Consider the following 144,179-nt stretch of genomic DNA (forward strand, 5'->3'; position numbering starts at 1 on the left):
AGCTGGCAAATGGTCATGCACACGAAGGACTTAAATTTAATAAAGTCAGATTTAGTGTTTTGTCCTCAAGGGCTATTATTTTACAGCTGGAGAATTCTCAGTGGAATGTATTTCATATAACATAATATAATAAATTGGACAAAAATAGTTTTAATTGCCATGTAATGCTAATTTAGTTGTAAACTAAATTACATTATTAGTAAAATAAAGCTTAAAAAAATCAGCGTTTATAATAGTTGTTAAAGACAATGGCAGTTATTGTTTAATGTGGTCTATTTTATCATTAAATAGTTCAAAAATACTGAAAAGTATAGAGAAAAATATTATAAATAAATTTCATTTTCCACACCTACTCAGATTCAGGATACCTTCACATTTTGCCCTATTTGTTTTGGATCTTTTACAAACTTTTCATTGTTTATGCATCCCTGATTGTTTTTCCTTCCATCTCTTCTCTGAGGAACTCAGTAATCTGAATTTGATATTTTCATTTATACTTATCTTTTTGAACAGGAGCTTTCAGTGATTATGTCTATTTTAAATTTTTTGGCTAGCTTTAATATTTAGTTATTTTTTCAGTGTTGTTTCATTATTTTTTTTAATTTTTGATTTCCAGTTGTTCATCAATATTTCAAGTCAACTTTGCCTATTAACTTGTTTCCTGTGGCCTTGCTATGTTAGCTTTATTAGTTATAGAAGCAAATTAGGATTTTCACATGGAAAATTATATAACCTATGAGAAACAAATACGACTTTTTTCTTTTCCATGTCCTTTTGTACCAGCTAGGATCCAGTTCAAAACATGTGGGGATGGTTAACGTGAGAATCCTTCCTTGCCTTGCTATCAATCTGGAGGTTAACAAATTCAATATTTTACACTTAAGTGTAACAAGGGCTGTAGGTTTTAAGTAGCTATGTTTGTAGTTTGCTAGAACTTTTGTCTTGAGTGGGTGCCGAAACCACCAGACCCTTTCTTTTTATCTGTTGAGAAGATTGTTTTTCTTGCTATTGTTAATGTTTTTAGTCTGTAAATAGAGTAAATCACATAGATTGATTTTCAGACATGAAACCAACATTGCATTCCTGGCATATATCCTCCCTGAATATGATAAAATATCTGTATTACCTTTCTAAACAAATTTCACAAATTTACAGCTCAAATGTATTATCTTACAGCCTATAGGTTAAAAGTTCTACACAGGCCTCATTGGGCTAAAATCAAGGTGTTGGCAGAGCTCTGTCTCCAGAATTACAAGATAATAAATTTCTGTTGTTTGAAGTCACCAAGTTTGTGATAATTTAGTACAGTAGCCACAGGAAACTAATACAGAGTTCTTAAGCACTTATAATGTTGGCACTAAAATCATATAAATACATATATGCCTAAATATTTAATATTATTTATGATTCCATTTATACCTAGTGAATATAGAAGATACTAAATAATTCTTGTCAGTGATGTATATCTCTATTCTTAAGGGAGAATTAAATTGAAAAATATTAAAGTTTGTCTTATCCTCTCCCTCTTCCTCACCACCAACAGTATCAAACATTTAAGAGTTTATACTTTAAGGATCTCTAAACAATGTCACCATAAACTAGCACATGAACCCAGAAATCCATACTTTGTTATTTACCTATAACAATGTCCTAACTGGCCTCCTGTCTTCCAGTGTCATCATTCGAACTGGGGTAGAAGGAAACTTTCTCAAAGTGTATATTTGGTCGCACATTACATCTAATCAAAATTCTTTACTTCCTCCATTAGCTTTCTAGTCAAAATTCAAATGCTAAAACCCAGAAGGCTAGTCATGGCCAGGACTCAGTATGCTTTAGTTTAACATCGTCTTACTCCCCTACCTGAGCTCTTTTCTAATCATGCTTTTATCACCAGTCTACATGGTTTCAGTGCCCCTGTTCTGTGCTCACCTCATATCCTGTAAGTGTCTCTGTCATAGCTATTATCACTCTATATTGTAAAAACATCTTTACTTAACTGTTTTATCTAGTTTAATAAATGTTTCCTTAGAATAAGGATCACATGATTATCAGGCCACATGTGCTCATTAAAGTGTAGTGCTTGCTTCACAGTTATGCATGTTTAATAGATGTCTTTGTGTAGAAAAAAAATCTATATTAAAGCCAAAATTTCCAAAAATGTATATAGATACTTGCTAAATGAAAAAAGTTTTTGGTACACTTCAGAACTAAACACTGGATGAACATATGACTTGAAGAGAATAAAAGAAGGTATTCAAACTATCTAAATGAGAAGACACCCATTTTGTGTTTGGTTACTATTCATATTTCTGACTTTAAAGGGAGACTATTACTAACTGCTTAGATGAGTACATATAAAATTCATGCAAATTTATATAAAATGAATGTAAACTGCTAATCAGTGTTTGATTTGTACATTCCTTAATAATAACCTTGTTTTCTTCCAAAATGGAATGGTCAATTTAGATGTTTTTTGAAAAAATAAAGCACCTACAAAATATTCCCCCTTAATTTTTTGTTTCCAACTCATTTCTCCTTTTCCCACTAATATTATAGATAGTTTGCCAAGATTGTTATGGAAAGCCACAAAGTTTTAAACATAAGTCATTCAATCAACTTTTAATAAATAAAAGCATTATCTTTATTATTCAAAACCAGTTTGCTTAACAGATATTTTATTGCCTCACATAAAAAACACTATGAAAAAAACACAGTTACATTCTAGGAATTGATTTTTCCTAGGTTGTGCTTCAATGCCTTAAAAGAAAGAAATACATCCAAGAACAGCTGTTACTGCTGCATCAAGGCACTGCATAGCTGACCTAGTTGGTCCTTATTATTGATAGTTTACCACAGCACTAGCCTTACCTTCAACAAGAGCATTAGCAGAATTGACAGCAGGAACACACATGATTTATTCATTAAGAATGATCTATAGCTTCCTGCATTTTAAGCTCCAGGCACTCACACTGTACAATGCCATGTCATTCAGCAAGAACTAGTCTGAGACAGGAAGCACTTAGCATGTTTACAGAAATATCTTTTAAAACAGACTTAACTATTAGGCAGCCCACTTTGTAAAGCTCTCACTCTAAGAAACTTGGGTAGAAGATTATCACTCCACACTCAAGAAAATCAATTTTGGAGACTGACAGTTGTCCCAGATTGATGTTAGATTTCCTTTCTTCACTGAATTGAATTTCCTGTAGACGATGAATATGCTAACATTCACCTGGTGCTTTTCCCTAATGCTAGTGACTTTATAAAAAAACCATTAAATATCCCTCTTATGTTTTTATCAAGTATTCTCTGTGTACAGTGTAGAACTATGATTGATAGTTGTTTAAGAAACCAACAATTGGCGAGAGACAAGCCTGCCAATTTTTATGATAACATTAGTAATAATATTATATAATGTTTATTGAGGACATATTAAGTGCACTTTACATGCATTATCTCATTTAATCCTCAACTGAAACTCTCTGAAATATTTGTTACCTCCTTATCTCCATGTTAACCATATTCCTTCTGAGGCTTAGTTCTGAATGACTTTATCAAAATGACATAAAAATTTAATATCAAACTACCAAGGTCCAAGACCTGGGTTCTCAACTACTACGTTAAGCTGCTTTTTATTTTTAGCATTCCTCCCATTCCAGGAGTAAAAAACCAATGAATCTGTAACCTGAATGACAGAGATCATTTCGATGTGAATGATTTCCAAAACTGTCTCCAGATTTCAGCACCTCCCTCGGCTGCTGATCTTTATTTCTCAATACCTAAAAATGCTCCGACAGTACGTGTTCCCTTTTATACTAACACTGCCACATCGTCATTTACTCTCACATGTTTCAGCTTGCCTTCAAACAGATGCAGATTCCAAACAAAACTTCTAATTGATCTTCCTCAAACCTCAGATTGAATTTTTTTCCTTTATCTGAACAGCCACCATGTAGAGAACAGAGGGCGCATGGCTGTCGGAAGAGGCAGAATATGGCTTTGGCAGTTATAAAGGAAGTAAAATTGTAGGACTTCCAATCCTCTTCCTCTGCTTTTATTCACTTTTGTACCAGTCTCCTAATTTCCAGTACACACATAGGTGCTTTACTTTGGTGTAAAGCTTACCTCCTCTTTTCACTGTCAATATATGCTCTTGAGGAAAGATCTGAGAACAGAAAACAAATAAAGAAACAACAGTATAAGCACCTGTTAACATTTGCTTCTAAGAAAAAACTAAAAATATGGATCGCATGATAGAATTTTATTTCTCACAATGCCAATTGGTAGAGGTTTCACTGAGCAAAAGAGCTCTTTTTTTAATCTTCTTTTGCACTCATAACACATTGATAGACACTTTCTCATTAGAACCATCTCAGGGAAGACTAAGGCAAGAGTAGAGATCTAGATGCAAGTGTTCTCCAAGAAGTGCTGTACGCAGTGATGAGGGATGCCATTTGAACAAAGACTGAAAGAGCCCCTGGCTGGCATGTTAAAAGCAATGCTCCTTTGAGAATCTCCAAGTAGCTGAATGGATTTTATGGGGTTGGAAAGAAGCAAGTAAAAAAAAAATTGGATTTCCACTTTATAATAACAACAGAACAACAAAAATTATTGAACACCAGAAATGTTTAAGAGGCTGGGTATATTAGTGCATAATATGGTTTACTCATCTTATAATTTTAATATACTGTTGTGATTCAGCTCCTGTGCACTTCTCAAGAAATTCTCCTAATATACAGATTTGTCTGACCATAAATGCACGGCTGTCAGCTTACGTGGAGACTTGGGACAGCTCAGTAATCTTCGGTTTTTCTTGAGCAGTTACTTCCTCAAAAATTATTCCAAATCCTAAAATTTTCCTTAAGTCTCCTATTCAAATATCTTCTATTCAAAAAAAAAAACAACTTGTCACAGAAATCTGAGATGATCAGTATTTAAGATATTTCAAATTTCTGCTCCAATTTTACAAATGTATCTATACTTCTACTTATCATACATTTTCTTTTATAGTCTTAGAGAATGTTATCCCTTTTCTTATTTAAAATCAGCTTGTCCATCTTACACTTTCCCATCTGCTGCATTCTCCAAACAACAGTATAGCTGTGACCTATTCTGCTCTTGCTTTTCCTTTACAAAGTCTAAAAATAAGGGAATTGTTTCCATTCTTAAAAAAAACCACCTTTACACTCCTTGTGTCTCTTTCCTTACCTTTATATGAAATAAGCCTCTGGAAGGTATAGGCTGTGTGTGATACCCCATCTCAGTTAATCCCACTTGGAGGTGACCTCTAGGTCTTACTTATTGGTTCCCTTGTGTTTCTACTTTTATGGACTTAGTGTTTATATCCCCCCACAAAATCATTTGTTAAAGTTCTAACATCCCATGTGATGAGATTTGGAGATGAGGCCTTTGGAACGTAATTAGAATTAGGTTAGTGCATGAGAGTAGGTCCCACATGATGCCTTCATAAGAGGAAGAAGAGAAAATCTCACTCTCCCCTGTGCCTCTTGCATGTACACACTGAGAAAAGACCACACAAGGGCACAGTGAGAAGGAGGCCATGTGCAAGCCAGGAAAAGAGCTATCCCCAGAAAATGATCATGTTGGCAACCTGATCTTGGACTTTTAGCTTCCTGTCACTTAGCCACCATTCTATGGTATGGTGTGATGGCAACCCAATCTGACTAACATGCTATTCCACTGGACAAAGAATTCCATGAGGAAAGAGGTCAGACTTTGTTTCTTGATATCTAACAAGGTGCCTGGCACATGGCAGGAAGCAGACACTTGTCTGCAAAAAGAGTTAATGAATACATGCATAATGAATGAATACAAAATGCTAAATAAATGTTTGTAGAGTCAATTGAACAAAGAAATTCCACACAGAGAGCATTTAGCCTTATACTGAATCATCGTTCAAGTTTTACAGTAAACCCTGATTTTGTTTTATTTGAATAAAAGTAGTATTTACAACCCACTAGAGGGAATCTATGTATAGCTATCCCCAGACGGATCTGTATAAACAGATAAATGGTAATAACCCCAAGATCTGAATGTCACAGATATTTAAAGTGGAGACAACGTTTATAGAGGTATTATTTATAGACATCTTATTATGTGCCAGGTAACTTGCTAACACTTTAAATTAGTTCTCATTTAATCCTCACAGTAACTCAACATCAGTAAGAAGGAACTGTGTTGTCTTATTCACTACTTTCTGCATAATTAAACAAAGTGCCTGGAACATATAGACAGGCAATGCATAGTTGTTAATTACTGTCACTACTCTCCTTGTACAGATGAGGAAATGGATTAGGAAAGTTCAGTTCCCGGCTCAAGATCATCCAGCAAGTAAATGGAAGGAAAGTGGTTTCAACCCTGATGTGTTTGATTGACCCTGTAAGCGAAGCCTTGAACCGCTACATAACAAATGAGAGAAAATAAAATTATAAATGTAGTTAATGTCCAATCTGAGAAGGATCTTACACATCCTGAGTGGGAGTTTATAGTTTCTTTTTGAAGCTAAGGAGAGCCATTAAAGTATTTGTAACAGAGAAATGACACAATTAGTTCTATGTTTTCAGACACTCCGTTTGGCAGAGGATAAGATATTATATTATAGAAGATGTTAAACTCAATGGATTAACGAATGTTAACTCATACATATAACTAACATTGTTAATTTGGACATGTATTTAATATAAATAAATATGTAATAAAACTATTCAGCCAAAGTTTCAAACCTATGGGAGGCACATAATATCTTACTTTCAAATCTTTCTTCACAGCTATGTGTTTGTTTTTCTCTCCTTTACAAGAGATAGTGTTCTTATCTCTAGTCAAGAGATAAACAAAAGCACAGATTGGTTCATGACATAATATGAGCAAACTGCTAGCCCGTTTTAGAGTCAGAAATAGATTACAGCACAATTCTTGTCCAATAATCAGCGCTGTCTCAAAAGTCATCGAACAGCAGAGTACGGACGAGGAGAAAAGTCGCACTGGCGTCTGGCTTTGGTGTGGCATGCGGTCATCCTGGTCCTGCTCCGTGCTGACTCAGGAGAGGGGAAGAAATGCACGTGAACTCACCACTGCACTTCGCTTCAGTCTCAGGGACACAGCACAACTTCACCTGTCCCTCTTCTATAGGAGAGAAGCACATGTCAGTGTCAGTACAGATGGTCACGGAGGCCAGTAGGGCCTGCTTCCTGCCAGTGGAAGACTTTCTGTCCTTGCAGCTCTGTGAGGTATCAGGAAAGAGAAATTGAAGTGCTTCCATGTGACGCCTGTGGTAAATACTCAATAATAGTAGGCTATGTTTTAGTCATTAGTCATATCCTAGCTATGCCTTAGGAGAAATCTGTGCATAAACAAGTATAAAACAAAGACTGATGTCATCAGCGAACCACATGAAAAAAGACAGAGATTATGATACTTTGCCAAGTATGTGTGTAATGTATATTATGTGTGTGTGTGTGTATATATATATATGTGTATATATATATATATATTTATGTGTATATATATACACATAAATATATATATATGTGATTTAGAAGTAATAAAGATCATTTTGTATCTCTAAAATCAGCAACACCAAAAATAGTGTTATAGTCTGTTTGTTGCCTTGGAAGACTCTCAAAGGAAAATATGTAAATGAACAAAAATTAATCTTACATTCGTCCTATGTAGAAATTAATTAGGCTAATACATACACCATTCCCATCCTTTGCAGTGCCACCTTTCTATGAAGTCCCAGAAAAACATAATATGCATACTACTGTTTGATTTTATATTCTTTAAAAAAAAAGAGTTGAGCATAGTGACAACACTGAGAATGAAGGGACTTGACTGATGCAGTTTGACTCCAACTCTCATACTCATTCACTGAGAACTCTTAGATAAATATTTAATTTTCTTAAATATCAGTTTTTAATCATCTTTCACTTTCTTAGAACTGTCAACCTATTGCACAAAATTTAGCACCTGATGATATATACTGTCAGGTGTTATTCTCTCTTATTTCCTCTACATAAAACTTAACTCCTCAGTGAGATTGCAGCTTCTCCCATCTTTCTCAGAGCAGTAGCCTAGTATTAAAAACAGGGTGGACTGATGTAAGAAATCTGCTTTTATCTAACCTTATATCCTATCATTGTAATGTTAGCTGATAATCCAAAATGTAATAACTCTTCCAGTTAGATTTATGCAAATAGAATTGCTAAATAAAGCCAGACTTTAAAGCCAGGATTCACCCTCTGAGTTTCATGAGTATCTTGTGATACTTCAATGCATATACTAACTGCTTTTTAAAAATACAGTATTAACTACTTGGATTATTGGCTGCATTACATATACGTATTATTATAAAATGTACACATAAAAAAGTTAAAATTTTCTAAGTTCAATTTCTACAATTCCAAGAAAATTTCCTCTAAAGAATTACATTTGCCCTATAACTAATTATAGCATGTAACAAATATTAATGAGGTTGTAAAACAGAAGGGACAACTGTGCATTTATACCTTACAGGCATTAGGAGAAATACTTCAAATACAAAACCCTATTTTCAGGGTGAAGTAGTCTTTTCAGTGCACTCTACCATAGGACAAGTTCCTTGTTTAAAATGCTTAGCAAAGAGTTGATCAAGAGGACTCTGGGCTTTCCATGCCATTTCTCTGAAGGCATTGCATGTATCTTAAATGAGGCATAAAATGAAGGTAAAACACAAAATTTGGAAACAAGCATCAGATACTATGCACATAACTTTCAGAAATGTAAAGTATACAGATATATACAATAAAGAACAGGGCCTAAAAAGCACAGGATATATCACAAGAAATGCTTTGAAAAATCTCTCTACTGATGTATCATTTCAGTTGGATTCTTGAATAGATAATATCAATCTTTTAAATCCACGGGAGCAGTATGTTGCCACTTCTGTAATGAGTTTTTCCTGCCTAGTCCAATGAATGAAATGGAGTCTAAAATATGAGAATAAAGAAGTAGAGCACCAAGTCAAACTATCGGTAAATAGTGATTACGGCTGTGCGGTAGTTCCAAAAAAACAGTGAAAGATAGCAAAAAGCTGCTATGAAGATTCTGCATAAGCCCAACTACTTTGAAGCATGTAAGAAAAGAGGGGTGAGAGTCATCCTTTTGCCTCCCTACAAGAACACTTAATTTTCATTTTATGGACAATTGGAGAATTTTTAAAACCAATGTAAATAATGAAGTTAGTAACAAAAATCATACTTCTCAATAAACTTTACTAAGGTAGATTTTTAGTTTTTTGTACATTCATGCATTTTACAGTAAAAGTCAGCTCTTCTTACAATCTTAATTAAACATCAAGGCTTAGACAAAATACTTTAATGGAAGTGTGTAGTTCATGATCAATACATAAGGAATATAAAAAGTCTGAAGCATAATAAAAACTGCACAGTAGATTTATATATTCGTTTTTGTGGTTTATGGGTAGTTTGTTATCTACTTTTTACTAACCTCAAAAGAAAATGTCTTTAAGAAACATTCATTTTTTATATTAAATCAGAACAATAAACAACTCATGGAGATAAAGATAACTTCGTTAATGATGATAGGAAGTTGGCTTGAATATGAGTAATTTCCTACTCTTATCTTTTGTTTTTAGTCTCAACTTCAAAAGAGTAATGAGAATCAGCTTTTCCTTCTCCTGTTTTCTCTCAAGGCTCTTTGTACATGTATTGGGGAAGTTTTAGGCACTATGTAATACTAAAATGATGTTTGGGCAATAAATATATTACTATATTTTTAAATAGTATTTATAGTCATTGTGTCCTATCAACAGTATTAAATAATTACCAATATAAGAAAGCCACGCCCTGAATCACTGTTCAGCAATTAAAAATAAGAATATGGGTTTGTGATTTTCTGTTGCTATGATATATGTTTTAACCATAAGAATTAACAGTACAAATACCCAGGACTCCATTTACTGTCTGGTGAGTGTTAGTTGTGAAATAATTATATTGTTTCATGATGTTAAATGTGAAATAATTTGTATGCCTTTGAGGATATGACCTAGTAGCTAAAAAAGTAATAATATTAGATGGATTTAATATTAACAGAAAAATATTTTTGATAAATACAATTAATGTAGAATGAAATTATAAAGGTGCATTCTATTTATGAAAGGGCTATGCTTGCATTTATTTTCTTTCACGTCTCTCCTTTTTATTTGTTCTTTCCTCTCTTCAATTTCTGAGACTTATTCTAACGCTAAAGATGTAAGAACAGTCTGTGAGTTAGTTACCAGCAACGCCCATCCTTCATCCAGTTGCAGATTCTAGCTCAGTCTCATTTATTCTCCTAATACACTCTTCCTAACACCTCATATCCAGCACACTTGCACACCCTTCTTCTTCAACTTGTCAATATCCAAGTCTCCTTTAAGAGTCATTTTAAACATCACTTCATTAAGTATCTCCAGATTCTTCCAAATAACATGGTGATTTCAGGAAACAAATGATGTATGTCTTTTATTTAAAGTATTTAGGGTGATGTCAAGGCTAAAGATATAGGCTGGAACCATGTCAAAAACAATTTTGATGAATAAACTAACAAATTTGAACTTTATCATGAAAGTCATGAAGTGCATGAACTTTTTAAACCAGAACATATTATATTCTCATTTATGTTATAGAAAAATTCCTCTAATTGGAAACAAAGGGTGAATTGGAAACAAGAAAGACTAAAGCCAGGGGAAATATTTTACCTCTTCCAACAATTGTATGTATACACAAAATAGGCTATAGATTTTTTGATGGCATAGATTGCATCTTATACATAAGGATTTTATTACCAAATGGCAATGTCCAAAATTTATACTTGTAAGAATGCTAAACTCTAATGGCCTGTATAAATTTTATTACATTTCAAAGTGGAAAGGAACCAAAGTTGTGGGTCTTTCAACAATTAACCCAATAACTTTCCTTCTTACAACACACACACACACACACACACACACACATACATGTATCCTGTTACACTGAAATTGACAAAGGCACGTTTCTGTTAATCAAACTGAAAGGACAAAAAATGCGTTAAGTGTCTATGTAACCATAATCATAATTATCTAATGCCTAGGAGGCAGCACAGTCGAACAGAGACTTTGAATAGGGAAAAATTCGTAATATTTCTCCAGTTACAAGACTCTCATTGGAATTGTCTCTAAGTTACTTTCCCGCAATATTTTTCATGACTACATTTAGGTTCTCAGAGATCTTATTTGCTTACAAAGAACATGGCTGAATGCTTATTGCAAATAAATCTAATCTAAATTCTGTAAAATAATTCATGAAAAACACTAAGGGTGAAAAAAATAAGCAAAAGCATTTTACTAACTAAATACTAATAAAATAAAGGGCATATAACAGGTGAAAATTCAGATTCACTCTAACTACCAAAATTAGCATAAGAATTCAATAAATGAGAGAAATTCTGAGTGACAAGTATTGAATTAAAAGAAAAATATGTGGATGATTATGTCACACACCTATAAATGCACACATCAGCCTCAGATGCCTGAGTATTTTGTGTATATATATTGGAATTGTTAGTTCAAATGTAACAATTGTAGAATCTGAGACAAATATCTGAACAGAACCAATGGTAGTTTTATATCCCATTTTTCAACAAACTTAGCCAAGATTTAACAGATGTTATTTAGTCCAGTAAAACTGAATGGCAACATATGTACAGAACTACATGCATTCAAATCTAGAAAGATAGAATATCAGACCTTGAAGTTGGTGCATGTTCATAAAAACACCCACAAAACTAGACCAGAGAAAAAATAATTTTGACTTTGTAATTATGCAACTTTGGGTTCAGATTCCAGTTTGACCACATAGCATTGTGTAACCCTGAGCAAGTTTCTCAGCTTTTCTTGAATTCTGTTTCCCTATTTGTAAATGGAAATAATAATATACCTCAAAAAATTGCTGTAGAGATAGAATGAGGTAACACACATATTATATCTAGAACAGAGACTAAAGGCCAATCATGTGTATGATAAAAGATAGCTTCTGTAGTTGCAAAAACTCAATTGTTAGAAAAGGAGATATGAATCCCATTCAGAGCACAAAATAGTTAAAAAGTGATTATTTCTTGAGGGAAGGGTTGAAAAAAATTTTTTTTCTTTTTTGGCAACAAAGGACAGTGATTTTTGATAGGTGGATAGCAGATAAGGCAAGTCCTACCCTTGCCCCGGGGCTTACTTCCTGGAGAGCAATTGCAGACCACAGTGAACAGTAGGTGAGCCTGATTGTCGCTGTGTCAAGATGGAGTTGGGAGACCAGGGAGGCCGAGGTGGCTAGAGCTTGCAGAACAGAATCCTAGAGAGGAGAAAGGTGTGAGATCCCCTGAACTCGTGTGGAGCAGTATACATTTCTTGTTCCCTAGTCATAGTGGAAAACCTCACAATTTATAGTGCATTAGAGTATACTCAGAAGGGTTTGGCCTTAGTTGTAAAGAAATACTGACCACTGATTAAATGCCACTCTCATCTCACCTAACAAAGCTTAAAGCAAGACCTAAAAGGATCATATTGTTTGAGGGTTGAAAACATATTAATGAAAGACAGAAGGTTTAGAAAAAGTTTACTAACAAGAGTATCCTCACTAGAGGAAAAGATGGCAGCATGAGTAGGGTGGCGGAAATCTCCTCCCAAAATCATATATAGTTTGAAAAACCAGCAAATACAACTATTCCCAAAGGACTGACCAGAAGATACAGCACACTGGCCAGGCTACATCTGCGAGAACCCAACTTCTTATGGAAAAGGGTAAGTTACAAAGCCGTGACCCAGCAGGACCCGAGCACAGCCCCCACCCCAGCTCACCAATGGGAGGAAAAGAATCAGATCAGGGAGGGAGTGGAAGCACTGGACTGCTAAATAACCAGCCCCAGTAATCTTCCCCGGGAGCACAGACACACATTGCATGGTGCTCTGGATATTTGAGGAGTGGAAAAGCAAAATTCAAGACTAAGACTGCAAAGGGATTTCCACAGCTGGCAGTCCTGGAACAAAAGAAACTCAGGCACTTTAAAAGTCTTAAAGGGACAAGAGTTTAACAGGTGGACAAAATTATCCTGGCATACTCAGACCAGCAGGTTGGGAACTTTAAGAAACTTCATGCGCCCTAATCCCCAGGTTGGCAACGCAGCTCTGAGACTCCTCACAGTGATAAGCAGTCTGCAGTTCCTTCCTCCCCACTGGCACCTGCAAGCCAACTGGCTGTCCACACCATTGCTGCAGACCAGCTGGAGAGCAGCCCCACCTACAGCAACCACACAGCTTAACACAGAGGCTTCTCCCTGCACATGGCTAACCGGCCCAGACCCAGAGGCTGCTCACTGTGTGCAGTTGACTGGCACAGACAGTAGACATGGGCACAGAGACCAGGAGGCACGAAGGGGCTTAGTTCTCATGGCAGAACACATGCACTCACCTGCAACCCCCGCCAACACCCTAGGTCATCCCAAGGGCCACCCCATCCACGGCAGCTTAGGGAATTAACCCAGAGGCTACTCCCCATGTGTGGTTGACCAGCATAGAGAGCAGAGATGGGCGCAAAGACCAAGAAGCACAAATGGGCTTTGCTCTTGTGGCAGAACACAAGCCACTCACCTGTGACTTCTGGCAGTGCTCTACGCACTCGTGAGGGCCACCCTGCCCATGACACCTTAGGTCATTAACCCAGAGACTGCTGCCTTGGCTTGGTTGACCGGCACAGACAGTGGAGACAGGCACAGAGACTGGGGGGCACAAAGGGGCTTTGCTCTTGTGGCAGAACATGTGCTGCTGCCTGTGACCCTGTCATTGCTCTGACCCATCTCAAAGGCCACCCCCACCCACAGAAGTTTAGGGCATTAACGCAGAGAGTACTCCCTGTGTGCAATTGACTGGCACAGACAGAGGACACAGGCACAGAGACCAGGAGGCACGAAGGGGCCTTGTACTTGGGGCAGACACATATGCTGCTGGCCTGCTACTCACACCATTGCCCTAGGCCATCCAAAGGGCTGCCCTGCCCACAGCAGCCTAGGGGATTAACACCAAGGCTGCTCCCTGTGTGCAGTTAAGCAGCACAGATGGCAGAGACAGGCAAGGTGACCGAAAAGCAGGAAAGGAACTTTGTTCTCCCAGCTGACACATGCACCACTCGCTGGTGACCACTCCCATGACCATGAAAAGGCAGAAGAACCCTGTTCAGTCCAAAATCCCTCAAACACCAGAGAGAGGGCTTGGTGAGACTGAAATCACCAGTCTTCCTGAAAAAGAATTCAAAATTAAAGTCATCAGCATGCTGATGAAGCTATAGAGAAACATTCAAAGACTAAGGGATGAATTCAGGAGAGAGATAACAGAAAGGAAACAAACAATGGAAAGATTTAAGAACAGACTGGATGAGATAGAAGAGACTGTTAATGGAATAGAAATCAGAGAACAGGAACACAGAGAAGCTGAGACAGAGAGAGATAAAGGATCTATAGGAATGAAAGAATATTAAGAGAACTGTGTGACCAATCCAAACTTGAACAATATTCACATTATAGGAGTACCAGAAGAAGAAGAGAGAGAAAAAGGGATAGAAAGTGTCTTTGAAGAAATAATTGCTGAAAACTTCCCGAATCTGGAGAAGGAAATAGTCTCTCAGACCATGGAAGCCCATAGATCTCCCAACACAAGGGAACCAAGGAGGACAACACCAAAACACATAAAAACTAAAATGGCAAAGATCAAAGACAAGGACAGGGTATTAAAGGCAGTCACAGAGATAAAAAAGATCACCTACAAAGGAAAATCCATCAGGCTATCATCAGACTTCTCAATACAAACCTTACAGGCCAGAAGAGAATGGCATGATATATTTAATGCAATGAAACAGAAGGGGTTCGAGCCAAGAATACTTTATCCAGCAAGATTATCATTTACATGTGAAGGAAGGATTAAACAATTCCCAGATAAGCAAAAGTTGAGGGAATTTACCTCCAACAAACCATCTCTACAGCGTATTTTAAAGGGACTTCTCTAGATAGAAGTATGCCTAAGGCTAAATAGCTGTCACCAGAGAAAATAAAATCACAGCAAAGGAAGTAGACCAACTAAATACTAACTAAATGCAAAATAAAATCAGCTATCCACAAAATCAGGCAAGGGAAACACAAAGAGTACAGAATAAAACACCTAATATATACAGAATGGAGGAGGAAGAAAAAGGAAGAGACATAAAGAATCATCAGACTGTATTTATAACAGTTTAATAAGTGAGGTAAGTTATATGGTTACATAGCAAAGTAGCTGCCCTTGAACCTTTGGTAACCATGAATCAAAGCCTGCAATGGCAATAAGTACATATCTATTGATAATAACCTTAGATGTAAATGGACTGAATGCACCAATCAAAAGACACAAAGTTATAGAATGGATAGAAAAGCAAGACCCATCCATATGCTGCCTATAAGAGACTCATTTCAAACCCAAAGACATACACAAAGTAAAAGTGAAGGGATAGAAAAAGATATTTCATGCAAACAATAGGAAGAAAAAAACAGGTGTTGCAGTACTTGTATCAGACAAAATAGACTTCAAAACAAAGAAAGGAACAAGAGACAAAGAAGAACATTACATGATGATAAAGGGGTCAGTCCAACAAGAGAATATAACCATTATAAATATATGTACACCCAACACAGGAGCACCAGCATATGTGAAACAAATACTAACAGAATTAAAGGAGGAAATAGAATGAAATGTGTTCATTTTAGGAGACTTCAATATACCACTCACTCCAAAGGACAGATCAACCAGACAGAAAATAATTAAGGACAGAGAAGCACTAAACAACACATTAGAACAGATGGACCTAACAGACATCTACAGAACTCTACACCCAAAAGCAGCAGGATATACATTCTTCTCAAGTCACATGGAACATTTTCCAGAATAGACCACATACTATGCCACAAAAAGGGCCTCAGTAAATTCAAAAAGATTGAAATTGTACCAACTACCTTCTCAGATCACAAAGGTATAAAATTAGAAATAAATTGTGCAATGAAAACAAAAAGGCTCACAAACACATGGAGGCTAAACAACCTGCTCCTAAATAATCAATGGATCAATGACCAAATGAGAACAGAGATCAGGCAATATATGAAGACAAATGACAACAACAGCACAAAGCCCCAACTTCTGTGTGACATAGTGAAGGCAGGTCTAAGAGGAAAGTATATAGCAGTCCAGGCCTATATAAAGAAGAAGGAACAATCTCAAATGAACAGTCAAAATTCACAATTATTGAAACTGGAAAAAGAAGAACAAATGAGGCCCAAAGTGACCAGAAGGAAGGATATAATAAAGATCAGAGAAGAAATAAATAAAATTGAGAATAATAAAACAATAGAAAAAGTTAATGAAACCAAGAGCTGCTTCTTTGAGAAAATTAACAAAATAGATAAGCCCCTAGCCAGACTTACTAAGAGAAAAAGAGAATCTACACAAATAAGAAGAATCAGAAATGAGAAAGGAAAATCATGAAGAACACCACAGAAATCCAAAGAATTATTAGAGAATACTCTGAAAAATTATATGCTAACCAGCTGGAAAACCTAGAAGAAATGGATAGCTTTCAAGAAAATTACAACCTTCCAAGACTGACCAAGGAAGAAACAGAAAATGTAAATAGACAAATTACCAGCAATGAAATTGAAGTGGTAATCAAAAAACTACCCAAGAGCAAAACCCCTGGGCCAGAAGGATTTACCATGGAGTTTCATCAGACATACAGAGAAGACATAATACCCATTCTCCTTAAAGTTTCCCAAAAAATAGAAGAGGAGGGAATACTCCCAAACTCATTCTATGAAGCCAACATCACCCTAATACCAAAGCCAGGCAAAGACCCCACCAAAAAAGAAAATTACAGACCAATATCCCTGATGAACATAGATGCAAAAATACTTAATAAAATATTAGCAAACTGAATTCAAAAATACATCAAGAGGATCATACACCATGACCAAGTGGGATTCATCTCAGGGATGCAAGGATGGTACAACATTCGAAAATTCATCAACATCATCCACCACATAAACAAAAAGAAGGACAAAAATCACATGATCATCTCCATAGACACTGAAAAAGCATATGACAAAATTCACCATCCATTCATGACAAAAACTCTCAACAAAATGGGTGTAGAGGGCAAGTATCTCAACATAATAAAGGCCATCTATGAAAAACCCACAGCCAACATCATACTGAACAGAGAAAGGATGAAAGCTTTTCCTCTGTGATCGGGAACAAGACAGGGATGCCCACTCTCCCCGCTTTTATTCAACATAGTACTGGAGGTCCTAGCCACGGCAATCAGACAAAACAAAAAAATAGAAAGCATCCAGATTTGTAAGGAAGAATTCAAACTGTCACTGTTTGCAGATGACATGATATTGTACATAGAAATCCCTAAAGAATCCACTCCAAATCTACTATATCTAATATCTGAATTCAGGAAAGATACAGGATACAAAATTAGTACACAGAAATCTGTTGCATTCCTATACACTAATGATGAATTAGCAGAAAGACAAATCAGGAAAATAATTCCATTCACAATTGCATCAAAAAGAATAAAATACCTAGAAATAAATCTAATCAAAGAAGTGAAAGAACTATACCCTGAAAATTACAAGACACTCTTAAGAGAAATTAAAGAGGACACTAATAAACAAAATTCATCCCATGCTCTTGGGTAGGAAGAATTAATATTCTCAGAATGGCCATCCTGCCTAAAACAATCTACAGATTCAGTGAGATCCCTATCAAAATAATTAAAGCATTGTTCAATGAACTGGAACAAATAGTTCTAAAATTCATATGGAACCACAAAAGACCCCAAATAGCCAAAGCTATCCTGAGAAGGAAGAATAAAGCAGGGGGGATCATGCTTCCCAACTTCAAGCTCTACAACAAAGCTACAGTAATCAAGACAATTTGGTACTGGCACAAGAACAGACCCATAGACCAACGAACAGAATAGAGTCTGGATATTAACAAGTATATATGGTTAATTAATATATGATAAAGGAGCCATGGATATACAATGGGGGAAATGACAGCCTTTTCAACAGCTGGTATTGGCAAAATGGGACAACTACATGTAAGAGAATGAAACTGGATTACTAACTCCATACCCAAAAGTAAACTCGAAATAGATCAAAGACCTGAATGTAAGTCATGAAACCATAAAACTCTTAGAAAGAAACATAGGCAAAACTCTCTTGAATATAAACATGAGCAACTTCTTCATGAACATATCTCCCCAGGCAAGGGAAACAAAAGCAAAAATGAACAAGTGGGACTATAACAAACTAAAAAGCTTCTGTACAGCAAAGGACACAAAGTAGAACAAAAAGGCATTCTACAGTATGGGAGAATATATTCATAAACGACATATACAATAAGGTGTTGATATCCAAAATATATAAAGCACTCACATGTGTCAACAAACAAAAGCAGATAATCCAATTGAAAAATGGGCAGAGGATCTGAACAGACAGTTCTCCAAAGAAGAAATTCAGATGGCCAACAGGCACATGAAAAGATGCTCACATCGCTAATCATCAGAGAAATGCAAATTAAAACCACAATGAGATATCACCTCACACCAGTTAGGATGGCCAACATCCAAAAGACAAACAAAAAATGTTGGCAAGGATGTGGAGAAAGGGGAACCCTCCTACACTGCTGGTGGGAATGTAAACTAGTTTAACCATTGTGGAAAGCAGTATGGAGGTTCCTCAAAAAACTAAAAATAGAAATAATATTTGACCCATGCATTCCACTCTCAGGAATTTACCCTAAGAATGCAGGAGCCCAGTTTGAAAAAGACATATGCACCCCTATGTTTTTTGCAGCACTATTTACAATAGCCAAGAAATGGAAGCAACCTAAGTGTCCATCAGTAGAGGAATGGATAAAGAAGATGTGGTACATATACACAATGGAATATTATTCAGCTATAAGAAGAAAACAAATCCTACCATTTACAACAACATGGATGAACCTAGAAGGTATTATGCTCAATGAAATAAGCCAGGTGGAGAAAGACAAGTACCAAATGATTTCACTCATCTGTGGAGCATAAGAACAAAGCAAAAACTGAAGGAACAAAACAACAACAGACTCACAGAACCCAAGAATGGACTAAGAGTTACCAAAGGGAAAGGGACTGGGGAGGATGGGTGGGAAGGGATGGAGAAGGAGTATAAGGGACATTACAATTAGCACACATAATGTAGTGGGTGTGCACAGGGAAGGCAGGATAGCACAGAGAAGACAGTAGTGACTATAGCATCTTGCTATGCTGATAGACAGTGACTGTAATGGGGTATGTGGTGGGTACTTGAGAATGGGGGAAATTTAGTAACCCCAGTTGTGCTCATGTAACTGTATATTAATGATACCAAAATAAAAAAAAAAGTAAAATGAAAAGAAAAGAGTATCCTCAGTAGGTGGTTAGAATTTTAATATGCATAAGTGATAGAATAGGGAATTTGAGACAGAACAGTAAAAAAGATGCAAGAATATTTGGGTGTCTTAATATGGATTAATTTACTCTTTTACTGGAGTGGGTTTAGGTCCAGTCATGAAGAGTCTTAAAAACCACACCAGGAAGTCTAATTTGATTCTTGAGACACTAAAGAGCAGTCGACCTGTTTTAAATAAGTAAATATTGAACAACATTTCTTCCTTTATCAAGATTATGTCTCCCTAATCTTGATTTTTAAAGCTAATGATCCTACTAAGAATACCTTCTACTAAGAACAATCCAATTTTATTCTCAAATGTGTAAATTCAGAAACCATATATATTAACATTTATCAAAATCCTGTAATACCATTAAAAAATGTTTGTTAAAGTTATGTTTGTACTCCTAGAAATGCTATTTTAAAAATTTTGCCACATTCTGATATTGAGAACTAGCAGACATGAAATATTTTTAAATGCTTTATAAAAGAAAAATATGCCCAGATTTAAGGGTGTGATATTATCAGTGCCCCCAAAATTTGTCTGAACTCATGATGAATCATTCTTCCTGTCTTCTTGGAAAGGCTTTGTAGGTTCTTGCAGAATAGACATACTTCCTTGCTGCTGCATAATAAACACAGGCTGATCTTCTATCCAGTAAACTTTCAACAGAAAGAAAACAGCTGGTGTATGAAAGAGAAGCTTGCTCACGCATTCAAGATAACTTCCGATTAGTTTCATCCTTAGATTATTGCAACCCACAATGTATCTAGCTTGACTATAAAACGTATTGAGGGATTCAGGAAGGAATATTTGTTTCCAAATGCCAGGCTCTGTGTTCAGCCTAGCAGGAAGGCTTTTTATGTCTCTGGGCTCCCACAGGCTCGTGGAACGAAAGTGAGTTGTGTGCTGTTGGTTCGCTGTGGTCGCCGAAACCAGACCAAACTGCCCAGGTCATGCTTGGCATTAAGCAGATGGAAGACACTGCCTTGCAGCTCCGTGCTGGGAAGGGAGGCTCACTGGAAGAGATGAATAGGAGCCCAGAGAGGTATACAGGCCGTGTGCTTTCCAGTGAGGAGTTAACGGTCAAGGGAAGTCTGAGTTCACTGAGGCAAGACAGAGAGAAACGGTCAAGCTGCTTTTGTGATGGATGATCAGTGGGATGCCGTCGAAGAAGGGAAAGTAAGCACAAGAAGACATTTTAGGATGGTACACGGCAGTCATAGTACCTACCACAGCTAACTGATGATGATTTATAGTGTGGCTCTTACGCAAATCCAGCCATCTGGGCTTGCTTATTTCAGTACTGTATGTCCACACTCGGTACCCAAAGACATCCATCCAGATACACTGCACCATGCCTATGTGAGACTGCACTTAATCATGATTCCCACCAAGCAGAATCATCTGCCTGTTTCTCACTCACTTCGGCGTTTAATGGGCTTATATGTTTCTCAAGCTATAACTGCTTTTGGATTTTCTGATTTCATTTTCCTCCCTTCGTATCACATGTCATGTCAGCCCTCCCCAGAACTGGTGAGAAGTACAGACCGAACAAAACAGTTTGTATATCTTACAAATCCAGATGATGCTGCTCAATAAATATAACCCACCCCACTTGATTTCCCATTAAGGCATGCATAGACCATTTCCAGGGCAAAGTGCAGCATGGATAGCATCAAATTCAGGTGGTACCTCAAATTCCTGAGCACCCCAGTGACTCCCAGGAACATATATGTTTTCTTTTGGTAGAATTACTATGTCCACATTGAGTGTCTTTTGTAACAATGTAAAAGGTAGATGGGTGATGAATAGGAGATAGATGGATAACTGGTAGAAAGAATTTTTTTTCTCTCATAGTACTTTTAGCTAACATTTAGTCAATGTTCACTGTATATCAGATACTCCTTATTTATGTTTACCTCTTTCAATCCTTATTTAACCCTAGAAAGTAGGCTGCTTTCTTGGCTACAAGTTTTTTGATATGGAAGTGGAGACAGTTTTGAAGCCACACAATCACTGTATGGCAGAGCTGGTCAGCCCATCCAAGCAGGAGCCAAAAGCCTATATTCTTAACTGCAATGCCAGGCAGCTTTCATTGGGTGAAAGGACTAGAAGTATGACTCTAAAGCCATCCCATTCAAGGCTTGTGAAAGAGGGCCATTAGGACCTTTTCTCCCTCCTGACCTGAAGAATACACATTTTTGTGCCCTACTGTGCTCAGGAGTTCAATAGTCTCACCATTAATAAGGTGTGACACTGGAACTGAGACAGAAGAGAATTGTACCTTTTAGTTAGAGTTGCTTGGCCAACCTCTCTGGGCTCAAGTCACCCAATTCTGGGTTTAACAACCCCACATAGTAAGTGCTGAGTTTAATCTTTCCTCTTCAACATCAATGGTCTTTTACTTTCTTTGTGGTTTGTTGAGGTGCTCACTTGGAATAATTCACCTCATCATAATAAGTGCAAACAGTTTAATCTTTGATAATAAGATATTTCAATCAAGCTCATGTAGACATAAAATATTCACAGGACTGGTCCAATGTTGTAACTGGTAATTATTACATTTTAAACTTGAAGACCATTTAAAATACATTCATAATTAGAATTTTTAAAAGGACTCTGATTTGTCTTTGGTACACTAACCTATTAGTGTAGTCCACCATTTTGGGTAAAAACATGCAATTTAGCAGTATACTGACCCCTTGTTTACAGTAACCACTGGCAACAAAATGAATGAACACAGCCATAGTTGTTGTAATGAAGAGTCTCCATTACATTATCTCAAGCAACAGATGATGTTGCATCAGAATCCGCATGGATAGAAGGAGACCGCCAACACGGCAGCAGGTCGCACAGAAACCCAAAGGTACAGAGGCAGGACCCATGCATAAAACATAGTAGGAGGACTCAGGCAGGTTTTAAGTGGTCCGCACCGAGTTGGAGAGCTTTTCTTCCTGCCAAGATTGGGGATTTGCTGATGTCAACAGTTCTACCAGGGGCAGGTGCTCTTGGCCTTCACCTTGTTTCTGCTGCTGTGCCTGAATGTGTCGGTATAGCTTGAGTGCAAATTCCTTTCCTCTTTTGGCTTATCTGCCTAACTCCACGTTACTTTCAATGTTATAAGTTAAAGTGTCAGCAACTTTACATTATAGATAAAAATATAAGTCTTATAAACTCATATCTTTCTGAAATAAACTGGATCTTGCTTTTCTGACAAGCAATGGGAGGGAGCTGGCTTAGTAAAATGCATTTAGGAGTTAACAGCTCACTGGGAAGTAGACAAAATACACAGTGTGTTGATTCCCATGTTTTGACCATATCTTGGTCTTTGCTTGGAGTCACTATAGTTCTCTCAGTTTTCCTCAGCTGTTCAAAGCCTGCATTCTTTCATAGCAACCCATAAAGCAGGGGAAAAAAAAAATAAAGTAACTAAAAAGTTGGGTATTCATACCTCAGTGAGCAATATTTCAGACTTTTACACAGGAACAAAATTAATCAATATGCTTCCTACTTAGCCAGATTTTTTTTCCTTGTCTTAATTTTGAAAAGTAGAATCCATGTTTGGGGAGCTGATTTATGAAAGGATATATGTGAAATTACAAATCTCATTTATTCATTCATGGGAAACTTCTGTATTAGAAAATACTATATCAAGTCATATGTTAGATAAAAATGCTTCCCTTTTTTGTCCTAGAAATATTAACTTAAAAACCATCACTGTATTTTTAAGTCAGTTTTCACATTAACTTTCAAGTTTTGGAGAAAGATCTCCATCTGCTTAGATGTCTACAAACAAGAAGATGGGTGAAAGCAAGACAGAAATTCAATGGTGTGAATTATAACATTACTCCTTATGTTAATTTTTTTGGCTGAGGACACCTAGATATCTGATATCAAACCCTATCTGCTACCCCTTTAGAGAATGCAACTGTAAGATTGAAAAGGGACAATAATTCAGTGGGTCAAGATTTGTTGTTTAGATCCCATATGTATAGTATTGTATGTAGTATTTTTTCAGAAGAAAAGAAATCAAGCTTTGTAACTTAATAAAGGAAAAGATTCAATAAGCATGAGTGAAAAAATGCTAATATGAAGAATGGAGTGCATTTGAGTTAAGCATTTATATGTAAGCATCAATATATATATTAGCCATAAAAAATGATCATGTATTCAGAGTGGAGCTTACCATAAGACTGAGATTCTCTCATAAGCAGTCATTTCCTAACTTTCTGTCAGTGTAATTCACCTCCCCACACATTCAAACACTCACACACAAACACACCACACCTTTCTGCATAACTACCATTTCCCTCCCTGCTCACTTACACTGTGAATTGCTTCACTTATAAAGAGAACTTCCTAACATACTATATAAGCTTTAAAATATAAACCATTGGGAGATGAAATTAAATTAATTCACAGTCACGGCAGTAGTGAAGAAGAAGCTAAGAGATCAATGCAAAAATTATTTAAATATCAAAGAAATGAAGAAATGTCAAATGATTCTTTTACACTCTGCTACAAATTATAGCAGGACTTTACGTACACATTTTGGTAAAATAGATGAAAGCCTGAGTGAGAGGAGCAAAGTGAGTCTGAGGGAACCGGGATAGACTCTGAGTGTGTCCTGCCCTACAGTCAATCATATTTGAGAACATCTCCAGAAGAAAATGGAGAAAAAATACTCATTCAATCTTTCTGCCATTTCTTTTTGTTTTGTTTGTTTTGTTTTCACAACTTCTCATACTCATACATTTTCCCTGCATAATGCTTTCTCTATATTGGCTCTATTCTTTCCACCCCTTGGACATACACACATATATAATATGTGCATATACTATAGTATAGATAAATATATGTGTGTGTATATATGTATATATGTGTGTGTGTACATAATGTATATATGCATATAATTAGACAAATAATAGAAATAAAAATGAGCTTGAGAATCTGAAAACAGATGTCACGTTTATGTTTTGAGAAATCGTCAAATAACAAAGTTAGGCACCTAGTATCATTAGCATGTGTTTTCATATTGATGGTATCCTTTACTTGACTGTTACTCACCCTTTCCCATTTGTTTTTTAAGAATGAAAACCCTGTGTGTGGTGTTTTTGTGTGTGCATAAATAGAAACCTAAAAGAAATTAGCAAATCGGTATCCTATGCAAGAATAATTATTGAAAAAATAGCCAACAACTTTAACTTTTCATCTACAGTGAGTAAAGGTGAGAATTAGAATGAATTCCTATAAATTGGAAAATTATGGGCCCCAAGACTATTACTTATTTTGTTCTATGTCTTTCCTAAGAAAAGAAAAAAAATGATAAAAATATCCTCAAAGAAAACTACATAATCAAAGGCAGATAAAGGATAAACCTCTGCCCCTGCAAAGTAGTAGGAATACTGATTGCAGCATTTTGTTGTGATGCTAAGGGCTGAGTGATTCATTCATATCCTGAATCCATAGGTGCCCATCTTCTTTCTGCTGACCTCTTTGCATGAAACAGCATTAATAAGTTCTGGTATAGAAAGTCTGATACTGTCAGTTGACTCAATACATCTCACCTCTGCTGAAGTGAATATGAAAGGTTAGGTGATTTCGGAAGATTCTCCAAGACTTTCCCATATTATATGTCAAAACTAAAATAACCTAAAATTAGTGTGAAGATATATAAAATCTATGTGACAAAGACATTGCCTTATGAAAAATAAAATGAACAATAACCAACATAAAATTAAGGCTTTAGAGGCAAAGGTGGCTCTTACCACTGCTGATGAAAAAGAAATTATACATAGTAAAATCCTGAAAAGTCCTTACTCTGTGAGAACACAGACAGACTAACATTGTTTAATTTAGAAGTGAATGGCTTGCGTTTTCAGTCATAATCTGTCTGGTATGAATATAACATTAGCTCTGATGTCAAAAAATAATAACAATGAGGATATTGACAGCAAATTTATCAGAATTCAGGAAAATTAATAAATAATGCTTTTAAAATAGTTTTTTGATCTTCTAAGGATCATATCTAAAGGAAGCAATGTTGATGGTGATATATAGCTTGGGAAAAAAGACAAATGCTTTGATAAAACATCTAGATGAAACTGGAAATTGAAGAGAGTGTAACTATTAAATCCATAAGACACAGTATTAGCACAGGTGACCATATGAGATTACGAGAATTCTTTCACTGTCATGCGCTTATGTGGCACATTGTTTAGATCATTGGTTCCCACTGTGGGATCTGTAGACCTTCAATAGTAGCAACCTTTGGACATTTATTAGAAATGCCAGGGCTTAGACCCCACCCAGACCTAATGAATAAAACCTTCTGGGGTGGAGCCCAGCAATCTGTTTCACAAGCCCTCCAGGTGATTCTGACTCATAATAATTTCAACCATTGGTTTACATAAAGCCACAAAGGAAAGTAAATTATTATTTTCAAATTGTAGAAGAGCAGTAAAAAAGGGAGAGGCATATTACAGCACAAATTAGTTTTGTCAACATATTTTCCCAAAGAGATCAAATAAGGATAAAGAAATACTTTATTAAATAATAATACTGCCTTACTATCAAATCATTTTACACTATGTATGAAGTATTTTCCCATACATTATTGTCTTAATACTTCCCACAGAGTTAAAGATAAAACATATCTTTATAACATGTCAATTTTCTGGAGAGATTGAACTGTAAAAAAGTGCTGAATAACAGCAAAATAATTGATGCAGATTAGTGATAAACTGACACTACATCCAAGAAAAAAAAACAGCAAAATATGAAAACAATGCTGAAACGGTAATGCCACATTTCAAGGAAGGACAGGTCTGGGTGAAAACTGTTGCTTTTTTTCTGCTCTTTACTTTTTTTATTTTTCTAGTCTTCATATTGGGTGACCTTCAGTTACACTCAGGGATATTATCCACAGTGTAATTTTTTGACAATAGGAAAAAATAATTGTAACCATATTAGTAATCTTTAAGTGACCTACATCCTTCTAAGAAGAATTCTGAGTGAAGCTTTAATGCTTATAAGTACTTTTAGCTCCACGGGTTATCCATTATTCCTGGGAGGTGTGTATTTAATCTGTCAAACATTTGTAAAACACCAAAAGCAGTATGGCCTTTGACCTGGGTCACTAAAACTATGCCCCATTCTAGTGACTTTTTGATTTCACCCAGCAGGTCTCATACATTTGTACTGTGCCTTATGAAGCATGCAAACAGACTCAAATCTTTGACTTCTGGCCACCTGTGTCCCATACTTCTTGTGTGAAAGAAATAAATGACAGGCTTGTAGATTAAGTCCCGCTCTCCTTTTTTATTCAGGTGTATTGCCAGCTGAGTTGAATGATCCATGGGTGCCTTAATTTACAATATATGTTTTTTTACTTTTATAACTTGTAGCAGTGCATGTGTTACTGACAAATTATCTTAACAGTCCGTGTCACAAATGATTTCTATTCTTTGGTAAGGAGGTGTATCAACCCAATAAAAAAATTCTAACATATTGCATGCACACACACACACACACACACACACACATATATATATATCCTTAATTACCACATGTGTTTTCCATATTAATGTCATCATCATTGTTTTTAAATCCCGGATCTTTGACATTTTGGAATGCTTTTCACATGCTTACAAGAGAGCTTTATGTATTACTATTCCAGAACCTATCCTGGGAATAACAGTTGGAGATTCTACTGTGAACAAATTTCACTTTAACAGTTCTGAAAAGTTCTATGAGAATCTATAACAAAGGGACCTCACTAATAAAGCATAAAATCTAAGATTCTCTTTAGTTGTTTATCACTTTAATTCACTCATTCAAGAGATAATTATTGAATCTTTATTATGCACCAAGAACTGTGTCAGGCACTGTAGAAAATATACAGATGAGTCTCTTCCCTCCAGGTGTCTGATAAAGAAGCTAAGACAGATCCACAAATAGCTGCAACATAGGATCAGATTGCCTGAGTCCCAAACCAGAGGTGTAAGCAGTGATTTATGAGGGTTTGCCAGGAAAGATGAGTGGAGGTTTATGGAATAGGTGGCATTTATCCTAAGACTTGGATATGTAGAATTTCAAAAAATCTAAAGAAAGAGAGAAAATAATCCAAGTGGGTATGAATAGTATGCACCATTAAACAGAGAAAGAAAAGAACTGGACCTGGAAAGGAAATGTCAAGTCGTTCATACTGAATTGGTGATGAGATGAGTGAAGAAAAGTAGTGAGATGTGAGTAGAAAAATATGAAGGCTGCTGAATAAAGGAGGGTATTGAATGCCACTTTATAGTTTTGAGGTGTTGAGATGTTTTTTTTTAATCATGGGAATAAATTTTGACTAGAGATTTTTAAAGTAAGATTTTACTATAGAAAGGATCACTATTGTTGGAGTCATACAGAGCTGATTTCTATTTCCAAATCTTAGGCTTGTTAGTGATAAAGATAAGTATGTTTTTCTTCTTCTTGTGCTTCAGTTTTCTCATCTGAAAAATTAGGAATAATTACTTTTCTATCTAGGTCCCTCTGAGGATTTACTCAGGAAATACATGCGGGGCATCCTAATGGAGTATCTAAGCTGGTGAACAAAAAATTGGCTGTTCTCTATTTTTCTCTAATGGCTTAATGAATGGGGCATGAAAGACTCTAAGCAAGAAAATAAAATGTGAAACAAGGTAGTAACAAAATATTATTTTATTTTCAATAGAGGTTTGTCTAAACTAGAATAAGTCTTCAATGTAGGTTTATCTACATGTTCATAATATATAGATGCAGTAGAATAATATTTAGCTGATCTAATTTGCCCTACCTCATTTCAACATTATGGATGAAAAGTTGAAAGTTATAATAATTTCAAGTCACACACCTTAACCACATAGGTAATGTGCTCCAATATTTGGTTACACAAATCCAGTTAATCTGATCTTTAAATTCATGGCGTTAAGTCTCTTAGTTCACATTAGACACATTAGACAACAACCAGTTGTAGTTTGACAGAGTTCTGAATAGTGTTTTAATTCTTAAGAGAAAAACTGTCTCTCTTCATTTACAAATACTTAAATGTAAGACAGCATTTTACTTAGTCTTTGCATGCATATATCAAATAGCATAACCAGTGCAATCAATTTGCTAATTTAACAGAATGTTAAATCAATTTGCTAATGTGTTGTTGACTGTTACAACACAATTCCCAGCTGGAATATGAACAGTTGGAAACATGTACATAATTTCTTATTTTTCTACTCAATTGAAGGAATGCATTAAAAAAAATCAACAGATCACTGTGAGTAAATAAATGTCTCTTATCACAGTATCTTATTTAGTATCCCATTTATAGTATCCTCCACCAAAATCCCCTTCAGTGAATTGCCTTTGTGAAGATTAAGTCATTAAATAATGTGACTTCAGAGTCCACTGATTTGGCTTTGATTTAGGAGGCCACCAACTTTGTCAGAAGATGTCATCTGGAGGTTATTGCAGGGGGAAAGAGTAGTGCTGAGATAAAAACAAATGTAAATAAATAAGATTAATAAAATCCAAAACACTTACATCCTGGACATTGCCAAATCTGACTCTCAAACTTTGCCTTCTGAAACCTTTCCCCTCCGGATAACCCTCTCCACCATGTTACAATCATTTCCTGTGATTATCCAAGTTTATAAAATGAAGCTGGTGAGGGTCTGAGCCTAGAAGCCTGACAGAAGACAGCAGAGCAGAGGATGGTGAGGGCGCTGGAGGCAGCAGAGGGACTGCGAGGCTTCAGAGAGAAGCTCTGCACACAGGTGGTGCACTTCCTATCTGGAGAACCATGACCTTTCCTGGGCCCTCAAAGTAGTGGCTGTCACATTAGAATTTGCTGTGTAAACATTCCAGCATCCTGCAGTCTCAGAATACTTGGTAGGTCTCTGCTTATCCTAAGCAAGACTTATTTCCAGACTGAGATTTGAGTTTGGGATTATTCCTATTTTTTAAATCTAACCACTTTACTGAGATGTAACCAACTAAAAAAGCTGAACATTAAAAGTATACAACTTGATGAGTTTGGAGCATACACCTGTGAAACCATCACCACAGTCTATGCCATAAACATATCCCTCACCTCCAAAAGTTTCCTCCCGCCATCCTTATTTATTATCAGTTATTTTGGTGATAAGAACACTTAATGTAAGATTTACCCTCTTAGTGAGTTTTAGGCTCAACATACAATAGGCACTGTGAGGCAGAGTAGATTCCCCCTGCCTCACTTATCCTATGTAACTGAAACGTTGTACCCTTCAACTAACACCCCCACGTTTGCCCCTCCCTCTAGCCCCTGGCAACCTTCCTCCCGGTCTCCACCTCCATAAATGTGTCCGTTCTCTTACTCACATCTGTTGAAGCACAGGATGGATTTGTTGCCTAAGAAAATAGCACATTCTTTTCATTTCTGAGTGGCCTATCTGCCTGTACAAATTTGCAACAACAGTTGTTTTACTCTAAGACAATAGGACATGCATCAACTTTCACCAGGGAAAATTTATACAGTACAAATTCTGCATCTAAAAATATTCAAGAAATATAGCAATCTAAATAAGTTTATATATATATTGCTATATTTCACTGAAAATACATGGACAGAGGGAGACAGTGGGGGTAGGGTTATTATCCAGTCTTGAACTTCCTTCCTTTCGCTTGGTCACCTCCCTCCTCTCCCTTCACTGCTTTTCTTTCTTTCTTCTCCTCCTTTTCTAATGATTGAAGGATGGGAATTGCTACAAATGTCACTAAATTAAAATCAGAGGAAACTAGACTAATTTGGGACAAAACTTAGTTTACCTTCATGACGCAGTCTTCATCTTTTAACTTAGACCCAGGCTGTAAGTCTCAGTGACATTATGCAGAGGTCGGTGTCCTAGCTGACACTGCAAAAGGGAGTTTTGTGTTCATTATCCAGAAATCATAATCTTACTTCTTCTTTAAGGAGTAAAATTTACCAAATCTGAGAATCAATGGTTTAATAATTAGGAAAAGAACCAAGAGTTAAAGCTGGTCCAGTCCTCTGCTTAGTCACTTCCTGGCCGTGTAATCTTAGGCTAAACCACTTGAACTTCAGTTTCTTCAATTTTCAAATGGATTAAGGTTGTTGTGGAAATTTTATGAGTCATGTGAAATGTTTAGCATTTCATTCTTAATAAATGGTAACTATTCTTATTAATTCTTCAATACCATTCAACCACAACCACTTCATTACTTTGCTACGGGTTTTGCTAGATAAATAAAAGTTGAGAAAAATGAAAGATACTATTTTAGGTAGACTCTAAGGGTTAGCTTTGAAAAATGAGAGAAACAAATAACAATGGCTTCCAACAGACACATAAAGATTTTTAGCTTGCCAAAATAAACATGCCACTGAATTTTATTGATATTGTCTTAAAGTCCACAAGAATGCTTAGTCCAAAGTTAATTTTTGAACAATAAAATATATCTATAAGGCAATTACTCTAACTAAATCAAATACCAGAATTAGTTCCCTTTCTTAATAGAGGGAAAATAGGTAACCATTTATAAAATAAAAAGTATTCTCCATTTATACTTAAAAAAAAATACGTTTGAACCCACAGTCTTTTTTTCTTCAGCCTTATTGAGATATAATTGATAAAACTGTTAGATATTTAAAGAGTATTATGTGATGATTTGACATATGTATACATTGTGAAAGGATTCCCACAATGAATTTAATAAACACATCCATTACCTCATGTAATTATCTTTGGCAGGGGTTGGGGTGGGCAAGGAGGACAAATTTAAGTTCTACTCTCTTAGCAAATTTTAGTTATATAATACATTGTTCTCAACTGTAGCTACCATGTTAAATATTATATCCTCAGACCTTATTCATCTTATAACAACAAGTTTATACTCTTTTACTAACCACTCCCTATTTCCCCACCCTCCAGCTTTCTACCACTTTTCTACTATGTTTCTGTAAGTTTAACTTTTCCTGTTCCTTGTTTATCTCTACATTCTTATTGTCATGTAAGACTTCATGTGAAGCCAAGAAATCTATATAATAGGAAGGAAAGATGAACTTAACCACTCTTGGGCATATGCTTTTACCTCCTGTGTTTAATATTAGCCAATGGAATATTGGGATTCTAGAAAGATAACAAGCATGTTTTTCTATTTAAGGGCCATGTCAGAAAAATTGACATTGGGAGGGCCCATCCAAGCAAGTTGACATGGCTGTGACTTATCTCTGCAAATTAATTTACTGGGATTCTGACTTACTCATCATTCTTGAGTCCTTAATTCACTGTATGGTGTGGGGAAAATATGTATTTTGTCTGTGTCAGAGCCATCAGAGCTCACAGCCATTCTCTGGACCTTTATAACTTCTTTAAGCTGACAAATACCATGTAATCAGACCTCCTGGGAAATAATTCTGGGATACATTGTTCACAGGGGATATGTAGACATCAGTAATAAGTGTGCTTTGTTTTTTTATAATTATACCCAGCCTTGGATGTTTTGAATACACGTAAGGTAACTGATGCCATGGTGGAGACAGAAAATTGTGAAGTATACAGGGCAAGAGACGAGATCAGTAGCAGAGAGCTGGGGTTGTCTGTCCAGCAGGTTACTGTGGTGGAGCATGTCTGTCCAGTGTAATTCAGCTCCTACTCTTTACCTTCAGTTGACTGACCCCCTGGAGTAGAAGCTAGAGGGGCCTTATCTAAGCTGCTAGCCATAATATTCCCCTCAGCTTGACCAAACTCTAGACAAGCAAACATATCCACCTACCTGGAGGGTGGCACACACGAATTCCAGGAACAGAATCTCCTGTACTCAAGACCTCCTGGACCTCACCCTATGTACCTCTTCACCTGGCCATTCATTTGCATCCCTCACAATAAACCAGTGAGAGCTGAGATTAAAGACCCCACACTTTTGGGAAGCTAAGAGGACATGTTGAATTAAGTGGGTGAGCAAACTGCAGACACCAACCATGATGGGTATTGTCTGCATCAAAAAGCTGACTAGATTTCTGTGAGTTTGCCATATTGCCTCTTTATTACATATCCAGTGGTCAGTTCTCATTTTTTCTCTTTTGCAATGTCTTAGCAATATTTGGCATCATTGTTCACTGCTTGAAACAGTCTTGGCCTCTGGAACATCACTCTCTCAGGATTCTGTTCTACCTCACTGGCTGCTCCTGTGGGATCACCTTTTCTGACATTTTCTATCCCCCAACATTACTTCTGTGGGATTTTAATGCACAAATTTGCTTTTTTGATATATTATTGAGCAGATGACAAGTGATACTAACAATGAAAGAATAGGCAAGAACTAATACAATGACATGTTTTTGCTAAGTAATATTTAAGTGACATCAGCACACTATAGTGCAGTTCACAAGTTCAAAAGAAATTTGAAGAGGGAAAGATATGAGAATTTACTCATTATACACATGCTATTTTAGGTATGTGGAACTCACAATATCCATATAGGAGCAGTCAGCATTTCATTCCCTTGTAAAATGCAGTTTATATGAAGCACACTGTCATCATTAGTTATACCAAATTAATGTTAACAGTTTCACATTTCTGTTTTTATAGTTTCATTTTACTTAATTTTTAATTTTTAGTTATGTAAGTGTTAAAAGAATAAGAAATTTACATATGACATATAAAAAATGATTATTAAAAATTATATAACACAATGCTTATGTTATAACCGTCTCATGTTTTCATATTTGAAATATATTGTATAGAAAAACTTTTATTTGAATTAGCTACTCAATTTAAAGCAATGAAAACTCCTATAGGTGATGACATATAAACTGCTCTTTTGTAGGATGTGAACTCTGATGAATAAGTCAATAATTTTCATTTTAGTAATTTTATTATCATAATTTGAATTAAAGTTTTCAATAGTCTTTAGCATATGAAAAGTTTTTTCTCACTGTTATTTTCTGAGTCACAGAAGTAAAACATGTCAAAAGTCTGTGAAGAGAAAAAAATCCCTTTCAGATTTTATAATCTGATGTCATTGTAAAATGTCAGAATTTCTAAGATTACTCTTAGTAGCATCTTAATTAAACCTATAAGCCTTCATTAATTATAAAGGTGGTGAGACCACTTGGTAAGAAATGATTTATTACCTGCCACCTTCAGGCACTTTAATAAATGGTTAGAAACATTGAATCTGCTACTAAGCAAACATTATTGACTTTGTAGATACAATCTCAGGGTGACAACTGGTGACAAACTCAGAAGCTTTGTCCGTAGAGCTGGTGTGGGCCATCCCATCGCAGTCACGCTGAGGTCTTCCCTCCATGGAATTCTAGTGTTCACTTGGAACTCTGAGGCTAGCATCTCGGATGTTTCATTGATGGGCTTTTCTCTACCTCTGCACGCCTTAGGTTATTGGTATAAATGTCTGTTTCATCCTCCAGCATCAAGGTCATTGCACATAATGGATTTGCTTGAATCTTATTATATAATTCCCAACACAATGACTTCTACATATTTGGCACTCAAATATTTTGAAAAATTATTTAGTGAATTTTAGTAATTCTGTTTTAACATATGTATTAAATACATTTTTTTTCATAGATTTTAGAGTGCAAAGGAGAAGGGAAGCCATTTAGTTATGGTACATAGCTGACTGGGAAGGACTGTCCTGCCAATTCATTTGTATCCAGCAGGCCAAGGAACAGAAAGGACTCAACTGCCATCACATTCTCAGACATGTTCGAACTGCCTACACATCTTAGTGATCACAGCTATGATCTGTCTGAACCATGCTCGTCCTGAGATTCCTACTACTGATCCTACTTGTCTGTCCTGAGGCACTTGCTGGGAAACTGGATCTGGATTAAGATATTTAGTTGTCATGTACACATCTATCCATCTAAAAATTCTTACCCTGATCCAGCAGTTGAATGAGGAACCAGCTTTATTAATTTTGCATGTTGTGCTATTCTTGCTTTCCTGATTTAAAATTTTTATATTCAGATTCTGTACCTGCCTTGTTCTTAATCTAAAAATTCCTCATAATCTTTCCCAGCCTCCAGGTTTAAGGTTTTTTCTTCTTTTGAAACAGATCCTTATGTTTTCATCCCTTACACCTAGGCCTGTTTCAGGAGTCCTTCTGTAACCTGTTATATCCTCACTCCCAACATTGTTTTGATTGGAGATCAAAGAGGAAGTGAAGCCAACAGTTTTAAACTCTGTTCATCTGGCCATTTTTAAATTAGCATATTAACCAATCCTGGTAACTATTAAGACATGAGCATTTCATGACTACTGTGACTATTGCAGCAAACCAAAAACATTAAGTACAACAAGTGAAAACTTCTAAGATACAGAAATAATTCTCTTATGTCTGTAATTTGCTTTTAATGTTGCAATGATATAAATGTTATCTTAACTCGAAGACTATATTAATTTAAAATATATCACAGACAAAAGTTACAATAATCAAATTATAGAGAATAGATCTCTTGAGTTGACTGAGTCATTGGGATGTTTACATTATCGCATTATTTTACATCTTACAGTTAAGAAGATACTGCCACAAAATATGTAAATAAATGCCAGATTCTGTCTTTGTGCCATAATGATGCTTCTTATCACCAAACAATTACTTTAGTCACTTTCATAGTTGATAGAAATCTTGCTCAACACAAATTTTCTAGACAATTCTTTTACTGTATTGTTAATAGTACGAGTTTCCGGTTTCCTTTCTTTGGTTCACATGAAACACTGGAAGAAAGGCCCCAAGTTCTGACATCTCTTTACAACAGGCAGCATGACTTGGGTTCTACAGCTTTTTCCATGAGACAGGAAGCAATTGAATGTCTCAGTGGCTTTATTGAAAGTTTTTATAAGTCTAGACAAAAACGTGCACAGAAACTGCTTGCAACCTTTTAACTACAGAACAAATGCTAGACTCCTGATCTCTAGGAGGAGACGTTTGTGTGTTTGTAATTTAGTTACAATTCCAAATATTGTTAGGCCTTGATTTAAACCTCACTAAAATGAAGATATTATAAACTAGTAAAAAAAGTCTTGGTCTTATTACTTCACTTTAGACTTTAAACCACTTATAACTTTCATTGTAAATTAACATTTTGATGTTTACATGTTTGGGTTCTTTTTACCTACAATGCAGACAGATTTTATTAACATTCAAATAGGATAACTATTCATAGAAAGGCATAATATTTGAAATCTTTTCATAAGATCAGAATTTTTATTTAAAAACTAATCTGTACAAAGACAAGGATAAAATGTTGGACAATAACCGAGATGTCTTTGTAAATCATCAGTACTATTGTTAGAATAATTGCCCATTCATATATTTGAAATAGTCTCTTAAATAAAAAGAATAATAAATCAAATCTTTTGGAGTTCATTGAAGTGTGGTTTAATCTTGCGTGTTACATCTGTCATTAAACCAGTCTTGCTAGGCCTAATAATGTTTAAATGCATTATCAGAAAAATGAGAAGTTATGTTAACTAAGACAAGTAACTGAAACTAACTAGAGCTAGCTGACCTACAAAGTGATCATTCAACATAAGGACACAAAAATTCTCTTGGAATAAGTCAATGCCTCTGAAGTTTCTAGAAATATAAAATGATAGTGTCCAAACTCCTTACAACCCCTGCACATCTGCTATAGGATGTGCTAATAAAATCTAATAATAATAGTAATAATAATGATTGAATTTTATATTGGGGCTCTCATGTTTTCTCTCTAAGCAAATTAACTTCCTTTGCTTCTCTCATCCAGAAGGTAGGTGGATCATAATCTTCCATGTTGCAGATCAAGCCTTGGTCTTAATTCTGAATATTAGGGAAAAACTATTGGTAGCCCTTCAATATTCCCTCCTGGACCACTTATTTATAAAGAGAAGACAAGGTTATGCTCTGCCCAAACATAATGGGGCAGTGGGATGTGGGATAGAGTGTCTGCATGGACTGGACGTAGTTTATAAAAAAAGGAGAATCACAGTGACCTGGGAAGGCCCCAATATAAAATTGAATCATTTTTATTACTACTATTATTATTAGATTTCATTAGCACACTAATGAAAGGATTTTCATAACTTTTGAAAGGAGCTCTTGTACAAAGATCTTTCCTGTAGACAGAGGGATATAAAGATTGGGTAGATGTGTTTTCTACTCTCCAAGGACTTGCAATTGGATGTTGGAATACTTGAGAATTTCTAATTGCCTCGCTGTTTGCTATGAGATTATCATATATTCCTGGTATAAAAAATACATATATTTACTTTTTAAGTGTGTATATAATGCACACAAAGGTATATGTGTGTGTTTACTAATAATGGTCTCAGTAGACCAAGCAAACAGCAAAAAGGGATAAAGTATTTAAAAAGTCAGGAAATAGTTAATTTAGCAAGTAGTGTGAGTCCTGTTTTACAGATCTAGGAGCTCTCTAAGGCACAGAACGGTTGATCCCATAACTCTTCTAAAAGGTCGAGAAGGTCCAACAACTATTTTGTTAAAATTTCTAAAATTCAATTTTCTAAAATTGTTGGAAAAGAAGATCTATACAAACGCCTTGACATATGGGGAAGTCACCTCTGGGGAGGCAGCAGCCTCCCCTTTTTTACCCTTGCTCTCATCTTTTAAAGCTCCTCAGCCCAAAGCCATCCAAGACTTCACAACTCAGAGAGAAAAACAAAATCCTCCCAATGCTCCCAAGACCCCACAAAATCTGCTCCTCCCATGTGACCCTTTGAACCGATCTCGAAGTCTCCCTCGTGCATTCTGCTCCTGACACACTGCTCTTCCCACTCTTGCAGATTCTCAGAGCCTGTGCATTTGCCATTCCATCAGCCAGAAAAATCTCAGATTTTTGCCTGGCCCTTTCACTCACTTTCTTCAGGTCTAAAATAACACCACTCTTTCTACATCCCGGCCTTTTCTATCCCACCTGTTTTATTGTCTATATCTGGCATACTACATATTCACGCAAATGAAAACATGAAGGACCAGTTTAATCTAATTACAATTTTTGTCATAGAGATTTGAAGCATTTTATGAAACCATAGAACCTCTGGAAGCTGGGAAATCATGTTGTGAGATGTATTGAAATTATTAGGACCTCACTGTGTGAGGGAGTTTATGAACAATCCATGCTAAATTTGATGAATGAATTGACACTGCTTCAAATGGTGATGATATAGATGGTTGGGAAGTTTGGGATGGCCGAAGTGTTACTTAACAGGCAACGGAGTGTATGGGGTTTGGAAACAGAAGTACAAGGTTCAGATATTGGTGTTGCCACTTCCTTCCTTGCAATGTCAGCAAAGGTCATAAAGTAGTACAAAAGGTATTAGTAATAAAAGCCTTAAAAGTTATGAATGAATAAATGCACTTTTTAAAAACCCCAGTAGTTATTTATTAATGGGAACTAGAACTTATAATTTCTGGCTCATTTAGTTGTAGTAAAGATCAAGTAAAATACAGGAATGCCCTTTAAGCTGAAAAACAATCCATATTAGTTATTATTAGTGTTGGTAATCAGGTAAGTAATAAGGTAAACACAGAACTGATAAAAGATTATACAATCTCGTGTGGGTCGAGATACTGGAAAGCACATTGATATGTAGAAGTTTAATCACAATATGATTATGAATGCATAATAAAGAAGAAATAATACCAATAATATTTGTATAGCATCACTAGGAGCCAGCTAGTGAACTAAGAATTTTACAGCATTATCTCTTTGCATAATTACAGCAATCCTATGAGGCAAGTGACTGTTATTACTCCAATATTACAAACAAGGAAACTGAAAGAGTAACAAGCCAGATTTCACATGTCTAGCAAATCCTTCAACTGTGGCTGGAACTGGTAAGTATATTAGTTATTTGTTATTTTATACCCTCATATTAATACTGTTAATCTAAGCCCATAAAAATATGTACCCTTTAGATAGCCAATTTCCATTTCCTTTTTTAAAGTAGAAATATAAAAGGTAATTAACATTTATATAATGTAAAATTAATTAACATATTCTGGGATTCAAAAACAAACATACAAGTTCCCTCATGCATGAAAAAAAAAGCTGTTGCAGTGAATCAGGAAAACATGAGGTCGTGAGCATCTGTAAAAATTTGAAATAACTATATACAAGGGGATACATCTTCTGCAGCATTTGTAAATTTCATTGCAGGATGTGCATGTTAAGGAATTTGCAAATAAAAGTCCTCAGCAGTTCCGACCCAGCTGCCCCTTACAGTGCACAATGACTTTTTGGTCCTCTGCTCCAGCAAAGGTCACTGCGCCACCTGTCAGGGGAGGCCCCCAGGGGCTGAGGGGTGACCTCCATGCATACAGTGTCTTCATGGGTCCTACGGAAGGATGATCCATCAATATAAGTAAGCTTTCTCTTACCGTAAATTCCATGCAACAGGCAAGTTGGTGATTAATTGACCAGGCCCTAGAAATAACCATACATGTTTTCTCATGCTTGAATGTATGAAAAAGATCAATTAAAATTGCTGAGAAAACTGCCTTGAGTGAGGTTGAGACCCGAAGTCTAGAATATAACAGAATTGTACTATCTTCAATTTCTTTAATCATTTGAAAGACCAACTCTGATAGGAATAACTTTACAGTATATGATACATAGGGTTTTTTTTCCCCCATGTGATTTTTCAGCATCAATGGCAAGAAGGAGTTAAATCATTTAAATAGCTGTCTGATTGTGAACTAGCTCTTGCATATTAAACAGGACAGTTTTGCCACTTGTCTCATAACTGTGGAAAAGCAGGAAGTTTTTGTCAGAAAATTAAGGATGGGAGGAGGTGGCAGTAGGGAGATCTCGTCTGTCTGTGTGACACACTTCTCACTGGCACTGTGCCCAGAAATTCTTTCATGTCCCTTTGAAAGATAGATTCTGAACAGAAAGGTCTAAAGAGATCAGTTTTCCTGAGAAAACATGTGAGACAGGACAGTCAAGACAAGCCAGGCCAGTACTGGCCATCAGACCAGACCAGACCAGATGGCTGCTCCAGGTCAGGCTATGAGAAAGGCCAGGAAGAACAGTGAGAAGAGATGTGCGGAGGAGGCACTGACCCTGACGTCCTTGAGGACATGGGGAGAGGGGGCAGATAGAAAAGGCCGCTTTGTGAAGTGGTGGAAGCAGAACCGAGGAAAACACCCACTACTTTAACCTGGTAATTAATGATCACAAGGAATTGAAGATTCAGAGATTAAAAATAAATGTGAGGATTTACTCTAAGGAAACAATGGAATATACACAAGTATTTATGTACAAGGGAATTTGCTGCAGCATTATTTATAATACTGGAAATTTTAAAGTAATCTCTATGTCTATATACATGTATATAATATAGGACATATACATTATGTACATATATATGATATGTGTGTATGTGTGTATCAGAATACAATATGGCCATTAAAATTTATTTTCAAACAATATTTTAAATCTGAAAAAGCATATTAAGTTTAAAATTCATAAAGAAATATGTATATGCATGAATATATCATACATAGGAACACATACATACACATATCTGAATGGAGAAAAAAATGAATGAATGAATATATTAAAATGTCAATGATAATTTTCTCTGGCTAATGGAATTTCATACAATTTTAATTTACCTTCTCTAAGCTTTTTGTTGTTTTTCAGAATATTTTACACCAGAGTTCTCCTTTGTATTATCTATTTTATTCATTTTGAATGTCATTCATGAAAAATTTTTAAGGTTTTCAGTAATACTGGATACTATTAAACAAAGCATAAAGTTCCCATGGTCTGTCTCCTCTCAAACCCCCATAACCCTTTGAGTCACAGTCTTTCAGTAGCACTATATTTACGATATCCATGGTTATTTTTATTTAATAAGTTACTGTGAGGATCCTAAATGATAATGTTTATATTTTATGCTAGTTATTCTACATATGCCTCTGATCCTTTGACGCCTCTTCACTGCCCTTTCTCTGTGTCCTATAAGGCTCATGTCTGTGGGATGCATCTTTTAGACTCAATTGCCGGCTTCATTCTGGTTGAATTTGGCCAATAGGGAGCAAGCCCTGGAGATCTGAGGGTGAGAAAAGAGAGAGGCTGACTGTATTTCACCCCCAAATTCCTCTGCATCAGTCCAGAGTGCCAGCTGACTGATACCTAGCCCATTCTTGGTATTCCCAGCCTTTGTTGAACTCTGTTGTCCATTTTCTCTCCCCTGGTCCCTTCATCCAACCAAACACAGCTTCCTGATACTTTTATTACTTCTCAATGTGTTGTCCCTTAACACAGCCCATCTGAAACATTTGAAATGAATTCTGTTTTTGCTGGGCCCTGGAATGGCATATATTTGGTATCAGGAGGGACCCTAGGGGGAAAAAAATCTGCAAAATGGGATTAAATGATAAGAATGTTATTTGGAGAACACAAGAGTGACCCCCTTGTCCAACAGCAGTGGGTCATAAGAAATACCTGGCCTGTGGGCATGGTGATTCCTTAGAATATCACAGCAGTGGTGTGGGGTAAAGTCCAGCAGAGAGCAAGGCTTTGGATCATCAAATAGCTGATAATATGACTGCTGTGGTAAAAGGGCACCAACAAGAACTGTAAGGGAGAGCAGAGAGCCCTCCCTCACGGGACTGTCAAGTGGACAAAATGAAAGTGATTAGCTCAGAGACCTCACCTCTCAACTCAAAGTACTTCTGGAAGTCATGAAAGCTTCTATGGTGATTTGAAAATAATCCAGGCAGGGAAAGCACAGCTGTATAGTTTCCTTGTGCTGTTGCAACAGATTACCACAAATGTTAATGGTGTAGTGCAGGATCTCCTGGCAGGTTCACGCTGGATTCTGCAAGACCAAAAAACGACAGCGGAGCTTTGTAAGGAGGGTTCACACCAAGCTTTATTCTTGCAGTGACAGATGGAGCACTGGAATTACAGCCACATCCACGAATCCATGCACCGTGCCTAGAGGTCACCTTTTTATACCAGCACAGACAATAGTGGCTCATTGCCTGTCCGAGTGCAAGCATGCACCTGCACAGTGGGCCAAGTGTTCCATAAGCCTGAGACAACACTGCACCTGTGGAGTGGGCACAGGTATGAGCCATTAAGGTGCATGCGCAGTGCATCAGGCAAGCGTTCTGGCAATAGTGGCTCCATTTTCCTCACAAATGGCTTGAAACAGCAACCATTTTTTTTTTCCAAACTAGTGTTAGGAGTTTTTATTTTAAATGATGCCTGCAAGATATTTCATTAAAAAATTAATTGTGCCAAAAACATAGTAGTGATGAATAGCCAATGGGCATGACTGGAATATACAGAAAACACAGTATTTTCTTATATGGATGGAAAAAAATGTTCAACTAAGGGGAGCAGATAGAAGACAAATACATATTAAATGATAAGAGTAATTTCCATTTCTCCAGAAGCTCTTGAACATAGTAACTCACTTTGTATTCAGCACATTATCAAAAGGCACTGACAGGATAACACTTCAAATGTAAAAATCAACTGCTTTTGAACTACTTCTGTTGAAGAGATATAACCTGAGATTTTCACTTTTTTTTTTTTTGAGAGGGCATCTCTCATATTTATTGATCAAATGGTTGTTAATAACAATAAAATTCTGTATAGGGGACTCAATGCTCAATGTACAATCATTAATCCACCCCAAGCCTAATTCTCATCAGTCTCCAATCTTCTGAAGCATAACGAACAAGTTCTTACATGGTGAACAACTTCTTACATAGTGAATAAGTTCTTACATGGTGAAGAGTACAAGGGCAGTCATCACAGAAACTTTCAGTTTTGATCACACATTATGAACTATAAACAATCAGGTCAAATATAAATATTTGTTTGATTTTTATACTTCATTTATATGTGAATCCCACATTTCTCCCTTATTATTATTATTATTATTATTATTATTATTATTATTTTAATAAAATGCTAAAGTGGTAGGTAGATGCAAGATAAAGGTAGAAAACATAGTTTAGTGTTGTAAGAGAGCAAATTTAGATGATCAGGTGTGTGCCTGTAGACTAAGTGTTAATCCAAGCTAGACAAGGGCAAAAAAACCACGGATGCAGAAGATTTCTCTCAAAACAGGGGGGGTGAGGTTCTAAGCCTCACCTTTGTTGATCCCCAATTTCTCACCTGATGGCCCCCCTGTGACTGTGCCTGTCTTAGGTTGTTCCTCCCTTGAGGAATCTTACCCATCTCTGGCTAACCAGTCATCTTCCGGGGCCATACAGGGAAATGTAAAGTTGCTAAGTGAGAGAGAAGCAATATTGTTTGAAAAGGTTAGCTTTTTACTTCTTTGCAGATTTATGCCCTGTGGCTTCTATGCCCAGCACTTGTCTCGAGGTATCTTTACCACATGGAGGAATTATGATACTCGGTAAATTCGATATGAGGCACGAATTCTATTTAAGGGTTGTAATTAGGAAGGAAGAAGAAAAGCTATAGGAGTAGCAGACGGAAGATAACATGGGAAGATTGATTATTTCTTTGACATATCTTCTTGTAGAGTAAGTTAAGCATGTATAGGTTTTAAACTACTAATTAAATTGTGTACACACATTAATATAATAGGAATACAGTTACATAACCAAAGCAGACCTATAATTACTAGCCATCTCCAGTGAAACCAAGAAAACCAGTTAGGCACCCTAGGCATTTGTGAAAACTTATCTATGATATGGTGGATATTGTCCAACTGAACTTGAACAGAGAGAAATCAGACAAATTAAAACAACCCATTCCTGGGGACTGTTCACATCCCATATATTCTTTTAACAGTAGATAATCTGTAGTCGTAAGATTTTGGAGCACTACAACTTGCACTTCTCCTAATTCTTGGTTGAGTTCCAACAATATAGATCCAGTCAAATTTGTTGTTTTACTGTATGCACAGGCCAGCTTAGATATCTCCTTCTTCATTTCAATGGCAAGTCCAGGAACCGGTGGGATGAATACAGCTACACCTGCAGCATTGCCTGGATCTTTGTTGAGGTTTTTTTGATGATCATCTTCTGGTATGAGTCTTCCAGAGAGTGCTGATGTTGGAAGTTCTTCTTCATATCGTATCTTAGTTCATTTTCTGGGTAGCCAAATTAGGCTTTGATCCTCTGTATAAACACAAACAGACCCTTTGCCCACACTTTGATATGCCCTTTATACCATTGTGTAGAACTCATTGGAGGTCACCACACAGGAACTGCTTTTTTTTTTTTTTTGTTAAGAGAAAGGAATATTATCAGAAAAATGTACCTCCATAGCCGATCATCTGACACCCTTTAAGTGATCAAATTAAAGATATTTAAAGCATGCATTAATCGTTGATTTACAGTTAGTTTTATCCTATCAGGGAGTAATCCCCCTTTTCTTTCTTTTTTTTTTATCATTAATCTACACTTACATGAAGAATATTATGTTTACTAGGCTCTCCCCTATACCAGGTCCCCCCTATAAACCACTTTACAGTCACTGTCCATCAGCATAGCAAAATGTTATAGAATCACTACTTGTCTTCTCTGTGTTGTACAGCCCTCCTCTTTCTCCCTCCCCCCATGCATGCTAATCTTAATACCCCCCTTCTTCTCCCTCCCTTATCCCTCCCTACCCACCCATCCTCCCCAGTCCCTTTCCCTTTGATACCTGTTAGTCCATTCTTGGGTTCTGTGATTCTGCTGCTATTTTGTTTCTTCAATTTTTCCTTTGTTCTTATACTCCACAGATGAGTGAAATCATTTGGTATTTCTCTTTCTCCGCTTGGCTTATTTCACTGAGCATAATACCCTCCAGCTCCATTCATGTTGCTGCAAATGGTAAGATTTGCCCTCTTCTTATGGCTGAGTAGTATTCCATTGTGTATATGTACCACATCTTCTTTATCCATTCATGTACTGATGGACATTTACGTTGCTTCCAATTCTTGGCTATGGTAAATAGTGCTGCAATAAATATGGGGGTGCATCTGTCTTTCTCAAACTTGATTGCTGCATTCTTAGGGTAAATTCCTAGGAGAGGAATTCCTGGGTCAAATGGTAAGTCTGTTTTGAGCATTTTGATGAACCTCTATACTGCTTTCCACAGTGGTTGAACTAATTTACATTCTCACCAGCAGTGTAGGAGGGTTCCCCTTTCTCCACAGCCTCACCAACATTTGTTGGTTTGTCTTTTGGATGGCAGCCATCCTTACTGGTGTGAGGTGATACCTCATTGTAGTTTTAATTTACATTTCTCTGATAATTAGTGATGTGGAGCATCTTTTCATGTGTCTGTTGGCCATCTGTATTTCTTTTTTGGAGAACTGTCTGTTCAGTTCCTCTGCCCATTTTTTAATTGGATTATTTGATTTTTGTTTATTGAGGTGTGTGAGCTCTTTATATATTTTGGACGTCAAGCCTTTCACGGATCTGTCATTTACAAATATATTCTCCCATACTGTAGGGTTCCTTTTTGTTCTATTGATGGTGTCTTTTGCTGGACAGAAGCTTTTCAGCTTAATATAGTCCCACTTGTTCATTTTTGCTGTTGTTTTCCTTGCCCGGGGATATGTGTTCAAGAATGGGTCACTCATGTTTATGTCTAAGAGGTTTTTGCCTATGTTTTTTTCCACGAGTTTAATGGTTTCATTACTTACATTGAGGTATTTGATCCATTTTGAATTTACTTTTGTATATGGGGTTAGACAATGGTCCAGTTTCATTCTCCTACATGTAACTGTCCAGTTTTGCCAGCACCATGAAACAGCAACCATTTTTTATCTTACACATCTGGAGGTCAGAAGTCTGAAATAAGTCTATTTGTCTAAAATCAAGGTGGATTAACAGGACCGTGTTCATTCTGGAGACTAGGGAATATACCTTTCCTTGCCTTTTCTAGCTTGTACAGCCCACCTCCATTTTTGGTTAGCAGCTGCTTTCTTCCTTCTAAAAGCCAACCAGTAGCATCTCAAATCTGTCTTGACTTTGACCTTGACTCTTATGCTTCCCCTTTTTATTTATCAGGATTTTTGTGATTACAGTGGGCCTATCTGAATAATCCTTACATCTCAAGCTAATTAACTTACTCATATCTGTAAAGTCCTTTTGCCATGTAGAGTAACAAATTCACAAGTTCTGGGCGTTAGGGTAGGAACATATTTGGAGGCTGTTGTTCCACATGCCACAATGACTAAGGATAAAGCCCCAAATCTAACTGTGTGATTTGCAAAACTGCAAGCCAGTTAAATACCTGACTCACCAAATCTTCTGTACCAAGATAGGCACCAGTTGGAAAGGCACGCAATCCTTAGGCCTGAAATGGGAACATTTTGGCAGACATAGACAAGTCTAAGAAGCACTTTCTCCCAAAGCCATCTAAGCCACTGATGACAGAAGCAGCCACCTCCCCACATGTCTAAGTAAACTGCATCTCTTTGATTAAACTCTTTCCTTAGTCATGCCCCGAGGAAGGTCTCTTATCCCTATTTCCAAATCAAGTTCTACCACTCATCACTCCCTCCAGGTTCATAAAAAATATCAGATCCTAGAATGTCCCGGAGGAAGAAAGGGTTTGGCAAACATGCTATCCAGGAAAAAGATAATGAATATGCCAAAAGGGTTTATAAGACCATGCTAATATATATCAATAAAAATCTGGGGAATACATGTATGAGTGATGATTTCTGATTATGATAGTCAAATATGATGGAACACAAGGTTAGATTTCTTTGCATTAAACCATGGGTGTTCTCATTGTGATTCTATTCATGTAAGGTTTGATGAGCAAGTAGTGACAGTTTGGTTGATTAATTGAAGCCTAGACTCAATAACAGTTTCTATTCAGTGTGTCTGAGATACGGGAATTTCCCTAGAATACTGTAGAGGAGGAAATCCAAAGGTTTAGGGAAATGGAAATGTTGAAGTGTATTAAATATGTGCAACATTTCAGCAACCATCACCATAGTATTGAGGGGGATTCAGAAGAAAGTTCCTTCTTGAAGATGTTAGGAAACAATTTGGTGTCCTTGTAAGGCCCAATGGTGACTGTCCTCTGTAGCCTACAGAAGACAATTGGGAGATGCTGCCACAAAACTGAGTTCACTGATTGCAGTAGAAACAAGGGCATCTCATATGGGCAGAGACCAGATAGTAGCACCTCAGCTTCAAAGATAAGATGGGAACACTTAATATAACAGAAAGAAGAAACAGAATTTCTGGAATAATCTGTGGCTGTGGCTAAGTAAACACAGTGTCCCTAATCCTGATGAATATGATTAGGACAAAACAAAATTCTAGGTCTGGTGAGTGGAAACATGACTTGAGTCACCATAGTAGAAATTCATTGGTTCAGATACAGTTTCTGAACATAAGCCAGTTTATAGGTCCTGTGCACCTTAATTAACAGGAAATCTGGTCGCCTGAAATAAGGAACTGAGCTATGACCACAAATTAGGTAATTTTCTTATACTCCTCAGGTTACTCCTTAGAATTTCTTTGTATGTCTACCTGTTTTGGTAATTTTTTTCTTATTGTAAGATTTTTTTTAGATTTATTTACTGCACAAGTAGCTTTTTCAGAAAGGGTAATGGGAAGCATGTCTTACCTTGCATATCTGAATGTATGTGAAATATGCTTTTATACTTAAAAGCTAGTTTAGCTGAATATAAAATTTCGATCAAAGCATCTTACCCTAAGAAGTTTACTCTTCCCTAAGGACTTCTGGAGACAGAATTATACTGTGTTTTAGTTGGATGTGAATCTGGTTCTTACTAAATTACAGGTAACATGTGGTTTTTCTCTCTTCCTGCATTCAGATTTTTCAGAGGGCTTGACTGGCACACCAAAGCTATCAGCTAAAGAGTTCACCAAGAAGGGAAACTAGCATAAATTTATATAAAATAAGAAATGAAATATTACATTTACAGAGGTGTGGAAAAATTAACCAACTTTTAAGATTTTAAAATACAAGTTAACACAACTCTTGTTTATCTTTTACTTGATATTGTAGGATGTTATTAGTGTAACAGCCATCCATAATCAATTGGGGAGTTTGCTAACAGTACATATATATATACCCTGGATTCATACCCTTCCCTTCCCCAAAAAAGTCTGAAGCCTGAATCTTTGCATTTAATATGTATCCCAGGAAATTTTTCAAAGTTTAAATTTTTCAAAAATGTCTTCAAAATTTAAGGACTATTTTCTATATTTGTCTGACTGAGTATGATCCACCAGGTAAAAGGCACTCAGTGAATATTTACTGAGTAAATATTCAGTATTTACTGAATACAGTATTTATTGGATATTTAACTGAATATTTACTGAATATTCATTAGTATTTAAATGAATGAAAATGAATGGATAAAAGCAAATTTAAAGGGAAACCAAAATCTGAGACCAATTGTCTCTGTGAGCAATACTTTATTTCTGTCTTCAGATTTGATGAACAAATAGAATATAACCAAGAGTGCAGTGTAGTAGTGTCGGGCCAAAGACGTATCAGCCTCTCTGAATCTCCTTCACCAACAAAATGGTAGCACTGCTTGCCATATTCTTAAAAGCCTGCTTTAGTTAATTTATGTCAATCTGCCAGCACACAGTAGCCACTTAAATAAATGGTGGCTCTTATTCTAGAAAATATTTATATCTTATATCTTAAAGATATAATCCAATGTACTTGACACTGTTGAGCAGTATATGTATCTTTTCATTCATATGTGAAGGTCAAAGTCATAAAATGAATTTGGACTTGTGCTAACTTGAGCATATTATTTTCAGTGACATTAATTTTCCTCACTATAACTTTGCCCCTCTGGTGCTAGCTGAGCTTTCGAAAGCAAGAAATAGGTTGGTGAGAAAAAGGAAAAAAATAAACACACTCTAGTGAAAAAGAGCTCCCCCTTTCTGTTCCACATTTTCTACAGTGAGCATTTATTATGATGATAAAAAGTGTTTCTAAAAAACTTAAGAAACTCAATTCAAATGCAGTCCCCAAAGTCAGAAGACTTCTCTAGACTTTCCAACTTAAAACCCAATAATACTACATACGTATCTCCTCATCAATATTTGGGGGATCTTTGATAAAAAGCACTTAGTTCTTTCCCCAAGCTCCACAGTGGCCAGCCCAAGGCCCAGGATGAGGAATGCAGCCGAGTAAGTGTACATGTAGAACAAAAAGAGTGCACTCACCTAGCTTAAAACCAGCCAAGATGCTTTGCCCTGAATTTTAAGCAGCACATGTGCCCTGGTCCATCCTGAGTTCAAGTTCAAAGGCATCAGGCCATTCTTATGGGTTAGTAGTTAATGAATCAAGCTGCTTGATTCCATCGGACATGGAAATCCTTCATTTCTGAGGATGTGCAAATTCATCTTTGGGTTTCCTACCAGTATCTCACCAACAGAAATGGTCTTGGTACCCTGTTCGATATAGGTTTCCAGGAGCTCCAAAAGGAAATTTTGAGTTAAGCTCCAGAATCTGAGTAGGCAGTGAAAGGGCACAAGTGTTTGAAGCAGCTGGATTCTAGTAAATTGCCAATAAATATAAGGAAGTGATATCATAGCAGATGCTTTAGTGGATGACAATTAGAAAAAGCTGGCCTGAAAAACTTGCCCATCTCTTTCTTAGGTATATCATCTAGTTATTAGTCATAAGCAACTGGGCAGAGTCATAGGTTCAGACATGGCATCTTGAGGATGAAGAGTTTCTCAAGAATAAATCGAAAAACTGAAGGATGCCATGTAATTTTAACAGTAAAACTCTGAGATAAGAGAAGGGGTCCCAAAGGTCACATTTTGCTGGGAAAGAAATATATGCAAATTTTACATAGCTTATGATGTAAACTACCTGGAGAAATACATGAAAAAATTAATATTACTAACTTCCACAGGCATGAGGATACTTGCACTGAATTTTTAAGTATTTTTGTTATTTTGCAAAAGATAATATCAGAAAAGCATTTCATACTAGTTTTACTAGTTTAGAAATAATACACGGTCCCAGCTTTATTGTCCCTCCATATGGGTGCTAATAGGATATATGTCAAAATAGAATCTAAATTGTTAAGAGAACTTACATAGGAAATTCAAATGTCCACTTGGAAAGCAAATCCTTGGGCACCTCTATTCAGTGATGGGCTACTTCAGGCTGTGTCTACACTTTATATAGGAAATGTGAACAAATATGTAGGAGGATAGAAAAATCTGTTGATGTTATTCTGTGTGGTTTTTCTAAGCTGATGAAGTGTAAAATCTCCCAAGAAGTATCAGAAGAATAGAAAGATTGGAAACTGATCATTTAGCCTATTGTAAATTGAGGCTTCTTAGAGAGTTAAGAGAGAACTTTGGCCTATCTTTCAGGGCTTTGGAGTGTCAGTGCACTGGCCTAACCCCAAAGTTTAGCACATATCTAGATTGTTCACCATAGAGCAAATAATATGGTCTGGACTGGTTTCCTACTGCAAATTCAGGATAGTCTTCAGGGGAAGTTTTTCTATAAAATGAAAGGAAGGTTCTGACCCCTGTGGGAGTAACTGTAAGGGACTGTTAGTGCCAGGATGAAGGCAGAGAAGACTTCAGTCAAAGAGAACAGACGGCAGCAAACCCCACTGGTAAGCAGAATAGCGTGGCAGTTAAAGCTAGTGTGCAGAACTTAAGATAATACTTCACTACTGACATGACTTTGTCCTTGTGGCTAAGAAATTAATTTAAGCTGTTACAGAAGCCTTTATGTTTATCTTGGAGAGAGCATTTTATTCAGAAACAATGCCTCTAGAAACGCTTCAGTTTGCCAATCTGAGACTCACCAGTAATGAGACTTGATGCATCTACAACTTGAAGCCCTTGGTTCCAATTCACTGAAAAGTTTCAAGCACATATGGAAGGCTCACTCCTTCACCCTGGATATACAGCGTCTCACCAGCATACATTCTATTAAGTTATGGCCAGATGCCCTGCCTGCTCTTAATTTCAGTTGCCTGGGAAAAGCAATATAGACACTAAAGCTTTGTCCTCTTAATCAATGAGAGAATTGAATTGAATGGCACAATAGGGAGCACAGAAGTAATTTGGAACATTTTCTAAAGGCTGTAACCACTAATGACAGCAAACCAATTTCTGGGCTATCCCGAACCAAGTCAGTCAGTGAATGAAATTGGCATAGACAGTTTCACTGTCTAATAGAAGAGAAGATCTCAAAGAACAGAGAGGTGCTAACAGAAGTTCCCTTATTCTTAGACAAATGACAGAAATGACAAAGAGACCCAGGGTAAATTTCCTGAAATCAATGAAAGCTGCCCTAGAGCCTCAGTTCCCTGTTTGTGAGCATTCTTCACAGTAACCTTGATTAGGGATACTGGACTCTGAGTTGTGTGCCCAATATAAGCTATAGATCACCAACAATAGCATATATGAATATAATATGCTAGGCATTATCTGGACACATATAATAAACATATGCGTGGGAGGCAGCTCACCAGCAAACATGTTGTGTGGCAAACTTGTGTTAGATACAAGTGACAAAAATGTAACCTAGACATGCTATAGCAAAATATAGTGGGGGAAAGGAAGGAAAGAAAGAAGAAAAGAAAAAGAAAAAATGAAAGAAAGAAAAGAAATGTTTTCCTCATCAAACTGAAAAATCTAGGGATAATATCTTTTTCCTCTGCATCAGCTCCATTTTCAGGCAGACTTTAACAATGACAAAAGGCTGCCAGCAGTTCCAAGGGCTCTAGTTAAAGGTATGACTTCTTTCTCAAGGGGCGCTAATGACACGTCCAAAATTGAGCCTCACTGGCTTCACCTGGTCTCATTGCCATCTCTGAATTATTGTGGCTGGAGGGATGGAATTCTCTGATTGATTTCACCTGGGATATATTCCTCCATCTGGATGCAAAAGGGTAGGGTTAGTATAAAATTCAAACGAATGAGGAAAATTAGGGAACTGTTACTAATAAAAGGGAGAATGGATGTTATGTGGCAAAATGAGGTTTTCTGCTGAAGTGTGCGTAGACTTCATATCTCGGCGACGGAATAGATGAAGGCATCTTAGCCTCGGCCTCTTGCAGGAGTCCTGCCTCCCCCTCACTCATCCCTCCTCCGTCAAGAACGGATCATTGTAAAAGGCAGGAAATGGTGTTTGGCCTCACTTCTAATGGGTGGAGGGTTTTGGGTGTGAAGTTAAACCTGCGTGAATAGCGGTGGGAACTGCCCCCACACATTTGGCAGGTGAGAGGAGTCTGGAGCCAGTTGCCTTTGGTAACTGCCTGAGGAGGTGATATTACATTGGGATTCAGGGCAAAAGCCACTAATGATGAAGAATCTGCCTCAGCACAGCCATGCCCTCTGTGCATATCTCTCTCAGGCACATTGCATGTGGGGCAAGTGTGGGTCGAAGGAAGAATTCAAGCAGTTGATCTGCTGAGTCCTGGCCCGTATAGAGTTTCTTTTCACCCTTTATCATGACTTACAGCTGGCCCAGTTCCTGCAGTTCATATATGCTCAGGGAACATGAAATTAGGAGGAAAGTGCTCCAAAAGAAAGGAGACTCATACCTTAGGAAAGGCCTTGCTGTTTATCTAAAACTGCAAGAGCTGCTGCGCCTGCTGAGTAATCGCCCATGTGTAGCATGCGGGATCTGCTGTTAGTGGGGACAGGGATTTATTGCTCCTTCCAGACAGGCTCTCTTGGGGACTCTAAATGGTAAAAGCAGTGAACTTCCATATGGGCTGGGGTAGGCCCTAAGCAGTCTCCGCATATGGGATATTTTGGCCGTGAGCCTCCTCACCTTACTTTGAACTCTGCGTTTCCTTTCCTTTGCCAGCTGTAGCCTGCAGTCAGGATCAACGGTGGATTGTGGTAGGACTAAATGGAGGGATTCTTGTAGCCTGCTTGAAATATCTGTGAAGATCCATTCCATCACTAGTCAATCCATTAGATAAGCCGCGTCCATCAGGCACCCAGGTTTCTTCTTTTTTTCTGGTGTGTCCTCCGACAACATGACACCCATACTTAAGCTTCACTTCATAGTAGGAAACACCCACTGCAGCTCCACGTGCCACCTCAGCATTTCAAATACCAAGAGAGAGAAAGAATGGAAGAATAAAAATGCACACCTTCCAGCCATCGGTTCCCTTGAAGGGCATTTCCTGATTTTATAGTGAGTAGAGTCACACAGCCTCAACTTGCTGCTGGCCTGATAGAAATGTGTCTTCCAACTAGGTGCAGTGTGAACCTGGATAAAATTGGGTTCAAACCAACAGTCTCTGCCACAGGGTGCAGCTCCCCATCCCTTCAAGCCCTGGTTTTCTCGTTCTTTGATAATCTCCACCAAGAGCAGTAGGTCATTTCTTGAAAGAACATAGTAATAACAGTCTTTCGTGACCATTTATCAAAGACCATTCCTACTTTGTGCCAGGCATAATGCTAATCATTTTATATAGTGCAAAGTTTAACCTTTAGAATCTTATTAAGTTCATTTATTAGAGTGTTCCCATTTTAAGGATTAAATAGAGAGAGAGTCAAAGAAGAGTGGGTCCAAAGTAAGTTCTGAAATTCACACAGTTGTTACCAAAGCTGAGAATTGAACCCAGGCATCCTTGAATCCAATGCTCACACTTTATCCATTAGTCTACACTGTTTCCTTCATTAAAGATGTATAGGGGATATATTCTCTCACATCCACCTTTCAACAGTTATAGATATGACAGTCATGTTTGTGAGGCATTGCATTGAGAGTAATGAGTTCGTATCATTGGTTTAATTGGATTGCATCACTGTGCACTTAGAAAACTTGAAAGTGAGCCTGATAAATTGCTACTAGGAATCCCTCAGAGGTAATAAGAAATAGACATAGTGCTAAAAGATAGGGTGGTCATGTAATTTATTGTGGAAACTAGGACTCAGTTTTTCCAGGGCCAAAATCATAAACTAAGACTGTTTTGAGTAAACTGGAACATATGATCACATTTCCCAAAACTAGAGAGATAAATATATGATGTATAGAAAAAAGTAATATTATGTCTCAAACTGTAACCCTGGAAATTTTTATGTAAAATCACCAGATAATAAATACAGAAAATATTATTAACTATCTTCATAGTGAAGATAAAGATAAGTTCCCAGAGACCAAATTGTACAATTGCAACTATAACTCAGATATCACCTAAGGTCACATCAACCCCTTAATTACAGATGTAAGTTATACTGTAACTTATATTCATTCCATGCTTTGTGGAAACTCTCAAGCACTCAGCAAGTTTCCCGAGAACTCCAGAGGAGTTTCCACTACCTTGATCATACTGGTTTCAGGTTTCTGACTCCACATTTCTACCTGCTACAGTCCTTTTTCTTTCTTTACTACTCAGAGTAATTCTTTATCTTTTCACTGGAATCCATGCAAATAGAGAATGCAGTCTTCCTTAGTTTTACCCAAAATCAGCTAACAAACACAAAAATCAAGGCATATTCACACACTACTACTACTATTAGTTGTCTGTGTATAGAGCAGACACTGAAAACAGGTGAGCTGGAAGGAATTTACAAAACAATATGAAGAAAAGAATTGGATAAGAGTATGAATCTAGACTGCTTATGCCACTTCCTGCCTGTATGATCTTGGACACATACTTATAAAATAATAGCACCACCTCAAATAACTGTAATGAAGAGTCAACAGATAAGGCATGTTGTATTAGCACAATGGGCACAAAGTAAAAGACCAATAAATGTTAATTATCAATATTATTGCACTGTAGTTAAGAAAGCAAACAAAATGTAATCTTTATTCAAAAAAGTCCCTTGGATTGTTGACAATGACATTTAGACCATCTTTTTTCTCTTTTCTCTATCTGCCAACTGTAATCTATCTCTTCTTTCCCTTCCCTGCACTAAAAAGAGGGGGGAAAAGTCTTAGGTAGAGCAATTCTGTTTTCTTCAACATCCACTGGCAAACTAAATTCTGAAATTTCTGTTGTCCATTCTAAGATCCAACTGAGGCTAAGGGTGACATAATAAACACTTATGATGACCCAATTAAGTGTACAGACAGAACACCATCCTGGTCTAACTGTAGAGTATAAAAGGCTTTCTTTGTTCCTGTTATATAATCTCATTTCCTTCCTAGGCAAGATTTCTGGATTGATGTGAGCAAGATTTATGTTCACATAAAGATTTCAGAAGTCAGCTATTGCAATACCTTATCCTGTAATTGTACATAAAGAAGAAAAAGGCAACTAAATGATATATTTTAGTAAATTCATTGCTGTTTGATTATACCTAAAGAACATAACAATGGAATTGGTTTCTAACTAATAGTGGACTTTTGGAAATTGAGTTATTGGCTCTAAGCCTACTTGAGAACTCAGACCACTTTCAGATTTGATTGAATATATCAACAAAAAATGAACATGCTAATATGAATACATATTACATATCTATAGATAGAATATATTTATTTAGACTAGATTAGATAATAACAGATACTAATCATTTAATCTATTACCTAAATAGATTAGAATCTATTTATAGAATCTACATGTCTATAGATAAATGTATGTATTAAAAAATCACACAGGATACACAGACACACATATTTTTGTCAGGTGACTCAGAGAACACCGGAAACTCACGGTGGCTCATAAGCTCCAACCTAAAACAGTCGATCAAAAATCAAATCAAGAAATGAGAATGATCTTCTCCGGTTCTGTCAGTGTTCTAGCCAATGCAATATGGAAAAGAGCCTGAGCCTGGTTTTTACACATTTGAATATCAGTACATCCAAGGAAGTATTTGAAATGTAGAATAATGTATATTTTCAGTCATTAATGATAATGTTAAATATCACTAACAGGTTTTCTAGCAACCACCTAATGATCAGCCAAAAAGAGGGATGCGCTGTAGCTAAGCTCACTAATACAGTGTTCTCAAACAAAACACAATCCCTGAGTGTAAATTACATTAGACAAAAGCTCCGTGAGTGATACCACAATATTCTATGACAGCATGATATTAACTTCTGAGTCCAGCGTGCTTGCATGAAAATCCTAGCTCTGCCACTTGATGACTATGAGAGCCCAGCTAGACAGTTTCACCTATCCCAGCTTCATACTAATTTGAAACACTGAGGTCATGATGTCTTTAGGTTATAGTGTTAGGATGATTTTTAAAATAACATATATGAAAAAATATTGAACTATGCCTGGCACACAATAAGTGCTCAATAAATGACTGCTCTTTTTAAAAAACAAGCTGCTAAATTCTTAGGCCATTGTAAATCTATTGCAGTGTATATTATTATGATTACAAATATAAATATATTTATTATGTAATATCTATTAATATAGTTAGAAAATATTTTAAAAAATTTTTTCTTTAACTCCATTGAGGAGAAATACTCAGTAATGTTCTGCTAAATTATGGAATTCATCCAGTTGGCGATTGAGGGTAAGGATTGAAAAAGCTTAGTCAAGGCAGGCAGGAAGAGTTATTCAGAACAAATCTGTGAGTAAAAACTAGATATGAATAGACACATACAGCTAAGGGTGAAGGAAATCTAAGGGTCAGAAGGCAAACAAACTGTGAAATAAACAGATGTACTTGGACACCAGAAGGGAGGACAACGAGGTAGTTTGAGCATCACTTACGAAAGAGCATTTTGAACGAGTTGAACAGGATAAGGCAAAGCAAACAGGAGAATAAATTTGAAGGGACAGCAATAAACATTATCTTGATTCCTAAACCATCCTTGCTTCAGTCAGTTTTTATATGCGTCTTGGTAAGGACGTGTTCATCCCCATGTATGGCCTGAATGGAAGCCTAGAAGCTAAGCGACAAGCCCTAGGAGAAGGACAGAGAACTGATGACCAGCCACACAGTGTGGGGGATGGTGATCATGCTGTGAAGGCAGCAAGCTCTTCTTTTCATAACTAGAGGACAATCTAGTCATTTCTTTCATGCCTTAAAGTGCTTCCTCCAAAACTCTTTGAGTTCTAAAGGCATTTATGTCATTTGCCTTCTTACTTAAGGATCAGTTCAGAGTAATAATGCTTAAATAATCATAATAAACAATATATTTTTGAATTTCATGGCTGGGTGTGACAATACGGAGTAGGACAGACATCCTAAATATAACAAAACATTATGCTCAATTTAATCAAAATCATACGTGGTGTATAGCACTTGGTAGGGACTTTGAATATTTTAATGTATTTTGAAAATACAAAAGCATTAAAAAATTGACCAAATGAGAGCCAGTTAATATGTTTTAGAAACTGAGCATTCTTTTTATAGAAAGGAAAGCAATAAAATATATAATAATTCAGCTCGACATCTTGTAGTCATTGCCTTCATTTTTTTTTTTTCTGACCACTATTTCACTAATTTTTCAGAAACTCGTTTGTCCCATCTGGAGTGTACTATAATGTAGACCCCTGGTCTTGAAATGAAGTAATGAAAAGAGCAATTACCTTGAAGTCAGGAGAAGTGTCTTTAAGTACCAGCTTTACTATTTGTCGGTATATGACCATATATATTTCACTTAGCCTCTGTGCTTTTCAGTTTTTCACATAGAAAATAAAAGGAAATCATTCTGTTCATGTTTTACAACTTTTCTAGCTTAAAGAAATGAAGAAAAAGAGGAGGAAGAGGCAGAGGAGAAAAAAAACAAAATCTTGGTTAATATTTTCAAAATCATTCAGTTGACTATTCATATAGTATACTCTTAGTGTTAGAGTTTTTTAACTATACTTTCTTTTACCCCTAAGGGAATCCTTATTTTCTTCTGTATATGGCTGTCTCTCTTTCCAAGTTTTCTTGTCTAAAAATCATGTTGGAGTTAGACAATATCATTTTATGGCTGATAAAATTAGCCTGAGATAGGAAATAATTCACTATGGCAACATGAATAAATCCAATCAGTGATAATACATGTAACCATAAATTCCTTATGTCAGTTATTATGGATTTTCACCTCAAGATATCTAATATTTTTAATAAAAGATAAAACAGAGGTGTAGTTCCACATATTTCTGTGTAATTTCAAAATACTCGATTCATTATATTAAAAAAGTACTTGGATTGCTAGAATTTGTTAAAGCAGGATTTTCCCTGTCAAGTCAGAAGATGGACTGCAGGAAATAAATTATCAACCAGTTGGTACACATTTTTTCCAAGTCTTACTCATAACTTCCCTAGCTGTCATATCACATAACCATGCTTTACCTGTAAATTAAGCTCTCCTTTTATCAAACTCAGCTGAGGGTTATTATATCAGTTTTCATGCCTCTCTAAAAATGGTACTAAATGTGTATTTATATCGCAAATGGAAAATCTGAGAGTGAAGGACATTTTCCATGTGGCAGTCTCATAAAACTATCACTTTTAACAAACAACTTGAATTCAAGAAAAATTTGCAAAAATCTTTTAAACACTTTAATGGTCTTAGGAGGAAGTGCTAATATGGGGTCTGTCTGCTCTGCTGCAGCTGCTTGATTTATGAAAGCATAAACAACCCTGACTCATTCTAAGGAAGTCATAATTACCATATGGAGTGTTAAATGTACAGACACTTCGTAAGGACCAATGCAGTAGCTTAAATTATAGTCATTATGCTATCTCAAATCCCAAATCTTGCTTTAATGCCTACTGAGGAGGAAAAAAAAGAAGCCCCCTACTCAGTATCTTTCACTATCAACTTCATTGCATCTTGAAAATAAATATCCATGGAGACACTTTATAAAAGAGGTAGGTAAAAACTAACTAGTAAAGTGAGTTAAATGGTCACTTCCTCAAATGTCTGATAATGGCATTCTTAGCCCACCTACTTTATGCTGTGCATTATGCTACCTAGTAAATTTGTTGATATGAATACTATATGGACAGGCCCTTTAAGGTGCACAGTGTAGTGAGAGAGGCAAACAGCCAACCATTGAAATAGCCATAGTTGTGATTCTAATCAATAGTTAAAATGCTGTTATACATATAATGAATAAAAAAAGCTAGCAAGCAAGAATTTTCTTATCTGTATTCCGAAGAAGTGTTTATCAGCATTATATCTCTTTCATCAATTGTCCAGCTGGCCGTTTGGTGTCTTAAAAGGCAGTTAACCTTTAATCAGCATCTCCTTGCATCCAGAGTCTATTCTGTATTGGAGCACAGTATCTGAACAAGTCGCAAAGATTCTTGGCTATTCCACTAAGGTGTCTTGGAGCCAATGGGAACCCACTGATAGTTGTCAAACAACACTAGAAAAGACTTATCTACTGCTTATGGCGTGCTGGGTTATCATTAAGTATAATAACCCATTTAACTCTAACAAACTCCATGAGAGGCACTGCCATTACTCCTGTTTTGCAGTTGGGTAAGGTGAGGCACAGAGAGCTTAAGTAATTTGTCTAAAGCCACACATAATGGAGCCAGAGCTTAAATACGCTGGTTTCCACTACTGTAATTCTCAAACAATAAAATGATATCAGAACTGAACTGTGAGAAAATATGGCATCAATGTGTAATATGTATCTGAATAGACATAGAACTGGACAGAGGGCAACTAATTATAGAAATAGAACCATATTTATTTACCAGTTATATTTATTACACAGAAAGTAATATGTGTAAGAAAACATATGAAAGTGATTTCAGAGATTTTGATGACTAATTGGGTATGGAAAACAGAAGAGAAAAAATGGAATATTACTAAGAATTTGAGCTTTGAAAACTGGGAAGATATCTTAACAGAAAGAGATGAGTAAAGGGTGGTAAGAGTGGAGGACAGACAAGTGCACAAACTTCCTATCACCAGGAGGGAGCTGTGTAGCAAGCTCAAGTTGGGTGCACAAAGTACAATTAGCCATGCTGCATCTGCTAACTTCCTAGATTCTGTTTGCTAGATGGTTGGGCATAGATTAGAAACAAGTTTCACGAAGTATTTTCACAGATATCCTATTGCTTTGGACTATTTTCCAATTGCATGTGTAAATATGTGTTTAACCTTAAGGAACTTTACTGACACACAAGGTATTTAACATCCTTCAAACTAAATGTTTCATGGGGAAGATCATCACAGCTTGTTGTTCTGTGACATAATCCATCACGTCCCTCTTTAATTCCCTTGCATGATGACAATCGGTTTTGACTTTCAGAAATTATTATAGGACTGAGTAAGAAGCGAGGCTAAGTGAATCACAAAGGGAAAAACCAGCCATGGGAGCGCAAAATCCTCTCCAGGTAGCCAGGTGGTCTGCAAACGCCTGCTAGAACTTTCTCTTCCATTTGGCATACAACATCTGTTTCTACAGTGAAAGGGTGTGAAGAAAATGACTCAAGTGGTAAGCACTGACATATGCAGGGGAAAGGAAATGATTTATTTTATATTAAGATTGTTACTGTTGCAAAAATAAAAGCACAACCTGAATATGTCTCTGTAAGACTTGTATAATATGTGTGTGTGTTTAAGAGAAAGATGGTATATTTTTATTAAATCATAACACAAAAATACAGGGCTCTGAAAATGTAATTAGCATGATGAATAAAAACAGGGGGCCTATAAAAATTTATTTTCTGAAATAAAGGTAGGATTCTACCAAGAGTTTAGAAGGGAAACTAAGAAAGTATAAATTATTCATTTGCATCTGCTAGAAATGTTATATGTGAAAGAATCAATCAATATTTACTAAAGAAAATAAAAATATTTTAAATGTTGATTATAAATTATCAGTATATTAATTTAAGAATCCACTGATTACATTAGGCCTTAACTATGCAGCTATTGGGATTACTGAAAATGACAGCATTTCTGTCTGAAGTCATATCAATTATATTAGCCTCAGAGAATGAGTTTATGGAAAACAGGAAAAGACAGGTAATGTAGGATAAACATTGATCTTCAGACCCAGAATGGACACTAAGTGTCAAACAGTTCAAACATTGTTTTCACAAACAAAAGTTCCAAGTGTCATAGAGGTGAAGTGACTTTCCCAAGATTATAGAGCTAGAAATGTCAGGAAGGAAGGTCAGTTTGGGAGATTTTTTGCAATAGTTAAGTGGAGCACTTTCTTTGAAACTGCCATATGAAGAGAGAAGAAGAATGTTATATTGTCATTGTCCCAGAATGAAAGGCTCTGGGTGAAGAATTAGGAATAGGGATGGTGGGGTGGGGGGACAATGATTCATATACACCATATGGAGAGTATATTAAATCACAGAAGATAAGAAAGGACCAGAAAACAAGATTACAGTAAACCAGCAAAAAGCAAATGTGACAATGTTAGTTAATAATTTATTAAAATCCCTCTTATAAGAAACAGGCTTTTCTAAAATCTAAGGACATGCTGTACTCATTGGTACAACTTAATTGGGTGGATGCGAGGCAGGAACCCAGAGGGTACTTCAGTTTTACTTCCCTTTCTAAGTGAAAAAAGACAACAATAAACAATATTAAGTCAGCTATCTTAAGGAAGGCAGCATTGATATATTGTTTTCAACTATTTGGAAAAAATATTTACCTGGCAGGGATGGAAGAGAGGCACGGATAAGGGAAAATTCTTTCTTTGATGATACCGCTTCAAAATTAGAAACCATTGGCAGGAAGAGAAATAATGTGCAAAAAGCAATAACAAAATTATTTCTTCTTACATAATTTCTCAGGTTTTTTTATAGAGCGAAACATGGAACAAAAGGCTTATTGATGAGTTTTATATGATCTAACATCTTGGATAGCCACCGACCTCCCAGTCTCCTCCGTCCTCAGGACCTCGCGGGCCGTCTGTATCACTGGGCTACCATTCCCTTCATGCATTTGACCCCTGTCCCTGACACGACCACATCTGTGTTATCATGGTGTATAGTGTATAGGAAGTATCTCACAAAGTTAAATTACTAAGCTCAAAAGTACCTTTTTTATCTTGGAAATAATAATGTTATATAATACACTTGTGATAATAATAGTTGTCACACATTTGTCACACATTGACAAATGAGATGAGGTGGTATTATCATATAAAGAGATGCAAGAGGGAAAGTGGTTAAAGTACTATCCTCAGAACTAACGATGCCAGAGCTTATGTAAGTGCTTTCAAGGTAGGGAAAATAAATGAAAAGCAGATTTTTCCCCTAACAAAATTGCCTGTGGGTAAAGCAGAGGTTCAGGAAAACAGGAGGTTTCTAATATATTAACCACTGTTCAATGTCTGGCAGCAATTAGGAAAATAAACAGGATCCTGAGTTGAATTAACAGCACCAGTTAAACTTCCCTGCAAATGCACTTATATTGATAAGTAGTAGAGCAACATCTGGAAAACTATTCACAAAAATGATGCCTGATATTTCTGATATTCTCAAAGAAAAGAAGCAAAAAAATAAATAAATAGAAATAATAAATGGGTGGGAGGTATGAGCTTTATACCAAAAGAGAATTCTGACTTGTGCCACTTTACACAAAAGTCAGATCAACCTGTTTAAATGTTTAAAAGGTACGATTATCTTTTTAGTCAATTTTTGTAGGCAAAGAGCTATTTTTAAACATGGGCTAAGACATGGAAATTCAAAAAATTCTATTTAAGCTAGATACTAGAACTGCACAAAACTGAAAGCGAGGTAATGATATTGCACCTAATATAACACATTTTTGGAAAACTTGACAGAAACAGTATTTTTAAATCATATCAAATTCTTAATATTTTCAACAATCACTTGCTTATAGAATTATTTGATGAGGTTTTTTTGTAAGTAAAGTATCCACTGTAATAAAATAATTCTCCTTTTATTTGTTTCAGCTGCACATTAGAAATTCAAATTAAGAATACGTTAAATTAAAAAGCTTATTGTAAGTCATTTTTCTCAAGTCTAGAAAATATTTCTCTATAGAAATCAAAGTAATGGTAGTTTGGTTTCCAAAGTCCTCCGTGGTCTCTTAACCTACTTGCTCAGAAATACAGTATCAATTCCATTATAACAACCTAACTAACCAATTTTTCCAAACTTGAGAAATGCATTGTAAATTCTAATTCAGAAGGCTAGGAAGCCCTTTCCTTTTCATGAATCACTTCTACTCATCTCTCCCCAAAATAAATACCTTTAATTAAAGATTTTATTACTAAATTCATCCTCAAAAATGAAGGCACTTCTTTATGACATGCACTCTTTTTCTATAGTGGGAAAAGGAAGGAGACAACAGAAGACAGTGAAATCTTCCTGCTCAGAGCTTCCAATGCCATTGTTTATTCCCCAAACGTATACTGAGAACCTCCTAGATAAACAACCCCAGAGCAGGCATTATGGTACTCAAGGAAAGCAAAGATCAATTGAATATGGAACATACCTTCCAGCCATCTAGTCTAATCTGGAAATAGAGATGACATGTACACAATATGATGATACAACATATTATGCCATAAGTTATGTTGGAGAAGGAAGAACTTTAAATGCTGTTCCAAAGAGATTGGAATTTACGGACATCAGGGAGCCATCAAAAAAGGCTGGCGTGTGTTTGTTTGGGGGCAGTGAGGAGTTACAAGATAGGCTTCAAGAAAAGTACTTTAAAATCCCAAGCATAATGAATTGAAAAGGATGGTGGTGTCTTTGGGAGAAATTGATGCTGGGAGACCAGTTCTAAAATTTGAAATCATAAAGACCAAATAAGACGGCACAGCACTGGATTTTGGAGATGAGGAGAAATATTTAAGAAATGTTTTAAACTCTTGACCAGGCAAAGATTGAACTATAATTCAAAGTGAAGAGCCATACAGAGTAATAAATTAAACAAGGTTCTCAAGTTGAGCACAGATAAATAGAAAGAGTTGTTGGTTTGGATGGAAAAATGAGCTATAAAATGATACACATATTTTATTTCAGAAGTTAGTAAAATAGAATTTATGATTACAGGGGTTTCAGTTAAATTCTTAATGCTGAATGAGATTATGGGAGAGAGAAGGATTTAGAGAAATGCATGTATCTAAGAAGTCTTGGAAACAAGTGATGAAAATTAAGGCAATGTGTCAAAGAAGAACTTGAAGAGTTTTCCTTCTGGGAATCGAAGGGAAAAGAGCATGTCACGGAAGTGCTTGGCCAATAAATAAAATGCCACAGAATGGTGCAGGAAGGTAAGAAAAGAAAAAGAACCAGTAGAATCTTTGAATAGGACCCATTCTTATGTCGTGTATTACTTCCAAACTTGTCTGCCTCTAGCTTATTTTTTTAATAGAGTTTATTTCTACCATGCATTGTACAAGATACCAGTTTTACCTTATTGATGAAATAATAATTCATTAGGTTTAATAAGTCAGCTTTTACTTCATTAAAGTCTATGTCTATGCTTCACAGGTTTCTCCAGCACATTATCCAGAGTGCATGGGATACAGCCTGGGCTGTAGGAAAAACTGAATAATGGCATGCTGGCCAAAAGTATATTGATGGAGGTATGGTTGGAAGTAAGAATGAAAGGTGTTTGGGGAACACTGAGAAAATAGAGTAAGTAGAGTAACGAGTAGAATAAGGAGTCTATTTGAACAGTCTGGACTTTTTGAAGATATAATATATATGCTTTATAATAACAAAGATTAAGAAATGAGAGTGAGATAAGATAAGGGAGTTTTAGAAAGCAATGTCACAGGTTTGCTCAATCTTACCTCAAAATTCATTAGATTCCATTGCACATCTTTAAATCTTTCACTGTTAGGTATATTCATTCACCTTGTCCTTATTTCACAACATTTTCTGAAGTCTGAATCCCATTTCTTCAAAGTATTAGTTTAAAAAATCAATCATTCCTTTAAATATTACCATGTTTTCAAATATAACTTGGAACCTTAAAAGCCTTTGGCTAATGAAAAGCCACATACAGTAATTTTGAAATCCTACCAAAAATCCTTGTGCCAATATATGCAAAATATTCCTACAGGTTACCAAAGCTACATTTAATAAAAATATAAATCCAGTAAAAGTTTCTAATAATTCTGCTTAATTAAAATTTTACCCATGTATAATGAATTATTAGGAAATATTCCCTTATTTCTTCTTACCAACACCTACATGGCATGGCTCTGCCCTCACCTCTGCCCCACTATTACCTTATTAATAAGTTATGTGTGTTTCTGACAAGGTAAATTAAAGCCAAGTTTCTGTGTTTTTCTGCCCTCCTTCTCACCCTTAACCTAAACTTGGCACTATGGCAGTTGGGAAAGGAGGATGATGTCAGCTCTTCTTTGAACTTTTGAGTCTCTTCCTTTCAATTTCCTCCGGTGTTTCACCCATCTTTGGTTTCTTTCTTTGGCTCTTGGAGGGTAACCAGCATGACAGGATAAATGAATTCCAAGGGTTTAACCTAGAATCATTAAAACCTGCTTGAGCTTCTAAGACAAATTTCAGAGCAGCCTTGGACTTCCAGCACTCAGCCCCAGCAACTGAGGAGCAAAGGCATTTCATTCTTGGAAGCTTCATGATAAATGCCTTGGTTTTCTCTTTTGGCTTTCTTCGAGTTAATTTCCTTTTCATACATCTGCCCCTCTAAGAATCCCCAGGACAGGTTAATTGAAGTGGAAGGTTTTGCTATCCAACCGTCAATATTACCTGTATTTCCCAAGAATACTTGAGAAAACAAATACTTGTAGCACCAGTCCTCTGTGGATCAACATAGATTAATTGTGCTTCTCCCTAAATCTTTCCATTTCCTCAAATTTGAATATTTTAGATCCAGATTAAATGTTATAACTTTAATGGCACATTCTTCTATGCAAGCAATATCCTTGTGTTAGAAAAACTTGACTACTCTTTGAGATTCTCCTAACCTATTTAGATGGATAATATGTGTAAACTTCGACATGATTTTTAACCTGGCTCTGTTTCTCCTCTATTTAAAGGATAAATACAGCTTGTGTTGAACTTTGTTGGTTTCTTTTCCCCTCATGCACTGTTAATCAACTGCAACATCAAATCCTATGTATATAGATGATTTTGTAATTCAGTGAGCTTTTTTTCCACTTTTCAAAATCTAATCAAGTTTTCAGCTCACTTAACAAAGTTGTAGTTTATTTCCTAACTGTAGTTTTCCTTCTTACTCTTAATGAAACCTGACTCCCAGATTGGGAAGTCAATCCTATGCAGGATGAGACCTTATTTGTGGTAATCTGGTTAAGTTTTTCCTCCACCTGATATTATTAGGATAGAAAATCCCCTATGTAGTATAATATGGGTTTGAGTTTTCATTCACCTTTGTTTGTTTGTTAACTAATTCCACTCACTTCTTGTGGTCAAGTCATAGGCTATAGTTAAATTTTATTTTTTACTTACTATCCACTGGAAGTCCTTAGTCAGAAAAAATGATCACAGAAAATGCATCTTTGGATGTTCTGGAAACAAGCCAATCAAATTACTATGGTTACTTTCAATTTTTGTTAATTTATCTTCTTTCTCACCCTCTCTTCACCCAAGTCCAAAAAAATCACAAATAAACAAACAAGAGCTTATTATTTGAGAGTACACTGTGGCTTGGTTTTCAGAGAACTGCCCCCTGAACTTCAGAGAAGTGCATCCTGTCACAGTTGCCTTCTTGTACCTTTAAATTGGTAAAGACAGTAATGAAGAAATGGACAAGACTGAAATAAAACAAAAACAAAAACCACCACAAGGAATAGTATCTGGCTAACCAGTGCTGTTACCACCCAGATCTGTCTGGTAGCAGCAGTCAGAAAACTAAAAACTTACACATTGAAATCCTACCTTTTTTAATGTGAATTCATCTTGACCTTAGGAACAAATCTATTATTACCAAAACCAGACTCTCATGAATCAAACACCCTGGGATTAATTTAGTTTCAGGGCCTGATTTCTCATGGATAAAATATTTGTTTGAGACTCCAGAGTAATTTTCATTCACAAACCTTGTCCAGGCAAACCAGAGATGGTCAGGGTCATGAACCCTGAAGTCCACTTATTTCCTGATTCATGTGTGAAAAACACAGAGTATACAATCCAGGCAAATCACTATATAATTGTTAGTTTTGGAACTCACATGTGAACAGCACAATGCATCCTATACTGTCATCGCCTTGAATTCCATATTTCCCATCTTTGAACTCCCACAAGACAATAAAGAGAAGAGGTAAGACAGTTTTTTGATAAAATCCCACCTGACCTCACCAATCTGATAGCCATGTAAATGGTATACAGAAATAGAATGGAGACAAAAAATCATAGAATTCTATACAAAAGAATGCACTTTGTTTCTACCCAAATACTGATGCTCATTCAAGATAATGGTGTTTCTTCTTGGATGTTGTAGATATCTATAGAATAAAACAACTTAGATAAATATTTCAGATAAAAAAGATTCTATTATATTTCTTGACTTGGTAAAATCAGTACTCTGACAATTTTTTTATATCCACAGCAAATAAAGGGATGGGATAATGTAAATATATTAATTTCATTATTAATTTCACTCATTCAATGACCAGGCCATTAATCACAGGAAAGGGGGAATCAATGTACAAACAGCATCTTTCTCAAAGATCAGGGAAACTGGTACTACGAGTACACAAGTGTCAGATCAAGGTAGAATCAATAGTAAATAGGAAACTAGGTTATGTTCATCAATCCAATTTTATAATAAGAAAAACAAGGCCCAAAATAATGAAATTGAGTAGTTACGGTTAAACACCTAGGAAGTGACAGAGCCAGATTTAAGTAAAGGCTCAGTCTTCTTACTTTCAGTACAATATTCTTCCCATTGCATTGTAAAAGAGATGGAGTGGCCATTTATCATCTTGGGCTGCATTTTGTTCTGCCTAGAGAGTCCTGCACCTAGTTAGACACAGGACATCTCCCCTAATTGAGATTTAAAATACCAGGTATTTTTTTAAACCTCCCATGCAGTGAAGGTATGGGTATGTGAAATCAGCAATCAGATGCTCTCAGTACAGACTTCAGAATAGAAACAAGTTAGGCAAGGAAACCAAAGTTTTGCAGAACTCAACCTGGTAAAAGCAGAGGCACCAGAAACAGACATGTCCAGAGTCTGACATAGCCATCACATGGTTCTGGAGGCAAGGTCCAGAGTTCAGCCACTGACAGTGGATTCACAGAGCTGTGGTTCTCTGTCTACCTGTGGTGGCAGGGGTGTCTTCACAAGGCCAACTTAGAGACCTAATGTGGGGAATGTCTTAGATATGGAACAAACAGGAAAGCTGAGAGATGGCCCACAAATAAACAAGTCACAGAGGTCATTCAGCCTTCTACCTCAGCCCAGTGCAGTGCTTTTTCCTTGCCAAGCAGGCCTCAGGGCACATGTAGTCTTAGGTCTCCTACAAGCTGTACAAGCTGTAGATCTGGCTGGAGTGTGATGTGAACAGCCATTGACTCCATGGGACTTTGCTACATGGGGCTGGGTAACAAGGAGTAAAATTAATTAGTTCACCATGTTTTTCTTGTTTCAGTTTTCACACTTTTTTCTTCTTAAATATGTGTTAGAAACTAGTAAAAAGTATGATGAATTCAGAAATGAAAGAATAGCAAAAGGAAAAATAATTAATATCTGACTGTACCTACACAGTCAATCTGGGTGGGATGGGGAATACCAAACTACTTCAAGAAATTTCATAGCTCATAGGCCAGTGACTGAGATTAAGCAATTTAACTGTGTACAGATCATTTCGTTTGCCATTTGCAGAACTGTTCCCAACAAATGACTGTCATCAATCCAGCCAGCCTAAAAATAGAAGTTTGGAAGATGTAGCCATTGAATCAAACCCCCTACTTTGTTGTGTTTTGTTGCCCTGCACGTGTGTAAACAGCTGCCATTTTCCATGGAAGGTGCTGATGCCCCATCCAGTGGGAATTAAGACCCCTTTCTGTGACAGAAATATCTTTATCATCCAAAATAACATTTACTATCTCCAGCTTCTCTGGGCTTTCTTAAAAAGTAATCTGTGTTTTTGTGATTTATAATACAAATTTATGTATTTGGTCTTCATCCCTTTCTGGCACAGGACTCCCAAAACCCTTGGAATTTCCTAAGTGAGGAGACCCACACAGGTGTCTGTTGTTTTGTTAATAAGGTGACTTTGGACTGCACTCAAGGATAGGGACTGATTGCCAGGAGAATCATCCTTGTGATTAGAGGGTTTGAAGTTCCAGTCCCACGCCATGACTGTCCTTTCAGAATAAAATCATATGCAAATGACTAAAATATTCCTCTGAGTTCTGTGAGTAGCTGTGGCAAATTAACCAAACCCAAGGATGGGGTTGATGAAACCTCCAATCCATAGCCAGTTGGTCAGAAGCGTAAGTGACAATTTCAGCCTACATCTAGCATCTGAAGTGGGGTGAGGGACAGTCTTATAGGACTGAACCCCTAACTTGTGGAGTATGATCCTATCTCCGGATAGTTAGTGTCAGAATTGAATTAGATTGTGGGATGCCCATCTGGTATCTGAGAATTGCCTATTGGTGTGGGGAACCACTCACACACATACACATATTAGAATTAGTTGTAGAAGCTTTTAGATATTTTATCTTAAATGTATGGCTTTCCTACTCTAGAAAACTAAAGATTAATAAATTTATCTACTTGGAGTAAGTTTGTATATGGGCTTTAACTTATCCTATCTCCAGGAACACAAAACAAAATAAAAGAATCAGATTGGTAGAAGCTAAACCTATATTAAATACATATGTGATTACATTTGTTTCATGTTTCTGTAAACCTGGTATCTTTTCTTTTATCCTGGATTTTTGTGGATTTTAATTTTTAAGAATGCCTTAGACTTATTTTTTATAACTTCCACAGTGCCTAATGTAGTATCTTGCATGTAGACATTTAATTATCAACTAGTTCAATCAAGTCTTGATGCAAAATGTCAATCCATTACCAAAATTATATTCAACTACCCTTTCAATTTAACAAATTTCCATTTATAAAATGCCAAAATAAGTAAAATAATCAACATGTGGCAAATTATACAGCCAAACTTTCTACATTAGCAAGTCTAGATTGTAGCAAGGGACCAATCATGAGTATTCTTCCTTATTCAAAAAGAATGTCATCTGAAATTATCTTTTGTAAATCTAGTTTATTTATATAGTTTATATAGTTTTATATAGTTTACTGCTCATTCTAACAATATTCACCCTTATATTAATATTTTGTCTGTATTTTACCTATTTACAAATTTCAGTGCTGTAGTGTTTGTTGTTGGATAAGTCAAAGAGCATATGAATTGGAGATTATTTCAACAGTACAAAAGAATTTGTCTTATTATATATTAAAAATTTTACATATCTTGATATCTGTATCATACTTCACATAGAAGGCAACTGATAAATATTTTAGAATAAAAAATAAATATATTTGTATTAAATAAATTATTAAGCAAAAATGGAAGTCAGAAAACAGCATCATCATTTATTAATTACATAACCACTATTTCAAGGAAGTTTCCTTGTATCATCAAATTGTCCCTACAAGTTAGATCTTAACAACTTCATTTTAGACCAGAGACATTAAGAATGTGTAAGATTAAGTCCTAAAAACAGTGAGGAGTTAAGCAAATATTCAAATAATCTTAGGTCTTTTTCATACAGCTATGAATTTTAGTGGCCTTCTTGCAGAATTTAATGAATATTACATATAGAAATTTCATACAAAGGTATTTTCATCCCACACACAATCCTACCACTTTGAATTATATTAATTGTGCTAAATAGAATAAACTATCTCATCTCCTAATCACTTTGAGAGGTGAAAGGAAATTATCTATGTCACAAGGACTGTAAGGAAGAGAAAAATTTGTTTGAATTCTAATGAAGACTTTCTGTATCTGAATTTTCCAAGAATAAAACATCAAGGGACATGCTTCCTTGGCTTCCAGTCACATCCGTAAGCCAGGTGCAAATGGACAAATACTGCATAATTCCCCTTCTATGAGATATCTGTCATAGTCAGAGTCACAGAAAGAGAGAATACAGTAGTGGTTGCAGGCAAGTGGTTGACAGCATAACTGCAGAGTCAAAGAGTGAAACAAGGAATGCAGGGGTCTATCCACTAAAAACATAGCATATTTTAGGTTATTTGTTGCATATATGTACATATCACACATCTCCTCTTAGATACAGACAGCATGAACATAAGTCACAGCTTCTATATACTATATAGGTACTATGCTAATAAACTCATCCAGTCTTTCCTATCTGTTAGGTCTAGCAATTGACCAATGAGGAGCTGGCTTAGCAAACTAAGGCCAAAGAAATATATGCTGATGCAAGCAATGATTGTAACCACAAACCAAAGTTACTTAACTATCTTGGCATTTACCAGTCATTTATTGTTTTCAACAGTGACCCATGCCTGTACTAAGCACTTTTCCTGAATCCTCACATCCTTTTCCATGATGCTCCGCCCCATCCTCAGCCTTGCTTCTTTGTTTGAGCTCTGTTCTAATCTTCCTCCCCTCAATTCTTCATTGTTTAAACTTCAAACTCCTTTGGGAAACTCCAGATATTATGGATTTAGCACAGGATGGGCAATCCTTCACCCAGGATAATAGAATTGTCTCAGAAACCCACAGCTCTACAAGTTCCAAAGTTTGAGTATTGGAATCTGAATTGATAACACATGGTGACTGTGGTATATGCTGGTGGAGCTGCCAAGTGCCCTCTCCTCAGGGTCCTGCCACCATTGTGTGGTAAAGATATCTCACATCTCCCATGGCCTGAAGATCTTACAGTTTCCTGTTGAACACACACACACACACACACTCACACACATGTATATACATAGATATTCATCTCCAAGGAATATATTTCAAAGATACTATAATCAAATTAAGGTAAAAAAATAAAAGCTCACCGGAAGGCACACAAGAATCTGAGGTTTTTCCTGCTCCAAAAGGAAATAAGCATTTTACATCATTATTCAGGGTAGGTTTGGCTTCCTTTTGTATTAACAGCGATCTCCAGATATTGCCCAGATGATGTATTTGTACATATAGAACAAGCCCATGAAAGAGTTGAATCCTTAATTCAGCTATTCTAACCCTTCCAGGATCTAAAATAACCTGTGATTGAAAAATAGTTACTTTATTTTTCTTCATTACAAAATAAACTAAGTAAATAAGTTTAGCACAAAAATTCAACATAAATGTCTAAGTTAAAATACTTTAGAATCACAGAATCCATTGATTTGCTTATTCACATTCATCCAAGATGTGATGATCTATCTACTGATTACCCTTCTAGGTTCCCCTAATTATTCTTAGAAAATTCCTTGAAGTTTCTGGAACAAGTATGTAAAACTATTTCATATTCTGACTTTTCTCTAAGTTATGTCCCCTTTTCCTACTCCATTGCCTAGGATGACAATTATAATTGATTAAAGCCTCAATGCCTATTGTATAGTCTCCAGGATGCCTGAAAGATCTCCTTTAGCTCATAAAAAGAGCTATTGCATCCCTTGTGCTTCTACTGTACTTTATAGGGTCTCTTATGTCCCTAAAATTATTTCACTTACTTGGTTTAATGATATCCTATCGGACTATATTTCTAGGATTTATCACAGTATGTGGCACATATTAGGTATTTAATATATATTCATTGAATTACTGAGTAAACAATAAACATAATATAAAAAGTTTTGTATAATTTCCTAATTAGTTTGCATTCACCCAAAAGTAGAGCCTGAAACATGCAGGTGGTGTATATGAAAGTGATCCCAGGAATATAAAGTGAGGGAGCAGGGACAGTGGGACAGGTTCTAGAAAAAAATGACAATATAAAGTTGATTTTTTTAGACCCAGGCTGTAGAATACTTTCAAAACCTGTCTTAAACTTTCAGGCTGCATTTGCACATAGGCTGAGCAAACACTTGGAGGCTCAAATTCTGAGAACATGAGACAGAAAATTAGAGAAATGTGTAATGAACATGCCAGGTGGACTTGCTGTCAGCAAATAGGGAATGTTTCACCACTGCTGCCACTGCCAATCAGAGGTGAACCTACAGATGTGACATGGCAATCAAAAGCATCTACTACTGTTTCATAAAAATGGTCTTCATATATCCTGTGCAGATAATTAATGGCTTCTAGGTACCAGGTGCTCAGCCATCTTGTACATCTTTCACTTCCAAGATGTTACATATGAATGTGTTTTCACAATATCAAAACACAAGTAAATTCAATGTCACACTTATGCAGTCCTTTTAAAATTCAATATTACTAAAATATATTGATTGTCTAAGTCATTTCCTTTTCAACCAGTTTTACATTGTAGAAGTTCACAACCACGGGTTGAGAAGTTCAGTATAACCTACTAAAACACCTGGCCTAAGCTTGGTTTATACAATGCCATAGGATATTCTATTGCTAATTTTACTGAATGGTTCAATTGTTTGTTTTAGATTCTTAACAAGTAATGTCAGCCAATCTTTTATTTAATTCTTTCCCAATACTCTTCATAACATCCAGAAAATAATAGTGACATATATTCATTTCTGTTCAGGTTAAACACTTACTTCCTTTGTCGAACAGAAATCTGAAACTCTAGTTTTTTATGTCTTATTCTGCATGAGTAAAATAAGCCACATTTTAGGAATCAAGAACAATTGAAATAGGATTAAATTGTTCTTGGTTTTAATTATACTGATTACAGAAAGATAGTATGCACTGGGCTTCTGCAAGAATATCCTATGTATTGACAGATATATAAAAAGCAGTGATATAATTGATTCATAACATCCTATAAATCAAAAGATCTTATTGAACTTCAAGGAATCACATCTTTTGTGCAACTCCAGAAGCATCTGTGATTACTTTCTTTGAGAAGGAATTGGAGTTAGATTGATATTGCATACCTCCTGTACAAAATTTGGTCTCTGGACAATCTGCATGGTTTTGACCTGAGAGACTGTGAGAAATGGAGAAGTTCAGGCTATTCCCCAGATACACTGAATCACAATGGCAATTCCGAAAGATCTTCATGTAACTCACATTCACTTGAAATTTGAGAAACACAGCTCTAAATGATAGTTATTTCTATTGAAGGTATATCATAGTTATGGAATTAGAGGTGGATGATGATTATGTCTTTAGTTTATATACCAGTTAGGTCACAGGCTTTCTTTCCCTGGCTGGCACAACTGAGAGACACACCTGCTGATTTACTGTTAGCTACCTAACAACTAATGGCAACTTCCTCTTTCTTTCCCCCCTCGTCAACCTCCCTCTCTGACAAGGGGAGGGTCTTTATAAACAATGAGAATATCCCTGGTCCCACAGAATGAATGATGGCTACTTTAAACCAATTCCATTGTTTCTTTCTTTTACCTAAGAGTGGTTTAGTTGGGCATATGACAATATTATAAGCAGATTTATATTAATATTTTGCATTGTGTGACTCTTGTAAAAGGAATCTATAGAGAAATATTGTTCAAAGTAATTTTAAGCTAGAAGAAATCAGCAAATACTAAGAAAAGAGTATGTCAGAATTTGGTGGGAAAAGGAAAGATATCATTGAACTGTTAAGTACCGATAAACTTTTCTATACTGTTAATGTATATTGCTATTTCCTTTTTCTTCTTTTAATGATAATACTCTGAATGACTCTATTACTCAGAGACAAAAATGTGCTATAGACAAATCAGTGTATCACAATCTTTATTTAGAGGTAATATTTAAACTATGCTGAAAAAATATATCTCCTCTCAGATGAATTTTGCATTTGGGAAACCTTCATGAGGTCTAGAATTGATTAAATGAATAAAATTGACCTTAAATTTAAGGAAGACAGAGGGTCTGTATTTGAAAAGGAGCTTCAGAGACATCACAGAACTAATGCCATGCAGCTTTGTGATAGACCTGGGAAAAGTCAGTGCCGACTTGCTCCATGAATCTCCTTTCCCTTCTGGCAAACACCAGGAAATGAGAGTAGAGGTTTTAACTCTGCAATTTTCTAACTAAAATATCTGGTTTTAAGAAACTCTGGCTTTCAATCCTTAAAAGACATAACTTCCTCAAAATCTGATCCCTAAGCATCAAATAAGCACCCATTCAGGAAAAACAGCATAGTTTTTAAAGTTGGAAAAATTTTCAGTAGGTTTCCACTCCTCTCTACCAGTGAATTACAATTAGTAATAGCTAATCTGAAATAGAATAATGGATTATATTAAAAGATTTATCGTTTTAAAATTCAGAAAAATTTCTAATCTGAGAGGACTTTAGTGGTTATCCAGTCCAGTGCTATGATTTTATAAGTGAAAAAATTCAAATCCGAGAGGTTACGTGGCTCTCCCAAAGCCACAGCTAATTAGTACTAAAATCATGACTACACCCCATGTTTCTTACAAATTGGTCTTATGCTTTACCCTGCCTCTTGCTTTCATGATATCAGTATGTCTAACAAATCATCTTATGGTTCACTGCTTATTTTTACTGATGTATTAGTTGCATGAAAATGGCATGCTTAACTTCAGACTCTAGGCATATGTGAAAAAAATAAACCACACTGATATCCTATAGTTGTTTCCTAACAAGAGGATAAAAACATCATGTTTCTGACTGTGTAAATTTTGTTTACTAAAGAGGTTTGTTACCAGAGTTTTTGATTGATCATAGAGTGAATGTAATGATTATGTATTTTTCTTCTATTCACTATAAGAAATGTTGAGTCATTTACAGATTTTTGAAAGAGCTACACTTTACCAAACACTAACAACATAAAAGTGTGAAAAATCATTATTGAACAACGCTCAAGGGTCACAGTTTGGTTTCAGTAAAATTTAATCCTCCTATTTTGGTAATCTGGAAATTATATAGTCTCTAGGTTGAATTGTTATTTGTTCACCTTTTTTACAGTTGAATGGCTTTTAATTGCTACTATCACTAAGGCATATACTATATAATTTCAGAATGTCAGATTATAATACTATGTACCCAAAAATATATTAGGTATCTATTTATTATAATTCTACATTAACTTCATTTTTTATAGATTTTTATGTGTGCAGGTTTCTGTCATTGCTATATGGCTGATACCTTTATAACTATTGGCATTTATCTTCTAAGAATTTCAGGAAGTTGGCCTATCTATAGATTTCTTTTCATTTAAAAAAATATTGTAATTATAAAATACTTTAGCTAATAGAAACTCTAGGCCCATGTGATATCTGAAATGTCAGCAGCATCCTATCTCCCACAATCTGATAGGTGGTTATCTACAATCAGGTTGATTCAGATTCCATTCCATTTCATCCAAATTGTTAGAAAAGTACTTGTTTATATGGAGTTAAGATTTTCTCATAATAATCAATGCATAGGATTTAGTTTGACCCTGTAGAATAACATAGATTAAGTCTACCCTTTTTTCAAAGCGATGGGATTTTCTGTGCGTTGGTTCTTAATATTAAGCATTAGTTACCATAGCACATGTCCCTTTCCTCTTTCCAAGCCCTGAAATGATGATGATGATGATGGTGATAATAGCTGATATTTACTTGAGCACACACCGTGGGCCAGGAAGGATTCATCATCTTTTACCTGCATTCGGTTATTCAATACTCACAACAGAGTCACAGAGATGGCACTAGTATCCCCACTTACCATATGAGCAAACTGACTTTAAACTGCTTTCTAGGACTCATATCAGCTAAGAAACTGCAAGCAAGGAGCAAGCTTATGTTTCTCTGACATCAAAGCCAAGTTCTTCCCACTACACATTCCTTTTACTGTATCTCATTTTCATTATCCATGCTTCTTATGACATGCTTCTTAAACTCATCATTGTAGTCTTTCACTTGGAATGCTTTCATTGGTTGAGATTTTTCTGACTCTTTCTGTACAATTCATATATTTGTTTGATTAATGTTGCTGTTTAATAAGGGATTCCATTTCAGTAAAACTTCCAGCTTTCCACACAGAATTCTGTTGTGAAACATGAATTGCTGAGCCCTGTTCCCCCAGCTAGCTAAAATTTAATTTATTCTTTTATATTATATATATTTAAGTACTTCCCAATAAGTACTCCTCTCCTCCTCCAAATGCCAATTGGTTACTGTGGAGACATAAATGTAGGCTAGAAAGCGATCAGGCCACTAATTGATACAGACAATCAATTAGTTCTTCAAAGGAGCTGGCCCAGTGTTTTACACATAGAGAACACGGGAGAAAGATCAGAGTTTGTTGTGGTATAATCTCTGTTGCTTCATTGTGAACCAAAGCTATATATGTATGCTACTGAATGGTTTCTACAGAAACTAAGCATGTTTCTCACTGTTTGCTAATGAGATGGTAGCATTATGGGAAACAATGATATTGTGTGATTCAAACCCATTAGTTTTCTCTTTTTGAAGTTCCAGACTAAACCAATTCCAGCTATGTTCAGGTCAAAAGTCTTCTTAATCTCTGCGTTATGCTGATCAAACTTCAAACTGTCGGGTCCGATTATTTCCATTGGGGCAGTTCTTTTTGTGATTAATTAAAATTTCTTCTTGATTGCATACAGTTCTTTTAATGTATAATCCTTTATTGTGTAGCGAATTGAGAATATGGTCCTAATTTAAAAACAAATACTCATGTAGGCCTCTAAATATTATGTAAGCCACCAATTTCAATAAAGTGAAGAAAAAAAAATTAAACATTCTATCATTTTTGCATGAGTATATGACTGCAAGAACCAAAGAAAATTATGCCTGACTTTCCTATCGTGGCAGATTATAAGACTTGATTAAAGGGGAAAAATGCTTGTAAATAAAAATGTATATGCAGAAAGCCTTGATTCCATATATACAGTGGTATTTTAGTTTTAGGAAAAATAATCAAAGGTGAGACTACATGGAAAATTTCAAAATGTGGCCACCTTTCTCCTCATTAGACTATAGGAATTTGAAAATCCAGGTTAGTTTTCCTTAAAGTTTTTCTATAATTTAAGTGAAGAATTGGTCTGGAGTTCCATTCTGTCTATATAGTTTTGTGATGACTAGCTACTTGATCTTTTATGTTGTTCTATCAGGAGGGAAAGTTTTTATTATCTCATTATCTATTAGAGAAAACTAATGGGTTTGAATCACACAATATCATTGTTTCCCATAATGCTACCATCTCATTAGCAAACAGTGAGAAGCACGCTTAGTTTCTGTAAAAACCACTTGTTTCTACCTGCCAAGAAAACATGTCAATTTTGTATGAGTTACAGCCTTGCGCATAAATACAGTATCAAGAGGGTCGTGAAACATCAACTGCTTCCAAAGACAAACTTGACTTGTCTCACCATAGGTGGCTCCCCAGAAATACATAAGTAAAGCAGTTGAACGAAGTAGTGCCGGGACTAGAGTATTGTCGAGAACAGCAAAGCTGGCAACGGACCCAGTGCCGGGCACCTTTGAGTCCCGGTGGTGAAGGGCAGTGAGGAAAAAGATACAAAGGCAAAAACGGGAAGAGGCAGGAAGACCTCTGACAAGAGATTCTCAGACAGGGACTAGCAAACAGAGAAACAGAGGAAATTCGCAAGGCAAGCCTCAGAAAAGAAGGGCTCCTCAAAGGGCAGCAAGCTCGCAGATGAAAGAAGGATCTGGTCTGCTGGTCTGCTGCCCTGAGTGGGGCACCCGCCGTGGATGCAGCCAAGCAGAGCGCGTGTTGTCGGCAAGGCGCCCAGGCCCTGGCTGCTGCCCTGGCGCGGTCACCGGTAGGAGCACAGGGATTAGGGTGTATGGAAGGAGTGCATAGAGCATTTGTGGTAAGACATATCATGGAAAAAATACTTGTAATATTTGTAAAATATTTAAAGAAGAGCATGGCACACAATATTGTGCAAATTCTTACTCGATTCAATTAAATAATAAAATTATTTTTTCCATAGAATTAACTTCCTTTATTCTATCATTTACACACTTGTGTAAGCAAATTCATTTGCTTGCCAGAGCATTATGCTTCTTTCTGTGTTCCACATTTTTAGGCAAAGAGACTTCCTGCCTTTACTGCAGGATGCCATTCTACCCTTTCTTTAAAAGGAAAATCCTTAAACTGAGAAAACTTCCAAAGCACAGTCTTAAGTAAATACCCTGTACTGCAGACTTCAGTCTGATACCAGCAAAAAGACAGTTAAAAAAAGGGGAAACTCACTCCATGCCATTCTTTCTTCCAAGTATGAGCTCGGCTACAGCATCTGTTTTTTTTTTTCCTGCTTTCTAATGCCTTTGGGTAGTTTTGAAAATACTTTGTCCAGAACTTACAGTTATTCTATCAGTGGGAGGTTGGTCCCATCAGACCTGACTTGACTGACTGAAAGCAAGGCCTCCACATCCGTTCTAATGAGATGGGGTGAAAGGGGCAGGAGCCGGCCTCCTTCTCTCATGGGGAGCTTTTCCTCAAGTGTCTGGTGACCGTTCATTGTTCATTTATATGCAAAAATTAGACAGTAAACCTGAGTGCACCTTCGAGGTGCAGGGACACGTTGTCAGCAAGGTATAGAGAAATGAGCTACTGGTCAAACTTTGAGTTACTGGAGAAACTTCCAAACATCAGAATCCGGAGGTGTTTTTTCTGGAGTATTGTTACTTCAGAGAATGATCAATAGTTGCCTGCCTGAGGCATTGCTTGGCTCCCAGCAAACCACATCGGTTTTTGGGAGCTGAAAGTCTTAATGTTCAGGTATATTCTGAGATATGACTCTCACTTTCACATGAACCTTTGTGTCTACTCTTTTCTGACTTTGTAGTATCCAGATGAATTTTCTCTGGAGAAAATAAGTGGTCTCTGCCAGAGAAGGAGCAGTAACAACTTCAGTGCACCTAGTAAAGGTGTGACCCTGGAGGTCTGTCTGCTTCTGATGCAAACTTTCAAACAATCCACTGTTTCCAGACCTTCTCTCTAACTTTATATTCCAAGGCCCATCATGTTCATTTTCATTTCCTATGGTTTTGAAGTGAATCAGCCACTGGTTTGATTCTCCCTCTGCAAGCATTAAATTCGAACCCTTCTTCATTTTGTTGAATTATGTGCTGTTTCCAGGTCTGATTTCTATTTTCAAAAATTTTTGGGATATAGCAGATTTTGAATTAGAACAAGAATGTCATTTGTGGTTGTGTTTTTGTTCTCCTTTTTGCAAGGGTGACTTTTGAAAGAAGCTGGATTGTTTTCACCCCTTTTATTAAAGTTGGAAATATGCTTCTGGCATACCCATAAAGTAGTACTTTACAAAATTAAATGGATGAAATTCTAGTGTATCATATTGACAAATTTTAAAGTTAATTCTAAGCATTTCCATCCTGAGCATCTTACTATATGCAGTATTTGTACACTATATTTTCTGGCCCAGAAACATTTCAGTATATTTTTCACTCACATGCATTACTGTTTATGATTTCAGAAAAACATAATTTTAAATGGGAAGAGCAGATTTTGTGGTCTGCAAAACAATGTACGAATGGCCCTGACTTATAATGGTTCAACTTAACTATTTTTTTGACTTTACGATAGTGCAAAAGTGAAATGCATTCAGTAGAAATTACGCTTCAAATTTTTAATTTGGACCTTTTCCTCCGCTAGGGGTATGTGTCTCTCATGATGCTGGGCAGTGATGGAGAGCCACAGCTCCCAGGCAGCCACACAGTCAGCAGAATAAATAGCTGATCACTTGCAACCACTCGGTACCCATACAACCATTCTCTTTTTCAGTTTCACTACACCGTTCAGTAAATTACATGAGATATCCAACACATTATTATAAAATAGACTTTGTGTTAGATGGTTTTGCCCAAATGTAGGCTAATGTGAGGTTCTGAGCATGTTTAAGGTAGGCTGGACTAAGCTATGATATTTGGTAGGTGCATTAAATACATTTTTGACTTAATAATATTTTCAACTTACTGTGGAATGTAATGCCATTGTAAGTCAAGGAAAATTTGTATAATCTTCTTTAACACAAAGAAGAATATGATAAGAAATTTTACCTCTTATAAGTTCTTATTCTTACATAAAGGAAAAAAGAAAATGGGAAATCTGTACATATTTTCAATCATTGGCAACTTTTAAAAATGAGGAACCATCCAAAAATCTTGATTTGATCTTGTTTGAGAAATCATACCTGTCACACTGGTTTCATATTCACAGATGACAGCAATCATTAGGAACTGAGAAAATTGTGTCACCCTTAGCCAGAACATGTGTTTTTCATTTCACTGCAGTCCTCACTTCTCCCTATTATTTCCTGAAACCTAGCCCACTTTAGACATTAAAATATTTGCCTTCTTATTATAAGGTAAAAAACAACATCCTAAAGCAAACCTGTACTATATTACACTTAGTACTTAAGATAGATTTTCCAAAGAATAAATGAATCAGCAAACATTGAACTATAATCGTATTACTGCAACAACTATTATATCAGCAGGTTTCAAGATAATGGTGGACAGATAATGAGTATTCTTTAAAACTCCTTCAGATTATTCATTAGCATATCTTGGAGATTTTGTATATATTATAAAAATAATTGTACTTTTCTTTCTGGTTTGACTGAATAATTATATATTTTACAATAACTATATATCATACATTTCATATCTTGTCAAAACAATAGAGTTAAATGAAGTTACCTCATCCATTTGAACCTCAGTTGAGAAAAACCAAAGCACATAAATCAAGCAAGATCTAAAGAAATACCAAGAGTTATGCACAAAGGGAAAAAGAGGGACCAACTCTCCAGATAATTAGACTAATAAGTAGTGTATGTGAATGGAAGCGCTTATGAGAAAAAAAGGATAATCCAGTTGTCGGAAGCATTCTAAACCTGAATGAACCTTCAAATGCTAGACATCACCAGTCTTTATCTCATTTCCCCAGAGACACAAGTTTGTTTCACAGTTTTGCCACAAACTAGGCATATGAACGGTGACATTTACTCATTCCCAGTTTTTTGATCAGCAAAATGTACCTAAAGAAGGTAAGTCTCATTAATATGTTAGTATGCAAAAAATGCTTGGGATAGTGTCCAGCACACAGCTGGTGTTCAAAAGACATCAATTCCCTTCCCCACCACTCTCATTCTCTCTGTGCTTCCTCCGCACCAGCCGAGTCTACTCCTCAAGCACCATTTGAAGGTTCATTGCAGTCCAACATTCAAACAGTAGAAGGAGGTACTTCAGGGCTGTCCTTCCTCATTTGGTAATCTGATGCAATATATGCTACTAAATGTGTGATTCAGGAGTCCTGTGATTTTCCCAAGTTGAATTCCCCTTCCTCTCCTTTCTGAGAGAGTATTATATCTCAGATTCCCATGAAGAAATCCCCTTTGCTCTTTTTTCTTCTTTATCTCTGAGTTGGTTCCTAAAATTAGACCCCCACCCCTCAAACAATTATCAAAGGCTTCAGTAACTCCAGCAAGAGACAAGTGTCTAAAATTCTTTTAAACCATTTACGGAAAACTCCACCCAATAAACATTTAGCTCAAACAGGCAGAAGTGTCATTAGTTTCAGACAACCCAAAAATTGTACTTTATTTGGCATCCTTAAGCTGTTCTGCACTCATCTGTGGTATAAAATTTATGAAGCCAAACCGTGTAAGAAATGTATTAATGAATAATATGCTTTTGCATGAAATCTTTCATATTTTCAAACACAATCTATCCAACTATGTCCCTTATCTCTCTCAGGCTGAGCCACATGCTAAAATGCCCTTTATATACTCTCATCTCCCACTCAAAGCTGAATTCATCAATTAGAAAATTGAGCTCATTTTTAAACCTAACACATTTTTTAGGCTAATGATCAAAGTAATTAATTTTTCTCTCTTGGCATTATCAAGTTATAAAATATTGTAACCTCTTTAGTCCTTGGGCCTTCAGACTGAGTAGCTCAAGAAAATCATCCCCAAATAAGCTATATGGCCTGATTCTTTCTCCAGAGAGGACCTCTCTCTCAACACTACCCACGCTGAGCTTCTAAGCCTACTCCCACTTTAACTACCTCCCAGCTATGTGCTCTACCTTCTCATCCTCTTCACATCCCCTCCTTGCTCTAACCAAAACTTCACTTTTTCCTTTTAGAAAATGTTAAAACCGTGTTCAACAGGTAGGCACTGCACATTCCCATGTACTCCACACCAGCTCAAACTGTTAGAATGAAATGTGCTTAGCTTTTAGTTGTGTTGAGACAGCTAAAATTGTGTCCCAACTTAGTGGGATCAAACTAGTTCACATTTGTTATTTCCATCTACTGATTTTCTAGCTTCATCCAAGTGCCCTCTTTGGAGATTTTTCAGGTTCATGTCACTCCACACCACGTCCCTCTTCGTAAAAGAGATTACATTTTCCTCACTTTTATACAAAATTGTAGAACTAAAAATCATACTGTTTACCAAGCCATTACATGGAGCAGATTTTTCAACAGTGACACTATCAATATTTCAATCAGATAATTATTTGATGTGGGGACTGTTCTCATTGTAGAGGTTGAGCAACAGCCTAGGCCTCTGTCCACTGGATGCCAACAGCATCCCTAGCCACAGTTTTAGTGACAACTAACAATTCATCTAGACGTTAAATATTGCCTGGTTGGAAAAGTTGCCCCTGGTTAAGAACTATTGGCGTAAAGGAAATGTTTTTTAAAAATTCCATTTTCATCATGGGATTTATAAACCTGAACTGGCACAGTAATTCGGAGTGCAGCTGCAGAGAGGAAGGGCAGCAAATGTTAAGTAAGGAAGTTTCAAACACTTAAGCCTGGAAATATAGTCATGTCACAGTAAAATTCCAAAAACAATTGTTACATTAAAAATTTTTAGAAGTCTCTATTCAGGTCAAAGTGTCTGAAATGGAGGAATAAATTCATTTCATAATTATATATTCATTTAATTAATGCATAGAGTTACAAATGGATTCGATTTGGTTATTATCATTTTGCAGACACTACAAAAGAGAAAGAAAAAGTAAAAGGCACAGAACTTTTTTAAATGGCTTCCAATGTAATAGATTCAGAGAGGAATAAATGTATTCAAAGGCAAAAGTAGATTTAAAACATCAAGTGTCTATAATTATATCATTATCTTTTCTTCATATGCCATTTACACTAAAAACAGCTATTTATAATAACCTACTTATTCATGAAGAATAACACCCAGAAAATCAAAATTTGAATTCTAATGAAATACAGTGCAATGTCATGTACAAAATGGCAAAAAAAAAAACCAACAAATACCAATTGATAAAGATCAATTGTGGTGCCAAAGTAGCTAAATTTGTGCCAAAAGCATAGTTAGTACTTTCTTTTATTGTTACAGTTTTCAAAGAAATTATAGTTGTTATACTTAAACTATAAGCCTTCCCATAAAGTCAAAATTTTGGGACTGCCCAAATCAATCTCATATTCATAGTATACGAAGCATGTCTGAATTACTTTGAACATCAGATATTCTGAAGCACATTAGTGATGCCACCTCAGTTTGCAGCCTCTGCGGCTCGAGGGTGTGACTCACTGCTTCTGTCCCCCACCCCCACCCGCGTGACTTTCCGTGTGTTACTGCGTAGCAAGGTGAAAGCTCTCCTGATGATGGTGGTGTCCACAGGGTAACAAAGTGTCAAGTAAACCAATTTTTTTTTAAGTTACCCATGTGTCATTTTCCTTTCATGACAAATGTAAATGTGAAAATAAACAATTTATTTACTAAGTGTCTTGTTTTATTTACACACAGAAAAATACATGAGTTTCAAATTTGCTCCAAAGTTACCATAGATGCAGCTTAAATGATGAGAAATTGGCTAAAAACTTTGGTTTTGTTATACTTGTTCAGTAAAGTATCAGGAATTTATTCTATTAAACAACTATTTTTGTGTAGTTTTAAATTTTAGTTTTATTCTTAATTAACCATAACTGACAGACTGGCCTAATACTTAGTGATATTTCAAAAGACAAATCAGTCTTTTTAAAGGATGGACTTCTGTTTAATTTTAGAAACTACTACAAATGATTCAGCTGTTGAACTGTTCCTGACGGGAAATCAATTCATTACAGAGTGAATTCCCATTAATGCTAAAAGTGTTGATTTATCTGACATTTTAATTTTTGACTTCTTAAAGAAATGAGTTGGATTAAATTCCTCACAGTCTCTAATGGGAAAGGAAATGTTGCATTGTAATCCAGAACTTAACTTTTGAGATAAATCTATATTTGAATCTTGTTTCCATCACTTCTAGCTGTGTACACATAGGCAACTTCCATAAGGCCCAATATCCCCATTTTTATTGAAGTATCATTGATATATAATCTTATATTGGTTTCAAGTATACAACACAGTAGTTCAACTAGTGAGGGCAAGAATTTAATAATATGGGAGTTAGATAGTAATCCAGTTTCATTCTTTTGCATGTAGCTGTCTACTTTTCCCAACACCAGATATTGGAAAGACTGTGTTTTTCCCCATTGTATATTCATGGCTCCTTTGCTGTATATTAATTGCCCACATATGTGTGGGTTTATATCCAGGATTTCCATTCTGTTCCATTGATCTATGTATTTGTTCATGTGCCAGTACCATAGTGTTTTGATTACTGTAGCTTTAAGTCAGGTAGTACAATACTCCCAGTTTGTTGTTCTTTCTCAGGATTGCTTTGGCTTTTTGGGTCTTTTGTGGGTCCATGTGAATTTTAAGATTACTTGCTCTATTTCACTGAAAAATGTGTTAGTATTCTGATAGGGATTGCATTGAATCTGTAAATTTCTTTGGGTAGGATGGCTATTTTGACAATATTAATTCTACCTGTCCATGAACATAGGATAGATTTCCACTTATTTGTATCTAATTTCTCTTATTAGTGTCTTATAGTTTTCAAAATGAGAGTTTTTAAAAAGTGCTTAGCATGGTGACTGGCACAGAAAAGATGATCAATAGTTATGTTTGTTATTGCAATAATTATTTTTATAAAAAATGAATTCTACTTATTATTTCGGCATTCTATGAAAACATAACCTGCTCCATGTTCTTTAGGTAACAATGGTATTAAGTTATATGCCATGTGCATTTTTTTTTTCTGATGGAGATGATGAGAGAAATACCCAAATGACTGTGTTGCTGGTGGGAAAAAGCTTATCATTCCATAGGGGCTTCAAAGTGTAGTTCTGTTCAAAACTAGACACTCTTAACAATTATGCTGTGAAACTTTCAAGGTGCCCTTAATTTTTTTCACCCCATAATCACTTTTTTCTATGCTCAGTATTCCAGAATTCTGGTTTTCTACTGGTTCCTTATCTAAGAACTTGAGGACATGCAAATGGTTGGAGGGTAAAGGAGGATATTAGTTATATATATAAGTTCATCTGTAGTTTCCATCTTTATGAGGAATTTCATTCTGTCTAAAAGAATGCCTGAACAGATACTGAAAGAATCCAGGATCTATTTTTAGTAACATCAATTTATTGGCTTTATTATTTAATGAACATTATGACTACCATCCTGACTATTCCAATTCTGTTTTAATTCGCCAAAATATAGCATATTTAACTCTCTTACAGGGACCAATGAAAGCATTTCTCTACTCCCTACCACCCAGGATTGCATTGTAGTGTCTGTGTGTTAATATCACTTTTATTTCCTTTGATTACTGAATTTATTGTGATACTAAAATTACTACTTCTGTTTAAGTTACCCCTGCCTGATCCAGCAACAATATTTGAGGTATGTATTTAATTAATTTAAATAATTCATATTAAAATAAATTCATACTTATGATTCACCCATCAAATATCATTTACTTAACTTTGTGAAACAAATGGAAAAGAAACAAACTATAAGGCTCTAGGTTTGGAAGAAAATCAAATAAATAAAACTAGAGTCGAATCACACATCTGTTTTTCTGTCATGCAGGTTTGTTGTTAATGAAGCCAGCTTAACAACAGGACTCAAAAGAAAGTGAAATTTTAGAAAAAACACTGTAAAAATTGAAAATATTTTCAAATATATGAGGGTTTAAAGATACATATCCTCAATTTAAGGAAATTTTTCAACCTTCCCCCACACCCACCCACCATTTCATGAAATTTAATGCACAAGTATATGTGCATCCCAAAGTGTCAACAGATTATTTTCATGCATTAGGACTTTCAATCCATGCCTCTCTTAAAAATTTAGAGCTTGTTTGCTTCTAAGGCTGAGTGCATTTTGGAATAACTTTGTGTTAGCTACAAATAACAATCCTTTCAAGCCCTAGCAACCAGGCTCTGCTTTAGCCATGGCCTTTGAAGAGTTTCTTTCACTGCCTTGTCCCTCCTCCTCCTGCGCACACCCAGGTCCCTACCATCCCAATTAAAAATATATAGCGAGCAAGAGGAAGGAAGGAAGGAAACAAAGAAGGTAGGTAGAAACGAAGGAGGAAGGAAGCGAGGGAGAGACAGAGGGAGGAAGAACATTTTTTTAATGAGGTAGTGCAGCGTTTCAGATTTTAAAAGTATACAAAAGCCAAATGTGCACTTCCTTACCTGCTTAACATGCAAGTTTGGGGATATTATCCTTCATCAAATAACAGGTTTATTGATTATAAAGATTCCAGTACAGCTTTCTTGCCAATGTATGCTGTTTTTGTGAAGAAAAAGAAAAAAAAGTGACTTGGAAATGAGCCACCTTTATTTTAAGTTCCCCAGTCAACATGTTGCCATAGCAACCAAAGTTCTTGCTATCCAGGGAAAGACAGATGTCTTTGCTACAATCAGAATGCAAAAGCTTAGAGAAGGAAAAGAAAAAAAAAAAGCAATGAAAAATCATGATTTCATTATTTGAAATGTGAATTGCTCTGCTTTGGCTTTGAGCCATAGTTCTTATTATCCTCAGTATCCTTCAGCATGTATGTAGGTTCCTCAGTATGCTAATATTTCATTGCCATTAGTTAAAAAATTACTTCCAATACTCTCATGTTTCAAGTGAATTCACCCATAGCCAAATACAGTCATTATTCAGTTTCTAGTAGTTCATTTTCTTATGCAAAGTATTGACAAAGTTGATGTTTAACTTTACTTACAAGAATGGTGTGTCCAGAGAAAGAAAGAAGATGGGAATCACACAAAAAAAGAGCAGTGAGAGAATCAGAAAGCCAAGTATATTTTTACTTAAATGTTGTTTGGCTATATGTGCTTATTCCTTCTTACTCCTGAAGCATCACTAAAATGAGGGTAAAGCAACTTACAAGTGATTAAACTAACAAGGCCAAAAAGAAGGGGCAACGGCGCACAAGATACTACAACAAATTTTTGAAGATAGAAAACAAATACAATAGTAAGTGAATTAACAGAAAAGAAAAGGTTCAGTCAGGCTGGGCAGGTTGGATACTGAAGACCAATAAGCAAATTTTGATAGAATTACAGATAGACTCAGGTTCAAGGTCTACAGAAGGTAGAACATTAAGACAGAAAATCAAGAGATTGGTTTTAAAGTCTGCTTGAAGAAAAGTCAGAGCTTTCAGCCCCTTTTCACCTATAGTGTGAATGAAGTTGTGTGCATGGGGTTAGGGGTGGGAAGGACTTTCACGTCTGATACTAACAGACCAAGCAGATTAAGTTGTGAAGGAGGAGTGATCAGGGTCTCAAAAAATACAATAGTAAGTGAATTAACAGAAAAGAAAAGGTTCAGTCAGGCTGGGCAGGTTGGATACTGAAGACCAATAAGCAAATTTTGATAGAATTACAGATAGACTCAGGTTCAAGGTCTACAGAAGGTAGAACATTAAGACAGAAAATCAAGAGATTGGTTTTAAAGTCTGCTTGAAGAAAAGTCAGAGCTTTCAGCCCCTTTTCACCTATAGTGTGAATGAAGTTGTGTGCATGGGGTTAGGGGTGGGAAGGACTTTCACGTCTGATACTAACAGACCAAGCAGATTAAGTTGTGAAGGAGGAGTGGTCAGGGTCTCAAAGTAGGAAAGTTAATAAAAAGTCTGCCTATTACATACTGCATGCTACAATTTCATTTAATTCAGTGTTTGCCTTATTACTTTAATAGAATTTGCTTTTCATAATAGTTTTAGGTGTAAAGAAAACCTGAGCAGATAATACATAGAGTTCCTACATATCTCCTCTCCTCTGAACACTGTTTCCTTTTTATTGACATCTTGCTCAGGGTTGCCACATTTGTTAAAATTGATGAACCAACATTGACACATTATTATTGGCCAAAATCCATAGTTTAAATTGGTCTTATTCTTTGTGTGTACAGTTCTAGGTGTTTTGATGAATGCATAAGGTCATGTATCTACCATTAAATGATCATTCAGAATAGTTTCACTCTTCTAAAAATCCCTTAGGCTTCAGCTATTCATCCCTCTTTCCATTCCACCTGAACTTCTGCCAGTCACTGATCTATTTACTGTTCTCTAAAGTATTGCCTTATCCAGAATGTCATAATGTTGGAATTATACAGTATATGGCTTCTCACACTGGCTTTGCTCACTTAACAATATACATTGTTAAGGCCAAGCGACTAAGTAAAGTGAAAATATACATAATTGGTACTAGAAGAGGGTTTTCTGGAAGATACTACTACAATTTTGGACACTGATTTAAGCCGACAGTATCCCATATAAGTGGATATGTCCTTGGCACAGACACCCAAAAGACCTCAAGATCAGGGACCTTATTAATTTTGCTATTGTGTTTATCACTTATACATGTCTCAAGTACTTCACCTAAGTGTTTATACTTTCTCTATAGTAATGAAAATTAATATTACTAATCCAATATCAGGATAAGTATTTTAGGTTTTCCTGTTTTTTCAAATATATTTTTTCATCTGGTTTTCACAAGCTGCATTATCCAAGGGACAGTCTCAGGGGTGTGACCCTGAACTATGGCCAAAAAAAGCAGCTCAGGGGGCACCAAAGGCTGCATCTGGCCCATGAGTCTCATAGTCTCAACAACTGCGTTACACAGTACAAATATTCAGCTCCACATGGCAGAATATCTTTCTTGGAAATATTTTTTTTGTTTGACTGCTTTTTTCACATTAAAAGGACAATTATTCCTTCCTAGAATGTTTGAATTTCATATACTTCCCATAATCAATCATATATAATAAATCAACAAGTTCACCCCAATATATGTATAGCCAGTAGGTCATATGCTTTTAAAATGTTGGAATTTATCTATATATTCATGGAAATAATTAAATTGCCATTTGACTATATTTTATCACATATGGCACATTTAATAGTTAAACAATATTGGTCACCTGTTTTGTATTATGCTTGTATTACTTATTGTGAAAAATATGTTACATAGGCTGTATACTTTGTTTTCACTATTGAAAAATTATGCCTACTCTGTTTACTCCTGTAACCTAGTAATTCCATGTGAGTTCCAGAGTCCCCTTGGGAATTTCTCATATTGACATGATATCTCAAATTTCCGGGATCTACATTTGGAAATCTATGATTTTGTTGAAAGTTACATTGAAACCCGTGTAGCCAAGCAATTATCCCTTTAGCTGTTCATTGGAAAAGTCTCAGGAGATTTAATGTTTCTATTCTAGGGCTGGAATGATTTACCCTCTGAAATAAATGTAAGGAAATAAAATGAGCTAAAAATTGCTTTTAAAACTATTACTTTGAAAGGAAATGTTAGCTATGTAGAAAACATTTTAAAACAACAAAATGCCTATTTAACATTTATAATATATTAGAAGCCATATTATTATCTATATAAATAAAGAGTTGAAAGGTAGCTCATAAAATTCTCTCAAGTTACAATTCAGTTTTCCAACTGAATTCAGTGTAAACCTGTTCTGTTTTATAGAATGTCCCCAAGAAAGACTATTCATGACTATTCATGAAATTGCTTCTCAAGAAACTGATCAGATAACTATGAGCATGATCTAATCTATGTCTGTCAATCTGTTTTTTGATCATTCTTAATACAAGTGAATGTGAATAATTACCAACCTCTGCAGAGTTTACATTGACTGGAACAAGATCAATATCAAGTGACTTTTTAGCCTTCTGACTTTCCAAGCATTGATCTCAAATCATTCCCTCAAAATCCATTATTTGGTAAGATGGAGTAGACAAACTTTTGCCTATTCCACTACATACAACTTAATTCCCTAGCATTATTATATAAAACAAACATAGGAAGATTGAGAAATGGAGAGAAGGCAGGAGAGCTTGGAACATTGGGACCAAGTGATCAACATGATGATGCATTCCCTGGGTTGTCTTTTTGCTTCAGGTATCCCAGACTTGGAGCTGAAGAAACTGACAATCCAGAAATATGAACAGACCTAGACCAAAAAAAAAAAAAAAAAAAAAAAGCCTGCTTCCCTAAGCAAAAAATCAGGAAGGGCAGACTAGTGAGATAGATACTTGTAGACACACTACCTGCCCTATTCAAGCCAAATTCCAAAGGAGAAACGGCGGCCTAATCCCCATGTGCCACACAAAGGCAGAATGGAGAGCCTAGATATCCACTCCATCTAGTAATAATGAGTGCTGGGTGCTGTCAGAAGACGCGATGGAGAACTGGGCCTTTCACTCGCTCTGATAGGTAATGAGGCCCCCGACTCCACGGTGTCAGTGCAGGAAATACCTTAGATTTCTACCCTCATCTGGTAGGAAAGAGACAGCACTGATTCCTCCTCTCCTTCTGTCCCTACCAGAAAAACGTCTAAAGAAGTCAGCTAAAACAGAGTCAAGTATAATCCAGAACTTTATAATATAAGGACTCACAGAAGAAAAGGATGAACAGGAAGTGGCTGAAAAAATACTCAAAGAAATATTGCAGAAAGATTTCCAAATCTGGCCCCCAAAATCCATATATATTACAAAGCTGAATGAACCACAAACAAAATAAGCCCAAAGAAACCCATACCAATGCACATAATATTCAAACGTCTAAAAATAAAGGCAGAGAAAAATCTTGAGAGCATTGAAAAAAATCACGTTACCTACAGGTGAAAAATAGCTTGAATTACTGTGGAATTCTTCTCAGAAGCCATGGAGGTCAGAGGAAGTGACACATTTTATGGAGCTAAAAGAAGTGAACTGTCAGCCCAGTATTTTATCTCCAGTGAAATATTTTGCAGAGCTCTAGTGAAAAATCAAAATGCCCTCAAATGAAGAAAAACTAAGACACTGTCACCATCAAACATCCCTTGCACATCAGAGTCTAGTCAGCTGACTCCACAATTCTCTCCAGCATCCCAACCTGACCAGATTCTACCGAAACAGGGAAAAGGATTTCACTCTTCTTAGGAAAAAGGCACAAAAAGTTTATATTATGCATCACTATAGAATTGGCTGTATACATGTATATTTAAATTAACAATGTTTTTTAAAATGTTGGTTTTATCACTCTCAGTTAGTCTTTTTAGTGTATGCATGAGTTTTAATTCTAAATAACCCTTCCTGATGTTATGACAGATGGTTCACCAGATCAGATGAGTCCCTTGAACTATCACAAATCATGCATTCTGAGGCCCAGAGTGGACAAAAGCAGTTAAAACTTAGAAAGTGTGGCCCCAATACATTATAATGAAACACCTTTTTCTATAGATTAAAATTTTACAAGTATTTGAATTCTGTAAAGGAAAAGAAAAATTTTTAACATTGTCAAATGTGGTATATATATGATATGCCACACATCCTTGGACTGAGATTCTAGTGTAGATAATATGTGATGTGTAAGTAAGGATTTGGCCATGTGCAATATGAGTTTGGGAAATCTGCCTGCAATGTGATTATCTACTTAGGGTCCCCCTATTCTTCACAGAGAGTTAACTCTATTTTTTAATTTGTTCTTTCAAATCCTCTCCATCTGTTCTTTTTCTGCCTTGCTGATGACATTTTCCCTGAAAATTCCATGAACTTTGTGTTTTCTATAACATAATCCTAATAGTCTATCTGTTGTCTCTCACAAATGTATGTGGATGTGTGTGGTTGTCTTTTGTGTGTGTGTGTGTTGTGGTTGTGTAAATGTATATGTTCTTGTGTGAACATGTGCACTTGTGTAAGTACATCTCTGTGTATACTTATATGTGTGAGTCTGTGTGCAATTAGGTGTGTGTATTGACTGGTGTATGTTTAAGTGTTTACATGTGCATATTTGTTTTTACTTATCTATCTATCTTTAAACTTCTATGTCTTCTTAGCTGTATATACCTTGTATCTGCAAAGCAAAATAAATATGCAAAAATAGGTGTTGTCTAAAGCAGGAATCACTTCCCAGCTTTTAGAATATTGTTTCACTTAACAAATTCAAATGACTTTCTAATCAAAAATATGTGCCCAGCACTTAAAGTACATTAGTGACTATGCCAGTTTACTGTAATTAAAAAGTTAAAATATACAGTTTCTACCCTTAAAAAAGCTCTTCTCTTAAAAAACCTCTTAGAAAATTAAGATTATGAATATGCAACTGCAATGTTATTTATTTTAGTCCCTTAATCTAAGCTACATAAACCTACCTAAAATTTCTCAACATTTCATTAAATTTCATTAAAAACTTTAAATTCCTTAGTGTTGCTCATCAGATTCTAGAAATGTCACTCAGGTGTCCTTTCCAGGGTTCAATGCTCTCCCTGCATGATTTCCTGACATCTAACTTGTATTCTACTAAACCTGAGTATTCTACCATTTTGTAAATATTCATTCCTCCTCAATTGCTTCCAAACATTGGACATACTACCCTTTTTTTGTTCTACCCCTTCTCTCATTCCACCTTCAATGCATTTAATCTGAACCATGTTTCTAAACTAACAATTTATGCCTCATTAATAGCCTTCCTTCAGATGGTACCTCTCCTGTAACAATTCCCACAACCTATATAAGTTTGTCAATAATATATAGTTAGCACGTCAGTGATGTGACTATGACTGTATTAGGCATGAAGATACAGTCATTAACAAAAAAGACTGCTCCCACCCACATGGAGTTTAAAGCTCAGAAGTAAAGGTGGACATTTAACAGATTATTTAAAATAAGCACAAGATGACAAGTGAGTAAATGCTGTGAAAGCAGTTGTAGAACACGATGGAAGATTGTAGCAAGCATGTTTGTATTATTTTTGTGGGACAGCATTGTTAGATGGCAAATGTTTGAGAAAAGAAACCACCTATCTCTGGCACCTCCAGGGTATCCTGCATAAATAGGAGATATTCAAATAATATTTACCATGTGGATAAATATTTTTTTTAAATAACATGTTTGTTCAATTCACAGTAATAAGAAAGTAGAAAGACTGGCTGTACAACTAGTCTGCTTTTCATTCTATTTTAATAATACAGCAGACAAATAATGGGGTTCCTATAGAACATTACCATGTCTTCTTTATTTCAGTCATATGGATATTCTTCATGGCCCATACAAATAACTTAGAAATCAAACTGTGATTTTTAGATAATAACCACGATTGTTGTTCTATGATTTGAAGGATAAACAGTTTATAATAAAAAAGATACTCAGTGAATAAGGAAGTTTGACAGTGTACTTAAAGCATTAAAATCACTCGGAGTAAAAACATAAGTAAACATCAGAATGTCAGCAATGCTTGGCTAGTCATTAAGACAGAAACCTCTCTGGATTCAAATTCAACTAGGCTACTTGGAGACATTGTTAAACAACACCAGTTCTGAAAATCTCTTTCAATTTCAACTTAATTATTAATGCTTTTCATATTTTGTTTTAATGTTAATACAGAAAAAATATGGTTCGTGCATTCACTTTCTCCTAAAAGGTTTTATGCAATCACTGCCTGTATTTAATGAAAGTGATTTATAATGTCTTTTACCATAAAGTTAGGCTAAAACAATAATGACAATATACAAGCAGATGGTTAGAGCAATTTGGTCACCAGACTAGTAATAATTCGATTTTCCAAATCCAATGATTCAAAATATGAATGTATTCATTGATTAGGTGTGAAGTGAAGAGAACATAAAGCCTTAGAGAATAGTTATTTTCAAGGGCTGAGTTACTTTGTGGCTTCAAGCAAATATGTGCTTCCATCCACTTCTCTCAATTCTTCTTAGATTATTTTCATTTATTCTATTGAAACAGTTAAAACAGTGGTTTGAACCCTATCCAACAGATCTTATTATTTACCTTCAAAGTCTTTTTTCCCCCAGTGTGTTGAAATTATTTAAGGAAAAAAAAAAGAATTTTGATGGGAACTGAAACATAACAGGAGCTTAGGTAACTTAAAATTAAATAACTTGAAGCCAAGAAATTTGTCTTTTGAAAGAAATGACAGAAACAAAGGCATATAGAGAAGTACAAAAAATGTGGGAAAATAATCACTACAAATGCTATCATCTATAAATTACTGTAATTGCCTACTATGAACAATATTTCAGGCCTATATATCCACACTATTATGTATAAAAAAGAAGAATTTACAAGTAGAAGGATAGATGAATGGATTGCACACACATAGATGGGTGGATAGATGGTTGGACATGATTTTTTTTAAAATTTTGGTATCATTAATATACACTTACATGAGCAACATTATGGTTACTAGATTCCCTCCATTATCAAGTCCCCACCACATACCACATTACAGTCACTGTCCATCAGTGTAGTAAGATGCCATAGAACCACTGCTTGGTGGATGGATATGGTTTTATAAAACCTAAAATATAGTATATTCATCATTATATTAAAATTTTTCATTTTATTTCATTTAAATTATATTGTATTTAAATTAACAGAAGAGGAATTGAATTTAGAAAAAAGAAATTTCCAAACTTTAAATGTTCTTTCAGCACAAGAGATATGCTCTTAAATATTATGAAGTTAATCATTTTAACTGCATTTGAATTTATACGCTATTATTTTACTTCTTGTTACACAATATTGATATTAATACTTTTACTATTCCTTTATCTCATGAAATTTTCTAGTTATGTTCTTACTTTAATATAATCAAGGTTTCAAATATTTGTTTTTCTCTTTTTAATCCATAATCCCAACCAATATTCAGTCTTGATTCTTTCTTAATGCATCAATGCTCACCATTAGCTCCTTTACCATACCTTCTCTGTTTCTGAGAGCTTTATCTGTATGAGTCCCTCTGAGGCTAGATTTCACTTTTAAGTAGTAGCAATGCCAGTATAAATAGTTTACAATTCAATAAAAAAAATCAACCCCCAGTGATATTAATGTTACAAAAGTTTATTGCTTGCTTATACTAAATACTCAATGCATATCATTAGACATCAGTCTGATAGGGGCTCCACCTCAATACTTGCTTTCATAATCACTGTGGTAGAGGAATGAAATGATATTGCACAATGCAGTGGCTCCTAAAAGCTACATATCATTTTCACTTACACAGAAAGGGAAGGCCTATCCTAACAAATACTCTCAAGAAGAGCGCTGGAATATAATTGTGAGTAGCTCCAATGAGTACCACAACCTAACCTTCTGGTCACCTGTATTTGGAGCACTTTCCTTTTTGCATTCAAAATACAATCAATGGAGGTAGCATACAAGTCCCATTCAGTCACATCATCAAATTTGAAAAGCTCTGAATGATGCATGGTGGTCGTCCTGTTAGGAAATGATTCATAACTGTCCACATGACATTCAGAATGGCTTCTCTGGAGTTGAGACCTATGAACTAAGAAGACATGTTATTTTGCCCATACACACCCAAAATAAAATGGCAAAAGAGAAATCAGATGACTTCAAAAACAACCTTCTTGCTGAAAAGGACAGATGGGATAAATAGCAGTTTGAGGTACGTAAACTTCTGAAATATACTAGGTAAACATTTTAAGATCAGTCTACCCAGCAGAGGGAGAATGTTCCGGGAAAAGGCCAGTTCAGCTCCATGGACACAGCTCCTTTGCCCATCATTCTCCATACACTTTGACTCACTCCTCTGTGAAGTTCTCCTTTTTCCACTGTGCCTTAGACCTATGAAGTTTCTACCTGAAAGTGATACTCATAAGGCAGACCAATATATACATGCTGAGGGTCTGAGAGGGAGAAGAGAGAGAAAATGGGAGGGAGAATATCTGAATAAATATTGTCTGAAACATTAATGTCTGAAAATATTTCAAATCAGGTAAAAGACATGAATCTACACACCCACAGAACTCAAGTTCCAAGTAGTATAAACCCAGGTATCCCCTCCAAGACACAGTGTAGTCAAACTGTGCAAAGACAAAGAAAGAATTCTTAAGAGCAGCCAGAGGGAAGCAATTCATCACATACTCACATACAAGGGATCTTCAATAGATTAACAGCCAGTTTTTCACTGGAAACCATGGAGGCCAAAAGACAACGGGATGATCTATTTAAAGCGCTGAAATTAAAAACTATCAACCAAGAATTCTATGTCTGGCAAAATTGTCCTTAAAAATGAAGGTGAAATTCAGACATCCCTAGATAAACAAAAGCTGAGGGAGTGTGTTACCAGTATGCCTTCCCTAGAAATAACACTAAAGAGAGTCCTTAAGGTCAAAATGAGACAGTAAGTCAGTCATATGAAGGAACAAAGATTATGAATTAAGATAAATATGTAGGCACATATAAGTGGGTTATTATTCTTTATTGCTTTGTGAATTCACTTTTTCCCTACATAGTTGAAGCATAAATACATGAAAATAATTATAAATCTGCATAACTGGGCAAAGAATATATGTATAAACATGTAACTAATGACAAAAAAGGAGTACAGAGTTGTATAGAAGTAGAGTTTTGTATACTGTTGAAATTAAGCTGATACCAATTCTCTTCTGATTGTCATAAATTTAGGTTATTTATTTTTATATTCAGGATAACTACTAAGAAAATAAGTTTAAAAAAGTATACAAAAGAAAAGATGGAAATCAAAATTGTTCACTATTAAATAAATCAAGTAAATATAAAAGTAGGTAGAAGTGGAAGAAACAAGGGACAAAAAGTATAAAACCTACAGAAAACAAATAGTAAAATGGCACAAGTCTGTCCTTATTTGTAACTATTTTAAATGTATATAGACTAAACTCTCCAATTAAAAGTCAGAGATTAGAAAAATTTTTAAATGATCCAACTATAAAATACCAGCTAGTGTCTCACTTTAGACCCAGTGACTCAAACAAGTTAAGAACGAAAGAAAAACTGCTCTGTGCCAACAGTAACCAAAAGTGAGCTGACTATACTAATAGACACTAAGAAAATTAGACTTTAAGCCAAAAACCATTACAAGAGAGACAAAAAGACATTATATATTGACAAAAGGATAAATCTCTTAAGATTAAGCAATTATAAACATATATAATCAAAGCTAAACCACAATAAGATATTATTTCATACCCAATGGGATAAGTGTAATTTTTTTTTTGAAAACTGAGAAAAGGAAATCTTGGTGAGGATGTACAGAGGTTGGGACCCTTATAAACTACTGGTTGAGTTCTAATAACATGGTGCAGTTGCTACAAAATAATTAAGTAGTTCGTCAAAAGGTAAACATAGTATTACCCCCGACCCAGTAATTCCACTCCTAGATGTATGAGAACAATATTTCAAACAAAAATTTATACTCACAATAGTCAAAAGATGAAAATAATTCAGATATCCATTAACTGATGTATGGATAAAAAAAAATAAGCAGTAGGGTCATACAATGGAATATTATTCAGCCATAAAAAGGAACAAAGTGTCAATATATGCTGTGAGATGGATGAACCTTAAAAACTGTATGTTAAATGAAAGAAGCCAGACACAAAAGCCATGTATAGTATGATCCCATATGAATCACTAAATGCAAATTCATCAAGACAGAAAGCAGATTACTGGTTTTCAGGGACTTGGGGGAGGAGGATAAGGGAAGGGATTGCCTAATGGGTATGCAGTTTCCTTCTAAGGTGGTGGAAATGTCCTGGAAATAGATAGTGGTGATGGTTGCACAACCTGTGAATGCACTAAATGCCACTGAAGTGTACACCTTAACAGAGTTAAAATTACGAATTTCATTTATATGAGTTTTACTAGAGTAAAAAAAAAGAAGATAAATTGTTATACTTTGCACTCTCAACTTTTAGGAAGGTCTTGGCAGACCTCTGAATTCTGGAGGTAGATGTACTACATTTGAGTGGAATTTTTCACCTAATTATCAAAGCTTCCATTCTTAAGAGTGTTAGTTAACAAGAAAAACACTTTGCAGCAGTTTCAGTGTTGAGCGGATTTCCCCTTCACTCAGGACTTTATGGCCCAGGAAAAGCTACGGTGTTCAAAGCCTTCTTCATCAACTTCTGGAATGCTTCTGTGCCTGACAAAGGATCAGTGGCTGACAATGGTATACTAAATAATCATGCAAACTAAAATGCCTGTCTGAACTAGCTGTTACTTGATCTACCAGCCCATAAATTTGAATACTCACAACAACACTCTATTATCAAGAAGAAGTAGTATACACAAGCTGGGATTCAAGCAGGTTCTTAAGGCACAGGCATATTGTATAGCAGGTGTTACATGTTCACAGGGCACTTACTCCTGCTGCCTTGACACCTCCCGCAGTCGTTACCCATGGCCTCACAACATGTCCTCATTCTTCAGGGTCAGTTGCTGGTACTAACCAGAGATAGGCAGCTGCAGCTTTGCAGTCCCTCAGTAGCAGCCTTGAATGAGAGTCGTGAAGGGAAGCACTCCCAGAGAGCAGAAACGATGATGTCAGACTGGTTTCTCACTTAGTCTGGAAATAATGCTGTCCAGAGATGGATCTACATCAATTACACCAATTCTGGGAGCCTGGCTAACTTTTGTTTCTGATAACCAGGGACATGGAAGGAATAAGATCACAGGATTGGTGCCATAGAATTCTATAGAAGGGTGTGTGGATAGAATCTTGGGATGAGCACAAAGTGTGAGGTTATTTGTGTCTTATGAAATGTTCACTAAAGGGCATCCACTCCAGAGGAGGTTCTTGTAAACCAGATGGGAAAATACCCTTTGCTGCGAATGTCAATGTGCCTTTTTCCCCAACTAGCCTGGTTATATACAAAGTAGCCATGGAAGCACAGATCAAGATAATTCATGGGTATACAAATACTGATTTCCTCTCAAAAAGAAGATCTGGCTACCACCAGTGTTGATTGTTTCAACCAGACAAATAGCAGAGATCAACACCAAGCCTCAGTTTCCCACAGGGCACTTGGTGGCAGTTTTATTTCACTGGATATCTTCCATCATGGAAAAGTCAATACTTTTCCTCACTAAACAGACACTCAGAATATGTGTTTGATTCTTATACCTGCAGTGTTTCCTCTAACACTGTCGTCCATGAATTTGCAGAATGCTTCTCATGGTCTCAGTGGTTTAGTGATACAGAATTTAATTAGCCACTGAAAGCAGTGAGGCAATAAATTTCTCATTCAGAGTTTATTCACCCAGTAGCTAGCCTGAGAAAATGTTTGGTGGTCTGTTGAAGAGTGGTGGTCATGGTAGAGTCTGGGTGGTACCATCTTGAGGGCTTGGTACTTTAAGACATGGTATTTACTTTAAGTCAGCACTGAATAAATGGTATTATTCTTCCTACGATCAGAAGTCATTGCTCCAAGGATTTCTATACCATAAACCCAAGTGACCCTTTCATAAAGCATCTTCTTGTTGGTGAACTTTGTCTTCCATTGGTGAAGAAGATGCCAAGAAGAATACTTGTACCAGGGGTTATAATGGCCATTACATTGAACTGGAATTGCTGGAATTGCAACTGCCAGCTGGTTATTTGGGGCTTATCATGTCACTGAGACAAGAGGGAAAGAAAGTTACTGTATTGGCTGAGACCTGAATCCTGATTATCTTAGAATGTGGCCAAAAAACGGGAACAAAAAGAAGTGTGTCAGGAGACCTCAGAGGTCCTATTTTGTGTGTGTTTGATTGACTCTGTTTTGGAAATTCTCTCTTTTGGAAATCAAATCTACATATATTAAACATCCACATCCCTTCATCTGTCTTTATCAAATGTTATTATTTCACCATATTTCCTCATCTCTCCACAGATGATAGATGATACGTGGATAAAGATAATTTTTTCTCCGTTATCTGGAAGTGGCAGACATCATTACTTCCTTAACACCAAGTACTTCAATATGTATCTCCTAAGAACTAGAAAATTATCCTATATAAATATAATGCCGTTATCATCCTTAATATAACTTCCACACTCAGAATTTTCCAATTGTCACCAAAATAAACCTGTAAAATAGTAAATAGTCATAAGCTGTGAGCCTGCTCTACTCCCGATCTGGAGGAAAGCAGAAGGGGCTGCAAGTAGACTCCTGCCACCTTCACAGAAATTCATCCTTAGATCTCCAGTCTAGAATGAGATCATGAAATGGGAGTGTGGTCTTTCCTGCAATACAGTGACATTATAGGTGTTACAGACACTGAGTCACTGAGCTGAAAGCAAATAAGTTTCAGATCCTACTGGAAATCTTATTTCCTCTCATGTCCCCAGGCTCACCACTTCCTGTAACCTATAGACACAGAAAGCAAAAAGATTTTTTCAGGTTTCTTGCACATGTGGGAGGTGAGAGCAATGCCATTCAAACCCCTGTATTCCTGCTGTGCATTTGGCTCACATCCACCGTCTCACACAGAACACTTACCTCATATGACCCTGTGGGAGCAACTTCCTAAGTGTCACGGGATGCTGGTACTGCAGAACTCCCATGAATTCCTCTTGCTCATATGTATTTCTATTTCCACAGAGCTTGTTATGTTATGCTTGATCTCACCTAAGAGGTTTTAGTTTTCCTTTCCATATTTCATATGTTATCATTGGGTCTATCAAAGAAAATATAACATTGAAGCACAAACTATTTGCAATATCTTCATTGGAAGTAATCGCCAGGACCACTGTATGTGGTGGTGTGTGGTTGGTATAAGAGGACCTAGATTAAGAGACATCAGGGACAGAAATCTAGCCTGATGCTTCACACCAAGTTTTGTGCCTGGTGAGGGGCTTCCTCTTATAGGAAGAGGTGCCTTTTCTAAATCACTTCTAAAGGAATGATTTACTTACCAAGATATATGTCCATACATGTGTGTCCGTTAAGAGGCTATAACTTGTTTCTAGTTTACAAAAAGGTAGCTGGTGGGCTTAAATGATCTTATAATTGTTAGTTTTGGAGAGAGTAAGGGGTTGTGATTGGGAAGGGAAAAATGGAGGGACTTCTGGGGTGGCTGGCATTATTCTAACTTTTTACCTGGGTGATGATTACAAGTGTGTTCAACTTTTAAAGATTCATTAAGCTACACAATCATTTTGTATGGTTTTATGTATTTGGGATTCATTTTATAATAAAGATGTTAAAACTAATGAACAAAAATGAAACAAGATAACACAAAATAGTTCCTGAGAATCTGGTATGGATGGGCCTTGTTATAAGCACTAAGGTACAAAGTTGATTAAAATGGTCACAGTCTTCAAGGAGTTGATGGATTAATTGGAAACACTGGTGAATCATTTAAATATGATGGATATATTAATCATCTTGACCTTGTCAATCATCCCACAATGTTATTTATACCAAACATTGCACTGGACACATTAAATATATATAATTATATTTGTAAAAAATTAAATTTAAATATATACTTATCTATATAATATATATAGTCTTCTGGGAAATTCCTTCTGAGTTCAGATGTTGTTTTACCCAGGAAGCCTCGAGCCTGGACTAAGTGCACTGATAACAGCGTATTTCCACTGTTGCCTGTACCATGTTATATAAATATATAAATAACAAATAATGGATTCATAATATAAATATTCTATAAATATATAAATATTTTATATATAACACAACTAATATATATAAATAATATGGTACATGCAACAATGGAAATACTGTTATCAGTGCTCTTAGTCCAGGGTCAAGTATAGAGTCTCAACATTTCTGGGTAAAATAACATCTGAACTGAGGAGGAATTACCCAGGAGAATATACAGAGGGGGTTCCAAACAGAAGAGCAAAAGCAGAAAAGAAAAAAGATGGCATGATGTGTGAAAGTTATACAGAAATTCATAACTATAGCATAAGGATAAAGTGGGAAAAGACCAAATAGCACACACTTAAAGTTGAAGTAAAAATGCTAATATGACCTTTAAAATGAATTTATATGTGCCCTTCCTATTCCCTAACATATTAATGCAAAATTACATTCTAGAATGACACAAATAGCTTAGCACTGCACAATATAATTTTATCTGGCCATAGAATTTTTAACAAACTTAATAGCAATCAAATCGGCTCTTTCAGCTACCATAATGAGCACATGATGGACACTTACAAGTAGTCCAGATTCAGTCCAGTTGTGTTGGTGTTTTTAGAGACAGCATTTAGATTAAGTTGCTAACAAGGCAATCTATTATTTTATATTTTGTGTGTAAAATAGATGAACAAGCATGTCCTACAGTGTAAGTCGGTATTTCAATTGAATCTGTTATTGTGATATTTTTTATTGGTACAACATTCCATAGTGTATGCTGTTAAGTCCTTATTTGTTGAAATCAACAGGATATTCACATCTGTAAAACAGACTCCCTCCAGTTTAAGTAAATGTAAACTTATCATTTGACAAATATTGAAATTATATTTGTTCCTTTCTGCTGAAACCTGAAATACTTCCCAGGCTGAGCATATGAAATGTCACATGCTATTACAGAAAAAGCATGATTTCCAGTGATTACTTCATTCCCTGGTATGAATCGAGTATGGTATTAGAGAATATAAAGCATAGTATGTCATTGTGAAAACATGAATGAGGTAAGATGACATTTTAGTAAGAACATAATATGAGGAAGTGATTATTAGATGGAGATATTTTCAAAGGTCTATATTGATTGACAACTGTTAAATTGATATCTTCTGTATCACCATGAATAATAAAGAGCTGTACAATGGAAATAAGTTGTACTGCATGTATCTAAAGCCTGCAAAATTTTAATAGTTGAATTTAGATGACCATTAACAAATTCTTATCCATTGTCCAAGGAATTTAGTGACAAATATATGTTTCTGGCATGTTTCTTTCATAGCATCATGCAATCAGTCATTTAAAAATCCTTTTTTCCTAGAATGAGTCATAAAAGTCAATTTAAATGTTGCTTTGTCCTTTTTTTTTTTCAATTAGCAGTAAGCAAAATATCAGCCAATAAAAACCAAAACAGAGGTGAAGACCTATCCTTAAATATGCCAAAGAATTATTTATGCTATAGAAGTGGGAAAAAGTATGATTAATAGGAAGACTAAATCCATCCTGTCTTTGGAAAGAAAGGTTAGGTTGGAAGAATAAATTAATTGTGATGTTAAAAATAATTATTATAGGAGAACCACTGTTATAGAAACATAGTATTTTAATGGATGAAGAAAAAAGTCATTTTTATTTCATCAGCAAAATATATCATAAAAGGGATATGAGGCATAGGCTACATATCTCTTATTCTTAATATCATTTATTAATTTGTGCAGTTCCTTCTTTTTACTCACTTAAACACTTACTAAACAGAGCTGTTGTGTTCAGGGTTGACTTTGCCATATCAGCCTCATTTGACTGAGATGCTTTTTGGCTTTCATCTGAATGAACAATTTCCTAGTTAGACACACTGGATTTGGACTTGGGTCAATAAAAGCTTTACTGTGTCCTTTTTCTTTCCTCTAAGAGCTCAAAAAAGAGACTTAAATTCCGTTCATCTTTTTACTTGCCACAATAGATTCTTTAGCAATGCAATTATAGCTTGAATGAAGAAACAGCAAGGAATTGGCAGAGAAACAAATAGGAATTCTCTGTCTCATACTCACACTCCTAAAGATCAGTTACCTCTGGATATGCATGTAAATTTGTCTAACTTCAACTATTTGTCTTTGCTATCCTTTGGGATCATAAATCCTTATCAAAGTTTTAATGTAATCTGACTGAATCTCATGTGGATAACTCAAGTTATTTGCAAGGAAATCAAGTTAATTGAATCCTGGTATTTAAATGTAAAATATTTTGAAGGTACTGAATCCAAGAGTTCTTTTCAAAACTTAGAATGGTGCCCTTTTAAACAGTTCAAATATTAAAAAGTCAGAATTTTTTAATATTCATAAGCATTTATAAAAATTATATTTGAAGCATCTACCCAATTTTATAGATTTTGCTGTAAGAACCTTAAAATACTGCATCATTTTATCTGGCACATTTGAACTGAAAATAATTATTCCTAAACTATCAGCAGTGAATTACAAACATGTTATGAACCAAACATATGATAGACAACTACAAAGAGTATGGTAATAATTCCTAAGAAAAAAGCATGCCTGTTGTGTTAATAAGTCCAATGATGATTGAATAGCTTGAGTCCCAAGTTACACTCCACTCCACTCTTCTCCGCTTAACTCCAGAAGTTGGACCTGCTCATTTCTGAGACAGGCAATGCTTTCTGGTTTACAGATTTATTGGATCATATCAGATGCATTCCCTGCACAAGACATGAATAAAATATGGATTTATTTTCTCTGATTCAAGTTCCTTTTAAAATTTCCTTCTAGTGACATAAATAATGAAAAAGCTATGGAAGAGTGGATAAAGAAAGAGGAAAGAACCACCTAGAAGAAGGCCAGGGAAATATGTAAATGAATATTAAAAACTGAATTAATCAGTGAGAGAAAGACAAGAATGGCATTTAATAATCAACATGTAAAAGACATGCTCAGGGACAAATTGAAGTAACAAAAAACTAAATGAATTTCTTTATTTAACAAATGTTTACTGTAGAACTATTTTACACTACACAATGTTCTAGGTTCTAGAATATAGTAATATAACAGTCAATGAACAAAACAGTCTTACATCCCTGCCTACATGGCCCTTAAATTCCAATGAAGAGAGACTGACTAATGAACAAAAATAAGTAAACTATTTGGTGTGCCAGACATTTATATGTACCATAGGGAGGAAAAAAGAAGAGAAGAAAGAATAGGGAGGAGATGGGGTGGTAGTGGTATTGAACTACATGACCTGGTCTTTGTTGAGAAAAACATCAGGCAGTTATTTATTCCTAAATATGTATTGGAGGTGGGAAAAAATACACCCTTGTGTAAAATACATTGTGTGTATTAGTATAATTTCCTAGAACAGGATTATATCTATAAAGGAGGTTGAAATACAAAGATAAAAACATGGAACTATTGGCTGAGAGGTAAATTCTATTCCACTTCTACTGTATTTTAGGACTTAAGATTGCTAATGTGAATCTAATCCAAATAAAAGATGTTAGGCTGAAAAATATAGACCAATAAGTATCAATTTCTTGCTTGGCAAACATGTAGAGGTTATACTAATGGATGGGTCAATGAAGCAAACGTAATAGGTATGAAAAAGGCAAACTTTCTGGACGAAAAGAAAAATCATGCTTACGCTCGTGTTCTTTCAGAAATAACTCAATATATGACTGGGAAGAAAAAAGCGAAGATGACTTATTTAGACTTGGAAAGGACTTCTAATGTGATTCCATATGAAAGATAATTTTAAAATGAGAAGATGTGAAAGGGAAAATTTTTTATAGATTTATAGAAGGGTACTGAGGTAAGAGAAAAGATCAAGTTTTCCTAAAAATGTAAATAAAGTGTGAGAGTTCCAAAGTTTACATAACTAACAAAGATCCCCCAGGTTGTCACACAATGGATAAAACACAATCCCCCATGTTGTCAGCGGCACAAAACTGCTCTAGGTAGTGAAATGTCAAGCTGATAGAAATAAAGTCATCAATTCATATTCAGTAAGGGTTATTGAATGAACAATATATGAAGTATAAAATTACAAAGATACTTTAAAAATATGATTCCTGTATTGAAATAGTCATGAGCCAGGTGGTTGAAGGCTGCAAGGAAAAGAAAGAATTATAATGTCAAGTCCTAAAAACATGATATACTTATGCATAGGATGTCTTGAAAGCATGTAATTCAGGTTGGGAGTAGTGTGGTAGCACTCAAACCAAAGACTGCTTCAATCCAAAACCCATTTTCTTACTATTAACAGCTGAAAGCACATATGGAGGGGAAGTCAAAGGACATTCTAAGAGGAAGTAGCTTCAAAAATGGTACAGAGATTAAAAAAACAACACTTCTAGCAATAAGGATTATTCGTGCAGTCAGCATTAACTTTTTGAGAACCTACTGTGTGCTGGGAACTCAGCTAAAATGATGAGATTTACAAAGGTGAACGCAAGAGTGTTTTAGCCCCCAAGTAGCTTACCAGTCCCAGAAAGGAGAAAGAGAGGAGTAAATCTATGAGTAGGGCACTTTGCTGTAAGCAGGTTTATAAAAAATAATGCACTGTGTGGGGGCACTCGATAATATAAGTGAATGCAGTAGTAACCACATTGTTTTCCATGTGAAACCTTGTATATCAATAATACTTTAATAAAAAAAATATTGTATAAAAATAATAATAATAATGCACTGAATATAGGGATGGCAAGAAGGATGGAGTGACCAGCTCTGCTTGAGTAGTATATATAGGTTCCCCAGAGAGTTCTTGATTTAGGTTTTGAGAGAAGACAGCATTCAAACATATGAGGGCAAGGAGATATTTGAGAAAGCCACAGTTTACAAAAAGTACAAATATGAATTCTCTGGGAGTGTTAGAGGAAAATTAGATGGTTTTACACTGGTTGGAATAGATGTCACATATGGTACAACTGTACAGATGGACTTGTGAAGGGTCTTTCCTGCCCTGTTAAATATTCTAATTTTCCTGGCACATGGATTTTATATACAGGAAGTATAGACAATACCTTTGAAATTAATTGGTACCAAATTTTGAAGGACCTTGAATACCAAAATAAATATTTCATTTATTATTTGGGAATCAAGGAGAATTCATTGAAGGATTTTGAGCCAGACTGGTTAGAGAGTGTTGCTTTAAGAAAACTTAATTGATGACAGTGTTTAGGATTGTTTAAAGGGGGAAAAATGATTGTATCTTTGAGGACAGAATCAAAGGAAACTGATAGAAGTGATAAAGAATAAAAAATCATGTCACAGGAAGGTAACAAAGATGACACCAAGATTTTGATCTATGTGTAAACTGTAGAAGAAAAATACCTCTTCTTATCAACAAAAAAATATGAGAAATAGTATTAGAGAATCAAAACATTATACTCAGGGTAAAATCCTGTTTACATACTATGTGGTAAACATTTACAAAATAAAAAATAAAATAATTTCATTTTTCTTCCCATTACAAAGTGATTTTTATATTACATCCCTTATTTCTTTTCTGCCTCCATGATTCTTCTAAAGGAACCTTTGGAAGTTCACATCTCCATGCAGCTCTTACATACCCAATTTCCTACATTTGATCATAAAAATCATGGAAACAGTCTCCTTACAGCTGGCTCAGTTACCTTCCCAGCCATTCTTTCTCTTCTCAGCACATCAGGATGTGGTATTGGGCAACAGACCAGTCTTGGAAACAGCCTTTACTTCCTGTGATATTCACTCTCCCAATTCTAACACAAGAACAGATGTTCATCCAGAAAAAAAAAATTAATGTGTGGGAGTCCAATTCCTCATATGCTTCCATTTGCGCTGACCTCCACCACAGACACATTTTGCCTGTTGTGGACAGAATCACTGGCTCCCAGCCTTTAAGGGAATAAGCTAATGTGAGTTGAGAACTGAGACCTTGAGCAAGGGCTCCTTCATTGAAAGACATTCCAGCAAACATTGTAGTTTTTCCTCCCTTTGCGTTCCTCTTTGCCTTCCCTTTAGTTTGATATGGACTGTTCTTGCTTAGTAGAAAATTCAGTCTTGCTTCAAATCAACATAAAGCACACTTTAATATGGGTATTAATGGTGGAAGGTATGTTTCTATTTCTATTATTTCTATTTACCTTCCTATTCTGTCCAATGGTAGTTTATGATCCAATTCGCTATCCACTCTAATGATATTTTCATAGTAAAAGAGATGCTATTAATAAATATCTTGAGCCATCGAGTACAGAGGGGGACTTAAGACACAGCATTATCCAACCAAATGACATTTTCTAACAAGTTCTCTGAGCTCTCTAAAGAGTAGTTATAATATGTGAGATCTTGGAAATTGCTATATAGATTTTCAAAAAACTGAATTTGACATGATTTTGCTGTATTTGTAGAGTCTTATGTTCCCAAGTAAAAATGATGTGTTCTTTTTCTCTTCTATTTCTTATTATTACTTAAAATAATTTTCATGTGTCTGTCTACTTTGCTGTTTTCTCTTTGGGTGGTCCATGAACTTGGAGACCTCATTTTAGCTCTTATTACCACACAGTAAGTGTCCACAGACCTTGACCCCACTTTAAATTTTATTTCATCATTTTAAGCAGTGTGCATCATTTAAGGAGTTATTTCAAGAGTTCCACTTACTCGTAGCACACTAGACTCTACTTTCCAACTCTTTATCTCTCTCTCTCTCTCACACAGACACACACATCTGGCGGAAGCAGTTAATCACCATACAATATCCCCTAGTTTTCTATAATTAAGGAAAACATAACAATACCATATAATCATTGCTAACCCAACTTGGCAGGTTAAGCATTCTTTGTGTACCTTGGAGGCACTGGTGACAGAAAACATTTACTAAAATAGGAATTTAAAACTCGTTGGATCAAAAATACAAAATAAGTACCACTGTAGATAAAATGCTATACTGAAGCTGTAAGTAGTGTGGAATAAACAAAGGTATAATCGCTGCTGAAAAGAACTTAAAACAAGCATCCGAATGAGTTAATATACATAAATATAGGAGGAAATATATAAAAATCCAAATTACAATTTTTACTGCTATGAGTTGTAGAGGAAATGTCTTATATTTTGTTTATTTTTCCCTGATATTAAGAGATGAAAAAGGAGAACAAGCTCCCTGTCAGTTTACAAATATGAAACACTTTGATCAGAAAACATGTTAATACATTTGAGTTGGTCAGCAAAGTGCGACCACACGTATTTTCAGCTGACGGAAATCTAGGCCACTTAGCCAGGTGATGCTGCTGGGCCAACAGGAAGAAAGACACTTGTCCTCATGAGCAGGCCCTAGAAGCGAGAAGGCAATAGGTAGTGTAGTTCCTGCTTTAAAGTAACCGCTTGAGGGAGTAGAACCATGAAACCCAGCCCCTCCTGACGACACTATGGGGACGCAAGACAACATCAGTGCACAGTCTGATCCCTCCCATGACACACTGAGACTTGTTTTCAATCTAAGCCAGTCCTCTTTGGGGCAGGGGGGACAGCTATAATGGGGAGCATAGCTGAAATCAAACTATGGTTCAAGATACACCATTAATGCTACTCTGTCACCAGTCACATCTGCCCTGTAAGATGATCTTGCCTGAAGAACACAAGAGACACACTGGGAAGATCAGAAATTGGCATCACTTCTTCTGATGGCTCTTTGTGTACTATTAAGTGCTTCATTTAATTGATATGCAACATGGATGGCTTAAGGGAAATTAGAACACATTTATTTTTGCTACTCAAATGGTGTCCCACAGAGCAACACCAGCATGAGCTGGTTGCTTGCTAGAAATCCAGACTATCAAGCTATGTTCCAGACCTCCGAATCAGAATCTTCATTTTCAAAAGATACCCAAATAAGTCATTTTTTATATAAAGTTTGAAGGGCACTGCTCTAACTCAAGGGCCAAGTCAAAGTTCAGAGAGGTTAGTAACTTGCCCAGTATAACATAAGCAGTCAGTTTCAAATGGGGCAGTAGAGAATGTCTCAATTTTTCACTTCTAGCCTCGTACATCTATCTGATACCTTTAAAAAAGAAGTATAAGGAGATTAAGGTCAGCCTTAGAAGAATTCCTATGGTTGAGTGAATAACGGACTTTTCAGCCAGTGGCATATGAGGCAAATATCTTTGCATTGTTTAATAAACTGTTTAATAAATCTAAATTGTTTAGTAAATGTTTGGAGAAAGAAAAGTTTGTGTTATCAGAATGCCTTAGCCAGCTCAGGCTGCTGTAATAAAATACCACAGACAGGCTAGTTTAAACAACAAATATTAATTAACTAAAAAACAAACACTTCCGGAGGCTCGGCAGTCTCAGATCTAAGTGGTGGCAGATTCAGTTCTTGGTGAGAGGCCTCCTCAGGTTGCAGACAGCCACTTTCACATGGTGGTGAGAAGCTCTAATGTCTGTTCCTCTTAGAAAGACACTAGTCTTGTCATGGGGGCCCCATTCTCTTGACCTCATCTAAACCTAATTATCTCCCAAAGGCCCACATCTCCTGACACCATCAAGGTTGGGGGTCAGGATTTCAACATATGAATTTTGGTAGGACACAAACATTCAGTCTTTAATACAGAACATACTGAAATTATCATTATTACTAAAGGAGATACTTGTTTTCATAGGTAAAAATATATTACCAAGTTCAATTCAATTTAGCAACATAGGTAAATGCACATATGAATTTCCTCTAACTCTGTCAAACATTCCTTTGAAATTATTAAAGAAAAATGAAAATAGATATAACCAACAGCAGAATTAGAAATCCTGGAAGGGTACCCTTACATTGACCAGAGGAGTATAAAATTTCTGGAATATGTAAAGTAGAGAGGGCTAGAATGATGACACCAAAGTATGGAGGAGGAGAATACACAAACCCATGTCTGTAATATAGAAACTCTATGAAAAGTAAGTCCAAATTCACAAGATCAGAGGCAGTATTGGCTGGGAAAGTAAGTGAGTCATGGATGTTATCTGGAGATACAAATCAAAAGACTTTTTATTACTTTCACAGTCAATGTCAGAATTGCCTTCAAGTAAAAACTAGTATTGAGTTCTACAAAGAATACTGAAGTTTCTTATGGACTAAGTAATTGTAAATTGAATTAATGAACTGGGGAATCAAGGAAGTGCCCAAATATTTAGAAATGAAAAAAGGGACTAGGAATCTCCATACTAGAGGACATACTGCCAACACACATGTGTGCGTGTGCATGATCATTTTATTGGTCAGTAGTAGGTCGATAAAATCAAAAGCTGGTTTTTTGATGAGTCTAATGCAATAGACAAATTTTTACCAAATCTCATTTTTTTAAAAAGTTAAACAGCTTTTAACATGGAGATGTAACATAACTATAGATCTGGAAACCATTTCTTCTGCTAGAGAAACACAATTTAAATTGAAACTTAGAATAAACATTTCAACCACTAAAACTGAGTGATAGACATTTCTGTGCAAAAACAAGCTATGTCATGAATCTCCAAATATTTCAGGTAACCAGAATTATGAAATAGCCAGTTTTCAGTTTTTACCAACAGAATGACTATATTTATGAAACAGATGGGATAAAACAAAAAACAATTTTGAAAACTATAATTAGTATAAGGAAATTTGGTAGGATTTAGTATTCCTGGAAAAATTGCCATTCAGAAAAAAAATAAAACAATTACAATAACAAAATGATTGTTCAAATTTTAAAAAATGGATAGGATGAATTGTAGAAGGCATTTAATTAAAGACTGAATCCGTGAGCTAATGATAATACCAATAATATAATAAAAGGATTAGAATAATTAAAATAATACTTATAGCTAAGGACATTTTTTTCCAGGAATGCAAGGTCTGCTCATCTCTAGGGCATCCCTGAATACTGCGGATTATAGGAAGTAGTTTAAAAGATTCAAATAGTAGCCAAGGACTTTATTCAGCTGACGTACCTATGAGTACCTGAAGACCATGTAACTGCCTGCGCTGAAGCAGGACTGGGGTTTTGGGGGATGGAGAGAGGAAGGGCCCAAATGTGTGCTTCTGGACTAGTCCAGGTTCCAGTTTGGTTCATCTGTGTCTGGTAAACTTATGGCTGGGACAGTTGGACATTGTTCCAGTCAATGCCTCTTGCTTGGGGTCACTGGTGAAATCCCACCCAACAACTGTCAGAACAGCTCTTTGGGGATCTGTTTTCCTAAACCTCACAGTTTGTCAAAATCTGAAGGAGAAAAGGAGTAACAAAAGGAAAAAGGAAGGTGGGGAGTAGGGGGGAGAGAAGAGAAATGTGAAAAGAAAAGTAAATGAGGCAAGAATTGAAGTAAAGGAATTTTGATATCTTTTAATACTCTTAGATACTAAAATGACATGGATAGATTTTAAAATATAATCTATGAGAACACTTAGACAAAGAAAATACATTACATACATCAAATTAACATTAACACCATTCCTTATCTTGTAAAAATGTATCTACCAAGAAACAACTGCATTTATCATGTGTCACACTTCACAGATACATACTTTAAAAACATTTTTTATTGAAGTACATATAAAAAAATGCACAAATATTAGTCTACAGATCAATGAATTTTGGCATGTGTATACACTCATATAACCATCACCCAGATCAAGATATTGTTCTAATTTTTGCCTCCTTCACTTATTTCACTCATCACCCCCTTCCCTTATGACAACCACCAGACTGTTCTCTGTTTATGAGTCTGTTTCTGTTTTGTTTATTTATTCATTTGTTTAGTTTTAACAAAATATACTCTAGGTCTATCCATGTTGTTGCAGATAGCAAGATTACATTTTTTTTATGGCTGAGTATTAGTCCATATGTATATATGTACCACATCTTCTTAATCCATTCATCTATTAATGGGCATTTAGGTTGCTTCCATATATTGCTTGTTGTAAATAATGCTGAAATAAACATGAGTGCATATATCTTTTCAAATTAGTAATTTTATTATTGGGGCATGTAAATTCCCAGAAGTACAATTACTGGGTTGTATGATATTTCTATTTTTAGTTTCTTGAGAAAAATTTTTACTGCTTTCCATAGTGGCTGCACCAATTTATATTCCTAGTAACAGTGTAGGAGGGCTCCCTTTCCACTGCATCCCCGCCAATTTCTTGCATTTCTGCATCCCTTGTTATTTCTCATTTCTTGTCTTGTTGACACTAGCCATTCTGACTGAGATGAGGTGATACTCATTGTGGTTTTGATTTGCATTTCCCTGATGATTAGTGATACTGAATATCTTCTCATGTGTCTGTTGGAAATCTATATTTCTTCTTTGGAAAAATGTCTACACAGTTCCTCATCCCATTTTTTAAATAGGATTATTTGGTTTTTTGGTATTGTATGAATTCTTTATGTATTTTGGATCTTAGACCCTTATCAGCTCTATCATTATAAATATATTTTCCCATACAGTAGCTGCCTTTTCATTTTGTTGATAGTTTCCTTTGCTGTGCAGAAGCTTTTTAGTTTGATATGGTCCCACTTGTTTATTTTTGCTTTTGTTTCCATTGCCTAGAGAGACATATCCAGAAAAAAATTACTACTGCTGATATTCAAGATTACTGCCTATGTTTTCCCCTAGGAGTTTTATGGTCTTACATTTAAATAAACATTTTTTAAATACAATCCCATTGAAATCTCTAGTAAAATTAGGATGCCTCTATCATGGTTATCTTTTGTTTTCTGCTTAGCATATTCCTTTCATCTAGGAAAAATAGAGGAACTGTTTCCCACAGCAAAACGGCAGAAATAAAGGGTGCCCCACTCTCAGTGCACTGTTTAAGATTAAATGTATGACCCGAGGCAAGCCAGTCGTCATTCTTTTCCAGGTTTTGGTTTTGTTTTTGTTTCCGAACTGAAACTAAAGAAAGGATTCCGTTTCAGCTGGTGGCAGACATCTTGAGACACGAAGCTCTTAGTATCTGTGGTCTCTGTCAATAAAGGGGTAATCCATACTTGTAGAAAATGAGGCCAAAAGGAAGAGAAAATTTTAAGTGAACTAACAAGAGAATGAGTCATGGCTGTGTTTCAGTTAGAGTCAGAGTATTCTTCAGGCCAAGGTGCAGTGACTTCAGGCCAGCTGCAAACTTAGTAATTGCCTAATAATTTCCTCTTCTTACCTGAGTTTATTCAAGTTAAAGAGATGTTATTTGCAACCAAAAAGATCATTAATGAAATATCATTGCTACTCAACATTGTTCTCAGAACACAAGAAACGCAATGAAAGAAAAAAAATGAAGAAAAGGAATAAACATTGAAAATAAAGATCTGATTAGGTGCAGATGGCATTTACATCCATCTGTAACATGGAAAGATTTGACTTAGAAACATTTTTTAAAATATGAGCAGATGAACAATAAATGCTGGCAAGAATGTGCAGAAAGGGAAACCTCCTACACTGCTGGTGGGAATGTAAACTAGTTGAACCATTGTGAAAAGCAGTATGGAGGTTCCTCAAAAAACTAAAAATAGAAACACCATTTGACCCAGGAATTCCACTCCTAGGAATTTACCCAAAGAAAGCAAGATCTCAGATTCAAAAAGACATATGCACCCCTATGTTTATTGCAGCACTATTTACAAGAGCCAAGAAATGGAAGCAATCTAAGTGTCCATTAGTAGATGAATGGATAAAGAAGATGTGGTACATATACACAATGGAATACTATTCAGCCATAAGAAAGAAACAAATCCTACCATTTGCAACAACATGGATGGAGCTGGAGGACATTATGCTCAGTGAAATAAGCCAGGCAGAGAAAGACAAGTACCAAATGATTTCACTCATTTGTGGAGTATAACAACGAAACAAAATTGAAGGAACAAAACAAGAGCAGACTCAAGACTCCAAAAAGGCACTAGTGGCTACCAAAGGGGAAGGGTGGGGGAAGGTGGGTTGGGAGGGAGGCAGAAGGGCATTGAGGGGTATTATGATTAGTACACGTGGTGTGTGGGGGGTCACAGAGAAGACAGCATCGCACAGAGAAGACAAGTAGTGACTCTGTGGTCTCTTACTGCACTGATGGACAGTGACTTGAATGGGGTATGGGGGGGACTTGATAATATGGCTGAATGTAGTAAACACAATGTTTTTCATGTGAAACCTTCATAAGAGTGTGTATCAATGATTCCTTAAAAAAGATAAAAAATAAAAAATATGAGCAGATGGTAAGGTTGACCAAAGTAAAAATATAAAACCCAAAAATAACTTTTCTATTAATTAACAACAAGAATTTAGAAAATATAACAGAAAAAGATCCAAGTGCAGCAAAGCCCCTATGGGTGGGAAGACACATAATAAAATGTTTATTCTAACTAAATACTGCAAATGATACATCCTAAACTGTTCATAGTTTTTGCTTTTGAACAAGGAAGTTAGGGATAGAAGGGAAATAGAGAGGCAAGACCCCTCATCCACTGGTGTGCATGTTTTTGTGTTACTTGAATTATTGATAATCGTGTATTCATGCAGAGCTTTTGTAATTCAAGAAAGTAATGCACAAAAATATTTTTCACCTCTAATGTTACAAATGAGGTAGTTCTTTTACAACTTGGGAGATCAGAAGTGGGTGGATGATCTGGCATAAATCCTTAAAAATTATTGATCACTTTATAGTAATATGATTTGCTATGTGCTTCTCTGCTTCCCCAAACTGAAGGTCAACCAAAAGGTAGGTTTCTTGAGAGCAAGACTATTTTTCATCTCTGTACTCCAGTGCTTTCCACAATGCTGATATTTAATGGTGTTTTGTAAGTGCTACTCTATTTGTTATGTGAATGTGTGGCAAGGGAAAATACAGCTATTCTGGGGATAAATGCGCTGACATCATAAGGCCATCTGCTTTCACAATATGAGGAATCCCCTGGAGGTACGTGGAAAACTCCTTTCCAAGTGAAAACTTAAAGTCTTTAAAGAGTTCCTATTACAGCTTCTTGGATTACCTTTTGTTGCCATGTAAAGAAATTGAGTGATTGAGAGAAAGATAATGATTCTGGCTCATGATACAAATGATTTGAGAGGTAAGGTTGTAGGCTAAATGTGGAGAGTTACACTCAATGTACCAAGAATGAGAAGAACATAACCCACTCAACAGGTTCCAATGATTTATATGTATTATATAAAACTAGTAGATAAATTGATTATAAAGGAAAACGTTCTTTCCACATTCTAGGAAAAGAATGTATCCATGGGTGGTAAGACATGCCAACTCAGGCCAATTCTAGACACACTGCATGTCATGGCAATGAATGTAGTATACATGCAGAAGTATGAAGGATGAAAATATTTCATCAGTTTCCTACTGTTGAATTAAAAACAATAATATTAACTTTTCAGCAATACACACATTTGTTAAGTGTTCAAAGTGCTAAGAATCATCTATTCTTTCTTCTTTATTTATCCAAATCTGAGGCTCAACTTTCATAAAAATTTGCAACAATTCTTCCTAGTAACTATATTTTAAACCAGAGTAAGTGCTTTACACTTAAGCTGAAAGTGATTTATAAAAATCATTTTTCTATCCTAGATAGATTCATTCATTTTATAAAAGGGACAATAGTGAAAGAGGAAAATACCAGCCTAGTCTTGAGATTTTTCTGAAGCCCTCTCTCTCAGATGAATGAGCTGTCCCTAAAATCAGTATGCGGAATGCTGTCTTCCTGGTCTTGTCCTTTCCAACAGAAACATTCCCATTCTGAAATGCCAGGTAGGATCTTGGAGATTCTGACGCTGGTGATTCACATTCCACAGAAGCTGCCCTACATCCAGAGTTGAGCCTATCCAAAAACAGTGCTTTGAGTTTGTGGAAAATAACAAAAAAAAGACCCTCTGTCAAGACTTACTACACTAAAGGGATCATTTCTATAACTACTGATACGTACTTGACTTTCTAATGAGCTGTTTTCCTTTTTCCAGCAAGTTTGTCTTCTTAATTATGATGATTTAGGTGGTGATAATAACAACAACAATAAAACAGTTAAATAGGAAATGCTAACATTTTTTAAACACTTGGTACCATGCACTTTTTTAAATACTCTACATGTGCAATTTGGTTCTCACTACTACCATATACAGGAGTTGCTATATTTCCTCCATTTAAATCATATACCTGATTGGCTTAGCCAGGTTTCATCAGTCGGGAACTGGCAGAACAGAGTTGAAACTAAAGCAAGACAAACAGGGGAGTCCCTCTTCTCATCTTTCTCATCCCTTTTTTCCCATTCCCCATGAGTCATTTATTCATGTATTCTTTTTTGTTCCTCATCCTTCCATTTTTTTCTCTGCTGTTACTTAGCAGAACCTCAGGCATAGAGAACATCACAGTTCTGGATTTACAATACTATTTCATGGGATGTTACATTTATATTTACTTTTTAACAAGCAAAGCCTCTCAAAAGCAAATTTTCCTTTGAGTTTCACACCACCTCAAAGATTTGGCATGTACCTCATCACTTCCCTCCTTGCCATAATTTGCAGAGGCTTTTAAGTCATGTAGACGGCTCTTTTAAGACCCAGTGGCCTCACCGTTTGTTGATCACTTCAACTGGAATAAGTTGACTTTCACTTAACTTCTGCAACCACTGTCAACCTGCAACTGATATTTCTACTTCAACAAACAGAAGCACCAACAGTCCTTTTCTCTTACAACAATAATTTTCTGTTGTCCCTCAGATGTTTTTAACCCTCTTAGTTTGCCTAATAAATTTCCCATCACCCCCTTCTATTCTTTAACATCCTATTATTTGATGATCCTTTACATGTACGCTTTCTACTGTGCTCTTCTGCCATGTCCCTCTGCAGAGCAACCTGTGCTAGGATGCAAGGCACTGCTAAAAACAGAAAACTAATGTACACACACAACTATGTAGACTATTAGACTATTTCAACAAAACTTTATATTATACATTTTTCACTGGGACTTTGAAAACTACTTAGCCATCCAATTGTGTGTTCTGCATAAGCACCCTCTCCCATCCCTTTAGTGGTCCTTCCAAGCTCTGGGCCTCACCTTCATCCCCTCTGGCTCAACAGGCTCTTGTCTCCCAGCAGTTTATTTCATTTCCATCATCACATGAACACTTCAAGGTCATTACGGCCCCACTCCTGCATTCCTGCTCCCTGGCCAGTAGCTTCAACTCTCCTTATCACATTTACCCTGTCACAGAGGAAGCAGGATCCAGGCTATGTGTGTATCTGCACCTGAAATCTTTCCTCTCCAGAATCTTGATTCATGGATTAGCCTATCTTCCTGTGCACTTAATCTCACTTTCCAATGGCTTTTCTACCTTAACATATAAATATTCTCTAGCCACTGCCATTAAATTAAAAAACCCTCCCATTGCTTTACGTGCCTTTCTAGATTTTGCCTCAAAACTTTCTTTGCTTTCATGACCAAGTATCTAAAAAAGCAGCTTTCCCTCATGGCCACTACATCAATCCCACTCCTTAGTATGACCTTCAGGTGCCTAAATCCTAAATCCAGTGCCTCTACCTCTTTAGCCTTCCTTGATGACTCTGAACTTAGGTTAAGTTCTCTACCCTCTTCTGTGTTTATCTGTATCATTGCAATTAATACACCAGTCGGAGTTTAATTATATCTCTCACTGGCTTGACTCCTTGCATACAATACACCACCGATATCTGTAGATACAATCTTCTAAGTATTACCTCTGCCCATTGCCTGATTTTCAACCCAGTCCAATTCAGGCCTTGAGAATTCCTTATCAAAAGAAAATGGTATGTTACAAAAGATTGTTTGTCCTCTACCCTTATAGCCCTTCCAGAACTTTCTATCAAGTAAGCTAATGACATTGAGTGACTGGATATATACATTTGAACTGACTCCAAGTTACCCAATTTTCTCAGGGAAACAATGAAAAGAACAGAGAAACCAGAGCAAGGAGGGTTGGAAAAAGAAATAAACATCCCAGGGAAGGCAGCATGGAACTTGGTGCCCAGTCAGCCGGGGAAGGGTGTTAGCCTCTCGGCCCCTCCTTTAGGGAACCGAGACAATCTGACAGCACAAGATACAACACAAAGAAGACTGTGCCATCATCCAAAGTTTTCCAGAGCTGTCGGGGACTTAAGAGAAAAATCCCTCAAATGAAAACAAGAAAGTCCTTAACAATAGATTGGTGCCTTTTTGGTTGTTTTTCTGGAAAAAGAAATCCTAAGCAACCACAGCATAGTGTTGCTTTGATGGAAACTGAGCATAGCAAGCATATGATAAATGAATTAGTTTGTGGTGAATGGTATGATTAGCTATCTCCCCATCAGTAAGGAACTGTTCCAAGTCTTACAAGGCCAATTCCTTCAGTTTTTCATTTTATTTGTGCTTGAAATTAGACTATAAAGAAATGTTAGAGCAGTTACAGTGTCCCTGTACAATGCATTCTTTCTTAGAGTTACTGTTTTTTATTTTCATTTTTTATTATTGCTAATTTTTTGTAGTTCTTTCCCTAAGCAGATATGTGATATTTTGGGCAAGTCATGTGGAGAAAAGGGATGCATGGAGAGTACTGAACCAGATAATTTCCATGGACTCTTCCAGCATAGAAGTACAGTTGTTCTTTGCATACACCCATGCTTATCTCTTTTTGCAGCATTCAGAGTTCATGAGAGCTGTCAGGAGTGCTATGAGCTGAGAGGAAATGCTCATATGAAGAGAGCAGATGCCAATCCCCTCTAGTACTCTCCCTGGGCAGATGATCCACACCCAATTTAAAACCCTGTATATTAACATCTCTGATAAGTGCCTGCATAACTGACATTGTTGCCAGTGATCAAATGCTAAAATTACCAAGTGATAGAGCTGGAAGAGACCCTAAAGTATCATCTAGTCATTTATGGCCCCAGGCCCCTAATAGTCTGTAAAGAGCAGTGAGAGCAGATCCCTGAGCCAATTTTAGCACTCTTAAAGAGGCATGGTGATTCTGTATTTATGACATCATTCTACTGTTAATCAAGCTAAATTCATGTCCTTAGGTACAGAAGAAATGGTCCCATACTTTTTAAGTGGGCTATTATTGTATAAGAAATGAAATATAATTAATGCCCCAAGTTATAAACAGCTATTATTTTGATGATTTTTTTTCTGGATTCCAGGGGTAAAAAGTTTTAATATCCTGTATTTTGGGTCTAGAACCTGAGATTCTTTTTAAATGATTGCCACATAATATGATAGGACTATTTTTTTAAGTGGGGAAGAATCTGTGGCAAAGAAATCGTGTTGTTGTTGGAACAACCATTTGACTAGAAGAAGACTCTTGATTGTGTAATTCAAATAGTCAACTCCAGGTGCAGGGAGTAGGAAGCTGTTCTGCACAAACAGAATTTTTACAGCACGGAATTAATAGATAGATAAATAAAGTCATAGTTGGCCCTAGCATTGACTGCTGAGATGGCTAAAATGAGACCCCGCTAATCAGAGAGACTACCTTCAAGGCATGACACTCTGATGACAGATTCGCAGCTGGCCGGGACCTCAGGGACATCAGGACCAGGCGCCAGCCCTGTGTAAGAATGTTCTACCCCATGTCCCTGACTGATGGCCTGCCCGGCTCCAGCTGGAATTCAGAACCTCAGAAAATAGCCTGGCTCAAGGGCATTTCAAGAAGTCAAAAGATTTCACTTTAGATTCTATCAAAATTTTTAACATTGTACCTTTCCTTTTGGATAACTCTTCAGATGTTTTGTTACATCTATAATCAAGTCTTTATTAAAAACTAAACATACCAAATTTTTTAAACTATTTCAAGTTGGCATGATTTGCAGAACCTTCACAATCTTTATCTTCCTTTGCCAGACAAGTTTACCTTTCCAAAAATGTTGTAGTGTTGTGTCTATAGCTAGTCATAGTACTCAGATGTAATTTGGTTAGTAAAAATGTTATGAAACTGTTAATTCCTATATTTTAAGAAGCATAGCTGGATTAATCAGCCTAAAAATAGAACAGACAATGCTTTTATATTTTTAGTCATTGTTGGTTCAAAGAACTTGTAAAAAAAATATTTTACACAGAAAATGATTCCATGAACAATTGATTTTTAAAAAATATGTTTTCCCTATAAGCGTATACCTAATGTATTCCATTCATACTTGTAATACAAATACTAAAAAAGTTAAACTTAAATTTAAATAATAAATGTGCGTGAGTACATGAAGAAATGTACAAACTCCTGCTAAGGTAAATTAGCAAAGTAAACATAAAAATGTCTTTTAGGGTTGGAAATGCTAAATATTATAAATATATAAAATTTCCTAAAAATATTTATCAAATGAATGCATCTCATATAATATCCTGTATGGAACTTTTTTGAGGATTTTAACAATTGTTAAAGTACATTAAAAGAACATGTGGCTAGAAACAAACAGACATTTTAGAAAAAGAAACAAATGATAGTTCATACTATCAGACATTAAGACATGATAAAAATAATATATAAGCAGTGGGATTTGTGTCTAGAGTATACAAAAATCAGAATTCATAGCCCTAAAGCATACAATATATTATATTAGAAAGTAAATAGCTACATATATGAAATATATGTATATTAAAGTTTTTCTTTACAAATCAGTGGAAAGAGAATATTAGTCCAGAAAATGTTGGCCCCTAATACATTTCTGGTGGGATTATAAAATCAGTACAATCTTTCTAGAGAGAATTTTGGCAATATTTATCAAATCTTTAAAAATTTTCTACATTTTTATACAGCAAATTCCTATCTAGGACCCTTAAGAAAAAAATTCATATATATGGACCAAGGACAGTACAGAATAGGTTATTTATTAAGGGGGAAAAAAGTATAAAGTCCGTTAGTGGAAGGAATAAAATATTGTATACTATATATTGAAAAACAAACACTAGTTTCTGTGAGAAGCACCCTTCAGACATAATGCTTCACGGATAAAAGAATTTGTTTTGTGTAAGTATAAACCAAGTGTTTCTGATTAGTGATGGCTCTTCTCTAATTCGTGATCCGGGGGCCCAGGCTCCTTCCAGCTTGCAGCTCTGCAGTTTTCAGTTCATAGTTACCAATGAAGCCAGTTTCATTCTGGCAAAAGTCAAAAGCCCTTAGAATAACATTTCTATGAGATGTTAAACGTCAAGCCTTCTTTTCACATTTCTTTTTGCAGGGACGCATTCACATAACTAAGTGCAGCTTCTGGGGAGGCTAGAAAGAATAGCTGAGGTATTTGCACTGGGTGAAAGGCAACTGTATTAGGTGAACTAAGCTGTGGCACCAAAACCTCCCCATGGAGCTCCAGACTGTACCTTTCTTTCCAGAAAATACACTACCAACTCCTCCAGGGAAACAGTGAAAATGCCCTTCCCCAAGTCCAGGACCTCTACATGGGTGGCCGCTTTCTCTATCCCATCCCAAATGAGATTCCTTGTGGGGTCAGTAACCTATGAACTCAAAAAGGACCAAATTTTTCTTGCTCTACAGAAAAGATAACTTCAGGAAAAAACAAAAACGAAATAAAAAAAACAGCATTTGGGAAAACTCAGGAGAGAAACAGAGCAGTTACTCGTCTATAGCAATTAGGAAATCTTTCTGATTTCATATAGCAAAGTCCTCCTGAACAGACATTTGGAGGAATCCAAAGATTATTTTAAGGCTGAAGCAGGGAAAGATTGTTTTTATTTTGTCCAGGTTCATACTCTTTCATCAAGTGCTTATGAGGCTTCTGTTCTTTTGTATTATAGTCAGTTTCATACTAATTACCCCATCTAAATTCTTTTCTAGACACTCTGTTTCATTCTTATTCAACTGAGGCTACCTTGAAACCATCTGAAAAAAAGTAGGTATGGGGCCAAAAATAACATCCTCCATCTACTCTTTGCCACAGAGTAGATTCATTTTGTTCAAATAACTTTTACTATTTTTAAATTATTTTCAGCTTTACTGAGGTATCACTGACATATATAAAATGGTAAGATATTTAAAGTGTACATCATGGTGATTTGCTATATGTATATATTGATATATTGTGAAAGGATTCCCTCACTCCCGCTGGTTAACTAATGCATCCACCTCACTATTTATTTGCTATATTCTATATTTTTGGTGAGAACATTTCAGTTCCATTCTTAGCAAGTTTCAATTATACCATACAGTGTCAAATATAGTCACCATGTTTTATATTAAATCCTCAGAACTTATTCATCTTATGGTGGGTTTTTTTGTTGTTTTGTTTTTCTTGCTCTTTCTTTTAAACTGCTATCCCCAGTGGTTAATTAATTTTATTTTATTCTTTGTAGTTCAATGTTATGACTGCTTATTGTTAGGAATTTTATTTTTAGAGCTGAATCAGCATCACATTTTTTTTTGGTATCATTAATACACAATTACATGAGCAATATTGTGGTTACCAGATTCCCTCCCATTATCAAGTCCCCACCACATATCCCATTACAGTCACTGTCCATCAGTGTAGTAAGATGTTTCAGAGTCACTACTTGTCTTCTCTGTGCTATACTGCCTTCCCTGTGCCCCCAGCTACATTATGTGTGCTGATCTTAATGCCCCTTATTCTCCTTCTCCCTCCCTTCCCACCCATCCTCCCCAGTCCCTTTCCCTTTGGTAACTGTTAGTCCATTCTTGGGTTCTGTAAGTCTGCTGCTGTTTTATTCCTTCAGTTTTGCCTTGTTCTTATGCTCCACAAATGAGTGAAATCATTTGGTATTTGTCTTTCTCTGCCTGGCTTATTTCACTGAGCATAATACCCTCTAGCTCCATCCATGTTGTTGCAAATGGTAGGATTTGTTTTCTTCTTATGGCTGAATAATATTCCATTGTGTATATCTACTACATCTTCTTTATCCATTCATCTACTGATGGACACTTAGATTGCTTCCATTTCTTGGCTATTGTAAATAGTGCTGTGATAAACATAGGGGGTGCAAATGTCTTTTTGAAACTGGGATCCTGAATTCTTAAGGTAAATTCCTAGGAGTGGAATTCCTGGGTCAAATGGTATTTCTATTTTGAGTTTTTTGAGAACCCTCCCTACTGCTTTCCACAATGGTTGAACTAGTTTACATTCCCACCAGCAGTGTAGGAGGGTTTGCCTTTCTCTGTATCCTCCCCATCATTTGTTGTTCAGCATCACATATTTTTGATATGTAGCATATATAACATGTTTCTTTTTATTCTGAAATTTGATTTTTTTGAAGCCAAGAGGAAATCAAAGCTATAAAACATTTCAGTATGTCTAAGTACTTAGATTCTTTTTTTTCTAATTTTGCTTTTAATTTCTAGTTTTTTTTATAGTTTAGTCAACTTACTTGAATTTTATCATTTCAACTTTTAAATGTATTTATGATTTTGGTTTTGGCCTATTATAATGTCTTTATTTTTTACAAATGTTACAAAAGCACTTTGCAAAGAAGATGTATTCTCTCTTGGATTCAATGCTTACTACCAGTCTTTATATGAAGATGTTTCATTCGCAAGTTCCTTTTCCTTTAGATTAATGTCTCAGTTGATTGGACTCTATCTCCAAGTAAATTTTTTTTTCAGAAAGATGTATAAACACTATAATTATAAGTTATTGCATAAATATATTTCCATTTCTTTTACATGTATGTGATTTGTGTCATAAGTTTTGTGGTCATTGCCTATCTACCTTGCTCCATTTCATTCTGGAGACATGAATGGCAAGCGCCGGTTTAGTGCTCAGCCTCTTCTGACTAGAGATTTATGCAATGATATCTTCGTCCTAGATATCTACAAATGTTATGGTATAACCTCTTGTATGCTTTCTAAATCTATCATTTTCTATCCAACTTTATCTCATTATCCTTACTTTACATTTAAATATCTCTGTATTTAAATATATTTATATTTTACATCTACTATTCCCTTCTCTGATTTAGCTTTTTTATATGTTTCTATTTTCTTATTATTTCATCTTTTTATATTTCTCATTTTATGATTGCACTTTAATAGCTCATTTATTTGATTTTTTAATCTTGTTAAAAAAAGGTGTCTTATTCAAAATTTTGTTTCCTGGCATCCCTCCACTTTGTTATACCATCTCTCCTTTCCCTCCCCCTTTTTTTTTTAAATAGTAAACAACCACACCCAGATCTCTTATTTGATTCCTTTCCTTGTATTCATCATCAAATGGCCATAGATTTTTTTAAGCTGCTGATTGTATGAGTGGTGTGGTGAGCTCTCTTTGTCTCAGCTGTTGTTTTCTAATTTGTAAACTGGTTTTGTTATTTCTGTAGAACATAATTGGGAGATTGGACTATTGATAGTTTAAATACCTTTTCAGTTTTTTAGCTACATGGAGGCAAGGGGGCCAATGGGTTAGGGGAGAACTGAGCAGTCAGTTCATTTATTCTAGGTAAGAAAATGTTTTCTGTCAAATTTCATCAGTACGTCTTCAGATTGCAGCCAGCGCTCCCCACCAAGTAGCTCTCTGATAGATAGCATGTCACCGGAGAGCCCCAGAATCCACTGTGAGGACATGGAGAGCTCTCATTGATGTTGTTTTATATCTGAATATTAATGCATCTTTACTTAGGAATATCATTCAGTAGCTGTAAAGCCGATTTCCCCTAGAGTATTTGCATCCCACAGGTCTTTGCCATTTTTTTCCCAGCTCAGAGCCACTAAAAACAGCACTTTCTTCATTAAGCCTTTTCTCTGTCATCCTACAGTGGGAGCTGTATACTCAACCCTGCCCATTCCCCAGTCTCCTTCTCCCAAATAAGAATTCTTGGAATGAGGGCCCTGTTACCTAGGAGCCTGAAGAGTAAGATCCTTTTACTTATGTTAAAGGAACCTGCCATCTGTGTTGTTTCAGGAGAGCTATGTATTAGTTCTTGACTTCCTGTTTCATTTAGACTTAGGTTGTCACTGTAAAAGGTATTATGTGGTTTGATAAGATAGCTGGTCCTTAGTTTATTATAGTTAAATTTAATTTTCATTGCTTTTGATCACTTCAGTAATGTCAGCAGAAATTTATGTAAAAACCACTTCATTATCTTCTTTTACCAGAATTACGTGGTGTGCTATCTGAGTCTTTGCCCTTAAAAGTATCTTTTCTGTTGCTTTCAGGCATGAAAGATAACTTAGATTAATACATATTCTTGGAGCACAATATCTTTCTTTTATAGTTTTTATTTCTCATTGCCCTCTAGTACCTAATTTTGCGATACTAAAATGAGCATTATTTTTGTTTCTTTACTTTCTTAAAAGTAACAAAACTGTTACTTTTTTATGCCTCAGTACTTGAAGTTCAAGATTTTCTCCAGGATAACAGAGGGAAATACATCATTTGCAGTCATATTTATGCATGATTCCATCAAATAGGAACGTCACCCAACATCGTTACTCTGTCCGTGAAGCACTTTGAAGTAGTTTCTGCCGTTCTCTCTGCCCCCTGTCACTCCTCACTGAAAGGAAAGCTACAAAGGCTGATGAGAGCCTAGCATCCTTTGGTTCCTCTACTGGGTGCTCATACGTGGAAGGTCATTACTCACCTGTGCTTATATATCCCGCTGTTTCTCCTCTCTTACAGGTACCTGCTCATAAAAGTGAAATCTGTTCTATTTCCCTTGCTTGGTAACCTCGTCAAGGCAGGCTCTGCCCCTTTGGGAAGGTCTGCTGTCTCCAGCTGTTCATCTGTCACTGACTTGGTAAATTCATTTTGAGAAGAAGTTTTAAGATATCCAGTGGGAGACCTGCTGCTTCCTGCAGTCAAGAAGTAATGTGGCACTGTATTCAAATGCCCAGCTCGCTCTTGCAGCCATTTCAATTAAGTTAACAAGAGATGACTACTAAGCCCCTACAAAACCTCCCACAAGGATGAATCTTTGTTTTTATATGTGTGTTTAGTTGTTTTCCTGGTTCTTGGTGTTTTTCTTCTGCAGATGTGAACTTTTAGCTGATTTTTTTATTTATACTCTTTTGAGAGAAGAGAAGGTTTTGGAAATATGGGTAATTCTAGATGGAGAATTACATGTCTTGCTGGCTTCAGAGCTCTTTTGTTTTTATGTGTGCATATTGTTTAATTTGTAGAATGCTCTACCACGTTCCAGACTCTGCATCACCAGTCCTCCTCCCTCGTGTAGGAATAAGCATTATCCCCTCTCAGATGGAATTTACCTCATGAGAGGAGTCCCTGGAGCCTGCTTCTCTGCGATAATCCAGGCCATCTCTTGTAAGAGCTTCTAGCACCAAAACTCAGCCGAATCTATTGAGATGCCACTTACCAACTTGACAAGCCATCCCTCCTGAAGTGTCAACACCACTGCTGAAATGGCTCCATTTGTCACTGTTCTGGAGTCACAGCAGCTCGTTATCATGTTGGCATCCAGTGCATTTCCTTAGTTTGATCTTACCTCTCTCTTACCCTGTATTCAGAGGAAAGTAGGTGACAAACAACATATGCATCCTCATGCCCCCATTTTTCCTTCAGTTCTTGAGTTACAAACTTTGAAAGTAGTAAATATCTACCTTGGGAACTTTAGAAACTCAAAAAAATTAAATAGGAGAAAAGCAAGTTTTTTCACAGAGCCAACGCACTCACAGGTTTCTCTGTCCATATTCAAATCTGAAGGAATGATCATAAGCTGCAGCAAGCTAAACCATGCTTTCTCACCCAATGTACAACTGAACTATTTGTGTTTCTGTAAAATATGGCTCAATTAAATTAATGTACATATCAAATCAATGGGAGGAAGGGTAGAAAGAGCAAATAGATTGTTTTATCATTAGTGATTATGGTATTTGTCCTATTTCTTTCACGAAGAGAACAGAGGTAAGATCACTTAGGCTGGGACGAGATCCTGTCTCTCAAAAAGATATGGCAAACTTCTATAAGTTTCACTGTTGTATGTTATCCTTTTATCAAGTTAAACGTAGACTAATGTTTATGTTTCTAATTGACCAACAGTTCTCCACCCTCGAACAGCATCTATATTGCCAGTCACCATTCTGATTACATAATTTCATACAAAGAGAGCCCATTTGTTCTCAAGACCAGAAATGTAATGAGACATTTAATTCAAGTTATTAGATACTATGTAAATGGGTTTGGTCGTGCAAAACCACCCATAATATCTAAAACTGGCTTTTGATTACTGATTTGCATTAACCAGTCCTGGGTATCCCAATATTGAATGTGAAAGCACAGCAAAATAGGAACAAAAGCTGAACACATGTCAATCTTTCAGCAACCTACTAATTCATGGCAAAGAATGCATTTCCAATTTTACAGATGAAAGTAAATAAGCTACTACATGAGCCTTTGGAAATAGTCCTGTCATTTGGAAATGAAAGGTATTTAAATGGATACTACTAAATCTACAGCAACTCTCAGCGCAAATGCAAGTTATATTAATATAAAAGAAAAGAACATAATAAACTGAAGTTTTTACTCCAAAGGAACTTGACCTTCTTATTGGGAAAAAAAAAAAAAAGAAGAAGAAGAAAAAGAAAAAACAGCTCTTTGGCCTAAAGAAAGGAAAGGATTAGGATTCCCCATTGACAAATTTACAGTCAAGAGAGAAAATCGGGTCCCAAGAAATAAAATGAAGGCAGCCAATGGGGCTGTCTCTGAATTTATATAAAACAGTTCATCAAAGGACAGGAAAGAGAAATGTCTCCAGAAAAACAAACTCCACAGTAAAAATACTACAAAAGGAACAAGGAAGAAAGAAGAAACAAAGTGAGGTACTTGTGTTAATACGCATTTCTGAATTTTTTTAGAAAATTCTTCAGAACTGCCACAAACTTCCAGTATATCTTCAGCATATATTTAACATAACTACATCAGAGATGAATGGATGCTAAGCCCTAACTCTAACCTCACCACAATCTGCATCTCAGAGGCAGAGACATCAGGTATGTCTTACAACAAAAAAGAAACATTTCTGGGACAATAGGTAAATGGATTTAAAAAAACAGAATGAAAATATAAATCCTAATTTTTAGTGATTGAACTAAAACCAAAGCATACAGAGGAATTAGAATCAGAAGTGGTAGTGAAATCTGGGTCTGCATTGATCAACTCAGTCCATCCAGAACCTACAAACTGACTTTCTTCATATGAAAACAGATTCATTATCACATGTGAATGGCACAGTTATTTTCAACTTGCCTGTCTTTGCCCTCACAAGGAACAGCCTAAAATCTTTTGTATATGCCTGGTGCCTATGCTATGCTTGCAATCTATGTTATTACATAGATAAGCATAAATACCAAGTGCCTCACACATTTGTAGATATTTACAATAAAATTCAGGATTCAAAGATGACTTACAAGTCTCTAAACATAATACCAATGCCTTTGTTAGATAAATGTTATTTTATTTTAGTCTTTGGGTAAACTCCCAAAAGATAGGATTCATTGCTCAGTCAATTGATTCAGTGCAGTTTTCAGTTGGGAGTGAGGGGAGATTGAATCTTCACAATGTTGATCAAGAGCTCACGGTCGGCTAAGGACTCCATCGACAGTTATGACGTTGTGTGCCTGCCCTCAAGTCCTGTCATTACTCCACCCTCACCTGCCACAGCTTGAAATGCTTATGAGTGCTGTGCTTCCTTCTGAACCAAAAGGAAATTTTGCCAAACTGTGCTGACAGAGGAATAGGCTGAAGGCATACATAAGTCGTAGGATAAGCATTTTTGAGATTATTTATCCTATTAGGACAAATTTAATATATATTTTTTCTTCTCTTTTTAGTTAGAAAAGAATTCCAAATGGAAAATAAAGCTTCCTTTAGTTACCTCTTACTGATTTTACTAGTATGCCATTTGCTTGGTGCTCCATAAAGATATTCACAATATACAGTAAAAAGCCCATATACAGGATCTTTTGAATTGATGTAGTCTCAAAAATGGAAGTGTAGGTAATCAGTAAGAGAGTAGAAAAAAAGTACTTTCAAATATCCATGCTATTCCCAATGGTAAGAAATGATATCTGTATGAATAATTACATGTGCACAGAATGGCCTGTTTTTTCAGCACATCATGCTTATAGCAAAAAGGAAAAGAATAGTGATGACTGCATCTCACTTCCTCAGAACAAAATTGCAGATGTTATGGCTCCAAACCAGAGGAGGCCAGACCCCTCTGCAAAGAAATTCTCTGGTGGCTAGAACTGCTGAACACACAGCTGAAGCCGGCTGAGAATTCTGGAGTGCCAGGAGAAGCAAAGCAAGCTTTTAAATGGAAAACTCACAGAGTTTTGTCCGTTTGCTTTACCTGAGATTTAAATTATGCATTTCTGACTAGACTGGGGGGAAATAGCAAATAATTTTTTGAAACAGTTGAAAGAAAATTGCTCTTCTTTTATAGCATTGATCGTACTACTGTGTATAAACATGTGAAAGACTCAAGAAAAGTTTTCTAGAGGCTGGTATGATGGTGCATATGGAGAGGTTTTATCTGCATAAGATAAAAAAGCAACGGGACTACACTCATAAGGAAATAGTCACCAAAGCAGTAAGTTGCATAAGTGGTTCTTTCAGCCCATTTTCTGACAACAAAAGCAGATGAGGAACACCTTTTGAAATTTTAACCACAAGGGTTGTTAACAACCTCTACATCTACAACCTTTACTATATGGTCTTAAATACATTCAGATTTCTGCCTTTTGAAGATAACCAGTTCCAAAATTTTTCCAATGGAATCCATGCAGAGATATGTTGCATTTTTTTCAAGAATTATTCATTTATTTTACCATTTATTAAGCAAATATGTAATACAGATATACATATATATGTATATACATATGAATGACTGCAGAACATGATGAAATGAGTAGTGTAACAGTGAGTTGATATGATTACAACTAAAAGTGAAAATACTTAATTTGATATTTTAGTGTTTTCCACCCCATTAGCAATTAACACCAAATGTTCCTTATATATTTTTTAATCCTGAAAAAAGCACATGAACATAACCTCCCAATTGCCTCCTTGCACATCATTTAACTGCATATATTCACAACGAATCTTTAACAGAGTCAAAAGAATTTCATTACATTTTGAACTGAACTGATTTAAGAGGAATCCAATTTGTTCCCCATCCCTGAGGTAATGTAAATAGATTTTATAATGGCTTGAGTATTTGGTTTTAACCCAGTCATAGAGTTTTCTGAAGAAGCCAGTATGATCTAGGGACCTGGTAGACCCAACTATCTCGTATCTCTATGAATAAATTCAAGTTAGATTATGAGTAATATTCTTATATAACATATGTAAAGTACATTGAAATGAGAAGTCCCATGACTTCTTATTCAAGTATTTAAGTCAAAATCCAGTGACATAATAAATCAACTTTGAATATATAATTGCATAACACATAAAATAAATATACATTATAGCTTTACTTGTTTTTGGTAGGAATTATAATTTTCTTCTTCCACCTATATAAAACAGAATTTTTACACTCATTATAGAAAGTTGAGCTTTTTATAGGAGTTAAGATTTTCTAATTCTATGGGTGTCTAGACTTTACAAAGCAAAATCTATTTTTAGAACATAATTTTCTAAAAAGGAATTTATTGTAAAAGACAAAACTATTTAAATTTTCAATCAAGAAGTAAGACAGTGGAGTTGGAGTGATGATAGATTTGAGGGATCTCATACAGAAAAAAGCAGAGAGCACTTGTATATGTATGCACGTTGAGAAGGGGGGATGTCAATGAAAATACCTCTCCCCCATATTTTTAAAGTAAGGTGAATGAATGATGCTTTCAGAATACAACATTCCACTAGAGCCATCTAATGGATATAGTTGAAACATCCCCTAAGGTTATCCAGGGAGAACTAGTCATTCCAGAAAAACACATTTTTTTTCTATATGCCGTAACACTTACGTTGCATAAATGGTTCTTCCATCCATTTTTCCCAAACAGAACATCTAGCTCCTTTCCTCAAAAACTGGTGCTTTCCTCTCCAGCTGGAGCTCTACCTTCTTGACGACACACCAAAGTCATCTAAGGAAAACACTTACTGTAATGGTGCTGATCCACCTTCAGATCCCTCTAACATAGACGCCCCTCCCTCATCCTTGCTGCGCTCACCTTCACTCCGCAGGTCCTCACTGACCTGCCCTTTTCTTTATTCCGTAGTTGTCGCATAATATTCAATTAATTTTTCATCTCACTTAGACCTGATTGCCTAAGGTCTGAATGTAGCAAACATCTTTCTCTGGTCACATGTACTAATGTCAACATAGAAGTCGTTTCTATCATAACTTCTTTAAAGTAATATATATATATATATATATATATATATATAAATTACATTACCTAACTGAAAATATTCACTATAAAGGCAGGACTCAGCGATCATTTGTATGACAAATGCTCTATTGTCATTGCAACATTAATTTCTTAAGTGTTAATAGGTTTATTTCCTAAGAATGGAAGGCCTTAAGGTTCTTCAAAAGCCACAAGATAATAAGTTTTCTATAAACTGGCAAGCTATAGGGAAAGGAGAAAAAAATATTCTGGAATTAAAAATATGCAGATATTTGGAAATATTTAAACCTACAATGAACCATGAAAAACTGTCTTTAAAATAATAGAAAAAAATGAGTGAATATTTTAGGTAATGCATCCTTTGGGAAATCTTATAGGTGACTTCTTAGACTGCTCTTATAGAACTTATAAATCAAACTTAGCAAACCCTAAAAATATTATATTTCATTTATTAAGAGTCACAAGGCCAATCAGAGACCAGTTACCAGTTACAGAACATTTCTAGTTGTGTCTCTAGCAGAGACATAGAATTAATTATTCCTTCATGTATGTGCTGTTTTGAAGGCACAGGACTCTCAATTTGACCAAAATCCTCTCTAGAAAAATTATCTCAAACCATTCCATTGATATGTGTGAAGTCCAGGTCCTTGTCTTTTAATATCTTTCCATATCAGTGTTCTCTAATTTTTTCTTCTAAAGTACTTAAAACATTGTGTATTTGTTTCTTTTGTGAATCTCCCCATCATCCACATGAAAAGAGAGAGTCTGATAAAAGAGGAAGGTGAGTCACAAAGAGAGGAAATTGATATTCCCACCCTCATCCTTCTCTTCTCATTCCATATATCCTGCCCTCTAGCCTATCTCAGCCACTCCTATGACTTTGATAACCATCTGATGCTGATAGCTCATAACTCTACATCTATAGGCCCGTTTTCCTTGAGCTCCCAATCCCTACCTTAACTGCATACAACCTATCTATTCCACATTTCAATCAATTTGTCTAAATACATACCTATGACCTACTGTCTAGTATCCTACTTAATGCCTAAACCAGGAAATAGCACCAGCTTCTACCCCTTTGCCCAGTCTAGTGACCTGTGTACATTATTCAGCACCACCACCATCCCCCTCCACATACACTGTTTATTATCACTTCACTATTTCTTTCCTAATCCAGACTATCTTGTTTGCCTCAAATCTTATTTTTGCCCAGTTTACTAAATATGAACCTTTATACCTTCCCATCTATCATCCACATTATAGTATAATTTTATGTAATTATCTTCTGAATAAGTTTATAGTGCATCAAAATCATCACTTTGCCTTGACCTGGTCTAACAATGGGTTTATGATCAGAGTCCTGATTTCCTGTATTACCTGACCTCTAGAACCTTCTCCCTACTAAATTCGACCCCAACCACACAGAACTTCCTCCAGTTTCTTGAAATTACTGCACCCTCCGGGTCTGTTCCTCCACATGGCCCCTGATGAAAAACTCATCCTCTATTATTCATTCAACTAATTCCAACTCATCATTGAAGTTTCAACTCACGTTTTCCTGCCAGAAGTCTTGCCTGATCCCCTAACTTGGACTTTCATATCATCATACTAACAGCACTATTGTAGAACTGATTTTATGTATCCAGATGTGACCTATAAACTCAGGAAGGACAGCGAATGTGTCTGTGCTCACCACCACAGCAGCCCCAGCCCCAGCAGCCAGAGTTCTTGGCACTTAGCAGTTATGCAACATATCAGGGTGAAATAGATGACACTTTTAGGGCAAAGTCCAGAAGATGGATATTAGTCCTCACTGTTACATTAATAGTGTATCAGGTCAAGGATAAAACAAGGCAAGTACCAAAATCCGAGGCTGTTTTTATAGGATTCTGGGACAGACTTTCAAAATGGTCTTAAGTGGTTTTCAATAGTCCTCCCTTGGCACCTTAGAGAAGTCAGACGTCAGTTGGGAGAAGGCTCTTCCACCTCAGAATTCAGTAAAAGCCAATCTATTAAAAATGTCATTCATCTCCTTATTTGTCATCATTCCCAACCTTAATTGAAATGTTAAATTAAATTTTAATTTTTTGTTAATTAATAGATTGTTTTGCCTTTGTTATCCCTGATCAGACTCTTTGCCTAATAAAGACTGATTGACTCCGCCTTCCACCTCGAGACCAGGAACCAGTTTACTGGGCAATTTACTGAAACAGAGCCAGAGTTATCCTTATTCATTTGACATGAATTGCAGTAGCTGTGTGATTTACAATTGCAGGAGCTCTAATTTACTAATGGAATTGGATGGGTGGACTTGATTTTCACAAAAAAATATTGAGCCCAATCTAAGAGCCAAGCCTACTGTAATCACATATCACTAAGCCACGTTTCAAATCCTACCTTTGACTAGTATCACAACATGGATGAATGCTATTTAAAGCAACACATTAAAACGAATACCTAGAATGATGACTCTTTAATTTCATTTTTCCTATCTTGTTATTTCATAGTCATTTATTAGATATTTGTAACTAATAATAAGATGATTTTTATTCCTCCTTTCTTTTCAGACAGATAGACATGGATATATAGATACTGATGTGGAGATACAGATATGGATGTGGATGTAGATAGACCTAGAGATAGGTTTTGTTTTCCTTTTCATTAATTTCCATAAACTGCCATAGTGTTTAATAATATACTTTAATTATAATTACTGGTATGCTTAAAGTGCTTTTTGATTTGCTATTTAAGAACATGCCTTTATGAATTCATATTTTTAAATTCATCATATTTATAAAAATAAGGAAATGGTTTAGAAAATATCAGTGCAAAACCGTATGTGAAATTCTTGCTTTTGAGGTCATGGTTTCTAAAAATAATACTTTTTCTTTTTAAATGTGGCCTTGGTCCTAAATTTGCTGTACTAAGATTCTTTGTTTTTCCCTTCAGAAATAGTAAGGAAAACCTGCAGATACTTTCTGTAATGTACACTTACACAAAAAAGGATGCAACTACATATTTTAGTGACCTGGACTTTTAGAACAGCTCATTAATGCCATTTAACATGTAATAGATATTTTGGCTAAAGAAGTTTATGGGTTTTATAAATAATTTCTTCCTTCCACACACCAAATTGAACAGTTTTATAGACCTTTACAACTTCCACCCCCATTCATGCACCTTGTCATTATACAAAAAGCCAGATTTTAATGATTTTTTTTGCCTCTAGCATCAAATATATGTTCAGAAGTGATGCACCCCAAACACTGATTAAATGCCAAACTTTACTGATGAAAAACAGGTCCACTGAGTAAGTAATAATGGTGAGTGAGATTTCATGCTCTTTTACTGCCAACAGACCATCAGAAATAAACTTCAGTTCATAGAAAAACAGTTCACCAAACTAGTCAGGATGGCTGACAGTGTTGGTAAATATGTAAATGAACTTGATAATCCTCCCTGTTTGGAGAATTCATGTAACATACTCTACTGCCTTCTTTATTTGATTTGGTTTAAAATATCAAGGGATTTGCAATGGAGCCATTAGCTTCTAAACTCTTAAATTAACTAAATGTGTATTATGAAACCTGACCAGGACCTGAGATATGTCATGCAATAACTCTTGAGGAAACCTGAGAAACATACAACAAAATCTAAAAATAAAACCTTATTAGGTTTCTAAAACTACTGGACACCACATAAAAAATTGGTACTATGAAGAATTGTTGCATCTTGTAATTAACAAGGCATAATGATGTGATATTTATAACAGCAAATAGCATTTATTGACCACCTAGTATTTGCTAGACCCAGTGCTATGCTCTTATGTGAATCCATATAACTCTTACACTATTTTAACATAAAGAATATTATTCATGTTTTACAGTTATGAACACTCATGATCAGGTACATGAAGTACTTTGTTCAAGGTCTCATATGAGCTTTGGATTTAGAGCCAGAATTCAAACCCTGGTATATTGGATCCAAACTCTTCTTGCTACAAAATATGGGATACACAACACCCACTCACACACCCCACACACACACACACAATTTACATTTCATCCATTTGTTTTTAAACTTAACCTGTTGTTTATATTAATCATGAGTGTCTTTTGAGCCAAGCCCCTACATTCTATTTGTAAGTGATATAAGAGGAGGCAAAGCTAAGTTATTTATAGATGACCATGCCATACACACATTTAGTTGTCCTCTTCAAGGCTGAGTTGGTTCTAAACAAAATGAGATGAAAAAGTTTTGAATTTAAGCCCCTGCAAAGATCATGTTACACACAATATCTACCACTTATCCTCCTGAACGTTCCTGCCCTTCCTCAGTCATTCATCTGTCAAAATGTCTTTGGTTACAACCCTACTCCACTGTGTTGGACAACGGTCCAAAACTTGCTGATATCTTTATGTAGCTTTCCAACAACACATTTTATAGGTGTCATTCTCTGTATGTCATTTTCTCATGTCTTCATATGAAATTTTTCCTATCTATTAAAGCTCAAGAAATTTCTATTTTCCCAGTAAGAGGAGGTCTGTTTGTTTAGTCAGACTTCTCTGAGTGTTCTACAAAGCTAACAATAACTGCAAACCATTCGGGTCAGTGTTTTCCCTTGCCTAAAAACCTGTTCTTGGGCTGCACAACACAGAGAGGACAAGTAGTGACTCTACAACATTTTGTTAAGCTGATGGACAGTAACCTTAATGTGGTTGTTAGGGGGGACCTGATATAGGGGAGAGCATAGTAAACATAGTATTCTTCATGTAGGTGTAGATTAAAAATTAAAAAAAAAAAAAAAAAAGAAAGAAAGAAAGAAAGAAAAGGGGGATTACTCCTTAACAGGATAAAACTATTGGTAAATCAAAGATCAAAGCATGCTTTAAATATCCTTAATGTTGATCACTTAAAGGGTGTCAGATGATCAGCTATGGAGGTACTCTTTTCTGATAATATTCCTTTCTCTTAATTAAAAAAAAAAAAAAAAAAAAAAGCAGTTACTGTGTGCTGACCTCCAGTGAGTTCTGCACAGTGGTATAGAGGGCATGTCAAAGTGTGGGCAAAGGGTCTGTTAGTTTCTATGCAGAAGATCAAGGCCTAGCTTGGATACCCAGAAAATGAACTAAGATACGATATGAGGAGGAGCTTCCGGCATCAGCACTCTCTGGAGGACTTGTCCCGGGGGATGATCATCAAAAAGCCTCCACAGGGATCCGGACGATGCTGCGGTTGTGGCTGCATCCAGCCCACCATCTCCTGGACTTGCCATAGGAATGAGGAGGGAGATGTCTAGGCTGGCATGTGCATACAGTGAGACAGCGAATTTGACCGGATCTGTACTGTTGGAACTCAACCAGGAGTTGGGAGGGGTGCAAGTTGTAGCACTCCAAAATCTCATGACTATAGACTATCTATGGTTAAAAGAACATATGGGATGTGAACAGATCCCAGAAATGGGCTGCTTTAATTTGTCTGATGGTTCAAGTACAGTTGGACAATATCCATCATATCATAGATAAATTTTCACAAATGCCTAGGGTGCCTAAATGGTTTTCTTGGCTTTGCTGGAGATGGATGGTAATTATAGATTTGCTTTGTTTATGTCACCGTATTCCTATTATGTTAATATGTGTGTGCAAATTAGTTAGTAGTTTAAAACCTATACATACTTAAGGTACTACACAAGAAGATATGTCAAAGAAATAATCAATCCTCCCATGTTTCCTTCATGTGCTATGTCTATAGCTTTTCTTCTTCCTTCCTAGTTACAACTCTTAAATAGAATTCATGCCTCGTATCGAATTTACCGAGTATCATAATTCCTCCATGTGGTAAAGATACCTCGAGACAAGTGCTGGGCATAGAAGCCACAGGGCATAAATCTGCAAAGAAGTAAAAAGCTAACCTTTTCAAACAATATGGCTTCTCTCTCACTTACCAACTTTACATTTCCCTGTATGGCCCCGGAAGATGACTGGTTAGCCAGAGATGGGTAAGATTCCTCAAGGGAGGAACAACCTAAGACAGGCACAGTCGCAGGGGGGCCATCAGGTGAGAATTTGGGGATCAACAGAGGTGAGGCTCAGAACCTCACCCCCCCTGCTTTGAGAGAAATCTTCTGCATCCGTGGATGTCTTGCTGCCCTTGTCTAGCCTGGATTAATACTTAGTCCATAGGCACACACCTGATCATCTGATCATCTACATTTGCCTTCTTACAGCACTAAACTATGTTTTCTACCTTTATCTTGCATCTACCTACCACTTCAGCATTTTATTAAAAATAAAAATAATAATAATAATAGGAGAAATGTGGGATCAACATATAAATCAAGTACAAAAATCAAACGAATATTCATATCTGCCCTGATTGTTTATAGATCATAATGCATGACCAAAACCGAAAGTATCTGTGATGAATGCCCTTGTACTGTTCACCATGTAAGAATTTATTCACTATGTAAGAATTCGTTCACCATGTAAGAACTTGTTTGTTATGCTTCAGAAGATTGGAGACTGACGAGAATTAGGCTTGAGATGGATTAATGATTGTACATTGAGCGTTGACCCCCCTATACTGAATTTTATTGTTGTTAACAACCATTTGATCAATAAATATGAGAGATGCCCTCTAAAAAAAAAAAAAACCTGTTCTTTTCCCTGTGATCTAATGTATTTTCTAATTTCCAAATTTTCTCTATCCATTCTTTCTTCTAACTAGCTTTTATATTCAGTGACTGACTGGCTCTGATTAATCTTCACCTCTAACATTCAGAATTTTGAGTCATCAACCATATCCATATCCACCCACCCTGACACATATCTCCGGATGCCTTCTTATACGAATAACCTCTGCCCATTCGTGTGTTTGCCTCCTGGATATGAAACAGTCTGACTGCCAATCTCACTCTGCTATGACAACTCCGCTTGTTCTTGAACCTATTTGTTAAATTTCATTGCACCTTGGTAAAGCAGCAGTAAAAACCAAATTGACATTTTTATAAAATAGTGTGAAGCACATTCTTTATTTTGAAATAGCTATAGTGAATTTTTTCTTTCAGCATTTCACAAATGCTGAGTCCTAGAAAAATATACTAGTAAGGCAATTTGATTGATTGCTTTTTGGTTCCAGAAGAAAGGGCATCTTTGATTCACTTGAATTCAGTTGGTTTATCTTGATACTTTAAATATATGCCTAAAAGAAGCTCTTTGAACATAATCTATTTCTAAATGCAAAAGCTGTGAACAGAATTGGTCAGTACTGTTAATAAAGTGAATCAAAACTAATAATACAACAGTTTCTTGAATAAGAATTTCTAGTGGAAGAAAAGAACATATTAATGCACATACTTGAAATATGAAAAAAATAGGTGAACATGCTCAAACTGGAATTACAAAACATGTAAATTTTTTTAATTTTGGTATCATTAATCTACAATTACAGAAAGAATATTATGTTTACTAGGTTACCCTCTTCACCAAGTCCCCCCCACATACCCCTTCACAGTCACTGTCCATCTGCATAGTAAGATGCTGTAAAATCACTACTTGTCTTCTCTGTGTTGCACAGCCCTCCCCATGCCCCCATGCACTACACATGCTAATCGTAATGCCCTCTTTCTTTTTCCCCACCCTTATCCCTCCCTTCCCAACCATCGTCCCCAGATCCTTTCCCTTTGGTAACTATTAGTCCATTCTTGGGTTCTGTGATTCTGCTGCTGTTTGGTTCCTTCAGATTTCCTTTGTTCTTATACTCCACATATGAGTGCAATCATTTGGTACTTGTCCTTCTCCGCCTGCCTTATTTCACTGAGCATAATACCCTCTAGCTCCAACCATGTTGTTCTGTATGGTAGGATCTGTTTTTTTCTTATGGCTGAGTAATATTCCATTGTGTATATGTACCACATCTTCTTTATCCATTCAACTACTGATGGACATTTAGGTTGCTTCCATATCTTGGCTATTGTGAACAGTGCAGCGATAAACATAGCAGTGCATCTGTCTTTTTCAAACTGGGCTCCTGCATTGTTAGGGTAAATTCCTAGAAGTGGAATACCTGGGTCAAATGGTATTTCTATTTTGAGCATTCTGAGGAACCTCCATACTACTTTCCACAATGGTTGAACTAGTTTACATTCCCAGCAGCAGTGTAGGAGGGTTCCCCTTTCTCCACAACCTCACCAACATTTGTTGTTGTTTGTCTTTTCGATGATGGCGATCCTTACTGGTGTGAGGTGATATCTCATTGTGGTTTTAATTTGCATTTCTCTGATGATTAGCAATGTGGAGCATCTTTTCATGTGCCTGTTGGCCATCTGGATTTCTTCTTTAGAGAACTGTCTATTCAGCTCCTCTGCCCATTTTTTAATTGGATTATTTGCTTTTTGTTTGTTGAGGTGCATGAGCTCTTTATATATTTTGGATGTCAATCCTTTATCGGATCTGTCACTTATGAATATGTTCTCCCATACTGTAGGACACCTTTTTGTTCTATTGATGGTGTCCTTTGCTGTACGGAAGCGTTTTAGCTTGATATAGTCCCACTTGTTCATTTTTGCCTTTGTTTTCCTTGCCTGGAGAGATATGTTCATGAAGAGGTCACTCATGTTTATGTCCATGAGATTTTTGCCTATGTTTTTTCTAAGAGTTTTATGGTTTCATGACTTACATTCAAGTCTTTGATCCATTTGGAGTTTACTTTTGTGTATGGGGTTAGACAGTGATCCAGTTTCATTCTCTTACACGTAGCTGTCCAGTTTTGCAAGCACCATCTGTTGAAGAGACTGTCATTTCCCCATTGTATGTCCATGGCTCCTTTATCATATATTAATTGGCCATATATGTTTGGGTTAATGTCTGGAGTCTCTATTCTGTTCCACTGGTCTGTGGCTCTGTTCTTATGCCAGTACCAAATTGTCTTGATTACTGTAGCTTTGTAGTAGAGCTTGAAGTTGGGGAGCGAGATCCCCCACCACTTTATTCTTCCTTCTCAGGATTGCTTTGGCTATTAGAGGTCTTTGACGATTCCATATGAATTTTTGAACTATTTGTTCCAGTTCATTGAAGAATGCTGTTGGTAATTTGATAGGGATTGCATCGAATCTGTATATTGCTTTGGGCAGGATGGCCATTTTGACTATATTAATTCTTCCTAGCCAGGAGCATGGGATGAGTTTCCATTTGTTAGTGTCGTCTTCAATTTATCTTAAGAGTGTCTTGTAGTTTTCAGGCTATAGGTCTTTCACTTCCTTGGTTAGGTTTATTCCTACATATTTTATTCTTTTTGATGCTATTGTGAATGGTATTGTTTTCCTGATTCCTCTTTCTATTAGTTCATTGTTAGTCTATAGGAAAGCTACAGATTTCTGTGTGTTAATTTTGTATTCTGCAACTTTGCTGAATTCTGATATTAGTTCTAGTAGTTTTGCAGTGGAGTCTTTAGGGTTTTTTATGTACAATATCATGTCATCTGCAAATAGTGACAGTTTGACTTCTTCTTTACCAATCTGGATTCCTTGTATTTCTTTGTTTTGTCTGATTGCCGTGGCTAGGACCTACAGTACCATGTTGAATAACAGTGGGGAGAGTGGGCATCCCTGTCTTGTTCTTGATCTCAGAGGAAAAGGTTTCAGCATCTTGCTGTTCAGTATGATGTTAGCTGTGGGTTGATCATATATGGCCTTTATTATGTTGAGGTACTTGCCCTCTATGCCCATTTTGCTGAGAGTTTTTATCATGAATGGATGTTGAATTTTGTCGAATGCTTTTTCAGCATCTATGGAGATGATCATGTGGTTTTGTCCTTCTTTTTGTTGATGTGGTGGATGATGTTGATGGATTTTCGAATGTTGTACCATCCTTGCATCACTGGGATGAATCCCACTTGGTCATGGTGTATGATCCTCTTGATGTATTTTTGAATTCAGTTTGCAAATATTTTGTTGAGTATTTTTGCATCTATGTTCATCAGGGATATTGGTCTGTAGTTTTCTTTTTTGGTGGGGTCTTTGCCTGCTTTTGGTATTAGGATGATGTTGACTTCATAGATGAGTTTGGGAGTATTCCCTCCTCTTCTATTTTTTGGAAAACTTTAAGGAAAATGGGTGTTATGTCTTCTCTGTATGTCTGATAAAATTCTGAGGTAAATCCATCTGGCCCGGGGATTTTGTTCTTGGGTAGTTTTTTGATTACCAATTCAATTGCATTGCTGGTAATTGGTCTGTTTCGATTTTCTGTTTCTTTCTGGGTCAGTCTTGGTAGGTAGTATTTTTCTAGGAAGTTGTCCGTTTCTCCTACGTTTTCCAGCTTGTTAGCATATAGGTTTTTGTAGTATTCTCTAATAATTCTTTGTATTTCTGTGGGGTCCGTCATGATTTTTCCTTTCTCATTTCTGATTCTGTTGATGTGTGTTGACTCTCTTTTTCTCTAAGTAAGTCTGGCTAAAGGCTTATCTATTTTGTTTATTTTCTTGAAGAACCAGCTCTTGGTTTCATTAATTTTTTCTATTGTTTTATTTTTCTCAATTTTATTTATTTCTTCTCTGATCTTTATTATGTCCCTCCATCTGCTGACCTTAGGCCTCATTTGTTCTTCTTTTTCTAATTTCAATAATTGTGACAGTAGACTATTCATTTGGGATTGTTCTTCCTTCTTTAAATATGCCTGGATTGCTATATACTTTCCTCTGAGACTGCTTTTGCTGCATCCCACAGAAGTTGGGGCTTTGTGTTGTTGTTGTCATTTGTTTCCATATATTGCTGGATCTCCATTTTAATTTGGTCATTGATCTATTGATTATTTAGGAGCATGTTGTTAAGCCTCCATGTGTTTGTGAACCTTTTTGCTTTTTTTGTACAATTTATTTCTAGTTTTATACCTCTGTGGTCTGAAAAGTTGGCTGGTAGGATTTCAATCTTTTGGAAATTACTAAGGTTCTTTCTGTGGCCTAGCATGTGGTCTATTCTGGAGAATGTCCCATGTGCACTTGAGAAGAATGTGTATCCTGTTGCTTTTGAATGTAGAGTTCTATAGATGTCTATTAGGTTAATCTGTTCTAGCGTGTTGTTCAGTGCCTCTGTGTCCTTACTTATTTTCTGTATGGTGGATCTGTCCTTCGGAGTGACTGGTGTGTTAAAGTCTCCCAAAATGAATGCATTGCATTCTATTTGCTCCTTTAATTCTGTTAGTATTTGTTTCACATATATTGGTGCTCCTGTATTGGGTGCATATATGTTTATAATGGTTATATCCTCTTGTTGGACTGAGCCCTTTATCATTATGTAATGTCCTTCTTTATCTCTTGTTACTTTCTTTATTTTGAAGTCTATTTTGTCTGATACTAGTATTACCACACCTGCTTTTTTCTCTCTGTTGTTTGCATGAAATATCTTTCTCCATTCCTTGACTTTTAATCTGTGCATGTCTTTGGGTTTGAGGTGAGTCTCTTGTAAGCAGCATATACATGGGTCTTGCTTTTTTATCCATTCGATTACTCTGTGTCTTTTGATTGGTGCATTCAGTCCATTTACATTTAGGGTGATTATTGAAAGATATGTACTTATTGCCATTGTAGGCATTAGATTTGTGGCTACCAAAGGTTGAAGGTCAGCTTGTTTACTACCTTACTGTCTGACCTCACTCGCTT

The 144,179-nt window shown here is 36.0% G+C and overlaps 1 long non-coding RNA gene across 1 annotated transcript; it reads right to left on the bottom strand.

Annotated features, from left to right (window-relative positions):
* Positions 1-28,310: 28,310 nt before the first annotated feature.
* LOC118970904 (uncharacterized) lies at positions 28,311-87,156 on the bottom strand. The gene is made up of 4 exons (XR_005059096.2): positions 87,028-87,156; positions 41,287-41,451; positions 30,407-30,492; positions 28,311-29,086 (listed from the first exon to the last, which is right to left on the bottom strand). It is a non-coding gene; the product is annotated as an uncharacterized lncRNA (long non-coding RNA).
* Between the last annotated feature and the right edge of the window lie 57,023 nt (positions 87,157-144,179).

This window comes from Manis javanica, chromosome 9 (assembly GCF_040802235.1).
Source record: "Manis javanica isolate MJ-LG chromosome 9, MJ_LKY, whole genome shotgun sequence".
In the NCBI taxonomy this organism is placed as follows: domain Eukaryota; kingdom Metazoa; phylum Chordata; class Mammalia; order Pholidota; family Manidae; genus Manis; species Manis javanica.